A 118,435-nucleotide genomic window follows, 5' to 3' on the forward strand; every position below is an offset into this window, starting at 1 on the left:
CAATTGTAGGCACACACCTGGTTTACTAAAATTGTTATTTTACGTGTACCTAATACTATCAACCCATACACACCCATGTGAGCCAATCCATTTAATGGTAAAAGCAGCCAGCACACATGAGAACTAGACACTAAACAAAGCCTGCATTAAACTTCAGCATAGGTAAGCTTGGTTTACCTAGCTTAGAATCTTATGATGCCTAGAATCTACTAATCTTAATACGCACCACTAAATTTTCTGGGGGACCATACGGCCCACAATAAATTGCGCTACATAAGCTTCACTGTACACTAAACTACTTAGTTACCATACCTCTAAGTAATCGCTATAGACTAAGAACCTCAACTAGGTTGTTTTTGTTTATGTATATAAAACCACTCAGTAACTCCAAGACATCAAAACCACAAAAATACAGTAAAAACAGCTTAAACTAGTAGACAAAAAATTGGAATTTTCAACTAGAGTAGGGACCATAGCACATCAATAAAAAGTACTGAAACAAGCTGGAGTAGTGCATGATATTAAATCACAGTAAAACAATAAGAAGTGTTATTCCCTACTGTGCTCAAGATACCATAATGGAAATGCACAGTAGGGATATAACACTTCTTATTGTTTTACTGTGATTCAATATTGTGCATTACTCCAGCTTGTTTCAGTACTTTTTATCGATGTGTTGTGGTCCCTACTCTAGCACAGTAGGGATATAACACTTCTTATTGTTTTACTGTGATTCAATATTGTGCACTACTCCAGCTTGTTTCAGTACTTTTTATCGATGTGTTATGGTCCCTACTCTAGCACAGTAGGGATATAACACTTCTTATTGTTTTACTGTGATTCAATATCGTGCACTACTCCAGCTTGTTTCAGTGCTTTTTATCGATGTGTTATGGTCCTTACTCTAGTTGAAAATTCCTTGTGTATTTGTTTCTTTTTTGTAAAATAAAATTATTATGACCACGCATGCCACATCAAAAGAAAGAAATGGCGCCGCTCACCCCAGCTGCCAATTATCATCTGAAAAGTAAAGTATCCATTATGTTTCGTTGTCAGCTATGTTCAACCTGTTACCAGGCTTGGGGTCAAATACTTCGTTAAATACAAATACTCTGAAAGTATGAAATACAAAATACAAATACTTTTATCCAGGATGTATTTCAATTACAAATACAAATACTTTTAAAATCATTTACATACTTATAAAATACTTCTGTACTTTGATCTGAACTACACGTTACGTAACCACTCAATAGTACACACATGTTTCAATATTGTTCTAACAAAATTTCAAGTGTATGGTAAAAGCAGCTGGCCACTCATAATAGCTTAGTAACTAGCTACTTAACTTATAATTATTGAATACATATCTTATAAACATATATTCCTCAAATTGTTTTGTCAGTTAAATGGGCAAAAGACTTTACCTGCTTTGCTAAACAGCCTTTCTACGGGTGCTGAGGATGCAGGCATGCAGAGAAATCTACAAGCCATTTTGGCTAAAGGTGGAAATTTTGTTTGATTTACTTTCCAAAACACAAGTGGGTCTTCTTCTTGCGGTATGCAGGGTTAGAGTAAGTACTCTTCAACAATTCCTTGGAAGTATTAGCAGTTGCAGAGTCAGACTCATTTATTAAATGACTGGAAAAGGCTTTTATTATTTTTGGCTGGAAGTTCAGATTCTTCCTCTATTTGTTCAGAAATTCAGGAGCAAAGTATTTGAAGTATTTTCAAAAAGTATTTTAAGTTTTTACACAAAGTATTTAAGTACAATACAAATACATGTTTCAAAACTTCAAAATACAAATATTCAAAAATAGTATTTAAATACAGCTAAATACAAATACTCATGTATTTGACCCCAAGTCTGCCCGTCACACAGCATTACGAATCAAGAACTGTTTGAAAAGTACCTCACTGTGAAAAATACGAACGGTTTCCGTTATGAAGGGAAGTCATGCATCACGCGCTACCGCTAAATCGACACTTTTTGCTGTAAGCAAAGATAAATGGGACACAAAGTAGGACACTGGTAAGTCCATGAAGAATGCATTGTACATACTGCGGTATGCCAAAAGGCACATGTCTGGCTGAAGCGACGTCAAACAGTGAAAAAATCAAGCCCATAGCCTTAGCCGTTAGCGAGTTACACTTGTCTAAAGCCATCAGCCTGTCAGTCAGTAGAAAATTCTGTTTAATAAATTTTTGTAAAAAATTCCTGTAACAACTTGGTGAAAGCGTTTCGGGTTGATCTAAAGGCTTGTATTGGGCTTAGTTTTACCTAACCAATACTGCTTCATCGCTGTCAGGGAAAAGTGAGGTTGGTTTTTGGGTGATGTTTTTTCATGGGCCACGCCTACACCTATGTGGTCCCTACTAGTCACTAGTCCCTACTATACAGTACGATAGATAAGTAGTCAGTTACAAAGAAAGTTGCTACAGGTAACAGCGAAAACATGGTGCGGCCTTAAAAAGCCTGGGTGAAAAAAGTTGTGAAATCAAAAGTGGCGGCCAAGAAATGGCTGCAATGATGTTAATGCTAATAAATTTTAACAATGCACACAGCCATTATTAAAATTTTTTAGCACTAACATCATTGCAGCCATTTCTTGGCCGCCACTTTTGACTTCACAACTTTCTTCATCCAGGCTTTTTAAGGCAGCACCATTTTTTCACAGCTTGGCTGTTTTTGTGTGTGGATTTAACTTCTTCTTGAACTTTATAAGGCCCCAAAACCAGCCTATGGCTGACTTTGAGGTTTGTTTTTACTCACATTTCTTCTTCTCTATGCAGATACAATGATGATTATTGAAGACAGACTTATAATGAAGGGATCACTGGAAAAAGAGGACATGTGCATTTCAGATTTTTCAGTTTCTAAAAATCAGAATGGCTTGTTTTAGCCATTTGAATAATGTTGTCACTAAGTAAACAACAGAATTTAAAAATCCATGGCAGCCTCAAATTAATTTTTACCAAATATTACAGTAATTCAATTATATCGTTTAATGCCTACCATGTGGTCACCTAAATTTTCAAATGGCACTTGTCAACTTTTACCTCTGACCCCTTCAAATGTATTTCATTGCATGATTTAATTCAATATTTGATAATATTATTGTAATACTCTAATAGAGTGCACATTTTTTGAGGACTTCTAATAGAACATACATAGAATGTCCTAGAACAATCTAGTACTTCTATCCAAACGTTTGATTTAAACTAGAAATTTCATTTATAAAGCAGAAATTAAGTGAGGTCATCAGCCAAGGTAGCAGTGGTTCAGGATGCAGGTGTTAGGTATGGAGGTCCGAACTCTGATAAGGTTTTTTTTGCACACCTTTTTACTCCGTGGTGACTGCTCTATTAGAGTATCTCGATTCCACGATTTTACACTTGTTTGGTTTTTGCTTTATAACTTTGTCTCTGTAACTCTACTGCTATTCAAACTATCAAAAGGCACTGCTACGATGATCAGCCTATCTATACACCAATTTTCAAGTTATTCCTATACTCGGTTTACCCAGTAGCCGTGACAGAAGTTTGATATTTGTGAATAAACGCTCATAACTCCTTCAGATACACAGCAAACTTGGTACGTGAATCCACCGTTACACACTGTTTATTTGAGCAAAAGATCGAGGCAATTGAGTTACATGTTTGCGTTTTATAGCAATTTTTGCAAAGTGTGCAAAAATAAATCGAAGCTCATGTAGTCCTCGTATGGCATAAGAAGAAAAAAACGAAGAAATTAAAACAAAAATTTGAATACCCATATCTCGCAAATGGCTGTTGCGAATTTAATCAAATTCGCTGTGTGGCCTACCCTACCTGGAGGACAGCTATAATGCAAAAATGGTGTGATTTGGAGAAGGGGCCATGGAGCTATGCACGCATGAAAAAGCTGTTTTCTTTCTTCCTGTCATGGTGTGGTGCGCCAGCTTTCTTGGCTGCACGACACACGGTAGTGTCTTGATAATCCATATGACTATTCTAAACAGTCGCCTTACCGAGTGATTGTTTCTTCAGCTGGTTTTTTTCAAGAATTATCGCAAATCTCGTATCACACATGTGTGAATCACGCCACACTTCTGAAAAACAGCCGACCGTCATCCTTGGTATCTATAACAATCCAGTGGACTTCAAAATGTGACTATCAACTCAAGTATTCATGAAACTTGTGTTTTTTGATAAGAAAAATTTTGCGGTATTATGTAACAATACCAGCAATGGTTGTAGCTGTGAAAGGGATTTATATAATTGCTAATTAAAGATTAATTGCTTACAAGTGCTGTTCAGCATCACATCTTGATCGTCACAATAGGATGACTGCTCTATTAGAAATTAACTGTTACCATATTTTTTCGTTGCTAACTCAGGAATAGTTGTATTGACAAAAAATGATGGTGTATCTATCACACCTCATTTCATTAGGCACACTCCACATTATCAGCTTGCACCATTAAGATCACCTGCGCCACTGTCAATCAAGCTACAGTTGTGAGGGCTATGAACCTTATCATAACCAGTTAACTGGTACCTGATAATAACCGTCAGGTCACCCAGTTAAGGATCACAGCACTAACGTCTACTCATATAAGCTCAAGCACTGCGATTAGCTTTTTGCTGCCACACTATTATTTGTTGTCAAAAATTTCACTCTAAATAATTTTCTTCAGCAATCAAGGTAAAGACAAATTACTACCGACATTGAAATTATTTGCGATCTACAGTACCAAGAGTGCACTGGATGGTACATGACAGTGTCGTGATGAAGGTGCTGATTGGTCAAGATGTAATGGAAAAAAGTATTTAATGTCGACAACGTCTTTCTTTTCATTGATGCCACCATTTCGCTGTGAACCACTCTAATAGAACACACTAAATGTAGTCATATGGAACACTGTCCAAGTATAATAAGAACTTGTTTTCATGGTTATCATTACTTATCTAGTGTCAATTTAATCCTCTGTATATACTTACAGGAATTCCTACCTGAATTTGCTAAATAAGTTAAAGCACTGTTGCAAGTGCTGGTACTCAAAAGAAGATGAAATATTTTGCCTAATGTTATACTTGTCCCTGCCACTTCTAACACCAGAGGACACGACCAAAGATTTCATCATATCTATGCAAGGACCAATCAGTACAGTAATTTATTCTTCCCTAGATCAATTAGACTGTGGAATTCACTCCCACCTGACCTAATCCAACAACAATCATTACAAATTTTTAAGTACCAACTGAAATTATCGTTACTTTCCCCTACCAATCAGTAATCCCATAATCAATCATATTGTAAAACATTTTGTATGCATGTTTCACATGTGCGTTAATCCTCAAACTGAGGCTGCACATTTTTGGAAAATAAATAAATAATAAATAAAACTTGTTTCTCACCAGCTACATTCCTCCATGCTCAGCTATTCTCTTAACAGTGTTCTTTTTTTAAAAGTTTTGACCAGTTGTACAACCTCTTCACAGTACTTTTCCAGTTTAAGCATTTCCCCCAAGGAAATTTTTGAAAAAGGATCACTTTGAGATTGAATCTGAGACCATTTTCAGCTACTTTTCACTGAACTTTATGCACATGCATTTTACAGAGAATTAAAATTGTGTTTATTAGTAATACATGTACAAAATTTGTATTGCTGCATACATATTTTACAAAAAAACTATGAATCAATGTACTGTACAGCCAGTTTGTAGACTTAGCTGGGCTAAATGCTTTGTTATAAGTGGTGTTGAGTCAACACAGATTGAATTATAACTATCCAACTAGCTATTTCTCTTGTGAATTGCAATAGATCAAAACTTACTCTCGAACCTGCCGTGTGCAGAACACTTTTATCACCTGCCTTTCATTCCACTCTCTCCAGCCAGTGCAATTCTCTACACATTCTAACCGCGAAATGGCCATCTTATACTTAATACCACTTTGCAAGTATTACTTTCTTTTCTTCTGCTGGACAGCGCCACTAGTCAGTGTAGTGATCGCTTCTTCACTGAACATCGACTGTAACCCAAAATCGATAATTGGGGTAAACACAGGGTGCAGTGCTCTAGCTTACACATGCGCATTGAGTCGATGCTTCGACTTCACGCAGCGATTAAATAGCTTCGGTAAGGAAAGGTAACGATACAATAATAATAATAACTATAATAATACATGTTATAAAGACTAAGAATTGCAGTTTTGAAAAATTTGATCGGCACAAATGGCCGACCAATGGCTATGTTGATCAGTCAACAGCATCACTTGGTCGGAAAATGGCCGATGGTCGACTGTTATATTGTACTCTGATTATATAAAAAATATATATATACTCTAATAGAACGTTCATGCATTCTCAGCGAACACTCAACACTTTAATAGAACAAATTAGCTGGTATTTGTGTTATCAAACATTGCAGGTATGAGTTGCCTTTGATGATGACTATGCCAGCAAGTGAGGGGCTTATATGTGGTGTTGACAGAATGAGAATGGTAAGATTAACATGGTACAATTGTGACAGACCATGTTGCACTAGCTAGTATGTGACGTACACGCAGTGCATGATACACATACACAACTTTAACTGGTTTCTAAAAATCAAACATTAAATAAATTTTGACATAGCTACTTGGTTTTGCAAAATTTTCCATAACTCAGTGAGTGATACAATGTGGAACAGGAAAACATCTTATAGAAACTGATGCTACTTTTGAATGCAATATTAATTGGCAACTACTGCTACATATAATAGCCAAAGTACTCCCTACAGTAATGAATGATTCGATATATTTATGGTATTGGTTCAAATCAACTGAAGCTACACAGGTTCACCTAACAATACAAAGTATAGGACTTCTGTAGGAGTGCTTGTCTATTAGGTTAATCACCATAAACCAAACCAAGCATTCACTATAGATCATGCTTGGTACTGGAAGAAAGATGGCGTTACAGTATATACTGACACAAAGATGCAAATTATCAACTTTCACCCAAAGACAATCAATTCAAGGCCCATAATCAGACAAGTAAGACACAATGAAATTAGTTACAATAACTACTTCGATACAGATGTAACAGAACTTGAAATGTACATGTCAAATGTATTATTGTGTGAAACTGAAACAAACCTTGCAATGGCAGGACGACAGACTTCCTGTAGGACATTGATCTGCTCCAGATTAGCGCCCTTCACTGCTGCAACTAAGCCAACCAGAGTGATAGCTCCTTGTGTACGAGAACATGATGGTCCAATACGTTCACTAGCATGAGGATCACCTGCAGACACAACAGTATGAAAACAACTCACCACACAACTCTTAACAAGCCCTACCAGTTAAGCCAGCTGGATCATAGGTCCTTGTTCCTGGCAAGAATATTGTGTACTCTTTTCCTGTGGAGTGGGTGATTTTCACTATCCCTGCAAAATTGATTCCCCACTTATCCACTGTCTTTTCTTCTAGCTCCAATCTCACAGAGGGGCCACCTGGCATAGACAGGTTAAGCGATGCTTCTGATACCAATGAACTATTTTCCTTTTCGTTGTAAGCCACTCCAGTCTCGGTAAAGGAAAACAACAGTTTTCCGGATACATCGTCAAGTTTATACAAGTTTCTAACTGCGTCACTTTGAAATTTGAACGTTTCCCTAAGGTCATCACCAGGTTGACCGTCTTCCAGAGCGAAGTTATTCTCGAAGCATGCCGGTATAAGAACCGCCATAGTTTCGTATCCGGCCGAGAATTCTAATTAATACGCATCACAACATGAAACGCGGGGTCTATAGTTAGCTCAGTAGAGTTTTCGTCTTCTGTGATTTCAGCCAAATCACAAAAATGCAGAGACTATCTCGAACGCGGTGCGCAAAACCAGATAACAGGCCCGAAAACACATGATTTTGTTACTGTGTGAGTATAGATTATATATTCCCTATAATCTATGTGAAGTGTCAACGCACAAATGGTCCGGGCATATAAGGTCCGGGCGGACCATTTATGCTGTCACAAATGGTCCAGCCGGACCACTTGTGCTTACATAACTGGTCCCCCCGGACCACCCATGCCAGTGCATGAATGGTCCGGGCTGAACATAAACGGTCCGCCTCCAGTTTGCCATGCATGCAATCGCTAATTGCTGGCGCGAATTTAGCAGTGTAAATTATAGCTATCTGAAGCATCATGGTTGTTGCTACAGATAGCCAATTAAAACAAAGGTAGCTATTAAAATAAAGTTGACTCAAAAATACTCTGACATGCGTAATTATATAAAATATTAGGTGTAGCTATGGCCTCAGCCCACTTGGTGAAGTAGTCAATAACTGTCAATATGTAGTGATTTCCTGTTGGAGATTTGTATGCTATTGGGCCAACAAAATCTACTCCCAGATGATACCAGGGAGACTTGACTGGAACAGGATTCAATGCAGGAGCAATAGTTTCCAATTTTCTATTCACATGCTGACAGATATCACATCATTGTACAATTTCTTTGGCATCTTTGGATACTCCTTTCCACAAAAATCTCTCAGTGATTCTTGTCAGTGTCTTTCGATATCCAAGATGGCCAGAAGTCTTATCTTCATGACAAGCACGTACAATTCTCAGCTGTTCCTTTCTGTCTCTGATGTATCTGAGTTCATGCACCTCATTTTTGCCCTTTTTCTTTTTGCTAAACATTATTTTCTCCATCAGCTGTGTGAAAGTTTGTTGCTTTCCTTCTTATAACGCGCTTCTGGTTTTGAGTAATACCTTCATGATACTGCTTCTTTGTAAGGTAGAGATATACATCTTCTAACTGACAAGTCAGTCTCACTTTCATCTGTGACATCTCCGCAGTGGTTATCCTCTTCATCCGCAGAAGCCATGATCACTTTAAGCACTAGCTATAAGTTCTGAAACAGGATCACAAACTCAGTAGCTGTATTGCCAGCTGGCTACGTAATTCACACACGCCAATTTCAATAACTAAGCGAGCGAGTCTTGCAAAATATACTAATCAACTAGCCAGCTGCACATACGTAGTTAACTGAGCACTGGCGCCGGTTTAAAGACTTTATAGCGGCATACTGAGAGATTTTTGAGAGATTTTTGTGAAGACATCACTTCAAAGAGATGCGGCTAAAACCAACATTTATAGCTAGCTAACATAATTAGCTATTATATACGGTATATGACTAGCTATTCACGAGGAGGGATCACTCTGGCTTAGCTATTTTGAAATTTGTAAACCGGACCATTTTTGTCGTCATAGTTGGTCCGGCCGGACCGTTTATGTCGAACATATTTGGTCCGGCCGGACCGTTTATGCACCCGGACCAAATATTTTGTTACAGGAGACATCCCATCGCTGGCCATACTGATCAGGTCTTTTGGCTTAGGGTGTACACATTCTTTTTAGGTAGACTAGTGCTTTAGACCCTATTTCCTCGCGGGTGCATGGCGCTTATCATTTAGATTTCAGTCTGATTATAGAACTGATGATAACTATCAGTCACGGCTCTCAGCCGGTGAACTAGCTACTGAGCCGGTGTCTGGCACAGGGCAGTACTAAGCTATAGGCCTAGGGGCTTATGGCTCACGGTAATCAGCACAGCCGTTCTTTCTTAGAGCATACACACTGAGTTATAAGTATATGTACAAATCAGCAAGACAAACACATCATGTGGCCGTGCCGGAGTCAGTCAGTACGTGTCACGCCAGTACCGCACTGGCTGACTAGCCACACGAAAGCAACCTACGTAGCTATAGCTCCAAAGGGTGCAGCACATGTTGCTGTCAGACCTTCAGTGCTGGCTACTGTAAAGCTTTAATAATATAATCTGCCCGGACCAGACAAACAAAACTGATCAGTATATCGTACAGCTACATGCACAGCAAAAAGTCAAAAACAGTGGTCTGCATGGAGATGAATGTCATCGGGCAATTCATTCCACCATCTAGTCTGGCGTCGCCCGCCCCTTCGCAAAAAGTAAGGGTCTGGAGAAATACAAATACCTAATCATTTCAAAAGGAATTCAATTAGACAGCGCACGTAATGCTTGTTACGTCAGATAATTGCACTTCAATTCGAACAAAAGCATTGTGTTGCCAAGGCGATTTCTGTATGAACGTCATTGGCATGCACTAATTGGCTAGCGCCGAATCTGGGCGCTAGAAATGATTTAGTATCTGTATTTCACCAGACCCTTACTTTATGCGAAGGGGCGGGCGGCGCCAGACTATCCACCATCGTGAAATAGCATACATTCAGTTGCACAAGTAACTTACCATATAGCTAGCTATGTGCTTATGCCTGCTGAGTGTGAGGCTCATGGGATGGACAGACCTCCTGTGTCCCTTAATTGGGTGTACAAGATACATCCCAAGGGTGGCTCCAGGAATTTTGGTGAGAGGTTTCCAAAATTTTATTGTATGCACACTTAAATCTAGGAGAGTCTGGGAGCATGCTCCAAGAAGAATTTTTTGAAAATTATGTTCTGAGTCTGTAGCTAACAATTTTCTGTGGCCAAACAATCTTTAAAGCTGACATGTAGTTAATCATATCATATGTTATAGGAATTGATTGACTCATATGTCTGTTGTCAACAGACACTTGTATGCTTCAAACTTCACATTGCTCCACCTCTTAAATCTTTAGCCCGCTCCTGATTCAGTGCCAGCAGAAACAAGCAAGCCTATGATGCCAATCATGCCCCCAGAAAAAAATTAAGATCTTAAACATGTAGCTACTCTGAGATACAATTTTAGACTATATTTTATACTGCATGTGTTTGTATATATACGTATACGTAAACTAAAAAAATACAAATAGGACTGTTCTATTAGGGTAGTTGACTGCTCTATTAGAGTATTTCTATCTGAAACTTTGATATCAGTTCACAATCAATTTTAACTGTCTAATTATATACTTGACCAGTTTCTGGAAACCTCAGAAAACCCTTAGATCCGCCCCTGCATTCTCAATATTCAATATACAAATTTAAGTTATTTTGTTTTTGTCAGTGACATGTTGCATGTGTATAGTATATATGCATGCAGAGGTATAAATTATAGCGATCTATTAATTGAGCTTTGTGAGATGAACCAGTAGAATATTGACTCGATCTCTCAGCAGCTGGGGGCTGCACCCCCATGCAGACCTTTGAATCTGTAACTTGATATATTGCTGCTGCTGGAACACCTCTTTGCAAATATCCTGCATGCATGGTTTGTTATTGTTATTAGAGCTTTACAGTGACCAGCACTGAAGGTTTGACAGCAACATGTGCTGCAGCCGTTGACAGTATAGAAAGCTCACACATTGTTTGTTCCATGCAGCTTGATAGGCCGTGACAATGCACTGTATATATGATCATAACAATTAGTGTATATATATATACGCAAGTGAAAAATTATACATTTAATAATATATAATTTATATAGTGCATGGTAGAAATTACAATTTTCGAGTAAAAATGGGTTACCAAAAGGGTCCGACTTTCCACACTTTTTGATACTATACATGTGCTTTTGCGCAGTTAAGTTTACATGCACAGTAGCACCTTCCCTACTATTGGGCGAAGTAGTATGTGGGCAGGTGATGGGAAACAATTAAGTAATGCATGCATGATCGCATGAGTAATGCTGCATGGCTTTTTTTCTCCTAAGTAAAAAACCCTGCAAGAAGGTAAAACAACAAATCAATCAGTAAGCATGCAGTAACAGTTAAGTTAGCAACAGCAACATGTTGTTTGCAGGCTTATACATGCTGCAGCTGTTATTGCTACTTGTTAGCCTTCCTTATATACTGCTGGTGGCCGCATGCTGCATGCATGCTTGCTATACTTTTGATAGTAACATGCAGCAGCAGCAAACAGCAACAATTAAGCATCAGTAAGCAGCAAGCAGCAGTAGCAACAAGCAAGCAATTAACAGCAGTAACAGCAAGTATATAAGAAGTAGCAGCAAGCAAACAAGCAAGCAATCAACAACAGTAACGATAAGTAAGCATGCAGCAACAAGCAAGCAGCAGCAACAAGCAAGCAGCAAGCAACAGCAGCAAGAAGTATAAGCAGCAACTAGCAGCAGCAAACAGCATGTTTGAACATGCAGCAGTAGCAAGAATTTAATCAAGCAAGCAGCAAACAACAACAGCAGCAAACAGCAGCAGCAGCAAGCAACATGCAGCAGTAAGCAGCATGCAACTTGCAGCAAGAAGCAAGCAAGCATGCAGCAGCGAGCATCCAGCAAGCAAGCAAGCTGCAGCAGCAACAGCAAGCAAGCAGAAGCAGCAACAGCAAGCAAGCAGAAGCAGCTTGCAGCAGCATGCATGCAAGAGCGTTTATTGCCACTTCCGTTCCTTTCCGTGAAGTATACCGGCACTCAGCCTTTCCGTCTGGCCTGGAGGCTGTTGGCGTCGTTTCGTTTTTGAATCAGTATCTAGTGTAACACCACAAGTGGTATAATAAACAAATGATGCTGCATTCTCAGTTTCTTCAGGAAATATGCTAGGTCACTTCAGAAATAATTTCCGCATAGCTAAGTGATCTACGAAATTTCCTACGGTATTTTCGATTCTATATTATCATTATATAGCTACCTTAAACCTTCACGTTATTAATAGAGTATAACCAAACTATGACCATAGATAATAGAGTAATAGGGATAGGAAACGCAAGCGATTTCCGGTTTGATTTCCGTTACGCGTGACTTGAAAGGACAAGACAGTTTTGTGAGAATTAGTGTTCTAAGCAGCGTAAATAGTAATCCAACAGACTACAGTAAGTATTTAGGCCTATGTGAGAGATTTTGGGGAGAGAATTCAGACCGTAGATTTTGTAACAAAGCGTATCGCATTAACCGTGATTCTTACACGCTGTCACACTTTCGCTCATCGTAACTTCATGCCTCGTCCATACCGCTTCTTTTATAGCCGGTTCCACTTTCGAATCTTGTGGTAAGCTAGGCGTGTCACCAACACAGTCTTTTACCGTTGCGTTGTACTGCAAGGTGGTTTAAGCTTTTAGTTAAAAATGGAAGATACTTAGTCGTTTCTTCAACCAACAGTTCCTGTTTTGCTCCGATATTTCCTCTGGTTCCCTCTGTTAAATGGTAAGGAATAGGTTTATCACAGTTAAAAGGATAGAATATATTTACGAAGAAAGTAAAGTGGTTTAAAGTAATTTTTGGGCCGTTTTTTTCACTTTCAATCTCCTTTAATTTTGCGTATAACTTCCTTGAGGGTTGGTACCATCCTATTTCCCTCGATTACTTACTTGAGTTCACTGTAGCGAAGTTTCACAGTCGTTGGTTACAAAATTCTGTCGTTACAACAATTTGTTTCTCTTTGATACAAGCGCAGCAAGCGTAACGAGTATGTTCGTGACGTACTACACGGAATTCCAATAGAAATGTACGTATTTTGTGACGTCACGTTATTGCGTTTCCTATCCCTATTACTCTATTATCTATGCTATGACCAACATACGCCAGAAATGCCTCGAATGTAACGAGCGCGCCGGCAATGGATTTTATATTTTATTAGCTATTTATTTATTACTTTTTTCCCGGGCTAGATGGACAATGGTGTTGCAACCTATTATCTTAAGTATATGGACAAATAGTCCAAACGTACATGGTGTCTTAGTAAGGATCATATGTCCATATGAGCGGCGTGTTAGTGTACGGTATTAGAATACGACACATTAGTTGTCAGTAAATTGAGTAGCGGTATAGCGCTGCTGAGGAGGCTCTATCCCACAATCGAGTCCACATGGCTGGTTGTGATGATTTAGTCGAGGTGGAATCGCAACTAAAAAAAGAACTGAAGCTTTTAACATCCAAGAACAGACGAAGAGCCAGACATAGGAGAGCTCTAAGGCCTTCCAGCAGCAATCAATTTATACATCATCACTACGATGGAAGTGGGCAACAAATTACGAAGTCTATTCCACGCAAAAGAGTTAGAACTAGTGGACAAGCCAGTCAGGGTGAGTCCGTGATACTGCATAACTAATCAGGCCACTTGTTCACATCATTGTTATACATTAAATTTGCCAGGTGTTACAGCTCAACCAGCAAATAAAAAGGGAGCCCTTTGATTCACCCCTAAATCCGTAAATTGAAAGTTGCTTAGGAGATTAAAGTTAGTTGGGATAGCCTTTGCATTACATCAGTAACATGGGCACAGGATGTGGAAGGTGAATTTGGGCATTTGATTCTCCAGTAGTCACCAAGTAGCCACCCGTCAATTTTACAGCTGGGCCTAGGCTATCAGGTTCCCAATGCACACATGAACACACGAACACACACACACACACCTTTCACTATAGTATGTCCATGTTGAGCTGATTCCTTTAATAACTCAAAATGGAATTGAAACTTGGCACATTTGTAGTCTTCCTCGACCAGCTAAAAATGTTTCAGAATGTTTCAGAATTTTGTCATCCAAATTTTCAACAGACTTTATGGCCAATCGAAGTTTTCACCACACACTTCCTATGTGGAAGCCATAAAAGTATGCAGTCCGATAGAGGATATGTGGCGGAACCTAACTGTACGTGTGTACTCTTGATATCTTAACTGATCACTAACAATTTGGTTGGGTGAAATGTTCTCTTTGAAAAAATTCCACTTTTTATTATTTTAGCTGATTTTTTCAGGAACAATGCTGTATTCATTACTGCTTCAAAGTCAAAAGCAAAAGTCTCTACCTGCCATAAAGAACGGTCACGCCGGCCCAGCTAAACTGGGCTGCCTGTGCACTAGGCAGGCACTAAGAGCTGCGCTAGAAGATCCTCCTGGGGGAGGACTAGTGCCGGCATGCTCATGGATGATGGTGTATGCCCCAAAGTCCCACATGAACCCTGTCCATTAGTAAGACTTTGATAGTAATAGGCACTTGCTTTGACAGTTACGTAAAACCAGTTCACCAGATTCCTATTATACAACTGGACAGTCTGGAGCATTATGAGTTTAAGTTTCTTATTAAATCATCCCCCAAACTGCCCTGACTGGGCATTGATCCTGGAACCTTAGTGGTTCAATGTCAACATGGTTATTAAATTGTTGCAAAACTTTTGACTCCAGCAATGTTGGGACCTCAGCTATTCCACTGTTTGATTGTACACTTTGTTATTTCTATGTAGATGTTTGTTATGATGCACAAGAAAGTGATTATGGAGTTGAAGGTATTTGCGATAACAATAGAGACCACTGTCAAGGTTGGTGCTGCCAAATAATGCATTTTTGTAGACCATAGTTTGCTTACTTTATAAGAAGATGTACTGTATGTCTACGTAGGTGCAAGGTAAGTCACAGACTACTAAGTCCACTAGCTTTTAAAATAATATGCATTATGTACAGTGTATTGTGGTATACAGATGTGTATCTGATACCCCTATTGTCATAAAGCCACACAGCCCTTGTAATAACAAAGATGTTTGAATTCCACTGTATGTGATTGTCAGAATTGCACCACCTTGGTCTGATGCTATATCCCGCTGTAATTCTGTAGCTACTGTGCATGGTCAAACATATGCATACCTGTACTTTACCCTTGCTTTATATAATTGCAGACAATGAACTTCAAGCAATGGTAGATGAGTTAAGGGAAAGCCTCAATGCTATTCCATGCACTGCTGAGCCTGCCAGTGTAATGAAGAGTTGGGCTGAAAGGAGGGAACAACTAGAACAAAGCTGGGAGAGCCATAGAGCCAAACTCTTTGAAGAAGTGGTGACATCAATGGCATTACCACCTGAAGCAGTATGTGCATTCTGTATTTTGTGCTAAATTAGAATATGATAGTTCTAATATAGCATAAACCTAATTGATTTTGTTGATTTAATTGCAGAAATGTTCAATGTGCGGTGATACTGATACAGCAATAGTGCGGTGCCATCAGTGTGGCTACTCAAATATGACATACCTGTGTCCACTTTGTGATTGTCATGTTCATAATGATCACCCCCTCCATGACAGAGAATATTGGAATGGACACTACTTTACATTTATTCCACCAACACAGTATCCTTGCCCAGATACAGGAAACTTGATCGATATCGGTAGGTGAAATTTATCTCATAATGATAACAATGTTTACCTGTACAATGAAACTGAAAGCTGGGATACCAAGAGAGTAAATAGTAATACACCATGACACAGTATTTTTAGTATACAGCCTCCACAGTATACTGTATGATCTACAGTAGACATCTACGTACATCATCTTTGTGTGTGTGTATAGTGTGTAGGTGTGTGTGTAGTGTGAGGCAGCACAGCTAAGTGGTCAGAGCTCCGGCCTGTTATTTGAAAGGTTGCAGGTTCAATACCTGGTTAGGCCCAATTTGCTGTTGTTGTTTCCCTGAGCATGAAACTTTATTCACATTGCTCCAGTCTACCCAGCTGATAAATGGGGACCTGGTGAACTGGTGTCAACTGGTGAAGCAGCCCACCCAGCTGTAACATCAATGGGTACCTGGTATGAACTGAGGAAGCAAGAGTCTACCACTGTCCACATCTCACTAATGGATGGGGTTCAGGTGAGACCTTGGGTGCCCACACCATTAGTCTCGCATGGCCAGACCGCTTTTTTTCTTTTGTGTGTGGGTGGGGAAAGAATAAAATGCAGTCTAGCCACGTGAGACTGCCACACCATACGTAATCCATGAGCTTGGTACAGCTCTCTTGCGGGGTATTGGCCCTTCCCCAAGAGGAACTTCTACCATGGCTCCTAGTGCCTGCCTAATGCACAGTCAGTCCAGCTCAGCTGGGTTGGTGTGACCGCCCTGGTGACAGCTAGACTTTGATTTTTGCTTTTGTGCATATAGTGTGTGTGTGTGTGTGTGTGTGTATAATGTCTATGCAATATATGTGTGACCTGGTTCAGAAGTAAAGGAGGCCTAGCAGTACACACATCCGTTCAATGGCAGCAAAAGAGCAAGCAAGCAAGTGTGTAGTGTAGTGTAGTGTAGTGTGTGTGTGATAGAGAGAGAGTACTCAATGACTGACTTCAGTCTGTGGTAGAAGACTCTGTTGCTAACTCTCAGTGTGGTTTCAAAGCTGGTAGGGGCTGTGTGGACATGGTTTTTTGTGTGCGACAACTGGTAGAAAAGACCATTGAACATCATAGCCAAATTTTCATCTTGTTTATTGATCTTCTTAAGGCTTATGACTCTGTGCCAAGACAGGCACTTTGGTCTGCTTTGCAGAAATACGGTGTACCTGATTGTATGGTAGATTTGGTATGTTCTTTTCATTAAGGGAAGGTTGCCACTGGGGCAGTAGGAGCAGAGGAAGCACCACCATTTCAAGTAAGATATGGATTGCATCAGGGCTGCACCATTGCCCCAACTTTGTTCATCTTGTATTTTGACTTGGTTATTCGGTGTTGGTTACTGTAAGTCGCTGTAATGCTGTAGGAGTTGAGGTGCTGTACAAGATAAGTGGGAAACTTGCTGGGGAGCGTACCAGAAGACCCTTATCATTTACTATATCTGATTGCTTGTTTGCTGATTATGCTGCACTGATCTGCTCTTTTAGAGAAGTTGCTTGTGGCTGGTGTCCATATTACAACTGAGGCTGTAGTTGCATAGGATTTAAGTGGTGGTAGCATAGAGGTAGTGAAGGAATTTAAGTATTTGGTGTCACTGATAGAGGCTCATGATAGGATGACAGAGGATGTAAGTCACAGGATTGCACAGGCTTCTAGAGCTTTTGGTGAGCTGCACAATTCTGTGTTCAGCTTGTGATCTTGGATTAGAAACTAAGAGACTAGTTTGTCAATCTGTAGTGCTTGGTGTTCTTTTGTACAGTGCAGAGACCTGGACTCCTACTCAAAAACTTGTCAGGAAGCTGGAGACCTTTCATCGTCATTGTGTCAGAGGTATCATGGGTATTGGCTGGACTATACAGTGGGTAGAGCACATCACCACTACTCAGCTTGTTGAACGTTTTGGCATGCATGAGTCTATCAGTAATCTATTAGCTTTAGCTAGACTTAGGTGGTTGGATCATGTGGCACGTATGCCTGATGACCACATGCCAAAAGGGATTCTTTTTGGTTGGCTGCCACAGAAACGACCTGCTCATGTTGTGAATTGCGTTGGCATGATAAAATCAGACAGAGCTTATCAATTAATGACTAAAAGCTCAGGATAGAAACTTATGGAAACAGGTAGCTACTGAAAGACTAGGTGACTGGACCACGTTCTCAACCTAACTTGTTTTGTTGTTCAACTTGCCACAGATCATTCAGAAGAAGAAAAGATATAGCTCAAAATAAGTGTATAACTACCTGCCCTCAACATAGCCACCGTTGATTAGATCTAAAGTGGAATCTCCAACCAGAGCATCATTCCCTGAATGGCTCTCTTCCAAGTATGTGTGTGTTTGTGTGTGCGTGTATGAGGCAACACAGCAAAGTGATCAGGGTACCGGCCTGGTAATATAATGGGGACCTGGTTGGTAGCCTGGTGTTACTGGGGAAGCAAACGCTCAGTTGCCCTAGTCTCGATAGTAGTGTTGGGGCTGTTGTGGAACTTTTGAGTTCTGCAGCCTCTCTCCATGAGGCCTGGACAGTCCTCCTGCAGGTTGCTAGTCCGATTTGCCTTCACAGACTCAAGTGCCTGAGTGGTGCACAAGCATCCCAGTGCTGGTTCGCTGGGAAACAATAGCTGTGTTTCGCATGGCTGCTGTAAGCTTTGCTTTTCTTTTTTGTATGTGTCTGTGGTTGTAGTATTTGTCTGTGTAGTGTAGTGTGTGTTTGTGTAGTGTAGTGTGTGTCTGTGTAGTGTAGTGTGTGTCTGTGTAGTGTAGTGTTTGTCTGTGTAGTGTAGTGTGTGTCTGTGTAGTGTAGTGTGTGTCTGTGTAGTGTAGTGTAGTGTCTGTGTAGTGTAGTGTGTGTCTGTGTATGTGAGACAAGGACTGTCCTTGCCTCACTTAGCAGTGTTGTGGCTGTTGTCGAACTTTAGATTCTGCACTTTCTCTCTGTGAGATCTGGACAGTCCTCCTGTGGGTTACTAGTCCTGATTTTTCTTCACAAACTTGAGTGCTCAAGTGATGCACAGGCATCCCAGCACTAGTTCACTGGGCAGTAATAGCTGTGCTCCACATAGCTGCTGTAAGTATTGCTTTATGTGTACAATAATGTTTCATAAGATTTTATCAGAGGTATACTGTGTTTACTTGGTTATAAACGCCGTGGTTACTGTTACCTATGCAGTAAAAATCGATGTGGCGGCTATACGAAATACACAACCACTTGACACTCAAGAAAGATGTTTAAGCCCTTTCTATTGTGGCATCACTTATGTGTGGCTGCTGTTTAAGTTGTGGTGTCTAACTCCACTCATATATACCCAGAGTAGTCTATTTTAATGGCCACCTGACTAACTCAGTATAAGATCATGTTTAAATTTCTTCAGTGAGCATGGCATACATCAGGAGCATTTGTACTTTTGGGGCGCTTATAATATGCTCCTGCATAAATTAATTCAGCTGTGTAAATCAGCCACCTACCCATTAAAACCCCAAAAAATTATCCTGAAGGTGACTGTTTTAGTCATGTTCCACTGTTCTGTGTTTTCCACTGTAGCTAAAAATTGTTTCATTGTTTTTTTTTTAATAGAAAGAATTATTGCTCCAGGAGGAAACCCCATGTGCTCAAATTGCAAGAGCACATTGCAGAGTAAGCGCTTTGAAGGCAAGAGAATTGTGATCACTCTGAGAGGTATATGCATGAATGAATGCACGTGTACATAGGATTGACAATAATTTGTGTAAATATTAGGGAGATATGACCTAGATGATGTGGTGTTGTATTGTAACGAGTGTAAAATTGAGCAACACTTGGAAGGTTATTGGATAGGCTGTGTGGACAGACATTCACAGTACCTCTTTGATGAAGACTTGTTTTTGTTCTTCGATTATTTGCAGAAGTTTAGTCCAGGATTATCAGTCTTGGGATTTCTGCATACATTGGAGGAATATTCTGCTGAGAGGAACAGGGTTAGTAATAATGACATTTACGTATGATATTTAGTTATAGGATTTATATGCTTTGTTTACCGTACTGCATACCAATTAAATTATGCATAAATTTTATGTGGCTCATGTAACATACACATGAACATGCATGTTTGTAACAGCATAGCACATTTTGTAAAAACTGTAGAGACTACAGTGTACGTGTACATACTTATTGTTAGATTTCTTGCCTGCTGCTACTGTACATTGGGGCAAATCTATGCCACTTATAGCCTTTCAAGATTAGCAAAGTAGTCCAGTCATTGCACTTACATATATAATTTAATCATGCATGCACAATGCATCATCATACATTAGTCGGCTTATAATGCACAGCTTAGAAGAATTTGTCAGTGTTTGTATAAGCATTAGTGCCAAGTTTCTGTATGCCATAGGTAGCCAGAATAAATCCAACAGCCTTTTCGAAATCCTTCCAAGAATGGCGGTATTGCAGATACGAGCTCAAGAAGCTGAAGAGGGAGGCAATATTTGAGTGTCCAGCTTGTAGTGACCACCAACATTCCGTCCACATAGATGGTAATAAAAAGCTGTACCGCTTTTCCAAAGTCAAGAGGTATAGTACGTATGTACGTATGCATGCAATTTTAAGCTTGGATGAAATGTATACAGTGGATATAAATAGGCTGTCCTTTGACTTAGTATTGTAGGTCATGTGCTGCAAAACTTTAGAATGTATCTTTTATTTTACATTTGAAGGATCACCACACATGTACCACAGCAAGACAAAAGGTTGTATAAGTATTGAGATACAGTGTACCCTTTTTAATTTATATCTACATACAGTAAGTCCTGTTTAATCAACTACATGTAACATCTATTCACGCACATGAAAATCAACTTTCTTTTTTTATATAGTGTTTGTATATTCTACAGTTTGAATATCCATGTAATGCAATGAAGATACATCAGTAATTTACTTTATGCCCTATAGTTATGTCCCATAGAGTAGCAGAAAAGTGCAAGATTTGACATTTTAAATACTGTATGGCAAATTAATTTCTAGAACACAGCAAGAGTCATACTATGCTGGTGATTTTATTGTAAAGGACACTGGTGTGGATCAACATTTGGAGACACTCGGCTATGGATCAGGAACTGTAAGTGACAGCTGTATGATTTCAGTAATGTGTAGTGTTACCTATGTGTGTGTAGGAAGGTGATGATGGTACATGTGGCACAACTAGATGGAAGGCAGCTAAAGCAGTTTCCAGAACTATGCCTACTTTAGATGAAACAGGCATAGTTACAGGTGGTTGCAGGCATGTCATTGCGCAGAAGGCAGTGAACATGTTCCGGGGTGAAATGTAAGTATATCATTCACACCTATTTTTGTAGGAAAAAGCTTTGGCAATTTATCTCTGAAAGAATTTGATGGATAATGTTTTAGCAAATGCTCCACATTTTCCTGGTTAAGAATTGCCTGAAAAGTTTGTTTGTAATACTGCAGTCTATTAACCAATTTCCCCCCAAATTTTTTCACTGTATCTTGTTATAATTTATGTATGGTTTGTATACTTTAAACACAGATATGGCTACTCTCATTATTTACATGAGAAAGTATTTGCCCCACGTGGTGTCAGATGGCTATGGCAAGATGTTATATGTCAGTATTGGAACTGGGCACGGAGTAAGACTGCACTTTTTCCAGGATCCAGAGCGATGGATATGAAACCAGCACTATCTGTGATGCATGCCAAAGCACATTCTTGGCACTGTCAGGTGAGACAATATGCACAAACAACATTTTACACACACACACACACACACACACACACACACACACACACACACACACATACACACATACACACACACACACACACACACACATGCGTACACTTGCTTACTTTCCCTTTTGTTGCCGTTGAACGGTTAGGCAAGCCAAAATGGCAACCAGAATAGCTTTATATTCCACATGTGTGTACTGCTAGGCCTCCTTTACTTCTGAACCACTTGTTACAGGTCACACATTGCACAGCTCCCTTCTGTAATTGGACAGGTTTACTTCGTTCATCAATACATTTGTGTCTATTCTTATGAGATTCTCTTCTGAAATATCTCAAACAAGTTGGACACCAGATCTTAGGTTGCTGTGGTTCAACAGATCCATTACTACTGTAGATGCTTCATCCACTAATCTCCTACTACAACGCTCTCCAGCCTCCTCTAGATGTCACAGCTTCTTCATACCACGTACCTTCGTCAACACCAATGTCCTTTAAGTCTTGTCTGATCACATCTCTCCACTGTTTCTTTGCACCTCCCTGTTGATTAGGTTGTTGCAACCAACCAAACAAAGCATTTTTGGGAATTCTCTGATCAGGCATACGTGCTACACTGTACATGCCCTAGCCATTACAGTCTTCTCTTCATGATCTTAACATCTATACATTCTTCATCTCCCCACAATTCTTACTAATTGTAGTTGGTCTCATTCCATTGCTGACTGTTTTTATCCCCAAAATTGCTCTTAAGCACCTGTTGTGGAAAGCATTCAGTTTCCTAACGCACCTCTTCAATGGTATCCAGCACTCAGCACCATACAACAAAACAGACAGTACACAAACTTGGTATACTCTTCTCTTAGTGCTCAAAGTCAAGTTTTTTATCTCTAAAATCTGTCTACCTTAATGCCCCAAAGACTTGAGAAGCCTCTGTTATGCATACACACACGTACACATATGTACGCACACACACACACACACACGCACACACACATACATACACACACACTACACACACTACACACACACACTACACACACACACGCACACACATAAAGCAAAGCTTACAGCAATAGCTGTGTGGAACAGAGCTATTGCTGTCCAGTGAACCAGTGCTGGGATGCCAGTGCACCACTCAGGCACTTGAGTCTGTGCCGGCAAATCCTCCTGGGGCAAGACTAGTAACCGCAGGAGGACTGTTCAAGCCTTACAGAGAGATGCTGTGGAACCCGAAGTTTTATGACAGCCTCAACATCACTTAGTGAGACAAGGATAGTTGAGCATTTGCTTCCCTGTTAATACCAGGTACCCATTGATGTTACAGTTGGGTTGGCTGTTTCCACAGTTGACATCAGGTCCCCTTTATACAGTTAGGTAGAGTTAAATTTCTTGCTCAAGGAAACAACGACAACAGCTAGGCTAACCAGGTATCGAACCTGCAACTTTACGACTACCAAGCCAATGCTCTGACTGTTTGGCTGTGCTGCCTCACATGCACACACACTATACTACACACACACGCGCATGCACGCACACACACACACCACTAAGAACCAGACAGTGCACATGCTTTGTGTGTTTGTATCTGTGACTAGATCCTTTGGGGAAGTAGGTGGCAAGATGGTGCTGGAGGGGGTGCTGGGGAAGACATGGAGCAGTTTTTCTCATACATTTCACGCTGGGGCTCAACATCAAAGAATATGCTCCCAAAAAGTACAGTATTATACTTTTATATTTTAACGTATAGTTAAAGATATATCAGTTTCCTTTTCTTATATCTTAGCACGAGTAGACCATATAACTGAGGCTGCAGGATTTTGGAACAGTCGCAAAATCAAAGCGCTTCCCTTTTCACTCAATCGTAGACTTCATAAGGTACTTCAAATAATGTAGTCAATATTGTTGAATGCTACAGGTTTTGCAGACTCGTGAGTTACTTCTAGAGGCAACACTGGAATTACATCAGTTGCAGCCAAACTTTGATGTCAATTTAGATGATGCAGTGTTAGACACATTCAAGAGAAATTTGACAGCAATTGCACAAGGTTTTTCTGTACTAGTGTATGACAGCAATTTAAGTATGTGTATACACTGTAGCTGAATTGTCTTCATTTGCACCTAATGCAATTTTGTCAGATGTTGCCAAGTACTTTCAAATGAAAGAGCAAGCAACCCTTGCCAGCAATTTAACTGGTTACTTGTCAGCTGCGTCAGAACCACTGAGCATTGTGCTATGTACGTAGAGTAGAGTAGATGTATTAAAATATGAAACTCTTTTGTGTGCATGGTAAATATCACTTGGATCACAGTACTTTACATGCCAATTGTACAACTTTTTATAGCTTGTGATAGTCTATACACTGAAGCTGTAAACTTCACCAAGAAGTGTGATGGGCAAGTGAGCAGTATGCAACATCTCGAGAATAGGCTGGGTCAGCATACATCTGTTGATGGGGAAAAAGACATAGTGCGTTACTCTCTGGTAAAGCTACAGGAGGAAATGGAAGTTATTAGCCTTTCCATTAAGAGACGCCAGGAAGCTTTGCAGAAAGCAACAAGTTCGTTTTAACTCATCACTAGCACTTAATATGCACAATGTTTGCTCACTTGACTAACCAGATCAATTTTGGAAGGTATTGTATCTATATTACTCATTTGCCAATGGTAGTGTGTCAACCACTGATAATAATAGCAAGGACTGTCAAACGGTTGTGACAGGCTGTGTGTACGGAAAATTTCTCAGTTATTGCCTGCTTGTATTGTGGAACAGTTTATGTAGAACCAAAGTAAATATATTAGGAATAGATAAATATTGTTTTAGTGTATTGTTTTAATACCTTTGTGTGTTCAGTACTTTTGCTACACACGTATGATTATTTTGCTGTAGCATCCAGTAAACAGCGTTCTAACTTAAGAAAAGCTATTACTACTGATAAGTCTAAGTTACGGAGAGCAATTCAGAAGTACGGCAGTGTCCAGGAGTACCTTCAACCCAGCGAACGGATCCAGATATGTGAAGATGATATTGTTACAGGAGAATTTCCTTGGTCCACTTTAACTGGTATGTACAGTACATCTGTCAAACCAGCGTAGTACAAACTGTACAGTATTCATTTTTGCAGTGATTCTTTACATACGTATTCACTCATGCCATCCTATAGGTCGCTATAGCATGGCAACCAAGCTTCAACTTGAAGCAACAGAGAAGTACAACCTCATACGTCGCCTGAAGGAAGAAGAACTACTTCTAGTAAAAGAAATGTCATCTTACATCTCATTTTATCAGCGGATCATATCAGAATTAAAGGATGCTGTTAGAGGTATTATATTGAGATTGCACTATTCCAATAACTCATTGTGGTGCTTAATATAGTGGAAGAGGCTACTCTTACGCTAACCAGCATTACATGTACGTGAGCATTGATGCATAGAATATGTGATGCTTATATTTGATGGGTTGTTTTTTTAGCCTTGCAACAACATCAAGGGATCAACAATTCAGATACAAGTAAACCCAAATACTTATAATAAGTGAGCGTGTACATGTTAATGTTTACAGATGCAACTAACATGCCAACATCACCTGTTTCAAGTGGTAAGGACTAAGGTTACTTGATGATGTTAAATTATTAGTGTTTCCATAGCAGCCACTTTGACTTCGGACAATTCAAGTGGTAAGGAATAACTGTGGTTACTTGATGGTGCTAAATTATCAGTGTTTCCATAGTATCCACTTTGACTTCGGCCAATTCAAGTGGTAAGGAATAACTGTGGTTACTTGATGGTGTTAAATTATCAGTGTTTCCATAGCAGCTACTTTGACGTCGACTAATTCAAGTGGTAAGGAATAACTGTGGTTACTTGATGGTGTTAAACTATCAGTGTTTCCATAGCAGCCACTTTAACGTCGGCCACTTTGACGTCGGCCAATTCAAGTGGTAAGGAATAACTGTGGTTACTTGATGGTGTTAAATTATCAGTGTTTCCATAGCAGCCACTGACTTCGGACAATTCAAGTGGTAAGGAATAACTGTGGTTACTTGATGGTGTTAAACTATCAGTGTTTCCATAGCAGCCACTTTAACGTCGGCCACTTTGACGTCGGCCAATTCAAGTGGTAAGGAATAACTGTGGTTACTAGATGGTGTTAAATTATCAGTGTTTCCATAGCAGCCACTGACTTCGGACAATTCAAGTGGTAAGGAATAACTGTGGTTACTTGATGGTGTTAAATTGTCAGTGTTTCCATAGCAGCCACTTTGACGTCGACCAATTCAAGTGGTAAGGAATAACTGTGGTTACTTGATGGTATTAAATTATCAGTGTTTCCATAGCAGCCACTTTGACTTCGGACAATTCAAGTGGTAAGGAATAATTGTGGTTACTTGATGGTGTTAAACTATCAGTGTTTCCATAGCAGCCACTTTGACGTCGACCAATTCAAGTGGTAAGGAATAACTGTGGTTACTTGATGGTATTAAATTATCAGTGTTTCCATAGCAGCCACTTTGACTTCGGACAATTCAAGTGGTAAGGAATAACTGTGGTTACTTGATGGTGTTAAATTATCAGTGTTTCCATAGCAGCCACTTTGACGTCGACCAATTCAAGTGGTAAGGAATAACTGTGGTTACTTGATGGTGTTAAATTATCAGTGTTTCCATAGCAGCCACTTTGACGTCGGCCAATTCAAGTGGTAAGGAATAACTGTGGTTACTTGATGTTGTTAAATTATTAGTGTTTCCATAGCTTCCATGCAAGCATCAACTGCTTCCAATGGTAAGGAATTAATGTGCTTTGAGAATATCATCTGTTCAATGTATTTATTCCAGATGTTTCATCGGTTCAGAGTGTGAGTATATGCAATAATTTTTGTAACTACTATTATTATATATATATATTTTTTTAAATAGGGAAGATACACTTCAAATAGAAATTGTCCAAGGTTTATAAGGGGTAAAATTGCACTTCTGAAGATGCAGCATGATTCTACTAAGGTGTTTTTATCATTTGTTAAGAATCTACTAGAAGCCTCTGAATCCGATGAAGTGGATATTTCTAGCATAGATCAGGTGTCTGAATCAGGCAGTGATGAAAATGATGACATTTAACCCTTAATGCACACATAACCTCACTTTAATACCAGTATATTTGTACCAATGTATATATTCATTGACCACATGGTATCATGGAATAGCACCAGGAAACCTACTCGTGATTAGTGCTACGGTGCACACATATATGCCTAGCCTGAAGTTTTATGCTACATGATTGACATCTGCAACATACAGGCTGTATCAGGCCCATAGTCCCATACCCAGGGGGTGCATAAGAACCCCTAGCTATTTTACAGCAGTACTTTTATTTTACTAAATTTTTCATCTTTCTAGTGCTCATTATGTTAAGTACTATATAGCTGATGGAAAATTATTTAAAGATCCATATGCATCATTTTGGAAATTGCTATAAATTGTGGCTATTAATTTTTTTCTTGAATATTCAGCATCTCATCCAAATTACCTGCTCAAATGCAACTTCGTTCTCAATGCCCTTTTGAAAATCCTGCATACGGCCCTGTGTATATACCACACGTAGCATATAATATAATATTACTCTTCTCAAGTGTAACTACTCTGAGTATGCATAGTCATTATCACTACACTAGTTGACATGATTGTTATTTCAAGGCATTAATATTATAATTGTACATGTGCACATTCATAATTATGAGATTTCAGCTTTGCATTGATATCCACTTGAACTTTTGTAACGATGTCTGTAGGTTAGGGCTCAAACGAATAGCTGACATTATAATATTATACCATTTTAAAATAGCTATTATGCATCATAAAGTGCTGATCACTGTAAAGCTTGAACAAAACAAATGATCAGTGCATAAACATTTACTTCTTTTTTGTGTCCAAAAAGCATGTTGGCATAACCAGCTGCGTCTGTTATCACATCTCATATAAAATATTCGGTAGTTGTGTGACTAGAGAATATGATAATTAAATCACTATTTGTTTGAGCTCTACTGTGTTTGCTAGTAGAGAATGGATTAAAAAGGGACTGTGATCATGATTATATTATTTACCCATGAAATGCACAGTGGATGATGTGCACATGTCAAAAACATTCATCATTACTATATTATATGGACGTAGAGAGGTTTCAGACACCCCTAGGCCCAATATTTAATCTGACGCTTTCCGGGCTGTTTACACTAGTCAAGACAGCAATTATTATTATGTACAGTATTAATTTATTTTGAAACCCTAAATATTATAATGAAATGAAATATTACAAAAAAGTCACTAGCTATAGCTACGCTAATTTTTTACATTTTTTGTTAATACATGGTCTCTTTAAACTGGGTTTTGTACAAAATTTACAGGTTCCACACTTTATGGCTTTACAGCCATCGCAGTGACCACATCTTCTTCTCCTCTTCTTGGGAAGTAGCTCTGAACAAATTAAGAATTGATATAATAGCCAGTAATCAAAACTTCTACTATAAAAACATTGACACTACTTCCTTACCACTTGAATTGGCCAAAGTCAAAGTGGCTGCTATGGAAACACTGATAATTTAACATCATCAAATATCGACTGTTATTCCTTACCACTTGAATTGGCCGACGTCAAAGTGGCTACTATAGAAACACTGATAATTTAATATTATCAAATGTCGACTGTTATTCCTTACCACTTGAATTGGCCGAAGTCAAAGTGGCTGCTATGGAAACACTGATAATTTAACACCATCAAGTAACCACAGTTATTCCTTACCACTTGAATTGGCCGACATCTAAGTGGCTGCTATGGAAACACTGATAATTTAACATCATCAAATATCGACAGTTATTCCTTACCACTTGAATTGTCCGAAGTCAAAGTGGCTGCTACGGAAACACTGATAATTTAACACCATCAAGCAACCACAGTTATTCCTTACCACTTGAATTGGCCGACGTCAAAGTGGCTGCTATGGAAACACTGATAATTTAACATCATCAAATATCGACTGTTATTCCTTACCACTTGAATTGGCCGACGTCAAAGTGGCTACTATAGAAACACTGATAATTTAATATCATCAAATATGGACTGTTATTCCTTATCACTTGAATTGGCCGACGTCAAAGTGGCTACTATAGAAACACTGATAATTTAATATCATCAAATGTCGACTGTTATTCCTTACCACTTGAATTGGCCGAAGTCAAAGTGGCCGCTATGGAAACACTGATAATTTAAGACCATCAAGTAACCACAGTTATTCCTTACCACTTGAATTGGCCGACATCAAAGTGGCTGCTATGGAAACACTGATAATTTAACATCATCAAATATCGACAGTTATTCCTTACCACTTGAATTGTCCGAAGTCAAAGTGGCTGCTACGGAAACACTGATAATTTAACACCATCAAGCAACCACAGTTATTCCTTACCACTTGAATTGGCCGACGTCAAAGTGGCTGCTATGGAAACACTGATAATTTAACATCATCAAATATCGACTGTTATTCCTTACCACTTGAATTGGCCGACGTCAAAGTGGCTACTATAGAAACACTGATAATTTAATATCATCAAATGTCGACTGTTATTCCTTACCACTTGAATTGGCCGAAGTCAAAGTGGCTGCTATGGAAACACTGATAATTTATCACAATCAAATAACCACAGTTATTCCTTACCACTTGAATTGGCCGACGTCAAAGTGGCTACTATGGAAACACTAATAATTTATCACAATCAAATAACCACAGTTATTCCTTACCACTTGAATTGGCCGACGTCAAAGTGGCTGCTATGGAAACACTGATAATTTAACATCATCAAATATCGACTGTTATTCCTTACCACTTGAATTGTCCGAAGTCAAAGTGGCTGCTATGGAAACACTGATAATTTAACACCATCAAGTAACCACAGCTATTCCTTACCACTTGAATTGGCCGACGTCAAAGTAGCTGCTATGGAAACACTGATAATTTAACATCATCAAATATCGACAGTTATTCCTTACCACTTGAATTGGCCAATGTCAAAGTGGCTGCTATGGAAACACTGATAATTTAACATCATCAAATATCGACTGTTATTCCTTACCACTTGAATTGGCCGACGTCAAAGTGGCTACTATAGAAACACTGATAATTTAATATCATCAAATGTCGACTGTTATTCCTTACCACTTGAATTGGCCGACGTCAAAGTGGCTGCTATGGAAACACTGATAATTTATCACAATCAAATAACCACAGTTATTCCTTACCACTTGAATTGGCCGATGTCAAAGTGGCTGCTATGGAAACACTGATAATTTATCACCATAAAATAACCACAGTTATTCCTTACCACTTGAATTGGCCAACGTCAAAGTGGCTACTATGGAAACACTGATAATTTATCACAATCAAATAACCACAGTTATTCCTTACCACTTGAATTGGCCGACGTCAAAGTGGCTGCTATGGAAACACTAATAATTTAACACCATCAAGTATCGACAGTTATTCCTTACCACTTGAATTGGCCGACGTCAAAGTGGCTGCTATGGAAACACTAATAATTCAACATCATCAAGCAACAACAGTTATTCCTTACCACTAGAGACTGGTGACTTTGATTGTCCTGCAGTATACGTAATGTAGAAGTGCAATAAGGAACATCAAATATATAGACACTTGCATATGCACTGATTAAAGTTTGCAATATATCAGATGTGTCAATTAAGTGCCTCATGCAATAGTGCACTCTTAGAGTTTGCTACAATTAACCCCCAGTCAATGAACTCAGGCATACGTATAATACATTGTATATACGTAATTCTAGTCCAACGGCAAGCATTGAACTTAGGCCACTTCAACTTAATCTTCTAATCTTCGGGCTAAAACCAGCTGAGTAGAGGGTCGGTAGGTCGGCATAATATTTAAAATCAATGTATGTGCCAAACGGTAGCTAAGCTACACTGTGATAGTTGCATTGGCTAATAGAAGAGCATGAACATCTTTCCCTCCTCCAACTACATGTAATACTGTAGTTGGTTGGCCAAATGTAAGTCTAGGGATATACATAGTGGAGAAGAAATTTTGGACAAATCATGGAATAAAATCGACACCCTATTCACAAATGATGAGCTATGATATGCACAAGATAATTGCGTATAACATTAAAATGGGACTCATCAGGTGACAGCATCACAGGCAATCCTCATTACAGGTACAACTTGTGCTAGTTAGGGATTAAAGTTGGACCTGATTTCAGGCTGAGTTCAAAAAGTGAACCTTCATATACTTCTCCAATCATCATGGGCTTAGGGTAATTAATATATGCCAAAAAAAACTTATAGTACCTTGCCATTGGGGATTTAAAGTGAGCACATCACAAAATTTATTGCTTCAAGTGGCAACTATACAGTAGCAATGAAAGTAAAGCCAAGCTGGCTGTGTACTGCCATTAATTTGTAACATTTATCATGTTTTAGTGAAAAAACTTGTCAAGACCACTCCAACAGAGCGCCACTCAAATTCTGTATCTGTACTAACAATTGCTCATAATATACATAGAACTATTTGTCCCTATAGAAGTGATGTTACCAAATACGTATATTGAAAATCCTGATTATTACTATACAATTTATCCCAGTTACCACCCGTATGCTACACTTGTGTATGTAGCTATAACATAATACGTACATAATGCATATGCGACTGTTTTATACTCTCAGAAAAAATCACTAACTATACTTAAAATGGTAGTTTAAGATAGTATTACAGTATAAGCACAGTAATGGCAAATGCACAAGTAAAGAACCTCGAATTCAGCAATTTAGATAAGTGTGGCTTAGTAGTAGTTAAACATTCATACTAAGCGTCTTGCAAGAATTTAAAAACTAGAGGTGACGTCAATAAATAGCGAGGCTTAATTTAAGTGTTTTAGACAACGGTGTATAGTACATATAATGAGGTAGTAACTTGTGTTACAGGTTTTAGTGTTTTGAATTTGCCAGAATGGTAGCAAATATGAATAGCAGACAAGATGCCTAGGTATACCAATCAATGAATGGGTAGTACAGCTGTGGAGGCTACAAACTGAATATGGCTTACACTGCTATTAGCCAACTACCACCACGATCGGTTCAGCCAAAGCGTAATTTCTTCCTTACAATTACGCTCACATGTTTGTAAATAGGCCACACATTAATCATCTACAAGAACTAGTAGACAATATCTATAGTGAAATTCAAAGGAAGTGGCCATGTTAGTATGGGGATACAGTACATTGTGCTTTGCTGTGATAGCGTTTATACTGTAAATTTAAAAAAATGGTGAAGGTGAGTAAATATTATAATACACAGTAGTATAATCAGATGAAAATGAGTATCCAAGGGCCGATTCATGAAATCAAGAATCTTGGTCTGATTTTTATGCAGAAGCCAGTTTTTTTTACCACTACAACATGCTTTCTACTGATACAGTTTTCATATTGGGTAAAAGGATTGCTAAGCCTGCCACTCATATCTGTTATGTCAGCAATTTTGTGGTTCCCTAATTGCACACTATATATGACTTCACGCACATTATTAAATGACAATGGGAGTCAGGTGATTCCAACTAATTGGTAGACAAGGAGACACTATGAAACTGTGCAACAAGTATCAATGGATAGCATAATGTATGATAACTTATCAGCATTTGCACAAACCTGCATAATAGTTGAGAATGTGCTGCTTCCATAAGTTTCCCACCAAATCAGTATAATTGAGCATAAAGTTACTTGCAGCCCCTGGTGTGCAGTACTCGGGCACAAACCCTCTTTGAGGATTGGGCTTGTGTGCTAAAATCAGCACATCATATCCTCCTGAGTGATGTAACTGCTGAGCCTATATTAATGTACAGACACTAGTTGTATTTACCCATTCATATTTGGAGAACTATTATGACAAATCAAATCATTTGCAGTGACAATTTACGTCTCTATACTGCTGCCCATAACCAACTAGAAGCCCCAAAATAAAAACCCAGCTGTAGTAAATAACATTGTTAATTCCAACAACAGAAATCGCCTTAGTTTGTGCATTGTACATGGTACTGGCCAATTGGAAATTCGAATCAGGCGGGTGTAAGTTTTTTAGACAAATAGAAGCTTATTAATTTAGCAACAGCACATGCGTCATATTATAATAATACATATTGCACCTTCTTCAAGATTTGACTCCAAATATTTGAAGGATATTTCCGCTCCAATTCTGATGGTGTTTTAGGCATATCTCTCTTCTTTGTAAAGGGAGCATGACATGTTGGACAATCAGAATGTCTAATATGGCACTTGCAGTTGCAAGACTGACACATTTTCAGCATTGGAGCTAATCCACAAGTGGAAAACATACAGATAATATATATATACATTATGTATGGTACTGGTGGATATAACCAACTATTATCATAAAATATATCTTGAGATGCTTATACAGTATGATACTCATTGTGACCACACCAAAATTGATATTAAAATGGAACAGGAAATGTGTTTCTTTTGAGACAGTAATTATTTTTAAATATGTGACTGGATTTGCGAAAAGGGGTCTAGCTTCCACACTCATCCAATTCTATGAGCTTAGAATAGCACATCTTGGTACGTACTCACAAAAGACATAACTCTGAAATTTTCTCCATTTACTCAGCTATGTTGGTATTCATTACAATTATAAAAAGTTGATAGCAAATTCAGATGTTATAACTCAAAGCTGGCAATTTGGATGTGTGTTATTTTTGCAAATCTGATCATATATAATGCAAGCAAACTAAATGCCTACCAATTTGAAAACAATATTGCTGATATACGTACCAAAAAAACACAGAATTAAAAGCTCTGTTTCACACACTGGCTCTCTTTATCGTGCTAAAAATATTTAATTTGACTGAGAATCAAGTCCATTTGCTACCTCCATATAGTTGTTCTATTACCACAAGAAGACATTTAGTATATAGTGTAACAGCTTAAATTCTGTCATTAAGCTTACAGTCATAAGGAGGATACTAAGAAAAGGTACATAAGCTACAGTGTTTGTACTTAGCATTATGATCATGCCAGGTTATCCTTAGAAGGGAGTTATATTGGACCAACTCAAGACATAAACCATTTAAATTTGTTTCCTTCCATTTGATTTTATTGTCTTCACAGACATGGCAAAAGTGCACAAAATAGATTTTTGGTGTATTGTCCAATGTAACACTGCATTATTACAAGGCAAATATAGACAGCATTGAGCCAGATGCTTTCATATTTTTATCCAATAGAGACTCACCTAGTTCTTCATAACTTTTAAGCCGCAAAACTTTTAAAAAACCATGCAGGCCGTGAAGCTTTTCTAGCCTGGCTTTCAACAAATGAAAGGAAAACCCGGTGAGTGCCAAACCCTGTTGCACACGTTAAAGTTACTGGGTCTGCAAACTGAGCTTCCAATCCAGTATAGTATATAATGATAACAGTAACAGTGAAAACTGTGTATTGAGACAACTTGAAAACAATGCCGAGTGTCCACATTATCAAGGTATTCCATTGAAAAAAGGTTTTATTTTGTGGGGGAGGGGTAAGACATGACCAGATGAACTATAAAGTAAAAACAAAAGTATTTTTATTAATTAAACTGATACTACCTATACCTATGGAAAGTGGTAGATAATTGTGTAATGATTGATTGATAATCAGAGTTACTGTTGACGTAAAGTCATGCATGATCATCATGAACCATCATCACTCTAAGGCCAATTACTCCTCAACCAGTGTTACAGTCACGAATTACACCAATGCAAACAATACTAAAGTAGTCACTGATCCACGTTGACAAAAGCAAATTAGCAAGGCAATGCATCTACCTCCCTATAGTACCCCACAGTACTTATTGCTCTATAGGGATAAATTATTCAGCTTATGTGAATACTATGAACGATGAAATGCCTTAAGTTTGGTGAATCAAAGTAATTCACTAAACCTTATTACCAAATATCAGTAGCTATAGTTTGTATCGTGTGATATTGTGCAGGATTAATTAGTCAAGCTTTCATCTGCCTACCTGCTTTACATGCTTATTCACCAAACTTACTAAATTTTTGTCATTTATAGTACTTGCATAACATTGTTATGAAATACTTAACACAATTGACCTTGTAAATATATCTGAAAAATGTTGCAAAAACAAGTAAATGTTATAAATACACTTTAAGTAAATTCAGTAAAATATCTTACGTTTTGTTTTGACTTCAGCTTCCTGTAATTGTATGTCCTCAACTTGTTCCTCCTAAGATAATAGTGTGACAAAAGGATGCATTGTGTGCGTAATAATTCTACTTAAGCATGTCCAACAACATTTAATGTAATACTGTGCAGTTGAGTACTGTCATAAGAGGATAGAGCTAAGCTATACTACAACACTGTAATTGTACTTGACCACTAACTTTCAGTACTGTCCTATTGTCAAAATTGAGTCATATATGAACTCCAATTGCATTTTCACATTATGTAAGCAGTGCATTATAGCAATTGTAGTACTAGTGTTTAATGCACAACATTGTGCTTTCAAAGCAAAAACTCTACGACACTGTAAATAGATTAATAAGGTGAGGTAGTGTGCAGTTGATCATGACTTTACAACATAAAAGTTTTGTTTACAAAATTTATGCTTGATGTCTTATTATATAAATCCAACAGACACCTCGGGTGGGTTACTATGTAGAATAGAAACCTGTGGTCAGCCCATTGATCGAACAAAAGCCAGCAAAAAAAACGAATTATCCCTATTGCAAGTCAGCTAAAGATTATGCACCTGTCAATGTCATGCCCCACCTATCTAAGGTTAGGCAGTGGGTGATTTGTCACCTAAACTTGTCTACAGGGTCGGAGCATTTGAAACACAACTAGCCATACTTTTGCTATATTGCTAGTGATTCCCAGGATTTTAGCAAGTAAACGATTTGTAACTCAATGTCCCTGGGCCGTGGGAGTTGGGAATTTGTTGAATAGCATTTACAAACCCCCACCTCTGTCCAACCTGGGGCATGACATTGACAGGTGTATTACTTTCTGGATATTTGAGCACTTTCAGCACTGATACTGGCAATTGTGGAAGCTGAAGCTTCTATTAAAATAAAAGGTTGAGTAAACTCAATACTTTGGCACTATCCTTTACACTTTGATTTGCTTAATTACTACTAGCTCATTGGATACCTAAGCAACATTGTGACATGCCAAAGCCGGCGGATAAGCAAAAAAAAAACAAATCACCATCATCCGCAATGGTCTCAGGAATGGTCTACTCAGCTATTACACAAATCATGATAATAAAGCTAAGATATACTGATTTTATTTAGCTGTTTCTTTACTCCCTTTGCTCAAGCTAAACTACACCTTGGTAATTAATTTGTGGGTATCCTTCACTCACACTGTTTTTGTACTGTAGAAGCCTTTTTGGCTCATTCTAACTAAGGCTTACAGATGCTGTGAATGAAGACTCAGCGATAGCTCTCAATATAAAAACAAGTTAAACATATTATGGTCAGCACATAGAATTGTTGCTAATTTTATTCAATATTGTAATCATAGCTAATGCAATACCCTCGTACAGAACCATAATAGTCTTTTAAATTTTAATACTGCACAGCTCTATAATAGATCTGACTAAAACATACAGTTGACTCCTAACAGTACAGTGGTCAAATCCCGAGTTCTGAGCAATAATCATTATGCAGTCAATAGAAAGAAAAATTGTCACAAAATGATTCACATATCACAGTACTTTGCATATAACTACATTGTAGTAAGACTACACAGTTCTGTAAGTTTGTTTTGTTATGCTTTATCAAGCAGGCTTGCCTTGTGGTCATAATTAACTATATAACCTGCTCTATTCTGAAACAAAATAAATCTGAATTACGAACTATAGCTGTTACACAGTATTTTACGGCCACTAAATAAATTTGGATATATAGCAAACTGCCAAATTAATGATATGAAGTAACTACAGTGGAACCTGTCCAAGATGGTCACCCATGGGTTCAAAATTTCATGGCCTTAATAGGGAGGTGGCTGCTTTATACCTGGGATTATTGTATAACAGTTCATTTGGAAAATTTAAAGATGGTCTTTATAGATAGGTGGTCTTGTTATACAGGTGGCCATTAACACAGGTTCCACAGTATCACAGTAGTACTCCCACTTCCCCTCCCCAGTGGATGAAACAATTCAGGGATAGTGCTATTTCATGCTTACAGTAAAGTACTTCTAAATGATCAAAGTCAGCAAGTATATCAGTCCAAGACGTGTGTGAGGAAACTAGTTATACGCATGTACAGGGGAGTTTGACTGTACTGTATTAGCAATGGACTGCTGATTTTTTCTCTCATAAGTAAAGGCACATTGTTGCAGTTATGTTCTATGAAATATTAAAAATAAATGCTGGTATAATATGTAATAGTATTTCCAGCACAATAATTATCACTTAATGTTAAACAACCACAAAACACACGAGGCAACACTTACAACAGCACGTGATCTCTTGCAATACAATAATTATTTGTGCAAGCAATACTGTTATATACAGACACAGAATCATCAAGGGAAGGAACCTGTGAAGTTACAAGTTGGGCAAGAAGTACTACTGGACAACCCAACTAAGAGAAAGTTAGATCCATGTTGGACTGGACCACAGAAAGTTAGAGAGTTGACAGGACCACTAAATGTAAAAATAGTGATGAATGACAAGCAGCGGGTAGTTCATGTGAATAGAGTGAGACCATTTCTGAGACCAGACTCAAGTACTGTAGACTGTGAATCTGCATGCTGGACAATGGAGTCCTCCATTATTTCAGTGTTATTGTGATGATCATCAAGCCTCTGCCTCTCATGATGAGCCGCCAGCAGCTCCTCAGCACGGATAGCCTGTTACAACCAGAAGTGGACGAATTGCGAGACAAGTTGACTACTATGGATACTAACACTACACACATGCGCTTGCTTAATTGATCATATGTCATGAAGGGAACAAGCTTTGAAGCTGGAATTTGTCTCATAATGCTCACCATGAACTGAGGAATTGTAGGGTATAGTGTTTGGTCTATACCTTTCCATGCTTTTGAAGAAGAAAGGCTGTATAAACTTGGAAACTACTATTTGTATTTCCATTTTTACACTAAAGTAAACACGCAAGTCCATTGTTGACCAGGTTTTCTACTGTAGAGTCGGGTTGTTAAGCGCATATTACTTGTTAAGCGCATACACGATTCTTGCAACTGACCGGCTGATAAGCGCATGTTGCCCAACACAATGAGGCAAAGCTACACAAGTGAATAGAATCTGAGTGGAACTGGAAAGCAAAGCCAGAAGGGACGAAAGAGGGCATGGACAACAATGATGCTTTCTTCCCCAATGCTTAAAGCACAGGAGTCTTCCGTATTGTGAAGAATTTCATCCAGAAATAGAGTTCAAATATCCTTATATATATCTAAACCTCTGTCTCAAAGGTGCAGTTCCAGCGCCATTAATAATTAAATTAGGTGTATGCGCCAGATAGCACTATTTTTATAAAACTTTTCTTCGAAAATTATAAGCACATGCGCTTAACAACCCGACTCTACAGTACCTTGCATCTCACTTAGGCTACTGAAATGAAACAAAGATATTCTTACGCACCATGAAGAGGTGAATCCAGTGGTATATTAGTTATATATATTTCATTATTGCTTTGCTGTTTATTGAAGCGATTAAAATGAGCATAATTTTTTTTACCCAGTACACTTCAATGGCAAATATCTCAATACCAAAATTATGCAAACAAGTCGAGTTTTTGTTCCGGGGGTCGCATTTAGAGGCCATAGTATCATGACATGAACTAGGATATAATGAACTTATTTACGAGATTGACGTAAAAGGTATTTGATGAGTGCCAAAAAAATTTAAACTATAGCTACCTTGTGTTGCTACTGTATTGGTATTGGCATTGATATCACGAGCATCAGTATCAGATCAACGTGCTGATACTTAATTGTAGCAGCAAAAGTAATATTAAAAAAAATTGTGCAAAAGGTGTCAAGCAGCTTTGCAATTGGCTGACCCGCATGACCCACTGACCTGGATGGTAATCAGGATGGTTAACTAAGAAAGAGCAGTAGAGCCTGAGAGAAACTTTGAAGTTAAAAGGTCCACAACGTCCCATGTGCATTTATTGCACAGATTATTCAGGTTATAACCCGCAAGAAATGAATAGTTAACAACACAAAAATGATAGGTTAGTGCTTGAATAAGGTGTGGCTCTACAAAAGCTTACACACAGATACAATAATCTACGCTAGGCTTGCTTGATGCCAGACTAGTTTCCTAAAAGCAGCAACATGACAAGTGGGTGTGGCTCCATGCAAATATTTGCAGAAGAGCACATTTATTGATAAAAGTGTATGGTTCCATGGATATCATGCATTCTTGAATGGCAAGGTTGGCTCCATGGAAGATTCTTGAATGTTTCAACTTCATTGTTTAAGCTTAATTAATTTTGTCATCTCCTGTGAACTCACCTGGGTATATTTAATAAAGCAGGTGATACTCACTTGACCCAGACACAATGCAACCCAAGTGACCTAGATAAAAATTGATGACGTGGCCTACTTACAACACTACAAGTCCATTGTTGACCAGGTTTTCTACTGGACAATTTAGTTCAACACTCCTTATCTGTAGATTGGGTTCAACTTCCAACAAAACTTTTGTTTTGTACTTTTTGTTCTTTGAGCTTGCACCAATACAAAAGGAATAAAAATCACCCAGGAAAATTAATTTCGCCTAATTCATTTAATATCAGTTCATTAGTATTGGAAGTGATAGAAACATATCGTATAAGTTGCCAAATGTGGTACGGGAGTATAGGTCTACTTTGGTAGATCTGTCCCCCAACAGGACATTTGACATTCAGTAGGGCTACATATTCCCACTGCCTTGGCATGACTGAGAGCTAAAGGATATTTAAGGAGCAATAATGCACCTATCATGCCCGACTGCCACAGATACAGGGTCGAGGATGGTAGGGGAATTGACTACATTTTGTCCCCAAGGTAGTGACATTCACCTGAAGGTAGTAAAATACCCACCTACCCAGGAGTTTGTTACTCGGAGAATGGTCAGGCCAGTGGGTGTGGATATTAATTTTGTAATTTCTAGAAGTGCAAATCTTGACCTTCCCCTACCTCAGCCCGTATCTGTGGTAGTCGGGAACTACTACACTGTATATTGATAGGTACAGGCTTAATAGGTTAAGCAGTTCAAACAGCTACAGTGGAAACACAAGTGAAGTCACTACTCAGAACAAGAATTCAAGCTCTCAACTACAAAGGAAGGTGCTATAATTGCTAGGTGGGATCACGAGGCAGATTATATAAATAATATACCTCGTAATAAACCGCCAAAATTTAAGCCAGCAGTTATTTCTTCTCAAATCATACCTGACACTCATCGTCAAATCCATTCTCCATTTCCATATCAATCTGCAAGACGTTATAATCACGGTTAAACCGAAGGGGTTAAAAAGGAACCGATGTAATTTACTCGCCAGGCAACATGTGCACGTGGCCACGTGTCTACAGCCACCGTATATCTAAATTACTATCGGCGCAATAGCTCCGTACACTACTGTAGCGCCCATATGGATGTATAGTCCTTACTAAGGTACCATGTACGTTTGGACTATTTGTCCATATACTTAAGATAATAGGTTGCAACGGTTTATGACGTCACTACGTAAACAGGCGTTTTCCATTCCATTGTTCGCGATCGTCTGACAAGATGAATTTGGCAAGGGTGTTTTGTCGGAGATTCGCAACTGCCAGGACTAGTTTGTGTGCAGCCACCACTGCTACCACTGCCAATGGAACTAATCATGAGAACATGACCGCGTCTGGATCTGAAACAGTATCTAAGGAAGAAAAGGCAAAAAAAGGTACCTGAGTGTTTGAAAGTGGTTTGGTCATTTCAACACCTCTAATTCTTGTAGCGGAGGACGTGGTCTCTCAAGTAGTACGTCAGTATGATGTGATGAGTGATGCAATGTCCCTTGGGATCCAACATTGCTGGAAGGACTATTTCATCAAGAAACTTCAGCCGACAAATGATACTAATTTACTTGATGTTGCTAGTGGAACAGGTAATGTTGTATACATGCATGCTGGGGACCATCTTCGGGAAAGGGCATTGTACCATTCTTTACGAGTGTGCTAGTGTGAATGCGAGTAGGCCAAAGCATTATGAATAAATAGCTAATTCCAGTATGTGGATATTGTATGTTGCAAAAAAATGCAAATATTAATTAAGATGGTAGTACAGTGAAATCTGTGTTAACGGTCACCTTTGTATTAATGGCCATGGTCATGAGGTCCAAAATATTTTCCATGCATTGTGGTCTGCAGAGGAAGTAGTTGAGGTGGTGGCTGTCTCTGGTAATAGGGAATCTGGGTGGTGCAGCCCCTATGACAGTTTATTTTTATCCAGCTAGATAGCAAAATCTCAGTCAGTAGTGTTCACTGCACTGGCAACATCGATGACTGTCTAGCTACACCAACGACTGCTATAGTTATCTGTTATAATATACTTACTGTACAATACTGAAACTAGTTGTATATCTTACATGTATAAGGCAAAGAGAATACTGGTAGATTCCTTAAACACAATAGCACACCCAAAATGTTGCCACCAAAAAATCACCATAGAAATATTTTGTATGACGAAAAGTGCTGTTTGCAAAATAGTTTTAGCATTCCTAACATCAAATATTCCGTTAAACTTTGTACAAATATTGAATTTTTAAAAAAAAATCATCCTTTTGGTCTGCCAGCCTGACCACAGTCACAAGGCTAGAGGCTAAACGACACATAGTACAGCCACCATTTAGCATCACAGTACTTAACTCACATTTGGCATGCATTTTTTGGGGGTGTCACTGAAAGGTATCAGGGAAAGTGGCTTATATGTCTTGCAAGACCATGTTTGTAAGATTCTTATATGGAAAATGTGGAAAACTCATGTACAGTGGAACCTCTCTTAACAAACTCCCAAATTAAGGACACAATAGAAAAAACTTCCATAATAAGGACAAAACTTTTGGTCCCAACAGGTCTGGTTAATACATTTTTTACCTCTGAAAGAGGAAAACCTCTATATTACAGCAAAAACTGGCCAAAAATTCTGGGTCCAAAAATGTCCATAATAGAGAGGTTCCATTGTTTCTTGCAATTGTTTCTTGCAATTACTACTTGTACGGAAAATGTCCCTTTTCTTGCAAATAGCTTGCAAGAACTTTACTCCCTGGGAATAATTGGCCAACCTTGGCAGAAACAAATAGAAAGTTACAATGTTATTTAATATAGTAACTCACAAGGTCGATAGATATTAATGCTGACAACTTCTTTATTCCCAACCCTAACATCCATCACACCAGTGATATCATAACAAAAGATTTTAAAACCAGTGATTGGAGTTGGCTCCTAGTTTCTGTTTCATAAAAATTTCCTTCTGCTATCAAAATTTGGAATTCCCTTCTGCTATCAAAATTTGGAATTCCCTATCCCAGCACACGATTTATGGACTACCATCTAGCAACTGCTTAACAGTTAGTAATCAATACATAATATGTGATCCGCTGAGCAAAACTGGCCGTTTTCACACATTCCTCAAATTCCTTTTTATTGCATCTCTGTAATCTGTAGTAACAAAAGAGTGGACAGCCAAAGTTTCAGCTTTTTATTAGAAATGGTCTTGGAGTTATAGCACTTGACAGTTGGAACAGTGATAAACAGCAACAATACGGGAAATAAATTACAGGAGCTTAGATAATTCATGATTAAAACAAGCTACAAAAATGGGACTGCTCAATCTGTGCACCATGAACTGGCAAATCAAGCAAGGTATAGTGCTTTTCCTGTACTCCTCCGTGATGACAAAAAAGAAGGCCATTCCAACTATGAAATGACGCTGGTAAACGTCTTTTACTGCATCGTAAATAAATGCCCATAACTCATGTATCCTTTGCTGTGCGAACACAAAACAAAGATTTTCTTACTCTCCATAAACAGGCGAATCCAAAGATGTATATAGGTTTTATTAATTTGAGCCTTATTTCAGTGCATACAAATGCGATTAAAGCGTGCGTAAATTGTTCATGTAGTATGTGTATTTTTACCCAGTGTATTTCAATAGAGTTGCGAAAACGGCCGGTTTTCGCTCAGCGGGTCACATATAGTCTTGTATACCGTATAGTGGGTTTTTATAGTGAGGAATTAATTTTAGCGTTTGGGGTCATTTCCTAAAATTTAATTCGCGAGAATTTTGGTACCGTGATAGTAATGTTATAGTCTAAGGTCACAACTTCATCATTAAGCACTCTGGAAAGATACGTTTGCCCAGCTAAAACCAGAGATAAAGCTGTGTGCGGTTAATACATGTTGAAGCAAAAAGTGCGGATAAGGAAAGGTGCATGTGACTCGAACTAACTAATGGCTCGAACTAAAAATGATTGCAATTTAGTCTGCAGGCCTGCTAGCAAGGGTCCAGTTCTCTATTAAATCTTTCTGCCCATGCAGAGTATAGTTTAACGATGGATACGACCGGGGATGCGAAAGACAGCAGACAAAGCGATTGCAAAGGTTGTGTGTACAATGCCATGCACCATGAATCACTTTGTTTTCACTCTGCTAGTTGAAACAAAACTGACTTTTGCTTGTTACAAGTGTCACCACATTGCATTTTTACGTGTATCTTCATTAAAAGTGAGATTTAAATTTTAGCATTGCTATTCAATTGTTAAATTTTCTGCTGCTATTTTTAAACTTCGCGGGAAATTTCAGATGCTACTATAATCCACTATACGATATAATAAGTATAATCATTTTGTCTGTTTTGTAACTGTAGTAATTGTATGCCTTTTGTGCATCACCTTTTTTGAGGTCTCAGAACACCAATTATATATAATCAAGTACTAAGAATAAGTTTGCGATTATGTCATAAATAATGAATGAATGAATTAATGTACATGAAAACTACATAGCCTACAAAGGTTTACTAACTGGGGATTGGATCAGTGATGAATGAACAGACAAACAATATTCATGAGTTTTTGTGCTGGTTGTGTATGACTTTTCCATTTATCACCAATTGATATACCAAGCTAAGGTCTGCTGTTGTTCCACGAGTGTTTTACTGTTCAGATGCCACAATAGCCTCACATGGCAGACCTCTGTGTGGGGGGCAGCAGTCTCACAAGGCCACTGTACATGTGTGGGGAGTATACATTTTCAATTTACAACTTTTGTGTAATAATTATCACAGTAGCTAAGTGTCCAGGTTGCCAGATCAAGAATCGATATACTCTTATAGAGCAGTCACTTACCCTAATATAGCAGTCAGTATTCTACTGTACACATGTACCTACTTGCACTGTTATATCTCTGGTATTTATGTACATGTAATGTACCACATTTGGAAGAAACTATATACCATATGTAAACTGTATATGCCTTGCCTGCTTTTAAGTTGTCTATATCCTATACAACCAAGTACTACAGGAATAATAAGAAATGCGATCAAAATTGCATCATAAATAATCAATGAATTAATTGATGTATGTGAAAACTACAAAGCCTACAGACATGTACTACTGGGGATAGGATCACCAGTGAATAAATGTATTAGGTGCTGGTGACTGAAGCTTACTTAGCTAATAAAGCAGTAACCCAAATAACAAAATTAATATCAATGAAATTTGCTGAAATTATTTTTCAGAGAGCTAAACTTTTCCTAAGGGGGTTAATTAAGCATCCAGACCTTCTCTCCTAATAACCATCACTTAGCTATACTAGCTGTTATGCAGCTAGCATCACATAAGTTTGTTCTGATGCAATGGCAATATGTGTATTTAATATTGTGAATGTGCAATGTAATAGTTTTGATAAATAATCGTATTCCAAGAATTGGATCAAAATTATCCAGTATCCAATAAATGGTAAGCATTTTAGTTTTGTTTCCTGTAAGGATGTTATATAGATAATAATTGATCAGTAGGGCTGAGTGATTGTGACGTTTTGCTACTTTCACGATTGTAGGATGCAACATACTACAATTATGATAACTATCACGATGTTATATCTCACATGTATTAATAGCATCGTGTATGCACAACTTTGTATGAAATATTTATTTTAAGAATACACGGTGAAATTGTGTACAACTGTTCAACACAATTTAGACAACATATAGGCAGTAACAGTTAAATACAAACAGATAATCAATAACGGTATCCTTAGAAATTCACAGTTTCTAATGGGTAAGCTTTTAACTATGTAATAAGACTTATTCACACAATGGACTGTCTCAGAAGTGTAGGCTTGTTTTCCAGATCAAGTTCTTCCACAACAGTTTTTGTATTAACTAATACACACTTGCATGTGATGTCACAACATCACGATTATTTATAATACATATCAAAATCACAATGTTCAGGGACAATCACGATTAATCCCACAATCTATATAATCTCCCAGCCCTATTGATCAGGTTTCACTGTGAAAAGGGTTCACTAATTACTGTATGTAATCCAACAGTGTGGTAATGTTTACTCTACCCATAAAGTGAAAACGACAATTAATAATGTTTATCCACCCTTGACTTCTAAATGTCACATTTGATTTGTATATTGCACAATTTGTGTGAGAACTTATTGTTCACTTTGTGTACAGGTGATATTGCATTTCGATTCATGGACTATTCTCCACGGGGTAGTAGAGAGGTTACTGTATGTGATGCTAATGGTAAAATGATACGATATGGAAAGAGAAAAGCTAAAAGGCTAGGCAAAACTGAAGGTATTGGGTGTTTTGATTGTGCCAGTTGTGTTGTTGTATTGGAACCTCATTATAATGGACACTAATTTGAGACCAGTAATTTTAATGAATTTTTACTGTTATGTAAGAAGGTCATCATTTTTACACTTGTATTGGTAGAGATCTATACTATAGGGACAGGAACCTTAGTTACTGTCCTTATAGAGAGGTTTAAGGTACAGTGTCCTTTATATGGAGTGTCATTTAAGAGAGGTTCATACAGTACAATAGTAGAAAGGTTTGGGCTTTTGTGGTCAATATTCCACCCTAAAATAAGTCTCTTTTTTCCTTATTTTTCCACTGATTTACTATCTAACTGTGATACCTCCAGCCAAGCATAATTTGACTATGATTAATGCTACGGGCTTGATGTTTTCACTGTTCTAAGTTGCTTCAATTTGAGTTGCTTCAATTTGAGTTGTACGCAGACTTATCTTTGTATCCTATTTCTTTCTCCACTACCGTGTAGATAGTGTGTGATGGCAGCTAGCTATCACAAGAATTGTCCTTACTTACTGTTACTGAGTAGATTGATAGCAGAGACACTTCTTGTACTGTTCTTTATTTGTGATGCTGTATAACAGATAGAACATACCTGAAACCAAAGCGAAATGGCTACTAACTTCCCAGTAATTGATAGTTGGGCACTTGGGGTGCATGTTTGGTTGCAATTTCTGTAGTGAATGGATTGATTGTAGAAGCGCTTCTCATACTGCTATTTTTTTATATCTGGTGGACAAAGCTGAAAACATTGCAGAATGGCCACATCGCTTAGCAGTAATTGATAGTCGGGATGCAGCTATGTGGTAGGTGCCATTCTTTCATTTGATGTGGTATTTGTATAAAAGTAAACTAACAAATGTAAGGAAAAATGAGAAAGTTTACTTTTGAGGATTGATTATAGAAATAGCCATGACTGAAGTAGGGATTAAATACTGTATAGTATAACCTCCTAAGTTTCATTACCTTTTTTATCCGTAAAATTTCTAATTTTCCCTACATTTGTACAAATAGGAATCAAGTGGGTGAAAGGAGATGCCACCGACCTTCCATTTGAGGACAATTCTTTTGATGCATACACAATATCATTTGGGATACGAAATGTATCTGATTTGAACAAGGTGAGGTGACTGCTGTATTAGAGTAACATTATCAGCTAACCTGGTAGGCCTTACAAGAAGCACATCGTGTATTGAGACCAGGAGGTCGATTTCTATGTATGGAATTTAGTCAGGTTGCCAATCCATTAGTAGACAGGTTTGGGTAATAATTGTAGAACGTGCTATTTAGTCTTATTAATGATTATACAGTTTCATACACTGGTGGAACTTTGAGGTCCTCCCAGTCTTTTCAGAAGTGCTCACACGTCACAGAGAGCCCTATGAAGACCTACGTGAAAAGATAGTTCATCTTCCTAACCAGGTAAGGATTCATACAATATAAGTTTATTCTAATTTAACACATTTCAGGAAGCTTTCACATATCACATCAAGGAGGCTGGATTTACACATGCTGGCTATGAGAATGTGACATTTGGTGTAGTGGCAATCCACACAGCATTTAAGTAGTGTTGTTTTGATGTAAAACATTTTTGGTTTTAGCTGAGGAGTTTTCTCTAATATTCCTTTTTAATTTTTTTTGATAGTTGTGTATATAGAATTTGCATTTTGTACACATAAATGTCAGTAAACTGGCCAGAAGCATGGTTGAAGTGGGTTGCCCACCAACCATGCTTTAGTGAGGTAGCTTACTAACTTTATTGTTACGGGGTGGATAAAAGTACCATTTTTTTTTTGGTTAATATTAGAAGGGGTGCCCACCAAGCCTAATTATGTGTGAGCTGTAAGCAAAATGGCCACCGTACACAGTATAGTTACATTTATGGTATATCATACACTTGGATATGCACTTAATTTTCCTTTTTTATAAAATTATGGGTATATTCATTCAATTGTACAGACTTGTCAAATGAAGGGGTAGATTAGTAAATGGTATTGTAAGTTGATCTTTGCATGTGTACAATTTGAGTACAGTGAACTGAACCCCTTGGGATCAGGGGTGGTCCATAAGTCTGAAAAAAGTCCATATCTCTGAAACTGTATAAATAACCTTAAAATAGCATAAAGACCATTTTAAAAAAAAATCTGTATTATCAACTACCCTAATAAAACAGTCACTACTCTAATAGAGCAGTCATTTCCGTAGTTCGGTTAATCGATAATCCGGAAAACTAAGGTTTCACTGTAGTCTAACATCTGAGCTTTTAAAGTCATTACCAAAACTGATGTGCATGAGCTAGCTTGATGGCTTGCATTGGGCCAAAAATTTGTGTATTTTCAACTCTCAACTAGTCCAAATGCCAATGTGCAGTTGTGAGCATGTGTATATATCATACCATAGGCGATTCTAAGGGGGGGCCATGGCCCCCCCTGCTGCTGAAAAATAACTTATAAAAATCTTGGGGGAAAGTTGCAGTATAGATTGGCATTGTTGTTTTTAGCATTTTTCATGTTTTTAGCATAAATTTTAGGCTGTTTTCAAGCCATCGCAAAAATCCTGCAGTTTGCAACCCCCAGACACCCCTGAAATTCTACTTTATGCTACAGCCAAACAACAATAGTTATGCTGTTCCCTATACTTCCCCCCCGTAGGTCAGGTCTAGAATCACCACTGGTAGCTATTAGATACAAGCCAGTCTTCAGTTAAAAAGTGACACAATACCTCAGAAGCAATGACAATCTGGTCGGTCGGGTCCGAACAATAACTTTTCATATTTATTTATTTTATTTTAACTGCTTTTTAATGCAGGCAAGGCCTGCATTAAAGGTCTGTGGGCAACTGGTGCCCACAGCCAGAAAAAGTATACGTACAACTTACTAGGTATGGCCTTACATAAGATGGTCTGCATCATAGAGTTAGAAATAAAACATCACACCTCTAATTCCAGTAGCTATCTGAGTTTAGTTTTTAAATTAAAATACTGATCTTCAATATCGATAAACTTACTAATTACACAAAGGCGCCGCCCGCCAATTTACAATTTTTTGCGAAGGGCCAGACTACAGATACTCAGAGCCCTACTTTCAACCTCCCAACACAGTTGCAACCACTTTGTGTGCCTTCCCTAGCTAGAAACAAACGCTACAATATGCATACTTCTCGTGAATATAACAAACGGTTAAGCGCCACGTAAGGAATTCTAATTAATACGCACCACAACATATGGTCACGTGATAATGAATTTGGCAAGGGTATTTTGCCGGAGATTCACTAGTGCCAGGACTAGTTTGTGTGCAGCTACCACTGCCAATGGCACTAGTTATGAGAACATGACCACGTTTGGATTTGAAACAGTATCTGAGAAAGAAAAGGCAAAAAGAGGTACAGCTAATGTTTGAAAGTGGTTTGGTCATGCATTTCAACACCTCTAAGACTTGGGGTAAAAATAATGTATTACTTTTTGAGTATTTATGGTTTGGAAGCTGGAACTGGAAGTATTTGTGTTTGTGCTTACATACTTGATTACCAAAATAACAATCAAACACGACTCTTTGGTCGTTAAGAGTATGACATCAGTTATGCATAACTTGTCAGCAATACTTTATGGTTATCTTCCCTTTGAAGTTGACTAGTACATAAGCAAATGGGATATCTAATTCCTATTCATTGTGCAACAAGTTTACCAGTTGTGACCAAGGAGAAAGTGTCTTCCAGTGGTCAAGTTTTCTCCATTGGTTAAAACTGGTTTGCAGTCTCTGTGTATACCAGCATCATCTGCACCCTTAAAAGGCTGTTTAGTATCACACTGATCAGAGGCAAAGTATTTTAAAGTGTGTACATATAAACATAGCTTCAACTTCATTACAGTATTAGCAAAGTAATATACAGTATGTATAGAAAATTACATAGGCAATAAAGTGGTTAAGTTGCTTGTTAAAAGTATTTAAATGACTGTCTTTGGTAAAAGCATTAATGTTATGCAAGTTCTGATTTCTTGTAGTGGAGGAAGTGTTCTCTCAAGTAGCACATCACTATGATGTGATGAATGATACAATGTCCCTTGGGATCCACCATTGCTGGAAGGACTATTTCATCAAGAAACTTCAGCCGACAAATGATACTATGTTACTTGATGTTGCTGGTGGAACAGGTAATGTTGTATACATACTGGGGACCATCTAGGGAACAGGCATTGTACCATTATGTAGTGTGAGTAGGCCAAAGCCAGTGCAGCATTTTGATTAAATAGTTATATTTTACGTCTGACAAATATGAAGAGGTAGTACTATTAAGTTAACAGCCATGGCCAAATATTTCCCCATGCATTGGTGGTCTGTATTAAGCAGTCAATGCATATATCAGTCAGTCAAAGATTCACCTATGAATCACTGTGTGTATACATAACCCTCTCATATAACTGGCCAGTGCCTGTTTATGAATGTTGCTGAACAGCCATTGAATACCTTTAAGCAATAAAACCAGATAATAGTATTTGAACAAGCCACTACAAGCTGACCTTGCCTTTTCTGTAAACATGCAATTGGTAGGAGCCTCTTAATTGTAATTATGCTTTTATCATGGTCACAGCTAGACACTAAAATGCTGCTGACCACATTTTCTCTATAACAGCCACCTGTATATATAACAGCGGGACTCCAGAAAACACGGAATAACGGAACAGTGGAATAACGGAATTGGTGAAAATTACATTCTTACATTTTACTACTATATATACAGTCTATAGCATTTATACAATACTCACCTCGTAACAATTCCACAGAGAACCCACTAAGGCAATCCTCAGGGCGATCTTTAAATAGAACGAGCACAAAACTAATCACTCTAGAATAATCTAACTAAGCTAAAATACTTTTTAATACACTTTACTACAAAATTGCTACAACACTATAAGTTCTTTCTGCTACAGCTGCTTATACCAGCCGTCACACATGAGTAACTGCCCGAATTATTAGAATCAAGCTGCACAAAGTGATATCAGCTAAATACAGCACTTAACCTTTTGAATTCACATTAAGCTTGTTTGGCGATGGATAACTAACAGGTTAGCCAAAGTAGATTATTTCAGAGAAGATTTCTTAGGATGAAGTGTTGTCACTAATAAATTCAGACAGTTACTATGGCTGGTATAATAGTCTTGCATGGCCAGACCGCTTTTTTCTCTTTGTCATTGAGTAGGGAGAAAAAAGGGTCTGGAACAGTTCGAATCCCACATTCGTCTTGGCACTCCCCGGATAATTGGGGGGTGTTAACCAAAGAAACGTGATGCGTTTTCAAATAGTAGCCGCTTGCGTCAATCAAATACAAGTGCGTATTTATAAATGTATCAGCATCTAAAGCTTCCTTTGAGGCTATAATAGATTGAATCGACTTAGTTGTTTAGGTAAGTTAAGTCTTTGTTTATTGTTGTACTGTGGCATTCTTGTTACAATGGAGTTTAAGCGCATGGGTTGCATACTTATGACGTAGCCTCGTGACGTGTCAAGACGATTGTGGGATTCGAACTGTTCCAGACCCTTTTTTCTCCCTACCCAGTGACAAAGAGAAAAAAGCGGTCTGGCCACACGAGACTAGCTGGTATAAGTAGCTGTAGCAGAAAGAACTTATAGTGTTGTAGCGATTTTGTAGTAAAGTGTATTAGAAAGTATTTTAGCTTAGTTAGATTATTCTAGAGTGGTTAGTTTTGTGCTAGTTTTATTTAAAGATCGCCCTGAGGATCGCCTTAGTGATTCTCTGTGGAATTGTTACGAGGTGAGTATTGTATAAATGCTAAAGACTGTATATATAGTAGTAAAATGTTAAGAATGTAATTTTCGCTTATTTCGTTATTCTGTATTCCGTGTTTTCTGGAGTCCCTATAACAGCCATGGCCCAAAGGTGATCATTATACACAGGTAGCACTGATGGTTACATGATTATTTAGCAAAAGTTACTTTTGTTGTTAGGCCAAATTATTTAATAGTTATACCACGGCTGCGAGGGATTTGTTGATATATACACCCAAAGCCCGAAGGCTGCGGGTGTATATATCAGCAAATACCAAGCAGCCATGGTATAAGTGATATATATCACTCGGCGCACTCACCTAATAGGTGAAAGAACTACTGAGAACTCATCCCGTTTGTTTTATTCAGTAGCATCTGAAGATCGATCGTGGTTTTAATAGCGTGGACTAATATGATCTCACACTTTGTTGCAGCTGTAGTGCAGGCATATGCCAAAATTTGTCAACGTTAAACATCGCTCGAACATTCCTTTGGCAATCTAGATTTAATAAAAAGGAATTTAGTGATGTGCAATAATATCGATAGTGTGATAATCATATCGCAGTGGTTCATTATCGTGATATGATAATAGCTTGTGATTATCGTGATATGATAATAGCTTGTGATTATCGTGATATGATAATAGCTTGTGATTATCGTGAACACCAATATTAAACCTTCTTACCTCGTCGGAGTGTTCTTTTGGTGTCAATTCGCTATGTGTGATGGCTGTCGTCATGAGAATTGTGTGTAATTTCCGTAGTCTGTGAATTGATTGTAAAGGGGCATCTCGTACAGTTCTTGGTTTGTAATGCTGTTATAACAGCAAAGCGGAATGACAACATCACTTTTCATTAATTGATAGTTGGGATGCGAATTCTGTCGCTCAAATAATTTTTCAATTACATATAGGTATGTACTACTTCATTTACACAGTGAAAATAGTCTAAAATATCATCTCAGAGCTTTTAATGTGACAATTCTGATAAATAATTGCATTCCAAGAATGAAATCAAACATTTCCATTCCTATCCAGTATCCCTTAAATGGTAAAGATTTTGTGGTAGGAATTTTGTTTCCTGTAAGAACTAATGCAGGTGTTATGTAGACAACTGATCAGGTTTCACTGTGTTGTATGATTTAAAAGGGTTCACTATTTACTGTATGTTATCGAACAGTGTGGTAATGTTTACCCTAATGTTTAATTCTGTGTGTGATCTTACTGTTGGTTTTGTGTACAGGTGATATTGCATTTCGATTCATGGACTATTGTCCGTGGGGCAGTAGAGAGGTTACTGTATGTGATGCTAATGATAAAATGATACAATATGGAAAGAAAAAAGCTGAAAAGCTAGGCAGAACTGAAGGTACAGGATATATTTGATTATATGTGGTTTTGTTACATACAAATAGGAATCAGATGGTCGCAAGGAGATGCCACCGACCTTCCATTTGAGGACAATTCTTTTGATGCATACACAATATCATTTGGGATACGAAATGTATCAAATTTGAACAAGGTGAAGTGACTGCTGTATTAGAGTAACATTATCAGCTAACTGGTAGGCCTTACAAGAAGCACATCGTGTGTTGAGGCCAGGAGGTCGATTTCTGTGTTTGGAATTTAGCCAGATCACCAATCCATTAGTAGACAGGTTTGGGTAATAATTGTTGTAACTGCCAAGTAGTGTTGTTAATAATTATAGATTCATCCATTGGTATAACTTTGAGATCATCCCCATCTTGGCAGAAGTGATCGCACGTCACAGAGAACCATATGAGTACCTAGTTGAAAGCATACTTCAATTCCCTAATCAAGTAAGGAATTAGTGTTGAAGTTTATTCATATTAAAACACATTTCAGGAAACTTTCTCATATCACATCAAGGAGGCTGGATTTACACACGTCGACTATGAGAATTTGACGTTTGGCTTAGTGGCAATCCACTCAGCATTTAAGTATTAATAAAATAAACATATATAATATACACTTTTTACACGGTACACAGTTCAAAGTGATCGAGCGTGTTCATGTATGCGAGAATAGCTAGTTCATCCTGACTTGAATAACAGGATAGCCACTTGTCCCAGGTAGAAATAGATGAAGTGCTTTGTTTCGTGGGTTACATACGACCCGAAGTTTCTCCCGACGATGCAATGCCACGTTGGGTTGAATTTTTTATCAAACTCCTTTTTTATGTATGACGCGATGTCTTTCTCGATGTTGAACTTTTCCATTGCTTGCGTGGCGCAGTCCACCGCTTCTTGCTGCATATCTTCTGTCATATCAGCATTCTTTATCACTGCTTTGCGCTCAGACATTGTCAATCACTCTTCACAGAACAGCGACTCGTGTGAAAAATCCAGCAAAATTGTCGTTGCTAGTATCAAACCCCTATTTACTTGGGTCTTGGCAACAAATTCTGTATTTTGATTGGTTATATTGCCGTCCTGTGACAAATCCTGTGACAAAATTGTGCGCGTGCGTTTAAAAGCATCCCAGTAACAACAACTCGTGATGTCATAATAGTTCTAACTTATTCACACAGGGCAGTCGAGAGGGCTTGTGTACATTATGGCTACGGCTGATGTGGTCGCTGTCACTGATGATAAAGACGCGGTTTCGCCAGTAGAGGAGACGTATCCACTTACTGTCAACTATTGCGGAGGTGAATTTGTATGACACACTTATTTAGCAGGATCCAGTACTCCTTCTACCAGTACTAGCACTTTTAATTTTACCTGCAAATGCTATCCCGCTAGGGACCTGTGAGAAGGCTAAAGCCTGTGAATAATTTTTACATACATTTTTTCCCCGGGCTGGATGGTCTGCCCTTGCCACCACCCCCAGCACCAGTTGGCATGTGCTGGACCTGTTAGAAGATAAAAACAGGTTGGACTCAGTAGTCCCTGTGCCCATCAAAGCGGCCCATCTCTGGAGAGACATCAGTTGATTGAAATGAGATGGACCTGCTACCACGGATGCACACGGTCGCAGAGCGCAACAGTGAAAAAGACAGTGTGCACCTCATCCAGGCCAGAGTACGGCTGTACGTATTGAACTTCTGCGGGACAGTAGGTCAGCCAGGCGTCTAGAAAACTACTGCTTCTTTTCCCATACCCCCCCAGTAGTTGTAAACACAAGGGGAGTAAAAGAAGCCTGCTCTTCCTCCCCAATGCGGTCTCCTTATTCCCGCTTCTTCTGTAGTTCATAGCGTGGGAAAGAATTATTTAGCATATTAACTTGATGGGGGAAATTGACAAATTGCAAGTTGTGCTCAAACATTAGGCCAACAATTGTAAATTGCTTGTTCCATCCTAGTCAGGTAAAAAATACCATGTGGGCGGGCGGTTATTATTTATTATATTGTTAAAATCTTATTTAATATCAAGGGAGCCCATTAACTCATAATTGCCTTTAGTTCTCTCAAATTTAGCAGAGATGTAAGATTTGTTGTGAAAGATTCGAATAACCCCTCATTTTCTCTGAGCATGCAGCCACCAAATCTTGAAGAGTTTGCTGGCTGGGTGTATATCATGCTTATGGTCATAACAATCGATTGCAACAGTACGAATTTTCCATATGCTCCACACACACGTTAATAACAGATTGTCAGATAAGTGGGACTCCTGTTCAATAACGTATCTCATTCACCAATGGCTACTAAAAGATCCACTGCTTGAAATCCAGCCCGAGGTTGGAATACGTAGTTATCCATGCTTTTTGGTACTAAACAACATCAGAAACCCACTACCTTTCCAACCATGTGCTCACATTAGTACCTTTTTTTTTAAATTAGATCATGTGACTATCAAATGCAATAATAAATTTGCATGCGGCTCTAAAATTACTGTGTGGGCAGGTGACAGGAAACAAGGAATCTACAATTGGTAGCCTTATTTGTAAACAGAGGCAGAAATTAGATCATTGGAAACTTTGCAGTATGATCACATAGCCAAACGTGTGGGGGGGTGGAGACTTGACAAAACGTGGCCTGGCTACATGAGACTAATACTGTATCGTGTTCTGAAAATGGCACAAAGAGTTGTAGAGTACTGGTTGTATAGTGGATGGGGGGTATCCTAATAGTGTACGCACATGTGTTAGCATTATTCCCCAGGTGGGCTCTGCTAATTCATTATGATACTGTATGGGGAATTTGGGCTCAGCACAAATTACACATCTGGCTTAGAAATTATAAGTTCAATTATGCATTCCACCTAACATCTTGAAAATACCAATATGAGGTAATTGATATTGTGCTAAATAGGTTAGTAACAAAAATTGACTTATTTTTTACCCTGAGACTCAGTGTGGCAGCTGCCAAACATGAAAATTTATGCTGTATAATATTTTCTCTATTTTTAGTGTGTACCATGCCAACAGAGGTGAGGGAAACTGTTAGAATATGGTGTTACTCTGGTCTACATAGTACTGTGAGTATTCTGGAATGTATGAAAAGTGTCAGGAGTGGCTACGAGACAATCTACCTAATGAATTTGACCAGTGTAAGTATTTGCTGTTCTACTTGAATATTTTCGGAAGGGACATATCTCTTTTTCTTGTGTGTTGTAGTAACCACTAAAACTGATGATTCTGGAAGTGCTTCCACAAGCAGTAAGAGACAAACAAGAGGTGTGTTCGGTGATCTTGGTTGCCCTTGTCTGAAATAGGGGTAATACAATACTTGTTGGAAGATCAAGATACTCTAATAGAGCAGTCACAATTTTACATCTTCAAAGCTGTAAAACCTACTTGTAACAATAGTGAAGCTCTAAAATATTAAACTTTTCACATGGGGCATGCCTTTAACATGACATGGATCCTGTCCTATAAAGAGCTGTTATAGTAAACGATATTTCACAGAAAATGTCATGGTATTTTAGGAGGCAAAGCAATGAAAAAGGCACGCAAGAAACAGGTACACAGTACTTATTAATATAGGTGTTGACATTTCACTTTGTGCAGGAGGTTGAGAAATTAATCAAGATCTCAAAGGCACAACGTAACAAGAAGAAAATTGTCACAGTCATCGCAGGATTAAGAACATTCGGTACGGCAAGTTTGCTTGTATGCTAGAACAGTATTATACATCTGAGAAATCAAAATTTATGCAGTTAATTGAGCATATTGAGGTGACTGATTGACATAGGAAAGCTTTTGTTTAACAGATTTGGTAAATCATATCAAATTTAATTCCCACTTGTATTACTTTTTATTCCCTTTCACCGTTCATTTCACAACTTGCCGGTGAGGATATTTTACTGATTCATTTTCTTCACCCTAGAAATTGATCTCAAGAAGGCCAGCAAATTATTTTCCCAACACTTCTCTTGTGGTTCATCAATTGCTGGTGACGATGAGGTGGTGGTCCAAGGTGATGTCACTGATGACGTTATTGATTTGATACAGAAGAACTGGCCTGAGGTGGGTGTGTGCTTGTAGCTACTATGTGTACAACTAAGTATAGTTGTACAGTGCAAATGAAACCAACTTGCTTAGTATTCACCTTTTTAATGTACAAGACCACGTAATTAAAGTGTGTCCCAATCGTAACTAACATGTACCTTGTCACCACATTAATATATGGCCACCTCATTATTGAGGCTACACTTTCTGGTTGGTTTACTGTATTAGGAAGAGTGGTCCACTCTTGGTATGTTTGAAACATTAATGGTGTGACATTTTTGATGGACGATGGGTGATGCTAACTTTCCAGAGAAGATTGCATCATCGTTTCAGTCCTGCATTATACTATAATATATCTGCACACAAAGACAGCCAAGCTGGGAAAATAGTTCAATAGCCTGGGTGAAATCAAAATAGGTGATGACCAAGAAACGGCTGCAATGATGTTAATGCAATAAATTTATTAATGGCTGTTGTATGCATTGTTAACATCATTGCAGCCATTTCTTGGCCGCCACCTATTTTGATTTCATAATTTTTTCACCTCTGGGTGTTTTTGTGTTCTTTTTGTACTCTATGTGGCCCCAAAGCCAACTATGTCTTTATCTTTACCCACGTTTCTTCTTATCTACAGACACAATGATGATTGTATTGTATGACCTTTTGGTAAATATAATAAAACGCACATTCTTTTGGGGGGGGGGGGGGGGGGGGGGGCGTTCTAATAGAATGCACATTGAGTAGATTTTAACTAGGATTTTCATTAAGTGAGGTGATCAGTGGTGATAGCATTGGCTCAGTGATTAAACATTTGGGTGTTCAGTATGGAGGTCCCTGGTTCAAACTCTGGTAGTTTTTTAGACTTTTACCCCTGGCTGTTCTATTACAGTATCTTGACTTCACGATTGGTGTTTGTATTGTAACTCTGTAGCTGTTACTTCTTCATTTTTCTAACCATCAAGTTGTGATTGTTTCCTTATGTGCACACCAAATTTCAAGTTATTCTCATAAACATTTTACCCTGTAACCTTGATAGAGGTTCAATCTTTTTTATGATAGCACTGTGTGAACCCCAAAGGCTATCCCACTGGTGAGTTTGCTATTGTGGCGTAAAATGGTGGCCGTGTGCTGCTTCGTTTGGCCTCCAGCCTTGTGACTGTAGTCAGGCAACCAGGCAGGCAGTCAGTCAAAAATTCAAGTTTCGGTGATTTTTAAAAAAATTTCTATATCTGGTAGCCTGCAAGTGTTTTCTGATAGACTAATATTATTCTACAGTATAAAGGTGATTTTCATCGCATAAGATGTTTCTAGGATGATTTTTAAAGGTGGCGGCATGCGTCATTTTTGGGAGGATCTCTACTTAAACAGTGCTACCATACTGTTTTATAAGTGCAAATGAAACCAACTTGCTTAGTAGGTGCCTTTTTAATATAATATATCACTTTAACACCTCAGATAAAAGGAATCCACAGGGTTATATTTCTCATATAACCCTGTGGTCAGGGAAAAGTGTACTTTAAATTTCATAAAGTACACTTTAGGGCAAAGAGTGCTTTATTGCACCGCAAAGAGTGCTACAAAAAAGCACTCTTTGTGGTGCAATAAAGCACAGTTGCCCACGTGCTCTAGTACAGGCTAATAGCCCGTGGCGCTCATGCCAGTATGACTAATCACCCAAGCCGGTGCAGGCTGATAGCCCTCGTCGCACTGAGTGGTCAATCACCCGAGTTCTACCACTGGATTGCTTTTATAGACATATCTAAGTACTTCGATGATGGGTGGGAGAAGATAACATTGCTATTATGTTTGTGAATGTAAACGGACAAGTCCTGGAGATATCATGGAAATGCTTCATCATGTTTCACAATAGAATCGATTGTGGGTTGTGACCAAAACCTGCCAAAATATGCGATGAACGTCTACCATGCCAAACTATGGTGAACTACACGCGAGTTACTTTGTTAAACTAGTTTGTGTGCATTTAGGCTGCTAATAATTCATGCAACGCGTGCTAATTATGAGTCCTAGTGTATGGCTGCAAGCTATGATTAGAAAGTTCCATAAATCATTTAAAGCATTTTGCTTCGTGCTTTATTTTTCATATAGAACTTGCAGATTTTTCATATCGCACTCGTGGCAATTCTTTAACATATACATATCCCTGTGGTCAGGGATATAATCATGATTATAGCCCTGACCACAATGCCTTTGATGCTAAGGCAACTACAAAGCATCAGTTCACTTTATTATTTATATTGAGCTGCTTAAAGTTTTACATTGTGGGTTTGAGTTTAGCATATAGGCTTAGTTTCTCTTCAAGGAAAAATAATTCAACGAGTCATCATCACATACGGTACTGCCCAAGTGCTATGTCGCACGCACAAGTTTTCTCAAGAGTTTAAAAATCGCTAATTAAGGAGCATGGCAACTGTTTTGCTCGCGATTCTCGTGAGCGAAACAGCTGCCACACTGTCTCGCAAACAAACAGTTGCCATGCCCCTTAATTAGTGATTTAAAAAATCTCAAGCAAAGTTGCGAGTGTGATGTTGCGCTTGGGCAGTACCATATAAGGACAATAAATTACAGGTGCTTACTAAAATGATTGTAACTTACAAACAGAATGCCATGCAGAGTTCAAATTTATAAGTTACTGGGTAGGTTTTCCTTGTATCACTTAATTTTCTTTACTACATACAAAGGCAAATCAGTGAAGAAATATCGATGGCATACTGCTGTTTCGACATGACATACCCCATAACTCCCATACCTTTGGGTATACTGCATTGAAAATGAAGATTTTCAAGCTCCTCTTGAGTAGGCAAATAAGATGATAGCCAGGATTTTATTGTTAGATCTTTTCTTCACTAAGAACAAAGTAGTTTACAGATTTTAAAAAAAGGTATACAAGTATTTCACCTATTGTCTTTATACTGTAAATTTAGACTTTTTGCCTATATCCATTCACCACTAAACTTTGCTCAAACACTTTGGGTGATTAGCTATATGACCATCACTTATTTCACCACACGCAAGAGTTCATAATTAATATTTTGAACTTGTAATTGTTGATAGTTGGCCAGAGAAATGCTTCCAATACACACACCCATTCATTGCAATTTACAAGCATTGTAAAGCTGGCAAACAAATATACAGGATTAAAAAAGCTAGGTGATGCTATATCGTTTCTTTGTAAAGAAATGGATTTGCACACTTTGAATTTTAAGCCTATGTCAGGCTACATGTGCTGTTTTACGCAAGAAAACTGGAGAAGATGGAAAGGCACGTTATACAGTTTTAACACAACACAGTGCTTGTGTAAATGCTAACAGTAGACAAATCCTCTTTAATTTTATGTATCATGTGGTGAATTGTGTTGATTTCAAAAAAATGTTTTGTGGCCATAAAATGCAAAAAACTTTAGTCCAGTGAATGGATACACTACCGTATTTCAAGATTTAAAATGTCTTTGCTCATATTTATACCATTGTTACATGTGAGAGGTAGTGTATATAAGGCACTTGTATACTTGTAAATGGTACAATTGAGAAAACGTGTCAACTTGTCATTCATTGTGTATCACTTAATCATTATTTCCACAGGTGGATGATGATGCTATTGAACTAGTCAGCAACTCAAAGAGATGAAGACCACTCAATGTGTACATACCTAGTGTAAATTCTGTTTAAAGTTTTCTTTCATACTCCCACCAGTGCGTGCTTCACGCCTTCGTGTGGCTGCTGCTTCTGGGATTTGAAACTAGAATTCTATACTGACTCGCCTTAATAGTAAGACATCAAAAGCTTTAGCAAACATTAATAATTTAAGAGGAGGTATTAAGAATGATGTAAGGTTGGGGTAATATTCTAATGTTTACCCACTATGATAATGTAAGAAATTCTTATATGTATAAACCAGCCAAAAGCTATAGCATCTGGTAGGTTTTGCTTGAATAGGTGGCCTGTTATACTTTGTAAAATTGTGGGGGGTGGGGTTAAAAGCTGCCTTCTGTTAGATACAGTGAATTGGTGATCAGCTCATTTAGTATTAGTTAACTACTGATTGTCTGATTTAACCATTTGATCTTACCCTATATTTGCCAAATGTTGTATAGTTTAGTGTCACCAATGTGAAACAGACAGATCCTTCTGAAACAGCTTGACATAAGAATATTGCCCTAATTCTTTACATTACCTGCATACAGCTTACAATACAATGGTATGCTACAGACAATGCATGACTATGTGAAATTAGCTAGTGGTTTCAGGACCTTTTCAACATAATAGTATCGTTCATATTCTGGTAAAAAGGTGTTCTGTAGAAAGTGGAGGAAATCTTGTGTGATGCCACGTTCTGTCAAGTAGTCATAGTACAGTGACACCAAACCCTAAATTGTAAAATTTGTTTCATAAGGAAGGAGCAAACAATAAAAACTCACTTCAGACAAGTCAGTTGTATCCACTGTTAGATCAGAACTGGATATTCCGATGGATGTGATGTCGTAAATATCCTCCTCAGTCATGTCGTTGAGCACCTCGGCTGTTTCATATGTACAAGAGAAACAGATTTCATCAGATGATTTCTTGATCTTCACGTCAAACTGTGGCATCTACAACATCAGAAAACAATGACAATGTGCAAGGGGAGACCTGATTATCCATAGGACCAGAAAAATAACCCCATAAATGAGGTGGTAGCCTTATCATGAAGTACACATTAAGGGCTGACTCGATCAGCTACAGGTTGGAAACTACTTGGTAAGGAGGTGGACACTACTGTGGCACTGTGCATTAGTTACCATTTCATCTGAAGTATCATCTTCATAGTAATCATCCTCTTCCTCCGATCCTTCAAATTCATCTTCGCCTGCCTCTTCTGGATAATCTGAGTCGTATTCATCACTGTCAGATGAGCTACTACTCAGCTCATCTGATGAGCTGCTACTCAGCTCGTTAGAAGCAAACCCTCTGATGTCTGCTTCTACCTCTACTGTGATGCTGCAACAAAACATTCAATTGATAAGACTACATTCCTTGATATACACAGGTAGATTACTTTACTGGTGCCCACTTTAGGCTGTTTTCAAGCCTTCAAATTACAACCCCCAGAAACTTTACATTACAGCCATACAACAGAGGTTATCCATTTACGTCATTGTAAGTTAGTAACAGTTACTAGACACCATGTTTTTGAGGCAAAAATCCATACAAGAAAATGTAACATTTTTTTTGCGATACTTATATTAATAGCCAATCGAAGAGTGGGAATAAAGGGGACTGGATTAACATAGTGATACCAGCTGGAGTTTAATGGCCCTGTTTCTTCCAGCTGTGAAGCAATATTACTATAAAACAACAAAAAAACATAACAAATGCACCACAGCTTTCTTATTTTCACTAGCATTCTTCAGCCTCACAAATACACAAAGATAACCTGGAAAATATTTACTGTGATGTCAAATGGATGCCCTCTGTGGTCATGCTATGCCCTATGCTGCCCCCTGTAGGTCAGGCACTGCTGCCCCCTGTAGGTCAGGCACTGCTGCGAGCAAACACATAATTAAATCAGTTTATTCAAATGCATTTGTTTAGAGGAAAATTTTTGTAAAAGGCAGATTTACAACTTCTCCACTTTTCTGGAAAATGCTACATACATCAAATCAACAGTACAAAATTTCTCTTCAACCTACTTACGTTTCATTCTTGTGTGTCCGTTCAAAGACAGCTGTACCATCATCATTATTTAAACTCAACTATATAATGACAAGTTTTAAAAAACTACATGGCCTAAAACATCAGAGACAGAGATCACCTTGAAACCTTTGTATTTTGGTAGTTCAGCTGCTGAACTGCAATTTAGCTCCTCGGTATGGAATTCCATTTCCCTATTAATATATTCACGTAGTGGATTCGGTGCTGTAATTACAAAATAATTAAATATAGCTTGAACCTGCACCACTAGCCTTTAGTATCAGATGATGCGGCACGTACATGGTTTAAACCCACGACACCAGGTCTTGACAAATTCAGATGTCTCTGTGAAGTCGCTGAAACGCATGAGCAAAGTCAGTATACCCTTTTATATCATCCAATTAGAAAATTCTCACTTCTTAAACAGCAGAAATTTCTTCTTATGCAGAGACCCTGTGCACAGCCTTTAATGTGTGCAAAAATACTGGACGAAACACGAAATGCCATGATGCAACACGAGGTTAACCAGTTCTTAAAGGTGCTCACCAATAAGTCCTGCTGATTGATTTACGGACGAAGTCCGGAGCTATGAAACCTGCACTGCGCAAATAGAGTATCAACACGAGTATCAACACCTCAGTTGAATACTGAACGTTCTAAAGAAACTGCTTTTTATTTTATTTTTTCTAAAGAACTGCTGATAAATGTTGAGTAGCCTCCATATAAAGACCAGAGTAAGGTGTCAATATAACCACTTTCATACTGCCAGTTAATATACTTGGGACCAGGGTCGAATTTATTAAGGCTTTACAGCACAAGTGCTGAAGGTCTGTAGGACACCTGGTCCTACAGCCTGTCTAAAGTTGTTACAGAAGTGTGTTTGAAAAGGTGGAGAAAGGAGAAAAAAAAATCCATGACTGGACCTGGCCATGGGCAACCTCGAACCTGCTTGAATTTTACCTTGATCATTTGATTTTTCATCAAATTCTCACACTAGCCTTCAAAGGTGATGGATCACTAACACTTCTGCAGAAGTCTTGATTCACTGCAAGCAAATTAAAGCCCCCATGAATCAGTGTCAATCCTATTTTGATCCCGGTCACCAGTGTTTGACAGACACTTTAGACTACTAGAATACAGTTTTACATTTTTATGGGCAGGAGTCGCAGGACAAAGCTATTACTCATGCCAAAAACAAACAAAATAGGCTCGGTTACAAGAAAATGTTCGATAACACTCAGAGGCTGATTACATTTGACTATGTAATGCTATACAAGTGCTTGCAGTTCATTGCACTGAATTTACACACAAGGGTAACATCACAGCGCGTATTGTAAATGATTTAGCATGAAGATATACTAGTACACTGCACATGAAATGGCTGTTAAGTTTGCTTGGCTATAATAGCAAGACACCTTCAACATAATAGCAGAATGGTCTGGCAAGATGATCTGCAAGACAGAGTCTCGTGTAATACTAAGTTTAGTCGCAACAGTAAGTCACCAAATTCTATAGTACAAAATTCATCATTCTGTAGCTCATTATAGTTTGTAACTCACATAGGATAGCTCACAGGGTTGAACACATGTCACTCAACTGGTAAAAAAGCTAATCCTTACTTGTGGAAGTCCTCATGATTTAGTTTTTTAAGCCTGTTCGCAGTCTTGTGCGCACATTCAAAACAGAATCAATTCACCATATGATTCCTTGATGTTGATGGCCACCTCAAAATACGTATATCTACGATCAAGAGTTCATAGGACCTTAGAGTCTATCCATTTAGTGGTAATTTATACCCTATTAAGGGCATTCTTCTCTACTTGATCATCAGTCATTGGTATCTTCTGTGATCACACTTTTCAGTATCACTACTGTCAGGCATATTGTCATTTAACTTATCAAAGGCAAACCTTGCAATGTTTGCTCAATAACATTGCAAAAAAAGAGGAACGCTTCTACTTGTCAGGCCGGGGTACACATATACAGGATGGTCCAGTACAAAATGTTGCATATTGAATGCAAGCAGAGAGAGAAACCATCACTAATGGAATGATAAAAACACTACAAACATGAAGAGTCCTCAGACACATGTGACCACAACCTAACAGTGTCTGTGTGGGATTGGCAAGGGTGTGGGAATTTCAGCTCCGTTTTGTGATGATGTAATCACATTTTAAAAACTTGTTGACGTCACCACATAAACAGCTTTATTTTCAAACGGAACTGAAATTCCCAGTACAAAAAAAGTAGTTACAGATTAATTAGCTGGATCCGGTCACTCTTTAGATGTTTTTGCCAGAAATATCCTCTAGATCTCTGAGGCTAGGATACTCGGTAGCATCACCTAAGCACTTTCTCAGAGTACTGGAATACAAAATACCCACAATCATTTTACAGATATCTATTACGATGCACAAACAAGCAAACAAAACTCTGGGAAAAATCATACTCTGCATGTTTAATTGCCATTCCGTGTAAAGTGCACTCAAATCTACCAGTTCTGAGTATAAATGCAAACTCTTTTTTCTAATAGTACACATGTACAGTTTAACTTGAAGCACACTATATATTATAAGTTTCTTTTTGTGAAGGCCTGCATCAAGAGCTTCTTCCTATGCAGAAATTTCGTCCACGACCTACCATGGTTGCAATTACTGTCAAAAATCTGAACGATCCACCAAACGCCATCGGCTGCTAACTGCCGAGACTGCTATACAACCCTCGACCATAGATACTGGGTGTAGTATCTATGCCTCGACACAACCACATAACCACGAAGACACAAGTTCTAAAAAATGCACATCTACACTGACCAGTTTACGGACGTAATCCGAGATTTTGAATTCTCAATTTCCTCGGTCGGGGTTGTAGTACTGTCATCTTCTTTGGAAGGTATTTAATGCACTAATGTGTACCAAGGCATAGGAGCCGGTTAATCGAGCCATTTATTAAACTTTGTGTGATTTATTAGTGTTTTGTTGGGGAAAATGTCAGAAGCTGATAAGTTGAATGTTGACAGTATCATCTCGCGATTACTGGAAGGTAGGACTCTCGAAACACCGTCATTTCTTTCTTGACTGTTTAAAGGGTTTTAGTTCGTTGTATTTTGTGGGTCTAAAATCTGCTGCGCTAGCCAAGAATGGCCAGCGCGTGTGGGAGGGTAATCGCAAGTGTCTATCCCTCTTTACCTTATTACAGTGAGAGGTAGTCGACCGGGAAAGAACGTCCAACTAACAGAGGCTGAAGTAAGAGGCTTGTGTCTCAAGACGAGAGAAATATTTTTAAGTCAGCCTATACTCTTGGAATTAGAAGCACCGTTAAAAATATGCGGTAAGTGAAGTGCTCTGTCGTGTTGTTATCAATGTTGTTTACAGGTGACATCCATGGGCAGTACTATGATTTACTAAGGCTATTTGAATATGGCGGTTTCCCCCCAGAGTCAAACTACTTGTTTCTTGGAGACTATGTTGATCGTGGTAAACAATCACTAGAAACAATATGTCTCCTATTAGCCTACAAAATCAAATACCCCGAGAATTTTTTCTTGTTGCGTGGAAATCACGAGTGTGCCAGTATCAACCGAATTTATGGTTTCTACGATGAATGTAAGTTGGTGTTTGTTGATGTTAAGTGTGAATGACAGTTTTTGTAGCAAATTGGATGCCATTTTGTGTTGAGTAGTAAACCGTTTACACATTGGCATGCTGTGTTTTATTTTTATTAAAGCACTCCCACAGCGTTTTGTCAGAGCTGCACTTTGTACAACAGAGCTATTGGATGTTGCCATGGTTCTATATGTGTTCCTTAGCATTCTTCAAGCATATGTGAGGAATGTAGTTTTGGCTTCACTGGATAGTGCAGGATGAAATATATATGATCTAGGGTTTCTGGCATTGTTTCACCAGTGAGCTAGGAAGTTGTCAAGGTGAAATGAAAACTAGCAATTGACACTGCCATAGTTCTGAATTTTAATCTCTCTAAATGATGACCAAATTTAGTTTGATAACTAGAGACACAAATGTAATAAAAACAAATTAACTTAAGGAATGGTCTAACTAGTATTTGGTTTCTTATTCAACCCTATGAATAGCATTATACTGTTATCAACAGTATGGCATACAGTTTATCGTGGATCTTGATATTTGCAGGTAAAAGACGATACAACATTAGGTTGTGGAAAACTTTCACTGATTGCTTCAACTGTTTGCCAGTAGCGGCCATTTTGGATGAAAAGATATTCTGTTGTCATGGCGGTAAGTAAGACATTCATTGTTGAGCAGACTTAACTGGTTATGACATTAAATTAAGTTTTGATCATTATATTTCTTTTGTTATTCTGTAGGTTTGTCACCAGACCTTCAGTCAATGGAACAGATCCGAAGAATCATGAGACCTACAGATGTGCCAGACCAAGGTCAGCATGTAACCATTACCCCTCCACTTTGTCACCTTTTGTGTTTCTAATAGGATTGCTATGCGATCTGCTGTGGGCAGATCCGGACAAAGAGACGATGGGATGGGGAGAAAATGATCGCGGTGTATCATTCACATTTGGACCAGAGATAGTCACTAAATTCCTTCACAAACATGATTTGGACCTAATATGCAGAGCACATCAGGTATACATATATTTATCTTAACTTTGTGACTTTTATGTTCTTATTTGGTAATGTATGGACTAATATAAAACACTGTAATTTGTCCTTCCCTTACACAGAAATTCTGAAGTAAACAAATTTGTTCTATTTAATGCTGCACTATGAGCACAGCAGTTATTTTGGCTGTGCTGTGCACCATCTGTTGCTGATTAGGCTGTTTAGTTACCATATGTGGTAGTGTGTGGTTTAGTTGAGTGTATTGCTTGTGATTTACACAATGATGGTTGTGTAAACAACTTTTGTGTCTAAATAAAGAATTCAAGGTATTTCATTCTTTTATACTTCAAATCGCACAACAGGTTGTAACTAGAGAATTTTGGGCATTTCCTTAATACCACACACATATGGTGTTGATTGTTGGCCTAGTTGATTGGTCACCCTATGACATAGTTTTTAATACCAATATTGAAAACCTTTGTGTTCCTCAATTACACAAGGTGTATGATGTATGGCTTGCTTTGCTGCTGTACACCGTTTTGTGTAGAAAGCTTTCGAAGAGTCTGGGATCTTACTCGGCATGGTGCAACACTTGGTGTTGATACTAAGTTGTTGATATTTCTTTCTTTTTTCTTGGTGATGCGTGATCAATCTCCTCTGATCTGAATTAAGGACACTGGTGTGCAATATATAGAAGTGTACTGTTGATTGTAATGAATCATGAAATCAGAGCAGTGCTAACATGAATGACTACTGTTACATTCCAGTTGACATAATGTAACCAGACACTCTAGTACACACTACACAAACACACTACACTAGGTGTATCCATTGGCATACAGGAAGGATTGATTGTTAATTGTTTTCCTAGTGACACTAGTGGTGTTGTCAAGTGTAATTATCTTCTTGCAATGGTGACACTAACGTGTAACTTTTGGCATGTCTGTTTCTTAGTAGCGATGATTTTATATACAGCAATTCCTATTATGACATATAGTTAGTTCATAAAGTTTTAAGGAAGTTCTTCACCAAGTAGCCATTGAGAATATGCCCCAATGTAGTATCACGGGTTACAGGCACTAATGATTGTTGGCCATGTTTCACCCTGAATGACACGGTGAAGTAATGGTGTAAAGTAAAATTGTGGTTACAATTATGTTTCATAATGTTTGAGACATTGACCACTATAATGAGGTGGTCTAATTAAAGGGGTACCACTAAGTGAGGCTTTACTCAGTTGATCTCAACCAAGTTCTATAAAGTTACATATGTCATTTGTAGGGTCTTTACCTCATGAAAGTAGCTACAATTTTAGGGTCTATTAATTGTAGACTCTGAAAGTAGGCTAAAGGATGAGCTTATATTTTTGAGGTACATACAACATGTACCATTTGTGACCAGATCTACAAGTAATACTGCAAGCCTAAATTATATAGTCTGAAAAACCTGGACATCATCCTTATTTGCCATCTCAAGAAGAGTTCATTCATTGCAGAGCATCAAAGGAGACACGATATGTGAACGGTTGTTTGTTGCATGTCAGAAAGACAGAATTTTTTCTTCACTGATGTCGTGGCAAAGAAAGGAGATGTATACAAAAAAAATCCCCAGCAATGGATTTTCTTATTCATGGCATACATGGTGGTACAATCCTTAACTCTGTATGAGAGGAGGTTGGTCATGCATCACAGCCCTATGACATATTGCTACGTGTGATTGCACAACCAAAATGTGGTACTAATCTAAACTCCTTTTGTGTTTCACTTATCACCTTAAAATTACATCCAGGAATAGTGGTATGTTAGAAGTGTCATTTGACCAAATTTTAGCCTGATAGCTCATTCACAAGTCAAGTCAGATATATACAATTGGATAGGCTATAAGACCCATTTTCAAAGATCCAATCACATTGTGAATGCCTTCGCAAGACGTAGCATTCGTTTCTTAGCTCACACAGCAAAGTGTTGGGTATCAGTATTATTTATTCATACATTAGAATACTTTGTATCTATACTGAGGTGTTGGGGTTGAATGATTTGAACTTTTCTTTGAGGTCATGAGATGTTTGATTCCATGAGTCTGACCCTGTATATCATTGCACATAAATTATGTATATGTTAAACCATTGCTGCGAGTGCTATATGAAAAATAAAGCACGAGGCGAAGCCGAGTGCTGTATTAGCATTGAGGCCAAGCGCCAAGTGCTTTATTTTTCATATAACACAAGCAAGGCAATGCTTTATGGAACTTTCTAGTCGTAGCTTGCAGCCATACACTAGGACTCATAATTAACATGCGTTACACGAATTATTAGCAGCCTGAATGCACACAAACTAGTTTAACAACGTGTAGTTCACCATACTTTAGCTTGGTAGACGTTCATCGTGTGTATTTTGGCAGGTTTTTGTCACAACCCACAATCGATTCTATTGTGACACATGGTTGAACGTGATATCTCCAGGACTTGTCCATTTAGCAATGCTACCTTCTCCCACCCAGCATCGAAGTATTTAGATACATTTATAAAAGCAATCCATTGGTAGAACTCATATTGGCTGGGGTGATTGACCACTTAGCTATCAGCCTTCACCGGCTTGGAGGATTAGTCGTACTGGTGTGAGCGTCGTGGGCTATTATCCTGCACTAGAGTACGTGGGCAACTGTGTTTTATTTCCCACAAAGAGTGCTTTATTGTACCGCAAAGAGTGCTTTATTGTAGGATTAAAGCACTCTTTACAGTGCAATAAAGCACTGTCTACCCTAAAGTGTACTTTATGAACTTTAAAGTACACTTTTTTTTCTTTGATCTTGCACATGCAAACTTACAAAGTCATATGATTAAGTGTCTAGTTCAGTTCCCCTGCACTACTTTTTAGCACTTCAGAGTTGAAGTTGAGTAAAAGGCATTTCCTAATATGCACTAAGACCCTCTATCTAATATAACTGCCTACTGAAAACAAAACACATTCAAAAGTTATGGTATAGTGGTTACGAGTACTTTTAAAGTGAATTGACAGATTGATTTTTGTTTGTATTGCATGTGTCTTCTAGTTTTGTGCAGTGACTAATTTTTCCATTCAGGTTGTGGAAGATGGCTATGAGTTCTTTGCCAAACGTCAACTGGTGACGCTGTTCTCTGCCCCAAACTATTGTGGGGAGTTTGACAATGCTGGGTCAATGATGAGCGTTGATGAAACCTTGATGTGCTCTTTTCAGGTATAGCAGTGTGCTCTAATTAGAATTTGGTTGACTTACAAGTAATTGTGAAAATATGTGATCTCATAAATTGATAAGGTGTAAGTGAATAACTGTTGCCTGCAAAACCATTCTCAAGATAGGACATTTTAGTTGAATGGCACCTTTCACAGGCTTTTAGCACATTATTTAAATATTGCAGTGATTCTTGTTTACTTGTAACTGTCAGGAAGAACGAATTCTTGTCCTCAATTATATTGTCATTAAAGTATATACCTCAACTAATAAATTGTTTATTCTTCAATGTGTGACCACATCCAGCAATGTTGTGAATATGTGAGTATCATAGTACCTGTCTGTTTTGTTTACTGTCAATGATTGGCATGTATAGAGTGTTTGCTATACTCCCATGACTTGATATTGTAAATGTAACTGAATAGTGTTTATACTTGATAGGCTCATGTGCACAAGTGATGCACAACTTACAGGCCATAGCAGTTGTCTCTGTATCAGCACCCACAAGTTTACAAGTGCATAAGATTTAATTTTGACAAAATTCTCGAGCACAATGCTCATTGAGAAATATTCCTTATCATACATACGACATAACATTTTGCAGGAACAGACTCTTAAACTAATATATTAGAATATTACTGGTAGTGGCAAAGAGTCAAAGACATTATAGTAGCATAGATTCAGAATTTTATTGTAGTACTCAGGCTTCATTGATAGGCCAATAATGCATGTAGCCACCTGGTCTCAATAATGCCTTCCACTCTGTTTAATAATGAATTATAAGACTATCATTAGCTACAGGTTACAGTTCAACTAGGCACAGGTTTTTCATATACCGTACAGCGTAATAATTTAATGGGGGAAATTTTTACTCGTCAAAGCTCACGTGACTGGTTAATTAGAATACTGAAGTCAGCACATTCGTCAAAAATTTCCTTGTAAATATTTGACAAGGATGAATTCGTCAAAATTTTCCCCCGTTGATTTATTACACTGTACAGTATAACATCCATGGTTGATAATGTTGTTTTCAGCACAGAAGAGCGACATTAGTGCCTGGTTGATTAAGGGTCTGTTTCAACCTCTAGTCTGTGAGTCCAGTCTGCAGAATACATTACCCAAAATATAGATAATTTACAGACTAATCCTACATCAACTTACAAGCTTATGTGATACATACAACTTTTATGTCTTGTATCCAAATAACGCCCACATTGAAGAAGTTACCGTTATTATAGATACTAAAGCCGGCACAAGCAGAGCGGAGGAAATTCCCATTGGGTAACCAGAGGCCAAACACACCCCCAAGAGGTGGTAACAACAAGAAGGGAAAGAAGTAGAACAGCAAGATGATATGAACCATTTTATTTGCAGCACACGTACACACGCAAACACACTACATCTCCAATACAGATATAATGAGTTTAACATGTGTATAAGTGTGCACCTCTCGTTATTATATTTGCTGTGTATTGTAAGTAATGTATTATATTATATTATGAATGTGTATAACTAAAATATATGTATTGTATAAAGTTAGTGTCCCCCCATGACAAATGATGGCGGTTCATCTTGGTCATCTTCATCTTTTTGCTGTTGTTCAATGTCATTTTCATCATTCTCACTGCTGTTGTCTTCATCTGCAGTGGCTGTTTGTGATTTCTGTGGCTCAGCATCTGTGTGGCATTAGCAATGGTAATTATGTGTGAAAAAGACAAGATTATTAACACACATTCCTAATTTTGCTGTTCATAGAAACTGGCCATGGTGAATTTACCATGTAATTACAAATTGCATGCAAACCTACTTCAAAAGCTGAACAAATTTGAGTAATGACAAGTAAAAGAAACATGATTTACTAGCACAAGTTATGGTAAGACCTACATGCAATGTACTGTGACGCAATTTCTATATGAATAAAAATTTGTTATGGAGTTCTTGGTTCTGTGACCACTTTATTATAAGCTGTTCTATGCATGTGTTTAAAGAAAACGAAAACTATAAAAGTGCTGTCTTCAATAATTCCGCTATGCATGTAGAAAATGGTGATATGTAATATCTCAAGTTTCCCTAACATCTGTTTACAAAAAAAATGATGCAAACTTAAGGAGATGAGTAATGAAATTGTCAAGGAGGAAGGAGCATTCAACAACATTTAAGCAAATTACAGCCTGTGCTCAAGGCATCAGCAACCACCCAAATGGCCAAGCTCACATATAAAGAGACTATTACTATTTGGTCAGTTAACATTGCTAGTACTTGGCCTTTGCAAAGTGCTGTAGTTATGAACGACAGAGCAATGTTATTACTTAGAAAGTAGTAACATTTTTAGCTAGGGTCTAGTAGGTTGCAACAATTCTTCATAGCAATGGTCATTATTGTACTAGACAGAAAATCACTCACCACCACCATCATTCTTGGCTTTCTTCCTAGCTAATTGTCTCTGTTTTTTCTTTTTTCTATGTACAAAACAACAAGGTATTGGTAAAGTTTCTGAGTTATGCCATACCTCTTCTCCCTTTTCTTCGTTGTCTTCTCTTCACATTTGGCTTTATTTGATTCCATTCTCTCCTGAAACTCCTTATCTTTCTCTTCCTAGAATCTGATACTGAAAAAGACAATGAAAATGTCCACTAGCTAACCTTGACTGTTTGTCTTCTTAACCAATCCTGTCTTGCATTCTCTCTTCTCCTCAAGTGACGGTACACATGGAATACTTCACTACCAGCTCCAGCACTAGAACCTAGTATACATGTATCTAAATAATGCCCACCACATTCTGAGGTTGCTTAGCAATATTAATGGTGTGGACAAACATGTACACAAGTGCACTAGTGGTGTGGACACATGTTATAAGTGTGTATTTGGGTATGTGTAGTCTATGTTATTAACCCACCCATATAAAAGCGAACAAAATCTGGTGGCTCCTGTGGTTTCCAATCTTCAGTTCGATCAGGAATTGGTACCGGTTTTTCCTAATGAAGGAAAAGCCAATCTTCACACACAATTTATGCATTCACAATGTCCCATACAACTACACAGTCATCAGTGTAAATTATATAGTGTGGTGTAAATCTACTGAACTGGATTTTCCATCAACTTGTCCAAGCGCATTTTCTGTACATCCGTAGCGTTCCTAGCTATAATCAGCTCCTTTTTCGACACAGCATCTTCCACCAAATCTGGTTCTTCATCGCTCATCGTGACTACAACATGGTAACTTTCGATTGTGGGTTTTGTACTACAGAGCAACATGAGTTCACGTGCGTTGCACCATGGTACGATATTGTACAGGTAAGCGATAGCTTTTCAGTAACTTTGTAATATTGGCGTATATTATGTAGGATGCAACGTTTGGTGCAGGCGGGAATAGTTCCAAGAACTCCAAAGTGGATGGCTGTCGTGGAGGCATTTCCGCCATTGCCTACACCTGTAGTAATTGGTACTAAGACAAAGAAAATAATATATGGAAAAGATCAACGAGAAGTATGAGCTCTGTATGTACATACATGTGTATGGTGCAAGTTAATGCACCATTGATTATACATGGAGACCTGTGGAAATTACATGTGCTTTTCAATTAGAAATTAGTAGTGATTTCTGCCTAGCACAAATGAGACCTAGAATTAATACACTACAGTAATCATTTGACATTGTTAACTTCCTATATATATATATATATATATATATTAGAGGAAAGAATCGCTACCAAGGACTGTCAAACCTGAGGTGTTGTCGTTGTTTGAGGCCTACAACATCAACACTACGTCAAAAAGGTACCGCTTTGTTTATGTGTTATATGTTTGTTAATAAACAGCTTATGTAGCCTATTTACCTAAGCTTAGAGAGCGATCTCAATCTTTCCCCACAAAGTTTGTGTTTGGGTGTAAAATATTGTAGTCCACAAAATCCACAAATATTAGTACAGTGAAACCTTGTTAATTGATCTAATGTAGAGTCTATCACAGAGAAGGTAGGAACATACAATGTACCAATTATTCCAGCATTACTTGAGACATAATGGTTGGAAAAGCATGAAGTATACTGCCAAAATAATGGGTACCACTTTCAGTAATTAAAATATGCACTTAAGAGCAGTAACTTTTGTGGTGATACCTTGACTGCCTGCTCAGCTAGTCTCTTTACTGAGGGAACATTGTATTAGTTTTAGTAGTTTGGTCCTGTGGTATATGGCCACTGGCCTTAATAATGAGGTGGCCCTATTAACGAAAATGTAATAATGGAAAATACATTTGGACTTGCGGGACCTGGCCACTATAGTGAGGTGGCCTCATTACTGAGGTGGCCACTAAGTGAGGTTTCACTGTATCCCACACCTACGAAAATTTCTTGCATTACAAGGTCCTAATTAATTTGCAGACCATGTAATTCCCACAGCTAGCTGTGCATATATGCAAATTGTGTCCAAGTTGTTAAAACCCAAGTCTTTGATATGGATACTCATAAATGATTCAGGGGGGGGGGGGGGGGGCATCCCCCTCCTGAAAATAAGGGGGGGGGGGGGAAGTTGCAGTATAGATTGGCATTGTTATTTTTAGCAGTTTTCATGTTTCTAGTATGAATGTTAGGCTGTTTTTCAAGCCTTCAAATTGCAAAAATCCTACAGTTTCTGGGGCCCAGACCCCCCCTGAAATAATTATATTGTAGGCATACGACAGTCATTCTGTGCCCTACTTGCCCCCCCCCCCCCCCCCCCCCCCAACCCCATAGGTCAGTTCTAGAGTCACCACTGTGGATACTACAACACTATATAAGTTCTTAAAATCTCAGTGCGTGGGAGTGTCAAAGGTAAGGGGCGTGTCTAGTTTATTGCAGTTAGATCATTAAGGGGTATGGTCATGGAGTGCTTGACTGATTGGTTGATTTTTTGATTGATTGATTTAGACTCCTGCATTTGGCTCAAAGCCGTTCTTCCATGCAGGAGCATACATAAAAGTACACATTATTACAACATATGTACACAAATACACACAATATATATTACAATACAGCGACTAATACAACTAAATAATCAATACATTAGTCATCATTACATAAAATAAAACATTAGAAGCAGTAGCAATACCATTTGGCAGTCATTCCACTAGTGTGCAGTGATGTGCTGAAAGCTTATAGTCTACAATGTTCTGGTCGTATATGTCTATTTGACAACCGGGTATGATGATGATGATTAGACCAAGCGCTATTGGTAGAGGTGTCATGTTCCGATTGATATATCTGCTACATAGCACATAAGGAGCAATATCTGACCAGGGATGGAATTGACAACCAGTGAAACTTGTGACACATGGTCAAACTTTTGTAAGGAGGCAGTAATACGCACACCCTAGTTGTACAGACATTGTAAGATGTTATGTAGTTAACATTGTACCCCAAATGGGCAGAGCATAGATTAAGCGAGACAGAACTAGAGAGTCAATTAACATTTTGATAACTTCAGTTGGAAAGGAAGACCGATTAACTATCATCTAGCTGAATAGCTAATCTAACAGGGATGTTACTATTCAGTGTACTGGACTGACATATTTTTGGTTTCTGCACATTCTATGGTTGGATTTATGCTAGTAAGCACCCTTAGGGCACCTGCAGCCCAAATGCTAAAGACGAGCAGTGGGAATATACGAAAACTGTATTCCACTCACTACCTGCAGCATTACTGCACACCAGGGTATATAAGGGCCGTATAGAGCGATAACTTTACGTCGCAAAATCACGTTAAAATGCATAACCGCAACTTCCGCTGGGCAAGATGTGGGGCAAATTCAATGGCGGGGTTCCTTCAAGAGGCTACAGCTTGGCTTCTGGTGATTCATTCAGCATGAAACTTACTCAGGACATAATTAGAACAGAAGTTGAGAAAGACGTTGAAAAATTCTAACTTGGAAGCCAGTAATCACAGCTCAAACTTGAAGTCTATTCAAAATAAACACCTAGTATAAAGGTCCTATTCATTTATAGGCCTGGTCAAAAATTCTGGGAAGGAAATAAAAAGCCCATGCTTTTATAAAAAGAATCAAAATACGTAGAATGTATTATAACACATCTGAGAATAGTGAAACAAATTCCATTGTGGGATCATGTGAACATAGTTCTAATAATGGGACTTTCATATTTTACCCAGATAAAACGGCTGTTTTGGACTCAGCTTGAGAAAGCAATTGTCACTAAACAACACTTCAGTAATATAGGAATGAACAATAATGAACTATTGTACCATGGTGCATGGGCAGATCAAAGGGTTCTACTATGAAAGATATACCACTGGTTGGTAGTTAGACCATGCATGGCTGGCAGTTTAGAACATGCAGTCTTTTAACACCTTAACAAACAAGTGGACAGATAAGCAAATGTATTTAGCTTTTATATAGCACACATGCATGGCTGGCAGTTGAGAACACAGACCAAAGAGGTGTCAATTGTAGTCTATTAACACCTTAAACAAGCAAATTAATGTATTTGGCTTCCCATATTGATATAATAAATCATGTGCATACTGTATTTACACTTGCAAGATAAAATTCGTGCATGCTATAATCCCAAACTAGTGTGCCTGCACACGTGCAATTTAACTATGTGTCTTTCACAAATTCTTCTATATCTAAGCCTTGTAACAATTCATCACCAGCAGGTAAGCTGACAGATGGCTGCATGCTTTGGATGCTCCTTTCTCCAAAGTTGATAGTGAAATTGATTGTTCCACTACCATTACTGTGAATAACCAGGGAGAAGACTAATGGCCTGATGGCACCGGTAGAGCTACCATTACTGTTAACAACTGAAGAGAAGATTGGTTCTGTGATAGCACTAGTATTGCTATAGCTGCTAGTAAACAATATTGGAGGTGAAGCACTGCTGACATTAGTGTTCATCACTCTTTCAACTTCTGCATTAAAATTTTGACTTGAAGTACCAGTAAGTATATTGCTCGCAGCTTGTTTCTAACACTTGATGCCTTTTCATATTGTTGTAGAGCTTTTAGTGATCGGTGTCCAGTGATTTCCTGGATTACTTTCTCTGGGACTTCCTTTTGAAACTGTTCCTGAAGTCCTTAAACTGTGGTTAGTAAATTTACCCTCAGCATTACCTTTACTAAACATTGTTTTCACCATTTCATTTAGATAGTTGACACCTCTGGGTTGTTCAGAATACCTTCAGAAAACTTCACTAGGGACCTACAATAAAACACACTCTGTTGATAGCACTTTGTGGTAGTTTGCTTAGATATAAATCTAACAATGTTACCAAGCAACGTTCCCCAACAGAAACATTCTTGTAAATTGACACTGCTTTATTAGGCATGTCAAGTTGATAAAATCCCCCATTGTGGTTCTTTGATCCATGTTCGGTGTACAAATACATATCAGGATTGGTTTGTCGCTTAAATTGTGAAGGCTTTAAATTACACTATTCTCCTCCTCGTAAACAGCACACCTTTCCAACATAATAGAACACTGCTCTTTGAAGACCGTCAGGTGTTTTCGTAGTAAGAACACCACTTTTCCAAAGGTTGTTTTCATCTTCTGTTGTAATAACCTCAGCTGACTTTACCTTTGTACCAACTCCCTGTGTATGGATTGACTGAAATATAAAATCACATGTGCTGTGTAGCTCTTTAAATCTAAAGTCCTTTCTGTCCAAAAAAATTGGCGGGTTTGTTTGACTCTGTCGAAGATACCTGAGCAGCCCACAGAGAATCTGATAAAGTGTTTTAGGCGGATATGGCTTTCCATCTCCTCTTCTAGCTTCAGACACAAAGTGCTTCAGGCACTTGCACAAAACAACACATTCATGCTCTTTCTCTAGAATATCGCTAGGATATTTTACTTCCGTGCGCTTGTTTCTCTGCTGGATCCATTCATTAAATACCCTAACTGCCCACGAAGTATTCTTAGCGGTATTCTTGGGGATTACACCCCTTGAAAATTTAGTTACTTCTTCTTCAGTAACAGTATTGTTAAAGCGAGACGAAGGTGAGAGTTTCCCTTTTGAAAGTGACAGCCTTTTATCTTGGGTTCTGGAGCATTTTCTGAAGTTCCACAACAGTTGTAGTCCCTTTTCTTGGGTTCTGATGAAGAAAGAGAAGTTCCACAGCAGTTGTAATCAGACATTCCAAGACAAAACGGAGAATTACCAGGACATTGCTTATAGTCTTCAGTCATCTATTCGACCTTACTGGACTTGTTTGAACTCGAGTTGAGTAGCTTCAGTAATGATGTGTTAATTTCGATTCCTTTGATGGTACAAGCCAGTTATACCACGTTTACTTGTATGATATCATACTCGTACTGTGATATAACTAGAACTTGTACATTGATTTGTCTATATAAACATTGTGGGACTCTTCTATTGTACTTTTAAAAGTGCTTGTGCCCACACAGTTTTTGCCAATTATCAGCTGTAACTTCCCCAGCACAGATCAAACTAACCTGCACTATTTATACAAGTACACAGAAAAATTTGGAATTTTCAACTAGGAGCATAGTAGGAATATAACACTTCTTATTGTTTTACTGTGATTTAATATTGTGCACTACTCCAGCTTGTTTCAGTACTTTTTATCGATGTGCTACAGTCCCTACTCTAGATGAAAATTCCAAATTTTTCTGTGTACTTGTTTGTTAACTTATTTTGTAAATAATTATTATGACTGGTGAACCCACGCATACCATATCTGAAATTATGCTGCGCGCCCCAATTATCGTCTGTAAAGTGAAGTATCCATTACGCTTCGTTGTCAGCTATGTTCAACCTGTTACACAGCGTTTCAAATCAAGAACTGTTCGAAAAGCACCTCTGCAATCCACACATATCGAAAGAAATGGTGCCGCACTCCCCCGGGTTATATCAATAATTATCATCTGAAAAGTGAAGTATTCGTTATGCTTCGTTGTCGGCTATGTTCAACCCGTTACACAGCAGTGCGAATCAAGAACTGTTTGAAAAGCGCCTCTGCTATAAAAATAGCCACTATGACAATTACGGACAATTTCCATTACGAAAGGAAGCCATCACGTGCTATCGCCAAATCGACACTTTTCGCTGTCAGCAAAGATGAATGGGACACAAAGGAGGACACTGGTAAGTCCATGAAGAAGGCATTGCATGTACTGCGGTATGCCAAAAGGCACCTGTTGGGCCAAAGCGACGTCGAACAGTGAAAAAATCAAGCCCGTAGCCTTAGCCGTTATCGAGTTACGCTTGTCTGAAGGCATCAGTCAGTCAGTTACTTACTCAGTCAGTAGAAAATTCCGTTAAATAAATAATTTTTAAAATTCCGTAGCAACTTGTTGAAAGCGTTTCGGGTCGATCTGAAAGCTTGTTTGGGCTTAGTTTCACCTAACCAATACTGCGTGATCGTTGTTAGTAACGTTGTGGGACTCTTCTATTGTACTTTTAAAAGTACTTGTGCCCACACAGTTTTTGCCAATTATCAGTTGTAACTTCCCCAGCTCAGATCAAACTAACCTGCACTATTTATATATCTGTTATACTACTGTCTTCCTTGCTCCTGACAACATGGTTTCATTTAGAAAGACAGTCTCAACAAACCTGAGGTGAAGTAAACTTGTGCTCCATTATCCAATAGCACGTGTACATTTTCTGCCCCGCAGAAGTGACTACTGTGACATCAGGTGTTACCTCTCTATAGTGGCATAATGAAAAGTAACGAAATTATTAAGAGACAGTTTTCGCATATTCCACTGTTCATCTTCAGCATTTAGAAGTGGGCTACAGGTGCCCTAACGGTGCTTACTAGCAAGACTCCATAAATCCAACCATAGAATGTGCAAAAACCAAAAATAAGTCAGTCCAGTAGTCCATTCCAGTGTTCCAGTTCAGTATTCCAGTCCAATGAATAGTAATGCCCAATTTAATAATAGCTAACCTAGTCAATCAACTATGTTTCAGCTATCTATTTATCTATATTTTGCAGATAGCTGAAACATGGTCTGACCATTAAAGTATACTGTCAAAGATGACCCCAATTATTTCTGACTGTCCACCATATGCGAAGGTGGTGAAGAATACAAATAAACAAACATCTGGTGGTGAAGAAGGAGGCAACTTAGATCTGGACCAAAACTACATTTCTAAACATTAATTATAAGCTGCATTTTGCTTTCCTTAATCCAAACTACAAATTGAGACAAATCACTTAACATATTCTACTGGACAACAGCTTGAGTGATTCCTGAGCAAATAAAAAGCTGTATCATTGGCAAACTGAAGCAAGTAATTTGTGCTGACATCTTATTCACATAGCCTACACCAAGAACAATAAGGGACCCAAAGCATAGTCTCGTGTTGCCAAACCAATACGTGCCAGGTGCTTATCGATATCCTGATTATAAGCGCCGGCTGTATTTGGTCTGGTGACATTACGACCCATTACCAGTTCAGTAGCGCAGCATATGGTGCACAAGCAATTAGTATAAATGGCATGCGTATTCGTGGGGTTTACCTCTGTTTGGTCTGGCAACGCGAGACTACCCAAAAGGACCCAAAGCACTGGTCAGAAAGCAGTTGCTTTGTTACTCGTTAGTATGCCTTTATGCCACAATACAGCACTATTCATGTTGTAAATTTGTGAGAATATAGTTTTGCTGAAATTTATTGGTACAGTAAAACCAAAATAGCCATCTTTTGGGACCAAAGAATGTGACCTCATATTTAGGTGGTTTTTAATAACATATTTGTGTACAAGTAAATCTTATACCTACTTATCATGCTCACTATAAAGAGGTGGTCTTATTTAAGGAGAGTGCATATGCTTTCATTGTGGTGTTACAATGTAACTGATACACTCCCCAGCATTGTTAGTTAGTTTGACTGCCATTTTATTTTCTGTTGCATAACCACATGCTACTTCAGTGTTTCAATATCTATAATTTCCTTTGTTGTCTAGCAACTGTCTTCTGGATGATGTGACCAAAGATGGTCAAACAACTAAAGGTGATGATCGTTTGATAAGCTCTGTTGCAAGGGAGGCTGTTTCAAAGGAAGAACAATTAGACCATGCTGATATGGTGCAAATGTTGAATGATCTGCAGAGTTTTACTAAGAGGTACAATATATGTATATGGTGTATTGTGTATGGTGGGTGAGGTGCACACGTTTATTTGTATGGCAAAACGTGTGTAGTATATCTGTTGTGTGTAAGGTGATATGCCTTTTTTTTGTCAGGAATGAACAGGAGGAGAAAGACACAAGTGATCCTTTACTTGAAGAGGAAGCGAGTACCATTCAAGATTCCTCCACAGAACAACCTACCAACACACTAATAATGACATGATTACTTAGTACCTCTGAATAGCTGATCACAGTGTTTGTAATTGACAACTCAGTGAGAAAACAGTGGAATCTGGTAAAGGTGGTCACCTTGGACCAAAGGTTGCCGGCTGCTTTAGATTTGTGTATAAATTTCTCTTGGCCTTTATAGAGAGGTGGCCTTTCTATACATGTGACTGTTAAGACAGGTTCCCACTCTATGTACATGATAACCTAGTTGTAGTCAAACACAAGTCTAGTTGAGGCATGCATTGGTTAGTAAATATTGGGTGAGTTGCTCCTTTCCTGAAAGCTTTGTAGATGCGAGAAGAGAATATAAGAAGAATCCAACCAGCTTAGTGGAAATTCTCTTTTCCTAATTACTGATGATTGCTGCGTTTTTTGCTATTAGTTGTACAAATTTCACTTTATCCATGCAAAAGCAGCCAAGCTGTTGAAAATCCAAGGGGAATCCAAAATAATGTTAATGCCAATCAATTTAATTAATGACTGTCCATCAGTAACTTTTAATTGTAGTTATTTCTTGGCCACCACTATTGATTTCACAACTTTTCACCCAGCCTTTGAAGGATGCATCCTTTCTTACAATTGTTACTGCATTGCATTTGTACTACTCTAATACAGTGCACATTTTGTTGAGGACATATATAGATTTTCCATTAATATAGCTATTGACCATGTTTTAAACTAGAACTTATTTTTTGTAAGATTAATAGCTGACAAGATTGATTCAGTTGGAAGATAGGTCCCTGATTCAAATTCTGAACAATGTGCATCTCTGCTACTTTATGACTGTTGTATTAGAGTATTTTGACCATGCAATTTTACACCCTTGTAACTCTGTCAACAATGTAACAAATCACCTGAACATGTAATGTTGTAGCCTTTGATTCAGCTGTATGTAACTAACATATTACCTAATAGTATAGTCATGCCACACAAGATATTGCATAAGGAGGGTATGGCAGTGATACACCATGCACACACATATGAAAAACAAAACCATTGTGATTCATAATTGACTCTCTTTTTCAGCAGAACTTCAAATGTTGTATGGAACTATATTTTTTTTGAAACTAGGTTGCTAAGTACATTACTTTTGTTAATTGTGTTAAATCCTTTTTCCTGAACATGGCTATTAGCTATGCAATAATAATAAAGCGACTGGAGTCAGTACAATTGAGTGATGTTTATAAAATTCACTCATTATATACCTGTGATACCAGATCAACTGGTCCAGCTATAGTTAGACAATCAAGTATATACTTAGTTGGTAACATATAAAAGGCATTTCTGTTTGGTGTGTGGTAGTTAAACTACACATGGAACATTGTGTCATGGGAACCTGATATTAACCCATTAGTATTTCTGGCATTGAACCATACACCTAACTCTGTGAACCTTCAGAAAAATGACTAAAATTAATAGCTGGATTTTTTTTTGTGTGTGTAATCACTGAGGCAATCACAACTGCATGTATAGGTGTAGTCATGTAGTCTACTGTTATAGTCTACAGCCTCATAGCTAGTTACATATATACATCAAAGTAATTTCTGCGACCGGAGAGTATCATTGGAAACATGCTATAGTCATGACTAATGCACAATAATTATACTATGTGATCCTTGGTACACCACTAGTGACATTAACTGGAAGCCTAGTACTAACTGGAATTACTGGATCACAGTCCGGCAGAGTGTAATTTCGATCAGTTGATTATTTGTGCACATGCATATTATGCTCTCTTTACAGAATCCTCAATACATTCTAACAGAACAATCAAGTATTACGTAATAAATATAGTCATAACGAGTAATAAAACGTCACTTTTAGCGTCCGCGTTTTGCCGACGGTTTGGTGCTACTTGCTACTGTTATTATTTGAGAGTTTCAACGTTTTCATTGCAACAATGTTTCGTAATCCAAGTGGATTATACTATAACAACTTCTGCTCCCCCATTTATCCATTGGGAGCGAGTAGATTGCTGATTTCAGTTGGTAACTTGATCGCGTCCCCCCGATGTCAAGCCGGAGGAAAGACCAACCATTCCAAGACGAGCCGGACCTACAAAGGGAGCGAAACAAACACTGATAATAAACCGAAAAGAGCATCCTCCTTGGTGTCTAAGATGAAGAAGAAAGTTAGTAACTATAGAAGCAGCCTCGGGGGGAGGGGTAGGGCTGGCTGCAAGTTGTGTTAGAATGTTATGTCACAGATTAAAGCTTTTATTGGTTATAACACAAATAACAAATACATAGCTAGTTAGATTTAAAGCATAGGAATAGCATAGATAATAGGTGGATCTTGCTTGCCGGTTACGTCACTTTAGCATAATATTATAGTAGTCACGCGATCAGCTGTAGCTATAGTAACCTCCAACTAGCCTCCAGCAAATAACCGTCTGCTACACGCAGGCTAGTGATCTCGACAACAATATAGCTAGCTCCTTTAGCTAGTTAAGTTTGCTACTTCCGTTTTACGTATCCCGCTTGTATATCGCAGATTGTTAACGTGTGTCGTGGTTTCTGGAGGATAGAGAAGAAGCGAAAACATCCCCAGCACTCAACTGGATTGCGAAATCTTGGGAACACCGTAAGTGTGTGTGTGTGTGTGTGTGTGTGTGTGTGTGTGTGTGTGTGTGTGTGTGTGTGTGTGTGTGTGTGTGTGTGTGTGTGTGTGTGTGTGTGTGTGTGTGTGTGTGTGTGTGTGTGTGTGTGTGTGTGTGTGTGTGTGTGTGTGTGTGTGTGTGTGTGTGTGTGTGTGTGTGTGTGTGTGTGTGTGTGTGTGTGTGTGTGTGTGTGTGTGTGTGTGTGTGTGTGTGTGTGTGTGTGTGTGTGTGTGTGTGTGTGTGTGTGTGTGTGTGTGTGTGTGTGTGTGTGTGTGTGTGTGTGTGTGTGTGTGTGTGTGTGTGTGTGTGTGTGTGTGTGTGTGTGTGTGTGTGTGTGTGTGTGTGTGTGTGTGTGTGTGTGTGTGTGTGTGTGTGTGTGTGTGTGTGTGTGTGTGTGTGTGTGTGTGTGTGTGTGTGTGTGTGTGTGTGTGTGTGTGTGTGTGTGTGTGTGTGTGTGTGTGTGTGTGTGTGTGTGTGTGTGTGTGTGTGTGTGTGTGTGTGTGTGTGTGTGTGTGTGTGTGTGTGTGTGTGTGTGTGTGTGTGTGTGTGTGTGTGTGTATACTCATATGTGTGTGCAGCATGCATGTGGGAAGTATGTACACATGTACTTGCTAATGAAGTTCCAAGGTTGACACTTGATGAAACTATTGTAATTCAAAACTTTACTCACATAATATTTTCAGCTGTTTAAATGGAGGCCTGGTATCTTTTGAATGTAAAGTAGGGCCATTGCTATAATGCCTAGTAGGGATTTTCCCTCAGTGCTACCATCATCTCTTGTTTCACTACTTTAATCGCTGGAGCCCTACTTCATTTATTTTTTATTGCACTAGTTTATTAACTTTTTTGGCTATAAAATACACTGTTGTTGTGACTGCTGTATTAGAGTATCTTGATCTCGCCACTAAGCTACACAATAAATCAAGCTGGGGGCGTGGTACAATACCTTGAAGATAAAAGAAATAACAAAGTGCAGAAAGTATAGACATTTATTGGAACCACAAAAGGCACATCCTACCCATGAATTTGTTGTTGTGTCATAAAATGGTGGTTGTGCACTGCTTCATTTGGCCTCTAGCCTTGTGACTGTGATCAGGCAGCCAGTGAGGGTAGGCAGGCAGGCCTTATGTGGGTTTTGACAATGTTTAAAATTCTATATCCAAACGCCTATAAGTTTTTTCTTGTTTTTTAACGCTGTATGAAAAAGTTGAATAGAGTATGACTATTCTGTGAAGGTTCACGTATGATTTTTCTATGATGGTTTTTAGATGTGGCATTTTTAGCGGTGTGCATCACTTTAGGGGGAACCCTACTAAACAGTACTATATATCATACTGTTTGATAATGGATTGGAAACGTGATCAGTTCACATTCACCTGAGCTTCAACCAAATAATAGATTGGTAATATCAAAGAGGCTGGTGAACATGTGTTCACTCCCAATGGTTTAGTACTGGAACAAGCATTGTTTATTGTAACATATTTGTGCGCCTAAATCGTCTATACTAAATGTATGGAAATTGTCTATATTACTGTAAATGTATGGGATATTTTTAAAAGCCTCATAACTCACTTGTTCTTGCCCATATCAAAGCACTTTTTTGATGAACAGTTCTTGCATTTAAAGGGCTTCACAGCACTACTAGCACCTGGCCCATGCAACAAGAGCTATTAACAAGAAACGAAGACTTATGTGACCAGTGTTGGGAGTAACATTTACTTTTGTGGTAATTAAGTAATATAATGAAATACGCTATAAAAACGGGTAATATAACTCAAGTTACTTTACTTACAAATGTAATACGTTACCTAAGTAATATAGTTACTGTAACAAGTCTAGTATTAAAAAATATTATTACTACAAGTAACGAAGTTACTGATCTCGTTAGTTATCCTCTGGCCACAATGAAGTAACGGAGCCTACTGAATGAAGCTTATTCACCAGCTTCTTACTTATAACCAAGATTTGCATGTTGTCCAACAACGCAATTATGTCACATGATAAGGTGGTAGTTTCATACGTGACAGCTTAAGGCTCTGGACACAAAGTAATATAATATGTAATATTATTGTAGTTACTTTATTTTATGGGTAATATGTAACTGTAACTAAATAGTTCAGTTGCAAGTAATATGTAACTAGTTACCTTTACAAAGTAACTTGCCCAACACTGAATGTGACTATAGTTTATGATTACGGACTTGATATGGTCATGTGACAACATTTATGGGGTGCAGGTATGTTTTCAATAAGTAGTATTTTCAATAAGTAGTATTACATTTTGTCGAGTTCACCTCTGATTTTTTTGAAAATGGAATTCTTGTTTGCTTGACTTGATGTTACATTTGCATTCTTGAACATCTGTTTAGCACGTAACCCTATAGATTTTCTTTTGTAAAGCCAGGAAAGTTGCCACAAAAGATTCTGTCAAGTAGCCATTCTTTAGCCTACTTTAAGTAATTGTTGTACCGAGCTAAAATACAGTATTCATGTGCACTCATTATGACGTGGCTAAGCTGTTTAGTATATCTTGAGCTTTGTAGGTTTTATGCCCTCTATACACCGAACTTTCCACACTACCTTTTAAACACAAACTCAGTTACACCTTTAGTTGTACAAAATGACTAACCTTCATTCATAGGTAAATCCCTTAGTAATAATTAATTTTATAAACTTATAATAACAGTTTTGACTTCAAAGAACTGGGGAAACCTAGTGTTATTTGGGGAAACAAATTCCAACTCTCCATGTCTCCAGGAGCTTGTAAGTGCCGAAGGCGCAAGCTCCTGATGTCTCATATAATGGGTGGAGACTTTTAGGTGCCCACGTTTTTTTCCCTGCGAGACATGGTACAGCTCCCCCAGGAGAATTTGCCAACACTGATTTATAGGCTGCATATCTTTGTGCATTCATGCATGTGTTTAGTGTATGTGTGTGTGCATGTATGTTGCCTCAGTCAATTGTGGTTGGAGCATAACTTTGTAGTCACAAAGTTTCAGGATCAGTTTCTGGTTGTGACCAACTTTTGTTGGTTTCTTGAGCAAGAAACAGATTGTGTTGCTGTAATCTACCCATGCAGTTGTATTAAGGTTATTGGTGTTGACTCTGGATGAATATGTATTGTCTTGTAAAGGAATCAGATAGATTTCTGACTCCTCCACCTCCACTACACTTAGTACAGCCTCTTGTCTCCAGCCCCAGAAGGATTTTTTGCACTGAATTCCTAAAATTTAAGTAATTCACATTGTTCTTTTGGGGATGACTTGTCACTGCATGCTGTTGAACTCGCTGAGGATGTTGTATATATCAGTGAGCATTCCTGAATGGCGATGTGTAAACATGAGCTGTTCTTGCCAAGTTACAAGTGAATCAACATGGATGAAATGTAATTTTTTTTGCTAATCTGTGTGAAGCGCACACAAATTGAAACAAGTATAAGGAAAATTATGATTTTTGGATCATTACAATAAAAGATGTTCAAACAAGGAGGATCATTACCAGAAATCCATGCTGGTTTATTGCTAACTAGAGTACTTGTGGCTTGCTCCCAGGGACTAGTGGGTTTGCATCAGTTGGTCATACTGTTCCATGATTGGTGAATACATGCATCTGTCATGCAAAAAGACAAGATTGCGCTCTGTAAATTCTTAATCTAGACATGAATAGCTTGTATTTTCCAACAGCCTAAAGTTTAAAATAATTTCTGCAACTGGACACAGAATACTCTAATAAAGTAATCACAGATTATTGTAGTATTTTTGACCACAATGGGGAAGCTTAAGCAATAAAGTATTGAGGAATTCAGACAACAGGTTATAGAGAGGAATTATGAAATATTGTACCACCCACAAGTTAAGAGGCAGAGGTGCAAACCTGTACCTGTAAAGACCATGTGTATGCAGTATGTTTAACATGATTATGTGCACTTGTGTATACAGTGCTACATGAACAGTATACTACAATGCCTTTCTGCAACTGAGCATCTCCACAACCTTGACCAACAGTGTATTTACGTATCCCCAACATCCTGTTATGATGGAGATCTCTTAACATGTAAGTGTTGGTAAAGTGGTAAATGTATTAGATGCATTAATGATGTAACTTTATTTCTTTTAGCATTTGTTTCATTAATGCTGGAGATGCGGGAGGGAGTTAAGGTAGGGAATTCCTTCCCCTCTGCAGCACCAATGGAACTGAGACAAGTCGTTTCTGGTACAAGATCAGAATATGCGTTAAACCTGTAAGGATAATAATTGTGTACGGTTGAGTGACTTACTAACTGTTGTGAATAGCCAACAAGATGCTCATGACTTTTTCACATTTTTAATCGACGGGCTGAACACAGAAACTAATAGAGGAGATTTGTTTGCTGAAGTGGCAAAGTTAGGAACTGTAATGTATTATGTGTTTCAAACATTTTATTATGAATTTTCACACAAACATCTTAGCTATGTTGTGAGTAATATTTGATACTTACCATATACACAGCTATTGTTCAGCTACATCCATCCATGAAGCATGGACGTTATGTAAGAAGCAAAACGATAGTCCATTTGCTGGTTAGTAAATGAAATGAGACTAGTGTAATGATGTTATTGTACTGACTGCACTACAGATGTGTTCTGTGGCATGATGCAGGACTTCAGATTGTGTGGAAATGATGTGAACCACACAAAGACGTCGTTTGAAGTATTTAATAGTATACATGTTCCCATCCCTAAGGATGAGGTGAGCTATTTAACATTATAATTATTATAAACGATGTTATGATATTATGACTACTACACAGGGTAGTGTGGTTCACTTGGAGTCTTGTATCTCAGCATTATTTAATACTGAGGTACTGGAAGATGCCCAGAACTTATTGGTAAGGTTTTTAATCAAACATTGTGCTTGTTTGCGTTAATTGTGAAAATGACGGATGTAGAAAGTTTAATGTGATGTTTGTCCTTCTCAATGTAGAGATGTGATGGATGTAATGAAAAAGTCATGAGCATCAAATACACTCGCATTGTAACAATGCCAAAAGTTTTGGTCATTAGTAAGTATTATTTGTGTCTGTAGTGTGTGTGTTTGTGTCTGTGTGTGCATGTGCGTGCATGTGAGTGTGTGTGTGTAGTGCGTATATGTACGTATGTATGTGTGTACAGTTTATGTGTAGTGTGCGTACTCATGTACGTGTATATTTGGTGTGGCAAGTTGGGTAGCTGTTGGCTGTTGTTATTATAGTGATGATTATATTTGTAGATTTGAAGAGGTTTACGTATAATAATGGATCCTTCCAGAAGATCCATTCAGAGATCTCCATCCCCAACAGGTTGACATTTAGAAGACACCAGATTGAACAACCAGGTACATAGATAGTATAATATATGGTTGTTCTACATGTTTCATTAGCAGAGCTCGAATTTAGGTATATGGGGTATACAAAGTATACCTTGTAATTTTTTCTGGTAATAGTATACCTTGTTGACTGCTTGGGAAGTTGCAGCAGTTAAAAAGTATAATGCAAAACTCATAAAACAGATTTTTATGCAGTTACTATCATTGATGAAAAAGTGAGAGCTATCTCAAACTATCCCAACAGTGTATGTAAGAATACAGGATCTGGTCGCAGATCGATTTACTCGAATAGAATAGTCATACATACATTCTAATAGAACAGTCAAGTAATAATTTTAAAGATATATAGGGGTCTTCCACACACATCCAATTCTATGAACTTGAAAAGCCATAACTTAGTGATAAAGAAACACATTAACCTGAAATTCTCTAAGCTATGTTGGTGCTCACTACTAACTAAATTTCAGCCTTTTTCAATTTGAAGTTATGATTTGTCAAAGTTGGCAAATTGGACGTGTGTCATGTTATCTACTAACCTCCAGCATCCAAGAGCTAGAAGTGAGACTGCTAGTTGTGGCCAAATACCGACTTTGTTGGGCATAAGGAATATAATAATCTTTGCTTAGGGCTTGTAAGATGTTGCCATTAAATATTGCAACCTGATGACTTAAAACTCTGATGGTTAAAATCACAACGCTTGAAGTGTTAGCTAACTTACCCCCCCCTCCCCATTCTTCATACTGACACCTTCATGTTATTTTACAATTCGAGCTCTGTGAACCATTAGTTTGTAGCGTGCAGTTAGACTAAAAATAGTTCAGTTTATCAATTGTGTTCATTCTATTTGTAGAGGAGTTGGTGCAATCCTTCAAACTATATGCCATCTGCTACCATCTAGGAGACTCCCCATTCAGTGGTCACTATGTGGCTGACTGCAAATGGGGCAATGTGTGGTACAGGTTCAATGATGAAACGTATGACAACAGACATCCTGTGTGGATTAGTGTGTAACTGGGTGTTGTTTTAGTGTAACCATTGTACCATCTCCATGCGAGTCATCCAACAAAGATGGCTATATAGTTTTCTATCATCAAGTAGAATAGGAAGGTTAGTATGTGGTAGTGTGATATTTGCATGTGTATAATTGGATAACTATAATACAAGTATTATGTGATTGTGTTGTGCCATAGGATTGCAAGGAGTTGGGATGGTACTATCTACACGTACATACACTGTTAGTAGTGGCCACCATAATACCATCAAGTGAGCTACAATTAGTTAACTCACAACATATACTAATGTAAATGATGCAGGTCAGTTTCCATGAGGTGGTGTGGTAAGTGAATTTGCATCAGATAGATTATGTGTAGATTATTTGTGTAGTGTTGAGTAGCTTTTCCTGGCTACACAGGAGGTGTGTCAGTGTGCTGCAGGACTGGTGCCCCTCCCAGTTGGTCACGCCCTGCCATGATGTAGTGTAGTTAAGAGAGGGTAAGACATTTGACATGTTAATTGGTGTACTATTGAAGCAATTTCCCATCGGAGGTAGATGTGCTGTTTGATGATGTAATGTGATGAGCTGTATATGTATGGAATTTTACACGGAGCTGGGGATCCCTTACCTGTGTAGTTGGCTATGAATAGAAGTTATGTGAGTATACATTACACAGAAATTTCTTACACATACATACATCAAACATAGTATTGCACTTGCTCAACACTCATGTGAGCATTGCTTGTCTACTGTTCCACTTAAAAATTAAGTAAGTCCACTTGAGACTTTAAAAAACTGTGTGCAAGTGTGACATTGCATTTGAACAGTCCTGTATATTACTTAATATGTACATACATAGATTCTGGAGGCTGTTTGCTGACATACAATGATACAACGTTTGCTAGCAAGTGTGACTATTTCACCATCAATTGGGACCCTACCATATCTACCAGTCTGCCATTGAATGTGTAAGTACATGCATGTTGAGCATCATTGGATAACTAGTCAGTTCTCTTCCTAGTGCGGAAAAGTCACCATGTATTATGTCCTTATAGGTTGTGTAAAATATGTCAGAAACATCAACAAGTTGGTAAACAGCTTGAAATATGGAGACTTCCGCCAGTACTAGTCAGTTACAAATCTGGATGTGTGTGTTTCATTAGTGAAGTGTTCATTGTGTAGATTGTACATCTAAAGGGATCAGTTTCAGTTTGTCAAGGATCAATTGCAAGTCACACCTAGGATGTCTCTGATGGCATCCTGGTGGAAAAAAGTTTGATGAATTAAAGGACAATTCGCCAAATTTGTCAATATTTTATACAAAGTTTTCTACTCTACAATATAAAGAACTGTTAATAGGTGATCAGTGATTGGTGTCGATAATGTCAAAGTTTTCTTCCAAGTCATGATCAAGTCAGACCTTGTGGCAGTGCAGTAATACATCACCTTTTCTGACGCATTTAACCCACTAACATATCAGTACAGTGAATATAATTCTACAGAAATCTTACCATGGTTCCCAGTGTAGCACACCAAGCATACCAAAATGTGTTAAAATGATGATATTACCATCTCGTGCATCAACCGATAGCATGCATAATTTGTTACTTCAGAATGAAAGAAATTATAGTGCTTGTCAAGAGAAATGAACTTGGAAGATAGTGCAGGAGATGAACAGTTGATGTTAAATGAAAGCCAATAATTACACAGGGGGTAGCCTGTTATGGATGACACAGAAGAGTGAAGTAGTACCACCACCAGCTGGCAGTAACACCGTGTTCAAGATTCTGATCTTCCACAGAATGCAGACTACAACAGAAAATGCTTCAGTTCCATTGCTAGACTAAAGTCACCAACTTCATGCTATATACACATATACATACGTAACTATATTTATTATAATGATACTACTGAATATTTGAAACTGTATAATAACTACATCTATTAAATCAGCTTAGCTGAACCTGATAATTTACATTAACTAGACCAACTCTTCCTTTCTGAAGTGAGGTACAATATCTTCTGTACAAACAATAATTTGACAAGGTAACTAGAGTCTGTCAGCTTTTACACTGTCTGGCTTCAGAAAGCAGGCTTTCTAGCTCTTTTACACTGTCTGGCTCTGGTTTCTGCCTTGTTATAAGTGGCTACTTACAGTTGAAACATACTTTGACTGTTTTATTAGAGTGGTTGACTGCTCCATACATTATCTGTGAATGCTATCCCACTAGGGACCTGTGAAAAGGCTAAAGCCTGTGAATACAGGGAGTCATAAACATGTAACTAAAAGTAAAACATTGAAGAATGCATTATCTCTGATGTTTTGCTGCATGCAATAAAAGTGAAAGCTAATCTCTCTTCATTTCCATCTACACGATTAATTGTTTACTGCACTTAGAGAAGAAAAAAACAATATAGCTCTTGGTGCATACAAAATCATCAATGTTTGTTAAATGCACACATGCACCAATTGTATACAGATCAAGCATGAGGTATATTTTCTTTTCCAGTCAAGTATATACTAGCTATATGCTAGAACATATTTACCACAAAAGCATAATCATTGGACAGCTTCCAAGAGGACACAGGGAATATCTTTCCCTAGGAGCTCACACCTGTCTGTGCATGTGGCTGCTTTGTTGTCAGCACCACTAAACAAACTAAAATATCAACACAAATTTGCACAGTAGTATATACTGGATCAAACAAAATATTCTCAAATGTAAAATAAATGACTCCCACACACTACATATCATTAAGCATTTGTGTTAAACGACTATTAGATTCTTTCACACATTGTGTAACATACACCTCTACTTTCTTTATAGTGTATTGCTATCATTCATTGTAAGTGTATACATGTATGGGTGCATGCCAAGCAGCATGTTTCAGTTTTGAACATATTGATATAGCTAGCTCAGCCTCACTTGTACTGCAGGTGCTATGTCTGCTGTATAGGAGCTATAAAAATATGTAGTTTGTACCTCAGCTATATAATACTGCTGTATCTGTTGTAGCAATCCCTAGCTCACAAACCTTCTAGTTCCAGGCTAAAAGACCAATGCACAAATTCCCCAAGATACATGTGCAAACCATTATTAAGCATAATACTTTACTGCACATGCCATGCAGTATTAATCATATAGCAAGACATGCAATATAGCAGATTCAGCATGGGGACAAATTCACTAGCACATTATGTATCACTATAACACATATATAATGTATATAGGTTAGTTTTGATAAAGTTCGAACAAAGTTATTTCCCCTACACTCTATATAGATCCAAAGACATAATATGCACAATTCTTAAAGCTATATATTGATAAAAATTTGGTGACTTATATAGAACAACCCACATATCTATACATGCTACCCTACAATTACACTTTAACACCTGACATCATGTACTAGCTGCATTTTTCACTCTCAGTTGCTAGCTGGATGCGTGCAAATTTTCCCTTACTGCTTCACAATTATGAGAAACCATGGCCTTTCAAATGCCATCCCATACCAGCTACATGCACTTTCTACTTTCAGTACATCACACATTATCACACATTAAAGCAAATTAAAGGTATGTAGAGATTTTTTCTGTGTGTATACTATGCCATGCATAATACGACTCATGTCAGTATACTTCCATAGAATGAATTTTCAAACACAATAAACTTAAGTATATGAAACTCTCTTGAATAGGCCTAGTAATTATAACGTTTCCCAGTTATACTATCTCTATCAATACTATCAGCAGCAAGTTTCATCACCCTTCTAAACATCTCATCAACAGGACTACCATCTTCATGTCTCCGAGTGACCGGAATGATCCCCTGCTCTAACAGCTGTGCAAAAAGATTTCTGCTAACTACAAAACTTAATCCTTCACGACGGTACTCCGGCATTGTGTATAAGTGTATGGCAATTCCAAAGTCACCATACACTCCCCAAGCAACTGGATAAGAAGGGTCTGACTTCTTGAATACTCCAGTACACGTGTACACATTAACAAGATGCTTGAAATATTTTCTAAGAACAGTAACATCTGAACTAATTCCTGTCCAGTAGTTTGCAATGAAATCAGAGTGATCCGGTGTGAGGTTATCAACAAAGTACTTAGAATCTAACCTATACGGGGAATTGGGGGATTCAGTGTTGTATGATATTATCAAGAGTTTATAACATATTTACGATACATGGATGTACATTGTACAATGGTAGTTGTGTTGTAGTGTAGTATTTTGCCACCAACAGGAAATAGGTATTTAACACAGATACATTGCCATTTTACTTAAAGTACTTTCATAATCATCAGGGGTGTATCCAGGGGTTCAGAAACCTCTTTTGGAATTTTACAAAGCACTTGGAACATTGAGGAATTTGAAGTCAGTTTGGATCTACCATGTAATGGAGCACCGACTCTGGTAGAACTGTCATCGTGTCCTCTCGTTGCATACATTTCTATGTACATTCATAACACAGACACATACTTTGTGGGAAAATCTTTAACTTGGTCTAAATAGTATATCTTGAGTGGATGGTTTGGAAGAGCCTTTTGCCAGCTTGGGAATATTGTCTTGGCTACATTGTCAAGATGTTTGTTGGTCACTGAATCAATTGCTATAAAGCAAAGAGGATATAACATAAAATGTTCATTTGTAAAATATTTTGTGCATTTATAGCTTTTAATTAGTCCATTTAATTTTCATGAACTAGGTAGGGTACCCACTATAAAATTTTCAGTTATGCACAGAGTAATGATAAATTGATGATGGTAAGAGGTTGGATGGCATGTTCTGAATTCCTTGGCAGTGTTGGGAGTAACGCGCTACTTATGTAACGCGTTACGTAATATTATTACTTTTGTGGTAACAAAGTAATATAACGAAATACGCTATAAAAACAGGTAATATAACTCAAGTTACTCTACTTGCAAATGTAATGCGTTACCTAAGTAATATAGTTACTGTAACGAATCTAATATTACGTAATATTATTACTAAAAGTAACGAAGTTACTAATCTCGTTAGTAACCCACTGAGTAACGCCTAGCCACAACGAAGTAATGAAGCCTACTAAATGAGGCTTATTCACCAGCTACTTACTTATATCAAGACTTGCACATTGTCCAACAACGCAATCGTGTCACGTGATATGGTGGTAGTTTCACACGTGACAGCTTAAGGCTATGGACACAAAGTAATATAATATGTAATATTATTACAGTTACTTTATTTTATGGGTAATATGTAACTGTAACTAAATAGTTCAGCTGCAAGTAATATGTAATATGTAACTAGTTACTTTTACAAAGTAACTTGCCCAACACTGTTCCTTGGTGGCTGGGGTTGCCCCTCCAGGAATTTACCTGTTCTGATAATTCTATTTTTTTTGTTTCATCTAATGTGTCTACTTCTACCAGTGGTGCCAGGCTGCCAGCCAGCTGGCGGAAGTATTCTCCCTGAGTCAAGACCCTGGGTGCTTGAGGATCTCATGTATGTTTTTTTTTGGTGCAGTGGAGGAGTTCCTGAGACTGGAGATAATAGAGCTATACACTTTTTGATGCAGAAAGTTTCAATATATGGATACAATGTGGGATTACTGCATCCATTATGGCAACCATTTGGTATTAATTTGCAAGAGATGAACTACTAGCTGATGCAGTTTTCAACTACCTGGTTAATAATTGTGCTAATGGTCTAATGTGATTCAATAAAAAAAGCAGTTCAGTACTCTAATAGAGCAGTCATGCATGCATTCTAATAAAGATGCATTTGAAAGCATGACATAAATGTATAACAAAGGTAAGGCTTTCATAGAAGGAACTTAGCCCCTTCTCTTGTCAATGTTAAAGGCAGTTAGCTGCCTGGCTACTCTACAATAGTGTAGCTCAAATAAAACAGTTAATGCATGCACCTGAGAGTATGTGACATCTAATCAAATTCCTAAACCTAAGCCCACAGCATTATCACAAGAAAACCACTAACTTATAAGCAATTCTAAAGGTGAAATATATGTAGTAGCTGCAACATAGATTGACCACATTACTGGTTGCAACATTATTTGTTTACCACTTCTGTAAGCTATTTTGATTGCAAATATCTGTCAGCTTCGGGAGGAAGAGCTAGCCCTGGAAATTTCACTTATACTTTAAAATTTACTACAACATTTTTGTTGTGCCCATGTCAGTACTGGCCCACATGTGTGTATGTAAACTTTAGAATTGCTATACTTATAGAGACTGGTGATGTTTCATACAGCAGCAGATCTATAGGATGTTTAAAAATGTGTTTTTGAAACTTTACCAGAATGTATTATAACTAAGGAATAAAAAAAGGTCTGGGCAGAAATTTCTGAGATTGTAGAAGCTCTAATATTGAATTTTAGGCTACTTTTAGTATAAAACTACAGTTATGAAATAAAAACTTGTCCTAAACTGCATTGTTGATTACTCTATTAGAGTAGTTACTGGACTCTTCTATTAGAAACCTTTAATGAAAAGTTTACAATGGATATTATAGTGCAATTGCTGAAATGTATTCAATCTGTTTGCTATATGGTTAATTGCCAACACAGCAATAATATAGCTGCTGAGCTACTACTATAAGCTCATGGGATTTGCCTGAAATCTCAGAAATCCATTTAGATCTGTCACTGCATGATGATTATTCAATAAAAGTTGTTACCAAACACAATCTCAGAGGCTATCAATGTAGACCCACTTAAATCAAGTATGCTTCACACAAACACTGCATATGAAATATCGACCACAGTAGCACTTTTCTTGACCCCTTCACTTGACATTTTGTTGCTGTATGGTATACACACCCTTCTTAGCCCCCCCCCCCCCCCCCCCCCCCCGACTATAAATTTCAATGCTATACCCCTCTGAGGAAAAATATCCAACAACTACCCTTGATGCATAAACCTGAAACTTCCCCTTCTGAAAATTTTTTGATCTACTACTCCTATAGTAAACGCACATGGTTACTACATACATCAATTTTGTGCATTGAATTTTATGGATTCTACAAACAACAAAAGATTTCTAGATTACAGAAGCCATACAAAACGGAGTACAATGGTCCTCCATTATCTGACAATTCAAACATTATTAATATATGACTGTTCGATTACAGTATTTGGTTAAGGTGTGCCTTCTATTTAAGTATTCGAACAGGGATCTGCAAAAATAAATAAATGGGCTTTGTTTACACGTGCAAACTTTTCGATGATCTGAATGCACTCAGGGCCCAATGGGGCTGGATAATAGAGGAAGTACTATATATACCTCATACCTATTATCATTGCTCCTTCTTGTAATACTTTTGATTCATGTAGGAAATCACCAAATTCCTCTTCTGAGTCCGACAAGAGCTGTAATCTACAGTACCGCTACATCATACAACACAAGTATCTTCACTAAAACATTCTGTGCTTATACCATTAACAATCCATACCAAAAAAAAGCTGTGAAAAAGGGTGCAGCCTTCTAAAATAGCCAGGGTTTTAAAAAGATGTAACAATGTTAATAACAGCATCACCATGTTAAACCTGCTTTACACTATTACCCATATTTTGACTACCATCTTTCAATTTCACAACTTTAATCCTGGCTATTTTGAAGGTGGCCTTTCTATAGCTTGACTGTTGTAATTGTAAGTCCCAAAGCCAGGCATTGGGACTCACTTTTAAGCTGTGTTTTCTTCTTTACAAAGCATAATAGTGATTACAGAAGATCATACATATATAGTAACACTATATCATTCTTTAATTTTAATGGAACATGTTACTACAGTGCTTACATTTATAATAGCAGAATATTCTAGGAAAATCCATTACTATAATAGTTGGACTGTAATAGATTGCCAAGTTGAGTTTTTTATTTATTTAAGCAATTTGAATGACTGGTAGCATTGGCTCAGTTACTGTAGTTAGGCTCTTTAAATGTGGAGCCCTTTAGTTTGAATCCAGCAAAAAATGTTACATACATGTGAAAGACTGTCTATTAGAAAACTTTGATTGCAACTTTGCTGTTTTTGCCTTGAAAACTATTGACCTATGTATTGACTTCTCAACATATACTCTGTAGGAATGACAAGTACATGCACTGACAACCAGATATTGCCTTGTGATTCATTAAAAACTACTCAAAAATGTATGTAAATTGCTAGTTACTAATCTGATCTAGGCTATTGTGCTATAATACAGTCTTATCACTCACCACATATGAAGGAAGTTGATAAAGCATACAGAAACTATGGAATTTCAAAAGTGTTGCAAATAACTTAAGAACAGTAAAAGTTAAGGTTTGAAAAAGAGTGAAGAAAATAAGACGAACTTTGAAGGTAAAATAAAATAGTTAGGTCTCAAATTTGAATGGACAGTGTCCCACAACAAGAGATAAAATTAATATAATATGTTTCATTGAGCTATGAATGTGTGAAAACTGCATTTTTTGGTTTTTGGTCTGTCCCATGCGACCCTATGCCAGTTTTTCTAGGCTGCACAACACACTATTATTATAATTATAGTCCATGCAAGTATATAATTAAGCCATTGCTTACTTTGTTTCTGGTTGGTGTGTTGGTTTGACGTTGGAGTATTGCAGTACAACTGAAGTTTGGCCACTTGTTAGTCAGTATAGTTGGTTGATCCTTTCCCCTCAACTTGCAAAGTGCAATGTTCTGAAACTGAGCAAATATACATGGCACATGTGGTTACAGTATGTATATAGTCAGGTACTATCACTTGTACAATACACAAAAGAAAAACATTTTCTAGTGTTACCATAAACTTTAACAAAAGTTTTCTATTATAAGTTTGTTAATTGATAGTGGTATAGCATATAGTTATGGCTCTGGGTGTTAAATATTTCACAAATTTGTAATAACTTTTTTTGAAGCATTTTGGGTACATTTAGGCTTACCCAAGGCACCTTATGAGGCTGATTTTCAGTTAATAAATTTTTGTGGGAAAGTACAAACCTTCAATAGCATGGGTAGCACCCAGCAGTGAAATTTGCGATAAATGCCATGAGCGAAAATGGGTATTCGCCTCGTGAAATTTCCATTTTAATGCAACAAGAGTCAATAGTTTTAAATGGAATTGATAGTTTTGACATATCAAATTGTAGAATATTCTCCATATTGATTTTTTCAGAACCAGTAATGGCTAGGCACTATGTAGCTTCTTGCTTGATCACAAGATAACTAAGAAGAATTACAACAAAACATGGTTGCGCTATTACAACACTAAAATGTTTATGACATTGACTGCTATATTAGAGTTGATATTTGCTGAAAAGCTGATCAAATTTGTGTTGCCAATATGACACTACAAACATATAATAAGCCGAAATATATGTAAATAAAATGAAGTCCTCAGGTACATGTGACCAAAATATGAAAAAATTACAGAACTTAACATTGGCACAGATTACAGACATTGGATTGGAAACTAGTCGTGTAATACCCAAAAATATTTCAAACTAGCCTCAAAGTACGGTACATCCTATGCATTAATGACTTCTCTCAAGTAATACAAGTACCTAATCAAGGTGATCCATTGGCTGACTTTCTTTAAGAAAAACCTTAGGCTTATGGGCTCCCCACCCCTGTACTTTTAATTTTGCTGACTGCACCAAGTAAAACCAAAACAAACCCATCCAATTTATAACTTCTTAACATGTAATGTGAGGTTAAGTGTTTTACAGTTTATGGCATCCAGTGTAGAACATTAAAGGAATGTTTACGCAGATTAATTTACTAAGCATTACGAGCCTGGAGTTTAAGTTGCCAAGTCAAAGAACATTATTTCTCTCTCCTACTATTTGTTAGAGTTACAATGGTTTTTTAAAACCTAGCTGTAGGTAAAGAGTTGTGAGTTTCCAATTCCACATAATGTAGTCTACAATCGATCATGCTGGGTAGAATTAAGGCAGTAGAAAATCAAGGGGTGACACACAGGCACTTGCTGTAGTTCAATCTATGACTGGTCAAATGTAACGTCAGTGGTCAAGGCCACAAAATTAGTGCTACATTCAACAATAGAGATGAAGAATTTAAAACCCACAATCGGTAAGTATAAATGTTCATCACAAAGTTAAAGGTCAAGAACTTGCAACAAAGGTACCAAGTTGCTTCAGGGTATGGAAAAAAATTTTTGAAGCATTATAGGCTACTATACTAGTAGTGAGATCAAATGGTTTTTTGATAGCTATAGCATCTTGTAGAGTTCAAAAAATGCTACAGTTTAATGTAATCATAGGTTTGCCACACTTGTTTTTGTAATTGCAAAACAAACAAATGAGCAATTCCTTAAACATCCCTATTGTGCTCCATTGGTAGCCATGGCACAAAACAAAATGATGTATGTGTGATAACATCACTTAATATTGTCAAAAAGCATAGCATCACCAATAAAGCTACTTAAGTTAAACCATTCTATCCATGAGCTGGAACACTTTCTAAGTGACGAACTATGAAATTTGACTCCAGTACAAAGAACTTATGTTGGGAACTGAAGCATACACTTTTCTGCTGTGATCATGAAAAAACTCACCAAAAGAGCTCACCGTTACCAGGTCAACACTATGAAATCAATGAATCTACTGCCTAGACCATCTACAGAATGTACAGCTCAAATGACATTGTGCTACTTTTTAAAATAGCACAATGTCATAAGTCAGCGAGAAAAAAATTTCCAAGGGTTTTGACCTCGCTACAAATAGTATGCAGACTTGATTAAATGTTTCTTTCTCATCCCCCATCCACATCATTCTCACCTCAAAATTCATTACTGCCAGGGCCACTGAGAGAAATTAGGGAGCCTGGGAAAAATTAAGAATGTGGGGCCCTATAACTGACACCTTAGCACATGAAGCATAGGGCATGCTTCCTCCCCAGGAAATTTTTAAACTCTGAGATTGAACACAAGAGTGATTTATCACAGTGTAATGTTTACTTGACTGTTGTATTAGGCTGACTGCTCTATTAGGGTATCTTGAGCTTGAATTAAAACTCTACTATACATACCACCTACGAAATTTGTAAACATACACCCTATGTAACACCATTTTTACATGGACTCCCAAAAGTGGGTTCAACCTGGGTTGAATAACCCACATTCAACCCAGTTTCTGTTCACAAGCAATCATCACATGATGGTATTTATTGAGTGATAATTGTTTTCTAAGTATAGTAACTGTTAAAATCAGTCTATCACCCTTTTCATATGGTCACTTTAAACCCCCACATTCAACCCGGGTTAATGTGTTCATATGATCACCTTAACCAGGTTGAACCCGGGTTGAACCTTGAAGTCATAACCGAGTTCAACTCTACAAAGCAGTAGGGTTGAACTCTGGGTTGAACTCAGATTATGGCTTCAGTTAAAATATGCGTAGCTCAAATTTCATTAAAATAGCATAGTAAAAATCACCACTTTGGGCCACTAGAAATAGTTGGAACCAAGAATGGATGATAGGGCACACAGAAGCAACATGTCCAAGAACAGAATCATCACATGCATGATTACAACTATCCTTAAATGTAACGTAAAGAAATTAACTATGGCTGTGCTGATAGCCAATGAATAGCTCTAACAGATGGTGTTGGTTGTAAGTAGTTAAAATATTTGGTGTAGGAAATACTATTCGTTGTTTAAGAATATTGTATAGTTTGTCCGAGAACACAATTTTCAAGTTGCAACTTTAATCCACTCTAGCAAGACAACCAAACAAAATTTTTGGCTCAAATTTGGAATTTTAGTTAGGCTTTATGTGAAGTATTTCCACACCAATTTTCATATGATTCAGGTTAGTAGTTTACAAGAATGAGCTGATTAGCTCCTGTCTGAGATTTGAGGTGGTGACACACCCACATATTTCCTATCACAGCCACTTGCAGATGAGATGGAAAGAAATAAATTATGGTTCTGCTGATAACCAATGAATAGCCCTAAGTGTAATCCTGGGCGATACTGAAAATAATGCTATTTGATATATTGACAAGCTTATATTCACAATAATTATTAAATATTGAGTATAATTAGATTTGTCAAGCAGTGAGACTAGTGACATTACATAACACATTATTGCATCATATTATATCATAGAATGTGAAATGGTGCCAGACAACAGCCCATAATCGAATTGCCTTTTCTTGTAGATATATAGCAAATGCAAAAAACATGACTGCTAGCCAGATTTAATTTGGCAATATAGGCGATATTGGCGATTATATTGTCTAGACGATATTATTTTGGCTCTATAACTTACCTCAATACAATATATTGCGTAGTTCAATATCGTGATATTGCCAATATATTGAAATATTGCCCAGCTCTATCTAAGTGATGGTGTTGGTAGTAAGTTATCAAAGCAATTGATGTAAGATTACTGGTGGGTGTCCGAGAATACATGAAATTTGTCCGAGAATACAGGATTTCGAGCAGCAACTTTTATCCGGTCTAGTACAACATCCAAATAAGATTTTAGGCCCAAACTTGGAAGTCCGGTTGGGCTTTATGCAAGGTATATATCCACACCAGTTTTCACATAATTCTGTTTAGCAGTTTACAAGAATGAATGTCCGAGTATACATGGTGTCTGAGAATAGATAGCTTACTCTAAGGCCAGGCTATTTTGATCACTTGTTTCTCACCCACGAAAGTTTGCATGTGGGACAGAGCTCATTTTTTGTTAAAGAAACTGCTTCAAAATGCTGTTAGCTAACTGTATAGATATCGCCCATTAAATGGTTAATAGAGGCCATGAAGTGGCATACACACGCATGCCATGTCCCTGGAGGGTCTTGCTGATTAAAAATAAATAATAACTTTTCAAGCAAATCCATAGAATTTAATGTGTTTTCACATATGTTTCTTAATCTCAAGACCGATCCATTATAAGCTCACTTATTTAAAAAGCATGAGATAGATAATTGATGGCTTCCGTGCAATTTGAATACAATGTCGTAATTTAGTCTCGCGTGGCCAGATTTCTTTTTCTTAGCATGGTGCTTATTGATTAGAAGTTTTGAGCAGGCACTTATAATTCTAATCGATAAGCACCATGCTGAGAAAAGGAGGTCTGGTCACACAAGACTAGTCGTATTCCAAGAACAGATCCAAAATTACAATAAAATTCTAGGAAATACTTGAAGTTGTTGAAATAGCATGGAGTATCATTATTTTAAGCCACCAGAAAAGCTGAAGCCAAGAAGAAATGAAACACCATTTAAGTTGGTTGCATACCCAAACATTTCCAATCACAACTATCCATAAACGTGATGGAAAGAAATAAACCATGGTTCTATTTATAACCTATGAATAGCTCTGATGGATAGTGAGTGGTTAAATTAATTGGTCTAAGAATGAATGATGTTTGCCAGAGGATGCAGAATTTTGAACTGCAACTTTAATCCACTCTAGCAAGACAACCAAAGAAGCTTTTGGCTCAAATTTGGAGGTTTAGTTAGGCTTTATGTGAAATAATTACAAACCAATTTTCATATGATTCGGTTTAGTAGTTTACAAGAATGAGCTAATTAACTCCTGCTCAAAATTAGAGGAGGTGAAACACCCACATATTTCCTATCATAGCCACCTGCAGATGAGATGGAAAAAAATAAATTATGTTTCTGCTGATAGCCAATGAATAGCCCTAAGTGATGGTGCTGGTAGTAAGTTATCAAAGCATTTGATGTAGGATTACTGGCGGGTGCCCGAGAATATATGGAATTTGTCCAAGAATACAGGATTTTGAGCAGCAACTTTGATCCGATCTAGTACAACAACCAAATAAGATTTTAAACTAAAACTTGGAAATCTAGTTAGGCTTTATGCAACATATATCCACACCAATTTTCACATAATCCATTTAGCAGTTTACGAGAATGAGTGTCCGAGTATACATGGTGTCCAAAAATACATAGCTTCTCTACTTACAGTGCATGTCAACATGGCACCCCTTGCAAAGTAGCACAAAGTGGCTCCAAATTTATGATGGGTGTGTATATAAGTATTCGAAGTGTATATTTAGCCGGTCACCGGTCATGGTGCAAATATTTATTTAGCCGATCGTTTGTTGTATAAACATTAGGAAGTGTCACCTATAACTCAAGTATCAAACACACTAGTTGTATGAAGGTAAGTTTTTGGGTGAGTTCGAGACGAGCTAGGGTTGAAGTAAGCAAAGCGAGCGTCCTGGTGAAGCCGGACCAACCCTAGCTCGTCTCGAACTCACCCAAAAACTTACCTTTATACAGACACTGAAAGTCATCATTATGTTTAACAGGCAAACATCAGGTTAGCATTAGGGTTAGGGTTGGGCTGTTTCTTCTTCACTGGTATGGGTTAGACTATATAGTATTTTATATTTGTAACATTTAAATAGTATAAAAACAAGAGAAGTAGCCAGCAAGAACTGGTGGTAGCTACATAGGGCTGGGAGATTATATCGATTATGGGATTAATCGTGATTGTGTCTGAACATCGTGATGTTGATATGTACTATATGAACATCGTGATGTTGTGACATCACATGTAAATAAATTCAAAATGGTGACACATACTATTGTGGAAGTGCTTGATCTGGAAAACAAGCCTACACTTCTGAGACTGTTCATTGTATGAGTAAATCTTACTACTGAAAAGTTTACCTGTTACAAACCGTTGAATTTCTAAGGACACTATTATTCAGGATACTGTTTGTATTGAACTATAACTGGTCTGATCAGTTGTACACAATTTCACCTTGTTTTGTAATTTATACAAATGTGCATATATGATAATTTGATGCATGTAAAGATATAACATCGTGATTGTTATCATAATCATGATATGTTGCATTCTACAATCGTGAAGGTAGTAAAATTTCACAATTGCTCAGCCCTAGTGGTACAGTGTGGGTACTCCAAACCTGGATATGTGGGTTCTAGCCTTGGTCACAACACACTTCGTTTCTTATACCTTTTTGTGTCACGACTTTTCTAAGTTTTTTATTAAAATAGCAATGACCGGCTAAATATCAACAGCCATAAGTATTATATCCATCACGTGATACCAAGGGTGATACCGCGATCTTCCAGGGTCTTCATGCATCCACATGATCCACAATAGATTTATAACCCAATGGGGTTAGTATCTGCAGATACTAATCATAATACCGTATATGACTAGTGAGTGTGGCACTACAATACTTACCACATACGCCCGAGAATCAAAGCGTTTTAAAGAGTCACGGTATTCATCCAGCTCTTTATCTGATACGTTGTGAACCCATCGCCTTGTACCTCGCGGATGACAATAATGGCTTTCTGATTGTACACTAGTACTGATCTTCATGAGCCTTCGTGTACACCTCAACATGTCAGTCGTCGCAGAGCGGTATGATTCTTAATTAACAGGGGCGGAGGCCAAGCTTTAAAAATGCTTGTTGGAGTATCTTGTTTTGATTGATTGATTGTGTACTGGGGAAAGCTGATGTTAATAATACTTTTATATCACAGCATTCATTAATTGACTAGTGCCTATAACCTTGTATGCGTCAACCATGTATATACGTATTGCACAACACTTTATTAAAAGAAACTTGAAGAGTTAGGACATTCTAATAGATGGAGGTATACATACATGGGCTACTGCATGGTACTGCTCCTCCAAGAGGATTTGCCTGCAGTACACTGTGCTTTGAAGCACATTACACTCCCTTTTGAGTATTGGTTACTTCCAACAAGTAATGCATGCAGTGGGTAGCTCAGCTAGTTCTGTAATTTTAACAGTGTGGTTTTTAGTCTTAATATAATCAAGAGTCCATAATAGTGGTTAATTAGAGTCCATAGAGTCCATAGAGTCCAACATGAAATATTTTTTTAATGTAATCAAGAGTCCATGAGTGCTATGGGCTCTTGAATATTAATCTATTGTCTATACATAGCAACAAATGTAAACAAGTGATTCTCTACTAGTCTACTGCATGCTTCTTACATGCATGCATCATGGAGCATTTGATATGGTTGACAGCATTTCTTGGAATATGCTTATGGTTTCTCATTAAAATGAAGCGTGCAATTCCACGAATTCGTAATTTCTATAGTATTTATTAGTTGTTTAACACAACACATATAGATGCAAAGTGGCAGTGAGATACTAAATCTAACTATTAATGTACTATCATGCACTATAACATCAATTTGACATGCAGTTAAACTTGAGTCTCTTTTTTTTTAATTTATTTTTTAGATATATATTAATGCTTGAAGGTCTGTAGGACACCTGGTCCTACAGCCTGCTCAAAGACTTTACCTACTTAAGGTGTGTTTGAAAAGGAGAAAAAATCCATGACTGGACCTAGGTAGCCTCGAACCTGCAGCCATCCGATTCACGCTCGAACGCTTACAGGAGTCTACCAGGTGGTCAGGATGTTTTCTCCTTGTTATTTTTCATGTACTTATATCCATAGGAATTCTAGAGAGTAACTCATTATCTCTAAGTACCCCAAGTAGAACCAAATGGACACTAGTTTATTTATTAATGCTTTACAGCACAAGTGCTGAAGGTCTGTAGGACACCTGGTCCATTATTGCATGTTCAATTTGCAACACTAGTTTGCAAATTCCTTCAATATGCCTTTCTGGCCATGTAGCTATACATATTCAATCTGACTGGTATATATATATATGTACTGTAGAGTGCACATAATTATAAATATGTATTATGGTCGTCCATTATAGTAAAGTGTTGTAAGAAAGTGAGCTTAATGTTACCATGGCAGAGCTTTTAGACAAAACACTATAGATGATCATATAGGTTTAACATATAGTTATCTCTATAAATGAATGTGGCAAAGGGACCCAAAAGAGCAAGTGATTAATCATGCACAATGACTTATAGACAAAGTCACATCCATCACCACTAAGGAAGTAAACAGGAGCTATTAGTCCATTGTATATCCTGACCATCCTGGCATGACCTCTTAATACCTTGAGCAATCAAAGCAACCTCATCCACTATTTCAGTTGTTTAACTTAACCAAACCACAATGATGTATTCAGGGGCGGATCTATAGGATTTATAAAAGGAGAGGGTTAACTCAAGGTACTAATCTCTTGGGTGGAGGTATGGAAGCATGCTAGAACTAGGGGGGTCTGGGGGCATGCCCCCCCCCCCCCCCCCCAGGAAATGTTTGAAAAATAGATGCAATTTGGAGACATTTCCAAATAAAATTCCTATTTCTGCCTGTAGATATTTTATATACTGCCTTTATATTATACAGGCATGGCTCTCTGAAGCATTTTGTTAATGGAAAAGTTTGGGTAGGTACAGACAACCAAGCACATGATGCACCCTCTCACAATTGCACAACAATAGGTGCATGCTAGAATAATAATGTTGAAAATTTTGAAATTTGAATGATACGAGATTGAATCTGAGAGAATTTTCAATGGAAATTGTGTACCTGAATTAGGTATTGCCATACATATTAACTACACAAGTAGATGAATCAAGCCTTTTAAACAGACCAATGCACTTCATTGTATGTATAGGGGCAGGCAGATTTGGAAAAATTCCATAACAGAATCAACTATATTCTTCCAGTGAATGTTCTATTAGAGTAGTTAGATGACTGCTCTATTAGAGTATCTCGATCTTGTACACCTCCCGGTTCTTGTTGCATAAATTTTAGCATAAATCCACTGATAATACCTTGAAAAGATGTTTATAAGGTGGTTTTATGAGTATTTATATATTAGTGATCATATAATTATGTTAAGACAAACTGGATCCACCCCTGCATCCATAGCCAATTGCAAAATGCCCAACCAAAAATTGAATCTGTAAGAGCACATTAATGGAGAGTTTTGAGTTTCTGACATCAAATCTGCTGTTAAACAAGAAAACCCTTATACAAGGCTGAATATTGAATTTTTAAAAATCTAATTTTTAGTTCTCTGCACTTGCCTTATCTATGCATTATCTTTCTGTATCACTTTGATATTCAGATACCATAAAACTCTGATGTGACACGCTTATACTACTGTATACTGAAGAGGATATCCAATATGGCTGCACAGTATAGATTTAACCATGCCCCCTAATGGTCTAGCTGTACCGGCTGTACTTATATACAGTAATGATGATTGAACATGGTGACAATATCCATTAATGATTATTGGTCTAGCTGTACTGATAATGATAGCACGCATGGTGAATATAATTCATGGTGACTACGCCCTTTACATATCCTGTAGTCAGTAGGCCAGAGGCTCACTTGAGATACTCTAATAAAGCAGTTACCCTAATATAACAGCCATGTATGATATTCTATAGTCATGCATAGCTAGTATAATAAAAAGTAAACAAATTGGTATATAATGTAAATATTACTAAGTTAAAATGAAGTATGGATCCAAGTGATAAAAAGCAAAGAAACAAGAGTGAATGACAATATTAGTTACAACTTAACTCAATGGAAAAATCCCTACTTTGGCATGAGCAAAATACAAAATATGCCAAAGTAGCTAGAGATGTATGATCATTGTACATACTACTTGTTATATATACTACTTTTATTACTTGGATCCCTACTGCATTGCGCACGCATGTGTGTGTGTGTGTGTGTGTGTGTGTGTGTGTGTGTGTGTGTGTGTGTGTTGTGAGGCAGTATAGTCAAGTGGTAGAGTGTATCAGCCTGGTAATCGAAAGATTCTGATGCTAAATTGTTGTTGTTGCTTCCTTGAGTAAGAACCTTTACTCCCATTGCTCCACTCTACCCAACTGCATAATGAGGACCTATTGGCCTGGTGGCCTGGTGTCAGCTGGGAAAGCAAGCCCACCCAGCTGTAACATCAATGGGTAATAGGTGTTACTGCATGGGAAAGCAATTTTTGTGGCCTCTATAAGCAAGGCGACAGTCCTTCTGTGGGTTACTAACTAACTAATTCTTTGTCTGCGCAAGACTCAAGTGCCTGAGTGGTACACAGAAATCTCAGTGCTGATTCAATGGGCAGCAATAGCTGTGTTTGACACAGCTGCCAAAGGTTTTGCTTTGATTTTGGGTGCATGAGTGTAACGCGCAGTATAAAGTTTAACATATTAGCAATTCCCATTAACCATAACATCGATCAACACAGTCCAAATTCCATTTTTATTACCACTGTCCATTTTAGCTATCACTACGTTTTCTAGGTCCTACAATGGAGTCATAGAGTCTGTAGCCCATGCAATGTCATGTATAGCTATGATCATGGTTTGCTGTGGGTTGTATAGAATTAGTATAACACATACATGGCTGCACATCAAAAGTTACATATATAGCAACTTTTAATATTTTAAATGTATAAACCGTAACATATTCAAAATGGCATTGAATAAATACAAAATCACTTAAATCAGTTACATAAATATAATTATATCAATTTGTATATCACTAAAAGTATGTACAAAACTACAATAGCACTTTGCCTATAGGCTAATCTAACCAGCGGCATTTACCAGTAGCACTGTCCCTCCAAGCACGATCAACACTATAATGCATTATGTGCTTTGTGAACTTTGTCTCTGATAAAACACCATATATGTAATGGTCCAGAACTGGAATAATTTTTTGTTGCACCAGTTGAGTGAAGAGGAATTTACCAAGTACTGAAACCAGTCCTTTTCCTCTATGTTCAGGGATTATGCACATATGGATTGCTTTTCCCAAGTCACCATATAATGTCCATGCTATTGGGTTGGAGGGATCTGATCTCTTGAAGATCCCGGCAGTTAGGTCATACAAACTAATAATGTGCTGAAAATATTTCTCAATAATGGTGGGGTCTTCATTGATTCTCTTATAGTAGCTTCCAACAAGTCCAGCATGATCAGGTGTGAGTTTATCAACAAAATATTCATTATCATCCAACCTACGTATAAACATATAATAAGAATAATATGTACACATACACGCACATGTACACACAAACACCCACACAAACACCCACACAAACACCCACACAAACACCCACACAAACACCCACACAAACACCCACACAGATATATGTTACAAGTAGCTAGTGGATCACAGGGGAAAGAACATAGAAAGCAGAAGTATAGTAATACAATATTGTGGTTCTCTGCATGTATGCATTCATTGGATTGGATCATTGGAGTCGTATTTGTTTATTACTGATTTTACCGACTCTCACATGGAAATATCTAGTAAAGTTGTCATATTCTACTGTTCTGATTAGCCATACTGTCCCACTGAAGCTTTACTTCAATTGTTTGGTATAGTTAAACTCCAGCAGCTAGTTGCATATTTAATATAACACTATATAGTTATATAACATTTTTGACACCAGCATTGTTCATTAATGCAAACATGTGAAAGTAAACTTGATACACACATGCACGCACGCACGCATGCACACACACACACACACACACATACACACACGCACACGCACGCACACACACACACACACACACGCACACACGCACACACACACACACACACACACACACACACTTATAATTGTGCCCTGGTAACAAAACGATGGCTTTATTAGCTTTAGAGTATAAATATTCTATCAGAGCTGTTAGTCTAAAAATAGCTTTTTGCTTGACATTTTCTCACTACAGGAATAGAATGAAAGTTACAATATTTGAGCTGCTCAGGACAAGCGGACAAGTTATATAGTATTTAGGACATCACTGAGACTGCAGAATTGCTGTGAAACAGAATGAAAGAGTACTATAGTAACAGTTATACATGCTACATTATAATTCTGACAGAGCAATTATTTGGTATTTATAGTGGCTAGATACTTGCACAGCAAACCATATGATGGTTAAATTGGTATGCAATGTATTAACTTTAATTGTCATCATGTGACATGCAGGTTGTGTACACTGACTGCCGGTATACATACACATACCCAGAAACATTCATCCTTGTTGGCATATCTTCAACTGTGCCTGATAAATAAAACAACTTTAGTGGATAATTTGACGTCTTTTGCCATCTAGGAAACATGTTCTTAGCGACATTGTCAAGATGTGTATTTGTCACAGAATCAATCCCTGTTGAAAAACAATAGAAAAAATAGATAACTTTACCGGTATACTAAGGCTATATAATTTATTTACACTTCACCTGCTATTAGGGCTCCCTCCTGTAGCACTTTTGAATCATGTAAGAAGTCAGCAAATTTCTCCTCTGAATCCGACAATAGCAATAGTCTAGAGGACCACTATGTGGTACATATACACCATAAGTAAAAGACCATCACATACACTTAGCTGCATGCATGCATCCATTACATCATGTAACATGCATGCATGTACTGATGTACAGTATCATATATAGACAGAGCTGTGACTTGAAAACTGTGTGCAAAATACATGCAGCTGGTACAGAAATACGTCAGTATGATTTTTAAAAAGCTTAGACAAAGTCAATACTATCCCACACAGGCCGTACTACATTACACAATGCTTATGGTTGTGTCATGTTATGCATACCTGACTGCTGCTTGGAAAACATGGTGTGTTGATCTTAATTGCAGTACAGCTGAAGTGTGGCCACTTGTCAGTCAGTATTGTTGGCTGACCTTTTCCTTTCATCTTGCACATTGCAATGTTTTGGAGCTGTAACATGTACAGTTGATTATATGAAATGAATGTGTACAAATATTGAGAAACAATATATTTAGAAGGGCCGCTGTATGCATACATTCTGCTATTATGTTACAATAACTGCTGCAAAATGACACTGTAAATGACATAGATTCTGGCTAGCAGGACTAGGTAGCTACATGTATACAGTACGTATGTGACAAATAGTTTACTGGGTATGCTCGAGAATCAAAGTGCTTCATCCAATCACAATAATCAGTTAGCTCTTCATCAGCCACGGTATGCACCATTCGATTGGTCCTTTGAAAATAACATGTTAACCGAAAACCAGTCCTTGTAAATTTCATTGCCATCTTGAACTCGTACATGCCAAGCAGGGTTTATTATATATAATTCCAATAGATTCTTACATATTTATATGCACTTGGAAAGGAAACGTAACTGCAACATGGAAATGAGTTAAGCTGACAACATGGAGATGAGTTAAGCCTAATGTATGTATTAGAAAACCTATTGCAGGGGCGTCAGAGTAAAAGCGAAAGGGAATGTCTCCCCCCATCCCAGACATTTTTGAGAAGCAAATTTTGGGCTGTAGCTAGCACTGTGTGTGAGGTGCTAGTTAGCTCAGCTACCTGACAAGTGTTTAATGACATAACTGGACACTGCCAAAAAGCACCTCCATAATACTGTTTAACTCTTAAAGCTTATCATTTGAGTTTAGATAAACTGTAAGGAATGATTCCAAAATAGCCACTAAGAGAAACACAGCAAAGTTGAATATACGATAACTATTTTTAGAGGTACCTAACATGTAAAAAGTTGACTTGAAGCTGTTTTGAGTAAAAAAACAAGTTAGATATGTGTTGTTTCTGTCAATTGTTGCCATTAAATATTTGCTATTATTGCATGCTTACTACTTTTGGTTTTGGCTTCATCAAATTTGAAAGCCTTTTAATTTCCATCCAAAAGGTGGTGAGGCTCTGGCCTCACTGGTCACACCTACTCTGACATCCTTGTATTGTGATGATTTCATCAATTTAAGGAAATCAATTACCACCCCCATGCAGCTATCAAATCCACCTCATTTCACATCTGTATGTACTTTAACTTCTAAACAAGTGCGCATGCAAGATTGGGGATTAATTGTAACTCAGTAATAGGTGACTTAGTGCCCACAAGGGTAACTTCAGCACAATTGTTATGCCCTAGCTTTGACAATTGGGAAGTCTGACATGTTCATTGTCTCTGTCAGCACCGCTTTCTACAGTTTGTATATGGCCTCAACTTTTATGTGCTGGCAGTTAATCATGCGCATGTACTGTTTGGCATGTTGGGACTAAACTACATGTAGCTATAGCTAGCTATTGCTTTACAGCAAGAAGAGCATCTTATATATTGGCCAAACCTGAAAGCCAGTATATGTATATACGTAGCTAATATAAAATGTAAGTGTCATCCTTCAGTATCCCTTCCCATGACAGCATTGTTATATAGTATGAGATAAAGTATTATTATTTGATCTCAGTCACAAGTGACAATCAAACTCCATGCATGAAGCAAGTATGTAGTATGTAGCTACTCAAATCTGATTGGCTGGATGGTTGTAGCTAAGGACATGCCGTGTCAGTGCTTCAGACTCTGACTGGCCCTATAACTCTTTAGCCATGACAATTTAAACTAATTTTCCTTATCATCCAGCTTTATATGTAATTTATTACAAATGACATTCATGAGGGCTCCTATAGGCTAATATTGATTCAGCAATAGGTGTTTAGAAAGGTTCATACGAATTGGGCTTTTTTGTCCGCTCAATTAACAGTAATGCAAAAAGTGACACTAAGCCACCTGACTATATATTGAGAGTCAACAGAGTGGTTCACCTGTCCTGCATGTCCATCAGCATACACTGATTCACTCCACCATTTCTATTAAAATTGTTATTGTTTGTAACCACCTAAGTCACTCATAGCTGCTGTATGGTGCACATACCTTGCATGTATCTCTTTTACAGCTACCTCAAGACTACTTTATGCAATAATGTGAATTGTTTTATGATTTATGATTAAAGCCGGGAGACTACATCAGCTCAAAAGAGCTGCTATACTACAACCAAACACTATAGAATAGATTCATATCTTCACTCATTCTTCCCATCAGCTATAAAGACTCTGTAACAACTTACCTAATGACTTCATCACCTGCTCAAGTTTAGAACAATTTAAATTTGTTGATTAATTGTACCATTTCTGTGCTTGTATACTCTTGTAAGAGGTTTTGCACAGTAAACAATAATAATTAAAGTTTTCGAGTTAATTGCTTCCAAACAGCTAGTCTATATATTATTTTAATTTCCAGTTAAGTCTCAATCTTTTCCACAATTTTTCATATTTGGTTAAAATTTCAATCTCATATATCATAAAAAATTTCCTGGGGGAGCATGCCCTCAGGCCATGTTATTGTTATTACTACTATCGTTTTTTGTCAAATAACTATAAGGGTTGCATAGAAGGCTGCATACGCATGGGCCTGAAAATGTGCTCAGTCCCCACGAGTACAAACTCAACAACAGAACAAAAGATACAAGCACACACTTATCCAAAGCAACACAAATAAATAGTATACAATAACAAATGAATACAAAGCAACAGTTAAAATGAAAGCATCATGCATGAAAGTTTCATGTTGGATATCTACAAGATATTGTTGGGCAGGTAGCTAGCTATATCAGTGTTGTTCAAAAATGGTGAGTTAGCTAACAGTAAGGATTGATGGTGGATATAGAGAATTATAGTGCTACTGGATTTGATGGATGCCTGTTTAGCTATCGTAGAGAATATCATGAAGAGGAAATTGATGATTGATGATTTAAGATGTTATGTAATAGGTTGACAGATAGTGAAAAAGATTTGCCTCTGATGTAATGATGACCACTCCAACTGAAGACTTTGAACAGTACATCCTTGCAGATGGGATGATCAACTCCCACATATCCACCTGGCACACAGCCCTATATTAAACATTCTTCAACTGTTTGATGTCACCATGGGACAGATAATACATTTGTAGAAAGGACATGCATGTATACATGCAGAAAATGCCAAAGAATATTAAATTTTAAGGATATAGTTGCCTTTGCAGTAAACATGGTCTAATCATTTGAGATGCACGCCGGAGTTAATCTAAACGAGACAACAGTTTTGGTGAATAGTAGATAGTTATTCAGTCTGTAGTTAGCAGGAGGTGGTGAACACTTGTAGTTTTTGTGAGACCATTCAAAAACTTGAGACAAATCAGCCCATAGTAGATCTTAATCAGATGGTGCTGTCCTTCCTTTATATAGGACTATGTCATCTGCAAACATCAAAAAATCAATGAGCTGTGTGAATTATATAGAACGGTGAGTGTCATCAATGTATAACAAAAGCAATAGGATCAAGCACAGATCCTTGGGGGTACTTAAGAGTCCAGATAACACAAGCAGCTAGTTGGAAAATGAGCCATTCCTCTGAAATGAAGGCACAGTTATTGTAAAAGACCTCCCATAAACATTCAACAATTGGGAATGTGGTACAGAGTCCAAGACCGAAACAGTGTAAGCTGCACTCACCTTATTAGCTGGTTTAAAGTTGTCTTAAAGTCTCCAATATCTGTTTATTAGGTTAGATAATTCAAAGGCTGCAGCACAAGTTGCTGTAGACCTTCAGTGATGGTCACTATAAAGCTCTAATAACAATAAATACTTAGGTTTAAAGGAAGAAAATCCATCCCTCCTGGAGGAGACTGAGTGCGGCACTTGACTAGACATTGGGTGGCCGGGCTGCAGTTCAATCCTCATGATATTGGAGGGATTTTTTTCCCTTTCTTTGGCCCATTTTCTGTTTCACCTGCTGGTTTAAAATTGTCTTAAAGTCTACAGTACGTATATAGGTTAGGTAATTCAGGTTCAGTGCAGGTCACTGTAAAGCTGTAATAATAATATAAAAAAGAACCACTGGGTATGTCTTTCTGGTGAGTTCCTTATGAACTTCATCAACAAAAAAAATCAATGGAATTGATTAGATTAGGGTGTGATTCCAATGACTCTCGCAGTTTAGAAAAACTATTGCTATCTTTAACAGTAAAATTGAAAGAATTGGTAGCCTTGTCACTGTCCTCTGAGATTGGGAATGCAATGACAATGGCCGTTTATGGGATCAAAACTTCTTAGAACTAGTAAAATATAAATTACTCACATGACCCCGCTGTTGTGTCCTTCATGGCTTGAGGGCAAACCAGATTGCTAATGACTTTATACTTGGCTTTCAACAAATCATATTAGTGCTAAGTAGCTGAAGTAGCTAAACCACTACTTGATTTTAGCCTGCTTCCACTTGACGGTAGAGATGTGCAGAGGAAACTGCGAGAGAAACAGTGTTGCCTACACCATTATTATTATTATTATTTTCCATTACTGAACAACTTCAAAGGATACATACAGATCAAAACCAAATTATAAAAAAAACATATATTTAAATTGATTAAGAGATGGTGAACTTACAATGTCATCTGGTAATTTGAGTAAAGTGTGAGGAAGATAGGAATTATATGTTATTTTGTTGATTTATCATTAATTTGTAGAACAGTGACAGTTTAGCATGAGTACAACAAGATTCTAAGGTTTCCCAGCCAAGTGATTGTAAGAGATGGAAGACACTGATATAGGGACTATAATTATTTGTTATGTATCATGCAACACGGCGTCAGACCTTCTCGACACTTTGTATCAGGTAGGACTGCCATGGTGACCAGACTGTTGCTGCAATTCATACTGTGACCTTACTAATGCAAGGGACTTAGTCTCAGTTGTAGCTAACTTGATATTTTGTTGTAACATAGAGAGTTGCTAGCTTTTCTTGTAATTTGTTGAACGTGTTTGTTCAATTTAAATAAAATATATAGTAACACCAAAGTCAGTATTTGCAATGGGTGACAGTAGATAATGGAGTGTTAGAAAAATGATAGACATAATGATATTTGCATGGTGGGACTCTAGATATCCATAGAACAGTATATCAATATTAAGTTTCATTTACCAGGTGTAACACCATTCCAGAAGTGAATCAATGTCAGTATAGTATGTATGCTGATGGTGAGACCTCCCTTCTGTCCCTTCCACTGACATTATACCACACATGCCCTATCTTCATTATAGCTCATTGGAAACTATACAATTAAATCATGAGATCATAGAGCACAAAATACTTCAAAACAGATATGGTGTAAACATTATTTAATGCCAGTCATGTGTAGCAAATCTTGATCTGTCCCCTACCTTCTAGCCATAAAAAACAGTTTGTTTATCATATAGTTCTGCAAAGGCTAATGGACATGGCAAGCAACTATATTCATGAAATGCAATCAAGTGTTGAGGGGTAGGACTGAAGCATCCAACTTTAAGGTGTACTTCCTTGTCCTTCATGTCTGGTGTTGAGATGCGTCATATTAGTATACACTCGAGTGAAACGACTTACTCTCTGGTATATCCACAATGAAGTATATACTTGTTGGTTTAGCAGGTAAAGAATCATCATTGATGTGTTCAGTGTCGATTATTGTAATAGTATGATACGTCTCCATCTGGTGTTGAGTCAACATGCAAGTGTAGAGATTGGTGCTGATGTATACAATGACAATTATTACTAGTAGCTACTGTCAATTTTTCAATAACAACACAATAATAATATAGTGAATTAGAAAGACTATTCCACTCTGATACAGAACTGAGAATTTTGTCAGCATCATGTAATTTTAATTTTTGGTTGTTTATAGTATTGCAGTGCCTGCTAGTCTTCAGCTGGCAGAGCACACATTATTGGATAACTGTAGAACCAGACCTTCAGCACATGCTGCAAAGCCTTAAATAAAAAAAAAGATCATACATGCAGTGTGTGTGTACCTAGTGCATGAATTGTATCCATATTTGGGGTTGTTGACCTTGATCAGTCCAGGTATACCAAATTGTAAGAACCATGCATGCATCCATAAAAGCTGTGCAATAGCATCTATATTAGTGCTATTTATCTATACTAGTGTATATATATGAGTGTCAACTATTAGTTTGGCGTCCAGCCAATTCATGTTCAGGTGAATTTACGATCATTACATGTACAGGTTACGCACTTGAGGAGGTATACATTGTAGCTAAGACTATCTGTAAGTACAGTGTCTGTGCAGACAC

General features: G+C 37.8%; 13 protein-coding genes across 62 annotated transcripts in view; 7 read left to right on the forward strand and 6 right to left on the reverse strand.

Annotated features, from left to right (window-relative positions):
- The window catches only part of LOC136243707 (uncharacterized), a 15,391-nt gene extending 7,619 nt beyond the window's left edge, over nt 1-7,772 (reverse strand). The window contains exons 1-2 of the mRNA XM_066035255.1: nt 7,327-7,772; nt 7,124-7,271 (exon numbers count right to left, since the gene is read on the reverse strand). Of these exons, the coding sequence (XP_065891327.1) occupies nt 7,124-7,271; nt 7,327-7,714 (536 nt within the window). The 5' untranslated portion in view covers nt 7,715-7,772. The remainder of the gene's footprint in view (nt 1-7,123; nt 7,272-7,326) is intronic.
- Nucleotides 7,773-12,611: 4,839 nt separating this feature from the next.
- LOC136243708 (uncharacterized) lies at nt 12,612-26,937 on the forward strand. Of its 50 annotated transcripts, none has more exons than XM_066035267.1 (33): nt 12,612-13,958; nt 15,117-15,191; nt 15,546-15,733; nt 15,822-16,032; nt 19,596-19,697; nt 19,758-19,975; nt 20,389-20,567; nt 21,018-21,111; nt 21,167-21,318; nt 21,541-21,733; nt 23,334-23,451; nt 23,492-23,613; nt 23,663-23,783; nt 23,836-23,973; nt 24,081-24,296; nt 24,626-24,799; nt 24,900-25,058; nt 25,112-25,147; nt 25,208-25,246; nt 25,298-25,333; nt 25,383-25,412; nt 25,466-25,495; nt 25,549-25,578; nt 25,632-25,676; nt 25,730-25,757; nt 25,811-25,855; nt 26,073-26,102; nt 26,156-26,185; nt 26,239-26,268; nt 26,322-26,351; nt 26,405-26,434; nt 26,488-26,517; nt 26,652-26,937. In XM_066035267.1, the coding sequence occupies exons 1-33, from the start codon at nt 13,742-13,744 to the stop codon at nt 26,689-26,691; spliced, it is 3,216 nt and encodes a 1,071-aa protein (XP_065891339.1). In that variant the 5' UTR covers nt 12,612-13,741; the 3' UTR covers nt 26,692-26,937. The 50 variants fall into 50 exon arrangements, 45 of the variants coding, with proteins under 45 accessions (XP_065891339.1, XP_065891345.1, XP_065891347.1 ...); XM_066035273.1 differs by having other exon boundaries at nt 26,325-26,351; XM_066035275.1 differs by lacking the exons at nt 25,632-25,676; nt 25,730-25,757 and adding exons at nt 25,909-25,936; nt 25,990-26,019.
- A 1,038-nt stretch (nt 26,938-27,975) lies between these two features.
- Nucleotides 27,976-40,361, reverse strand: LOC136242692 (uncharacterized). The gene is made up of 18 exons (XM_066034137.1): nt 40,235-40,361; nt 34,998-35,049; nt 32,948-33,114; nt 32,454-32,631; nt 30,354-30,380; nt 30,271-30,300; nt 30,022-30,051; nt 29,939-29,965; nt 29,607-29,636; nt 29,524-29,553; nt 29,358-29,387; nt 29,275-29,304; nt 29,109-29,138; nt 28,694-28,723; nt 28,445-28,474; nt 28,362-28,391; nt 28,279-28,308; nt 27,976-28,202 (listed from the first exon to the last, which is right to left on the reverse strand). Exons 1-18 carry the CDS (start codon nt 40,268-40,270, stop codon nt 28,063-28,065), a joined length of 957 nt encoding a protein of 318 aa, XP_065890209.1. The 5' UTR covers nt 40,271-40,361; the 3' UTR covers nt 27,976-28,062.
- Nucleotides 40,362-40,442: 81 nt separating this feature from the next.
- On the forward strand, nt 40,443-47,301 carry LOC136242694 (2-methoxy-6-polyprenyl-1,4-benzoquinol methylase, mitochondrial-like). The gene is made up of 8 exons (XM_066034138.1): nt 40,443-40,457; nt 40,538-40,728; nt 40,783-40,932; nt 45,515-45,640; nt 46,673-46,779; nt 46,827-46,915; nt 46,969-47,080; nt 47,128-47,301. Exons 2-8 carry the CDS (start codon nt 40,575-40,577, stop codon nt 47,224-47,226), a joined length of 837 nt encoding a protein of 278 aa, XP_065890210.1. The 5' UTR covers nt 40,443-40,457; nt 40,538-40,574; the 3' UTR covers nt 47,227-47,301.
- A 1,543-nt stretch (nt 47,302-48,844) lies between these two features.
- On the forward strand, nt 48,845-53,813 carry LOC136243665 (2-methoxy-6-polyprenyl-1,4-benzoquinol methylase, mitochondrial-like). The gene is made up of 7 exons (XM_066035205.1): nt 48,845-49,039; nt 49,659-49,808; nt 52,683-52,808; nt 52,855-52,961; nt 53,008-53,096; nt 53,148-53,259; nt 53,306-53,813. The coding sequence occupies exons 1-7, from the start codon at nt 48,895-48,897 to the stop codon at nt 53,405-53,407; spliced, it is 831 nt and encodes a 276-aa protein (XP_065891277.1). The 5' UTR covers nt 48,845-48,894; the 3' UTR covers nt 53,408-53,813.
- A 137-nt stretch (nt 53,814-53,950) lies between these two features.
- LOC136243667 (density-regulated protein homolog) lies at nt 53,951-60,634 on the forward strand. Its single transcript, XM_066035207.1, has 8 exons — nt 53,951-54,110; nt 55,811-55,830; nt 55,875-55,950; nt 56,018-56,077; nt 56,329-56,363; nt 56,411-56,495; nt 56,730-56,869; nt 60,451-60,634. The coding sequence occupies exons 1-8, from the start codon at nt 54,017-54,019 to the stop codon at nt 60,493-60,495; spliced, it is 555 nt and encodes a 184-aa protein (XP_065891279.1). The 5' UTR covers nt 53,951-54,016; the 3' UTR covers nt 60,496-60,634.
- A 372-nt stretch (nt 60,635-61,006) lies between these two features.
- On the reverse strand, nt 61,007-63,112 carry LOC136243664 (uncharacterized). The gene is made up of 7 exons (XM_066035204.1): nt 62,955-63,112; nt 62,811-62,894; nt 62,660-62,763; nt 62,542-62,600; nt 61,647-61,845; nt 61,287-61,457; nt 61,007-61,235 (listed from the first exon to the last, which is right to left on the reverse strand). Exons 1-7 carry the CDS (start codon nt 63,043-63,045, stop codon nt 61,089-61,091), a joined length of 855 nt encoding a protein of 284 aa, XP_065891276.1. The 5' UTR covers nt 63,046-63,112; the 3' UTR covers nt 61,007-61,088.
- A 2,226-nt stretch (nt 63,113-65,338) lies between these two features.
- On the forward strand, nt 65,339-71,882 carry LOC136243662 (serine/threonine-protein phosphatase PP1-gamma catalytic subunit A). Its single transcript, XM_066035202.1, has 9 exons — nt 65,339-65,430; nt 65,510-65,580; nt 65,737-65,868; nt 65,913-66,143; nt 66,687-66,791; nt 66,881-66,952; nt 67,006-67,157; nt 70,215-70,349; nt 71,582-71,882. Exons 2-9 carry the CDS (start codon nt 65,526-65,528, stop codon nt 71,681-71,683), a joined length of 984 nt encoding a protein of 327 aa, XP_065891274.1. The 5' UTR covers nt 65,339-65,430; nt 65,510-65,525; the 3' UTR covers nt 71,684-71,882.
- Nucleotides 71,814-73,595, reverse strand: LOC136243666 (PRKR-interacting protein 1 homolog). The gene is made up of 6 exons (XM_066035206.1): nt 73,428-73,595; nt 73,240-73,318; nt 72,986-73,086; nt 72,853-72,938; nt 72,747-72,802; nt 71,814-72,019 (listed from the first exon to the last, which is right to left on the reverse strand). Exons 1-6 carry the CDS (start codon nt 73,542-73,544, stop codon nt 71,880-71,882), a joined length of 579 nt encoding a protein of 192 aa, XP_065891278.1. The 5' UTR covers nt 73,545-73,595; the 3' UTR covers nt 71,814-71,879.
- LOC136243668 (uncharacterized) lies at nt 73,566-81,704 on the forward strand. Its single transcript, XM_066035208.1, has 5 exons — nt 73,566-73,637; nt 73,688-73,829; nt 74,037-74,119; nt 81,271-81,429; nt 81,549-81,704. Exons 1-5 carry the CDS (start codon nt 73,597-73,599, stop codon nt 81,655-81,657), a joined length of 534 nt encoding a protein of 177 aa, XP_065891280.1. The 5' UTR covers nt 73,566-73,596; the 3' UTR covers nt 81,658-81,704.
- Nucleotides 81,705-84,127: 2,423 nt separating this feature from the next.
- Nucleotides 84,128-92,521, forward strand: LOC136243663 (ubiquitin carboxyl-terminal hydrolase 2-like). The gene is made up of 18 exons (XM_066035203.1): nt 84,128-84,245; nt 88,199-88,313; nt 88,377-88,500; nt 88,553-88,642; nt 88,749-88,819; nt 88,876-88,988; nt 89,050-89,127; nt 89,223-89,301; nt 89,508-89,612; nt 90,454-90,577; nt 90,631-90,710; nt 90,794-90,866; nt 90,917-90,939; nt 90,987-91,094; nt 91,153-91,254; nt 91,457-91,565; nt 91,653-91,725; nt 91,780-92,521. The coding sequence occupies exons 2-11, from the start codon at nt 88,205-88,207 to the stop codon at nt 90,704-90,706; spliced, it is 969 nt and encodes a 322-aa protein (XP_065891275.1). The 5' UTR covers nt 84,128-84,245; nt 88,199-88,204; the 3' UTR covers nt 90,707-90,710; nt 90,794-90,866; nt 90,917-90,939; nt 90,987-91,094; nt 91,153-91,254; nt 91,457-91,565; nt 91,653-91,725; nt 91,780-92,521.
- Nucleotides 92,522-94,194: 1,673 nt separating this feature from the next.
- On the reverse strand, nt 94,195-106,026 carry LOC136243333 (glycine N-acyltransferase-like protein 3). Its single transcript, XM_066034856.1, has 5 exons — nt 105,802-106,026; nt 99,162-99,287; nt 97,893-97,989; nt 95,085-95,214; nt 94,195-94,722 (listed from the first exon to the last, which is right to left on the reverse strand). Exons 1-5 carry the CDS (start codon nt 105,964-105,966, stop codon nt 94,299-94,301), a joined length of 942 nt encoding a protein of 313 aa, XP_065890928.1. The 5' UTR covers nt 105,967-106,026; the 3' UTR covers nt 94,195-94,298.
- A 3,837-nt stretch (nt 106,027-109,863) lies between these two features.
- Nucleotides 109,864-112,589, reverse strand: LOC136243204 (uncharacterized). Its single transcript, XM_066034723.1, has 5 exons — nt 112,431-112,589; nt 112,105-112,230; nt 111,737-111,833; nt 111,519-111,663; nt 109,864-110,504 (listed from the first exon to the last, which is right to left on the reverse strand). Exons 1-5 carry the CDS (start codon nt 112,584-112,586, stop codon nt 110,069-110,071), a joined length of 960 nt encoding a protein of 319 aa, XP_065890795.1. The 5' UTR covers nt 112,587-112,589; the 3' UTR covers nt 109,864-110,068.
- Between the last annotated feature and the right edge of the window lie 5,846 nt (nt 112,590-118,435).

This window comes from Dysidea avara, chromosome 13 (genome assembly GCF_963678975.1).
Source record: "Dysidea avara chromosome 13, odDysAvar1.4, whole genome shotgun sequence".
Classification (NCBI taxonomy): domain Eukaryota; kingdom Metazoa; phylum Porifera; class Demospongiae; order Dictyoceratida; family Dysideidae; genus Dysidea; species Dysidea avara.

Excerpts from the sequence above, each read along its gene's own strand:
- LOC136243708 (XM_066035256.1), top strand. The coding sequence starts at position 13,742 with ATGGCTGGTTGTGATGATTTAGTCGAGGTGGAATCGCAACTAAAAAAA. Across the intron at positions 19,698-19,757 it reads AATTGTGATCACTCTGAGAG|GGAGATATGACCTAGATGAT; the intron begins GTATATGCATGA and ends TGTAAATATTAG. Across the intron at positions 25,334-25,382 it reads AACATCACCTGTTTCAAGTG|CAGCCACTTTGACTTCGGAC; the intron begins GTAAGGACTAAG and ends GTGTTTCCATAG.
- LOC136243664 (XM_066035204.1), bottom strand. The coding sequence starts at position 63,045 with ATGGCATTTCGTGTTTCGTCCAGTATTTTTGCACACATTAAAGGCTGT. Across the intron at positions 62,895-62,954 it reads AAATTTCTGCTGTTTAAGAA|CGACTTCACAGAGACATCTG; the intron begins GTGAGAATTTTC and ends CATGCGTTTCAG. Across the intron at positions 62,601-62,659 it reads CAAAATACAAAGGTTTCAAG|TTGAGTTTAAATAATGATGA; the intron begins GTGATCTCTGTC and ends GTCATTATATAG.
- LOC136243668 (XM_066035208.1), top strand. The coding sequence starts at position 73,597 with ATGAGTTCACGTGCGTTGCACCATGGTACGATATTGTACAG. Across the intron at positions 73,830-74,036 it reads ATGGAAAAGATCAACGAGAA|AGGAAAGAATCGCTACCAAG; the intron begins GTATGAGCTCTG and ends TATATATATTAG. Across the intron at positions 74,120-81,270 it reads ATCAACACTACGTCAAAAAG|CAACTGTCTTCTGGATGATG; the intron begins GTACCGCTTTGT and ends TTTGTTGTCTAG.
- LOC136243663 (XM_066035203.1), top strand. The coding sequence starts at position 88,205 with ATGAACAGTATACTACAATGCCTTTCTGCAACTGAGCATCTCCACAAC. Across the intron at positions 88,314-88,376 it reads TGATGGAGATCTCTTAACAT|CATTTGTTTCATTAATGCTG; the intron begins GTAAGTGTTGGT and ends TATTTCTTTTAG. Across the intron at positions 88,989-89,049 it reads TTCCCATCCCTAAGGATGAG|GGTAGTGTGGTTCACTTGGA; the intron begins GTGAGCTATTTA and ends ACTACTACACAG.
- LOC136243662 (XM_066035202.1), top strand. The coding sequence starts at position 65,526 with ATGTCAGAAGCTGATAAGTTGAATGTTGACAGTATCATCTCGCGATTA. Across the intron at positions 65,581-65,736 it reads CATCTCGCGATTACTGGAAG|TGAGAGGTAGTCGACCGGGA; the intron begins GTAGGACTCTCG and ends ACCTTATTACAG. Across the intron at positions 66,144-66,686 it reads TTATGGTTTCTACGATGAAT|GTAAAAGACGATACAACATT; the intron begins GTAAGTTGGTGT and ends TGATATTTGCAG.
- LOC136243665 (XM_066035205.1), top strand. The coding sequence starts at position 48,895 with ATGAATTTGGCAAGGGTATTTTGCCGGAGATTCACTAGTGCCAGGACT. Across the intron at positions 53,097-53,147 it reads ACCAATCCATTAGTAGACAG|ATTCATCCATTGGTATAACT; the intron begins GTTTGGGTAATA and ends TAATAATTATAG. Across the intron at positions 53,260-53,305 it reads TACTTCAATTCCCTAATCAA|GAAACTTTCTCATATCACAT; the intron begins GTAAGGAATTAG and ends AACACATTTCAG.
- LOC136243667 (XM_066035207.1), top strand. The coding sequence starts at position 54,017 with ATGGCTACGGCTGATGTGGTCGCTGTCACTGATGATAAAGACGCGGTT. Across the intron at positions 55,831-55,874 it reads TGTGTACCATGCCAACAGAG|TACTGTGAGTATTCTGGAAT; the intron begins GTGAGGGAAACT and ends TGGTCTACATAG. Across the intron at positions 56,078-56,328 it reads CAGTAAGAGACAAACAAGAG|GAGGCAAAGCAATGAAAAAG; the intron begins GTGTGTTCGGTG and ends ATGGTATTTTAG.
- LOC136243666 (XM_066035206.1), bottom strand. The coding sequence starts at position 73,544 with ATGAGCGATGAAGAACCAGATTTGGTGGAAGATGCTGTGTCGAAAAAG. Across the intron at positions 73,087-73,239 it reads TTTTGTTCGCTTTTATATGG|GTTCTAGTGCTGGAGCTGGT; the intron begins GTGGGTTAATAA and ends CATGTATACTAG. Across the intron at positions 72,939-72,985 it reads TAAGAAGACAAACAGTCAAG|GAAGAGAAAGATAAGGAGTT; the intron begins GTTAGCTAGTGG and ends ATCAGATTCTAG.
- LOC136242692 (XM_066034137.1), bottom strand. The coding sequence starts at position 40,270 with ATGGAAATGGAGAATGGATTTGACGATGAGTGTCAG. Across the intron at positions 29,388-29,523 it reads GACGTCGGCCAATTCAAGTG|CAGCCACTTTGACTTCGGCC; the intron begins GTAAGGAATAAC and ends GTGTTTCCATAG. Across the intron at positions 29,139-29,274 it reads GACGTCGGCCAATTCAAGTG|CAGCCACTTTGACTTCGGAC; the intron begins GTAAGGAATAAC and ends GTGTTTCCGTAG.
- LOC136243333 (XM_066034856.1), bottom strand. The coding sequence starts at position 105,966 with ATGTTGAGGTGTACACGAAGGCTCATGAAGATCAGTACTAGTGTACAA. Across the intron at positions 99,288-105,801 it reads TTGATTCTCGGGCGTATGTG|TTTCAGAACATTGCACTTTG; the intron begins GTAAGTATTGTA and ends ATATTTGCTCAG. Across the intron at positions 94,723-95,084 it reads GTTAAAGATTTTCCCACAAA|GTTAGATTCTAAGTACTTTG; the intron begins GTATGTGTCTGT and ends TTCCCCGTATAG.
- LOC136243204 (XM_066034723.1), bottom strand. The coding sequence starts at position 112,586 with ATGTACGAGTTCAAGATGGCAATGAAATTTACAAGGACTGGTTTTCGG. Across the intron at positions 112,231-112,430 it reads TTGATTCTCGAGCATACCCA|CTCCAAAACATTGCAATGTG; the intron begins GTAAACTATTTG and ends TACATGTTACAG. Across the intron at positions 111,664-111,736 it reads GGAGGGAGCCCTAATAGCAG|GGATTGATTCTGTGACAAAT; the intron begins GTGAAGTGTAAA and ends GTTTTTCAACAG.
- LOC136242694 (XM_066034138.1), top strand. The coding sequence starts at position 40,575 with ATGAATTTGGCAAGGGTGTTTTGTCGGAGATTCGCAACTGCCAGGACT. Across the intron at positions 45,641-46,672 it reads AAGGCTAGGCAAAACTGAAG|GAATCAAGTGGGTGAAAGGA; the intron begins GTATTGGGTGTT and ends TTGTACAAATAG. Across the intron at positions 46,780-46,826 it reads ATGTATCTGATTTGAACAAG|GCCTTACAAGAAGCACATCG; the intron begins GTGAGGTGACTG and ends CTAACCTGGTAG.